At 40.6% G+C, this 144,179-nt stretch overlaps 7 protein-coding genes and 3 long non-coding RNA genes across 15 annotated transcripts; 6 read left to right on the forward strand and 4 right to left on the reverse strand.

Moving 5' to 3' along the window:
- Positions 1-3,673: 3,673 nt before the first annotated feature.
- enam (enamelin) lies at positions 3,674-6,211 on the forward strand. The gene is made up of 7 exons (XM_086119173.1): positions 3,674-3,727; positions 3,822-3,845; positions 4,000-4,065; positions 4,142-4,213; positions 5,258-5,284; positions 5,348-5,449; positions 5,691-6,211. The coding sequence occupies exons 1-7, from the start codon at positions 3,674-3,676 to the stop codon at positions 5,988-5,990; spliced, it is 645 nt and encodes a 214-aa protein (XP_085975299.1). The 3' UTR covers positions 5,991-6,211.
- Positions 6,212-9,481: 3,270 nt separating this feature from the next.
- cnga1a (cyclic nucleotide gated channel subunit alpha 1a) lies at positions 9,482-15,144 on the forward strand. The gene is made up of 8 exons (XM_086120348.1): positions 9,482-9,631; positions 10,143-10,215; positions 10,319-10,381; positions 10,565-10,624; positions 10,758-10,862; positions 11,671-11,777; positions 12,423-13,033; positions 13,128-15,144. Coding segments are annotated over exons 2-8 (1,887 nt in total). The 5' UTR covers positions 9,482-9,631; positions 10,143-10,213; the 3' UTR covers positions 14,067-15,144.
- Positions 15,145-18,855: 3,711 nt separating this feature from the next.
- LOC147200395 (uncharacterized) lies at positions 18,856-23,555 on the reverse strand. The gene is made up of 3 exons (XR_015101854.1): positions 23,440-23,555; positions 21,449-21,522; positions 18,856-19,684 (listed from the first exon to the last, which is right to left on the reverse strand). It is a non-coding gene; the product is annotated as an uncharacterized LOC147200395 (long non-coding RNA).
- Positions 23,165-44,010, forward strand: tacr3a (tachykinin receptor 3a). The gene is made up of 5 exons (XM_086120349.1): positions 23,165-23,775; positions 28,797-28,985; positions 29,185-29,335; positions 40,527-40,723; positions 41,672-44,010. The coding sequence occupies exons 1-5, from the start codon at positions 23,408-23,410 to the stop codon at positions 41,991-41,993; spliced, it is 1,227 nt and encodes a 408-aa protein (XP_085976475.1). The 5' UTR covers positions 23,165-23,407; the 3' UTR covers positions 41,994-44,010.
- Positions 44,011-47,100: 3,090 nt separating this feature from the next.
- On the forward strand, positions 47,101-54,900 carry bdh2 (3-hydroxybutyrate dehydrogenase, type 2). Of its 3 annotated transcripts, none has more exons than XM_086119098.1 (10): positions 47,101-47,180; positions 48,260-48,350; positions 49,477-49,618; positions 49,734-49,830; positions 51,245-51,353; positions 51,658-51,718; positions 51,866-51,979; positions 53,040-53,098; positions 53,175-53,267; positions 54,118-54,900. In XM_086119098.1, the coding sequence occupies exons 2-10, from the start codon at positions 48,279-48,281 to the stop codon at positions 54,169-54,171; spliced, it is 801 nt and encodes a 266-aa protein (XP_085975224.1). In that variant the 5' UTR covers positions 47,101-47,180; positions 48,260-48,278; the 3' UTR covers positions 54,172-54,900. The 3 variants fall into 3 exon arrangements, 2 of the variants coding, with proteins under 2 accessions (XP_085975224.1, XP_085975225.1); XM_086119099.1 differs by having other exon boundaries at positions 49,477-49,555; XR_015101726.1 differs by lacking the exon at positions 54,118-54,900 and having other exon boundaries at positions 53,016-53,098.
- Positions 54,901-54,946: 46 nt separating this feature from the next.
- LOC147200398 (sodium/hydrogen exchanger 9B2) lies at positions 54,947-64,497 on the forward strand. 4 transcript variants are annotated; one of them, XM_086119092.1, is made up of 13 exons: positions 54,947-55,071; positions 56,119-56,376; positions 57,139-57,340; positions 57,484-57,654; positions 58,236-58,378; positions 58,748-58,875; positions 59,549-59,724; positions 60,690-60,796; positions 61,276-61,425; positions 61,526-61,634; positions 62,125-62,261; positions 62,354-62,576; positions 63,401-64,497. In XM_086119092.1, exons 2-13 carry the CDS (start codon positions 56,230-56,232, stop codon positions 63,460-63,462), a joined length of 1,755 nt encoding a protein of 584 aa, XP_085975218.1. In that variant the 5' UTR covers positions 54,947-55,071; positions 56,119-56,229; the 3' UTR covers positions 63,463-64,497. The 4 variants fall into 4 exon arrangements, with proteins under 4 accessions (XP_085975218.1, XP_085975222.1, XP_085975219.1 ...); XM_086119096.1 differs by having other exon boundaries at positions 54,948-55,071; positions 62,354-62,537; XM_086119093.1 differs by lacking the exon at positions 54,947-55,071 and adding an exon at positions 55,633-55,785.
- A 215-nt stretch (positions 64,498-64,712) lies between these two features.
- cisd2 (CDGSH iron sulfur domain 2) lies at positions 64,713-67,293 on the reverse strand. Its single transcript, XM_086119100.1, has 3 exons — positions 67,072-67,293; positions 66,043-66,257; positions 64,713-65,594 (listed from the first exon to the last, which is right to left on the reverse strand). The coding sequence occupies exons 1-3, from the start codon at positions 67,172-67,174 to the stop codon at positions 65,505-65,507; spliced, it is 408 nt and encodes a 135-aa protein (XP_085975226.1). The 5' UTR covers positions 67,175-67,293; the 3' UTR covers positions 64,713-65,504.
- A 1,347-nt stretch (positions 67,294-68,640) lies between these two features.
- On the forward strand, positions 68,641-82,621 carry suclg1 (succinate-CoA ligase GDP/ADP-forming subunit alph). Its single transcript, XM_086119097.1, has 9 exons — positions 68,641-68,787; positions 69,619-69,719; positions 72,251-72,367; positions 72,555-72,767; positions 72,966-73,023; positions 73,229-73,312; positions 75,078-75,229; positions 79,001-79,189; positions 82,234-82,621. Exons 1-9 carry the CDS (start codon positions 68,754-68,756, stop codon positions 82,258-82,260), a joined length of 975 nt encoding a protein of 324 aa, XP_085975223.1. The 5' UTR covers positions 68,641-68,753; the 3' UTR covers positions 82,261-82,621.
- On the reverse strand, positions 73,908-75,078 carry LOC147200401 (uncharacterized). The gene is made up of 2 exons (XR_015101727.1): positions 74,850-75,078; positions 73,908-74,754 (listed from the first exon to the last, which is right to left on the reverse strand). It is a non-coding gene; the product is annotated as an uncharacterized LOC147200401 (long non-coding RNA).
- A 54,795-nt stretch (positions 82,622-137,416) lies between the features above and the next one.
- LOC147200402 (uncharacterized) lies at positions 137,417-142,853 on the reverse strand. The gene is made up of 4 exons (XR_015101874.1): positions 142,714-142,853; positions 142,543-142,629; positions 140,174-140,234; positions 137,417-139,176 (listed from the first exon to the last, which is right to left on the reverse strand). It is a non-coding gene; the product is annotated as an uncharacterized LOC147200402 (long non-coding RNA).
- Positions 142,854-144,179: the final 1,326 nt, after the last annotated feature.

Consider the following 144,179-nt stretch of genomic DNA (forward strand, 5'->3'; position numbering starts at 1 on the left):
TGATCGTTTTTTGCTTCAGTCATGGTTTTGTTTGATACTTTGGACTTTGTTTAGGATTTAGTTTTCAGTTTTTTATCAATACACTTCTTCAAATACACCTTGCTCCTCCCTCCTGCCTGCTTTTTGGGGTCCACCACCACCTTGCTACGTGATAATTGAAGGCTGCGCCAGCAATACGTTTCACATTATCATCAGTGGTTGACTAGCATTTAAGCTTGCATGTCAGTAAAGATTGTTTGAACACATTTTAAGCATTTCCATTAAACATTGGAAATACAGTTACCGTAATGTAGTTCAAGCCCACCTCCACCCCCCCCCCCCTTTTTTTTTCTTGCACCCATTCCCCTCATGGTTTCATCAAATACTGTCTGCCACAGCCACCTGGCAGGCAGAGTGTGGAAGTGGAAAATACACTCATATTCAGTATAGTCCCCATTGGGTCCAAAGTTACTGAATGACTGCAATAATGTTTAGCACAATAAGCTCTAACTTTATAAACGCTTTTTCATTTTTGCCATTCACAGCACTACCTGTATGACTTCTCCCAGCAGCGGGTAAACAGGCCAAATTTACAAAATTCAATAGAGAATAGTCAAAGATTGCATTTCAGTGGCACTAAATGCATAAAGAACAATTATTATGTTTTATTTTTGCTTCAGAGGCCAAATGTTTTTAACATTACAGTTGCTACCATTTGTATTTTCACCTCATGACGCCCACCCTCAGCAAACTGCGAATGCGAAAGAACACCAAGATGTTATTGTGATGCTTCAATGTTTACACAAGTGTTACTTCCATTTCCTTGAGAGGTTTTTCTTCCTCTTTTTTTCAGATTTGTACATTGGACGCCAACCCTGTGCTATCGCAAGAACCACAGCGACTTTCAGGACCAAACCTCACTGGAAAAAAAAATGGTGTAGCAGTTAGAGCAAAATGGTAAAGCACACAATGTTTGAAAATGAATACATATTGAAAGCTCTCCCAGCAATCACAGGTGAAGGTTGCGCCAAATGGATGGAGGGATGAATTTGCTGACAGAAAATAGAGTGCGCTCTTGGACTGAAAGAGAGATATATTGTTCATGATGATGGTAAAATTCCAATTTTCTCAGATGTAAGAGTTACTATATTTCAAAAACAATGAATATTTTCACTGATTGTAAATTTTCACCTCAGTCGATAAAGGGAATTTAGTCAATGCCCACCCCTATAGTTAAGATGGATATTGTGTTTCATTATCGTATCACAGTTTGTTGTCTGTTCCAATTAAATATACATAACTGGACAAAAGTGTTGGTACTGTTCTGTTAATGAAAGAAAAAAACCCCGACAGTTGTCAAAGAAAAAAACTTGAATCTGACAAAACTAAGACAGAACAAAAATGTATTGAAAATAAACCATAAAAATAATCAGACACTGCTTTTGAAATGTGTTTCAACAGAATTCTTTTACAAAACAATAACATGAAACAGTCCTGGAAAAAAGCAAGAGTACCCTTAACTTAATATTTTGAGATAAGCACTGAAATCAAATGATTTTGGTAACTTTCCATGAGATTTTTGCACCTTTCGGACGGTATTTTGGCCCACTCTTCATGAGCAAAGCACTCAGTTTGTCTCAAGATTGAACGGTCCTTTCTTTTAGCTCTTTCCACCAATATGATTTAGATCAGATTGAGAGACAAAAACAGAACAATGAAAACAAAACAAAAAAAATGAACCCATTGCACTTTCTTTCTCACTTCAAATACATTTGTGCTTTTGTGATAGGATACCTCTTTTTCAGACTTGCATTTCCCATTATGATCGTAACCATGACAACCAACCCCAAGTGCTCAAAGTGCCTTTTATGCATAGTTATTGGAAGGAACACGCTGAGCGTGTGGGAAACCAAGTCCTTTGTCATCAAGATTCTCATTGTTCCTGTTAAATTCACATATAGAAAAGTAGAGGTACACCATGAGTTGTCGAGTGCTTTGCCTCAAGGATGTTCGCAAAGTGAACTGGCATGTTAAATCAGAAGGCTACATGAGAATATGAATGCACTTCATCTACAGGCGGAATTTCTCACTGATAACTGGTCACGTTAATCTGGACAATCTAGCGGGTCCCAACACACCAGCAATGTGCTACATTCACTCTATTACATTTGCTTAAGTAAGGTCTTGGGTAAATTGTCAGAGTGGTTTTCATGCAACCTACTTTTTATTTTTACTTGAGTATTTTTCTTAAGAAAGAAACATTACTCTTACTCCATTACATTGGGCGGTATTCGTCTCTCTACTTTGTTTTCTTCAACACGTCCCCAGCGCAAGTGAAAATTTGCTGGCAAAAAGTAGGCTAGAATTTAGACCGGCTCAAATTTGAGGTGCAGGTGGTATGAAGCAATTCTGGTTGACTTGATCAAGGTGCAGTCAGGGAGATTTTCAGCTCAGTGGACGTGATGGCGGCGCAATTATGGGTGGGTGGGAGTATAGCTGTTCACACACAGACACACGTGTTTGAAGGCGGTGTCCAAGTGTCCACTCCACAGCAGCCAACTTTACATGGAACTGCATTCCTTTCCTGCACTGGGAATGGAGGGAGCAGCTTCCAGTGGATGGCAAACAAGTCAGCATGTGTTCCTTCGCACAATAGCGCACAACGGTGCAAACGCCCCTTGCTACCAGCTCCCGTCGGCCAAAATATCAAAAGAAAGAAAACCATCAGTTAGATTGGGCTTGGCACTAGATTTGTGTTGGGCGTGAAACTGACCAATCTAAAAAACACAAGTCTACAAGTACAGTCACCATGGAGAAGAACTGCTGACACTTGTTGCCACTCAGGACTACTTGGAAAAGCACTTAGATGTCGAGGCACTTTGGTAGGTAGAGCTGCCATTTATCATAATGACACCCACTGACGTCATGGAATGCAAAGTGCAAATCCAAAAACAGATACCAAGAAAGGCAAGAGGATGGTTTCAATGTGATGCTCCCTCCGGGGCGTAAATGCTTGTCACAACAGGACCTCTCACATTTTTAAGGGCATAGGCATCTTTCCCTCAAGTCACGACTGTCTCTCCGACACCAGCTCACAAAACCTGGAAGTTCTCCTTCAGAGTATGTCCAGTCATGTCCTGCAATGTGTTTGTCACACTCAGCCACTCATAAATGCAATAAATCAATCAAAACATCTTCTCTTAACCGTTGGCCTCAATGGATCTAATTATTGTGCACTGTAATTATTATGTCAGTGAAAAAGATGTTTGTGTGTGTGTGTGTGTGTGTGTGTGTGCGCGCGCGTGTGTGTGTGTGTGTGTGAATGTGTATGTATGTATGTATTTATGTGTGTGTGTGTGTGTGTGTGTGTGTGAGTGCTCCTTACACAGCATATAATTAAAGATAAGAAGAGCCTTGACCCCATGCACCTCTTTTTTTTTCATATCTGAAGCATATTTATCTCTTCAAACACATTCTTCTTTGCGCATGGTGGGATTTGATTGGCTATGTTAGCACGCTCAGGTACTGTATATAAATGGTCTCCATGGGAAAAAAAAAAACAGCAGATACTTTCCACCCCTCCAGAGACACATCATCTTCAAATTCTCCACACCACAAAGAAGGTGAGACTTTAAATGGGTGACTTTTATTTGACGCAAAACCAATAGAATTACGTTTCTTATCTAGAGTCCAAATGGAGCGAGCTGTCATGATGATGTGCATGTTTGTCGCATGCTCGACTGCTCCCGTAAGTCTGTCTTCAATTTAAAAGATTTCAAATGTAACGTGTATTCACGATGATGTGACTTCATTTATAGTTTGCGTATCTTCTCCCGCTGTAGGTTCAGGAGAGTCAAAGCAATGAGGTAAGTTGGTCTAATCGCTGTGCTTTCTGTCATACGATATGTCGTATTTATGATGTTAGGCCAGCGGACATCACGGGATGATGGATGTCTGAAACGGCAGTTGTAATCGTCTCTATTGCGCTTGCGAATTTGGAAATGTCTGGTATTTTTCCAGCAGATCGCAGCGCATGCCGGTGAGGCCCTGAGGTTGATGGAGATGTACAGGTTATACCAGCAGCAGGTTTGTAATCGATCATTTCATTTGGATACAAAAGAAAATACAAATCTGTATGCCCGATTTGTCATTTTCTATTCAGGGGATGGTGGCAAACCCTTTCCTTCCTGCGTCGCAAACGTCCGGAGCAGGAACTGCCGGTGAAGCTCCTCCAGTAAGATTCCAAACTACTGTATTGGCCCGAATATAAGACGGTGTTTTTTGCATTGAAATAAGGCTGGAAAAGTGGGGGTCGTCTTATATTCGGGGTCTAGACGTTATACCCATTCACGACGCTAGATAGCGCCATATATCATTGAAGCAAATGCTGAACTTGACTCCCCAGGCCAAAGTGAACCCCTGTCACGAAGAATAAAAATAAAAATAGCGGTAGCACGAAGAAGAAAAATAAAAAATAGCGGTAAGAAAGAAAAGACAATAAAATAATAGTAGAGATAACAGAAAATGGAGAAACAAAGTGGAAATCTGGAGAAAAGTGGGTCGAAGCTCGGCCAGGTTAACCGGCAGCTGAGGAGAAGTTATGATGTAATTTACATTTCAAAAACCAGAAGCCATTCATTTACGAATGTGATTGCACTTTAGCTTACATATTTAAATGTTCAGATATTAAGATTTGAATGAGGCAAAATAACATGCTTTTTCTCTCAAATATATTGTTATAATCATTTGTTTCAGATGTACTGTAATTATTTTCTGTACAAAAATTAATTTGGTGTTCAAAAAGTATTTTTTCAAACTTGAGTCTTGAAAAAGAGGAGGTCGTCTTATAATCAGGGCCGTCTTATATTCGAGCCAATACGAATCAAGAAAACTGAACTCATTTTGCTTGGTGCATATGCTACACCTTGAATTCAAAAGGCTTCTTCAGTTCTACCTTTTAGACATCTCTATTTATCTTTCGGGGGTTTGATTGCCATGGTCTGCTTTATTGGAATGTTAAAGGAAATGAGCCATTCTTTCGGGAGGGATATCACTTGTTTTTGAAAGCCGATGATAGGTGGTAAGTCAAAATGATTAGACATTCAAAATAGAGACATGGTCCCCTTTTACAGTAAAATAAAGGCCACTTTACACGGAAATGTAGCATTTGACTGCACTGTGACTTTAATACACAATTTCTGAATAATACGATATACTGTATCATATGAAACGAATTATTTCTGAAGTCGGTTTGTGTTTATACAAATATTGTGTCCAGGCTGAGCAGACTGAGGCAGTACCCAAGGTAAGCGTTCCCACTGCGTTTAATGCACTCAAATGCAAACACCCATGTTTCGTTCTTCTTTAGCGGATGGATGCTGCACCAGCTCAGGCAACCACTGCGGGTCTTCCTCCTCCTCCTGCAGCTGCTCAGTTGGTTGGAGACGGATCAGAGGAGGAAGAGGAGGAGGTGACAAGCTTGACATTTAGTTGAATATCAATTGATCACCACTGTGTGCGCTCCCTCTAATTGGTGCAAATGATAAAGCCTTAAGACTTTCGGCATGCAGAAATAAGTCTTTAAAACAACACTTCAGATTCAGATATTCTGTTGAGAAAAAGAGGCAATTAAAAAAAAAAAGCAATGGATAAATTCACATACACACACAAAAACAGTGAATAAATTCTGTTGTCATTTCTCCGGAACACAGGATGACAATCCTGCCTCAAAAGCTGCTGCTCCTGTTGCCCCCGTAAACTCTGACGAGGCAGAAGAGGCCGAGGAAGCGGAAGAGGCCGAGGAGGCGACTGCGGTCGAGGCAGAAGCGCCTGCAGCGGAACCTGCGGCAGACCCCGCAGCTCCTGCTGATGTGCCATCAGTTGTTGATGCCCCCGCAGAGATTGCAGCAGTTGATGCAGCAGCTGTGGATGCTCCCCCTACATCCCCCGAAGCCGCTGAAGCGTCAGTTGGGGAAGTCGCCGCAGAAGCTGCCGCTCCACCAGCAGCATAGGCCGACGTTGCCGTAATATGATTGTACCCTGCATATTTCTGGCAGCTAAAAATGTCACCGTGTAGGTTCAGTTGCAAAAGGTGCAATGGCATGAATATAGATGGAAGAATACGCTTTGCTGGGTGCATGTTGACATTGTACAACAGTCGCTATACTGCTCGTGCAAAACAAACACGATATTGCGTCTCTCTTCGTGTGTTCATGTTTTATTATCGTTACCACATACCATCGTCTTAAATAAATGTCAGATATCATAAACAGCCGTTTCTGTAGCTTTTTTATTTTATTTTTTTATATCACAGCATAAACACAAGGCAAAGGACAAAAAAACGTGTGACACGGGGTTAATGCCATTTGGGATCTGTCATGATTGTGTTTTTTGTTTAGATTACGTTTTGGTTTTGTTTCCTCATGTGCTTTTGTCTTCCTGTTTGGTTTTGTGTCCATCTGGTGTCAACCAATCAGCTTCCTCAACCCTTTGTGTCTTGTCCAGGTGTTCCTTGTTGTCTCGTCAGTTTGCTTGCATTTAGTTTCCTGGGTTCTGTCAGTCTTTGTCAGATCATTGTGTTACTGTCTTGTGTTTTTGGTTCTGTTGCTGTCCCGTTGCTTTGTTTAACTGTCATGGGTTTTTGTTTGTTTGTTATTTCGGTTTATTGTAGTTTTTCACGACTGTGTCTATTGGGTGCAGTTTTTTTCCCCCCAGAATACCCCTGCAAGTGTTTTTTGTCAATACATTTTGTTCAGTACTCCCTGCTGTCCTGCCTCCCTGCTTTTTGGTTCTCTACCATCATGCACAAATGACAGGATCAAGTCATGATTCGACATCATTATAGATAACCTGCTTTAGTCATTAAGCTCCATGCATTATTTATTGAGGATATTAGGAAAATGGGATGTCCTGATGGCAGCACGTGCCTAAAAGAGATTCTGGTTCATATCTCATCGAAGTGTGAAGAATTGCATGTTCTCCCCGTGCTTGTGGCGTTTCTGTGGGTATTCCAGCTCCTTCCCATAACAAGCAGACGTGACCTGCCACATAATTGTTTTTGCTTCTCACCGAAGGAAAAAAGGTGCAGCTATTTCATGTTTCTTGCAAAATACTGTAACTCTTTTTATTATGGAAAAAAAAATCAGTATCAAAAGTGCATACTGAACTTAAACTGGCAATGATTTCATCGGACCATTTCCCTGCTTAACATAAATGAAGATTATAATTGTATACTTTAATATTTACCATCCCATATTTTCCATGACTTACGATTCTGAATCCAATTTGATGGAGAAACTATTCAACAATAAAAATCTAATTATGAGACAATACTTTGTATATGTATGCGATTGGCCGGTGACCCATACAGGGTGTACCACGCCTTCTGCCTGAAGTCAGCTGAGGTAGGCTGCAGGATACCTGTGACCTTGACAAGGATAAGCAGTACAGAAAATGGATAATGTGTATGGCATATGATGAGGCAACGATACATTTATATGGTTTTCCTAGTCAAAAAGGCCCTTTAAAGCAGTGTTTCCCAACCTTTATTGAGCCAAGGCACATATTTAACATCATAAAAAATTAAACCACAGCATACCACTGAGCAAAATTCACAAAATGTGGATACATAAGTTCATGATGTACCTTTGGTCATCTAGCGGAAGAGCATTTGATTGTTATGACTGTTACTATTTGTGGTTGGTAACTTGGCATAGATCAATCAAGAATTTTTTTTAATATAGAAAGTAATTTTTTGTCGAAATACAGAAATAAAATTGTCATTGGACATTTTACCGTGGCACACCTGATGATCTCTCATGGCACACTAATGTGCCACGGCACAGTGTAAAAAAAAAAGTTGGGTGAACTCAAAATTTCAAGGCAACAAATTGATAACATTTTAAATTTGACAAATCAACAAAATATGTATATAATGTTGTTGCTGTAAAAATTGGCTTTCTCATATATCACTCAAAAGAAATAAATGCCCATTGTATTGTCCACTGAACTTAAAGATATCAGTAAAAACAAGTCAGCAAATCGTTTTAGAGCAAACAACTTGCTTATGTTGTGCTAACATTGCTGTCATAAATTTCTATAATTTATATTTAAAAGTTTTTCACTTACAATTTTAGCACCCCAAAATATAACTTTTATTATTATTATTTTTTTTTACAGTGTTGTAATGTAAACAGATTTGCGATTACCGGTACATTGGTGACACCATAAGCAGCAGCATCTGGTATGAGATCCAAAATACTGGACAGGCAAGATTTTGATTCAACACAGAGGAGTGAGGAAGTAAGCCTGGGGTGTTATACTTCACACCCTGCAGCTGCAGGTGGCTTTCCCGTTTTTCCTTACACCAGTGCATCTCAATTACTTTCTGTCAGCCTCTCCCCACAGGAACACGAAACAAAGACAAAACAACAATAATAAAAAAATTTGAAGTGCATCAATTTTTCTAAAATAAAAATCTAATAAAATAAATGACAGCACCACCGCCATCTACTGTAGTGGATGTGCAGTTGCAATTTTGTCTAGTACAGAAATAAAAATGATATTTCCCAGGGTCACAGCAATCCTCCTGGCATCCCACCACGCCCCCTTGGAGTCCCATTCCATTATTTGAGAAGAACTGCTTTACAAACAACTACTTTTCCACCTTTCTTTGCTTTATTGTTTTTAACTGCATTGACAAAAAGACTGCAGATTTGTAAACTAGTTGTCACTGGCTTCAATATCAGGTATGACTCAGTATTGTGAATAATAAATACATTCACGATCATAAACCCAACAGCTCAACAGCTATTAACTTACCATGCGGCCATTAAATTTGAAGATTTACAAGGTTAGAAAAGCAACGAAGATAGCAATTATTTGTGAACATTAGCGATTAAAAAGTAGGAGGAGAACATGTCCTAGCGCAGCCAACAGGGAGAGCCGCTGAGCCAACATACCGCCGTTGCCTAAAAAGGAAGATTAAAAAAAGTGAAAATAGCCACTGCATTGCTCAACACTGCCAGGGGTTCAGACATCACTTCTATCTATATTCTTTAATTAAGGCACGGGGGAAGGTCTGCTCTACCTGATGTGAATCCTCCACGAGTCCGCATGTAATCGGATCAGAGTTGGATATGGCTGAGATTGCTGACAGAGCACAAGTATGTGTGTGTGTGTGTGTGTGTGTGTGTGTGCATGTGTGTGTGTGTGTGTGTGCGTGTGTGTGTGTGTGTGTGTGTGTGTGTGTGTGTGTGTGTGTGTGTGTGTGTGTGTGTGTGTGTGTGACAACAACAGTTTTCTAATGTCGCATCTCTAAACAGAAAATACACGGAGAATAATAGAAGCTTCATCACTAAATGGGCGTCAGTACTGTGGCCGTCCACTCTCTGAAGGTATCAATCACTGCATGGCAGCGACAAAGTGGACTTTGCCTCCTCTCCTTTCAGCCACCTCTAATCCCCCCTAATCCTTATCAGGGTCAGTAAATCTGTGTGACATTATTAATTTAGCCCCAATGCTTTATCCATGTCAGTGTTGCCTGTAAGTAAATTTTTTTGGTCCAAATAGCTTCTGAGGAACTTGCACAACCCGCTGCAGATGTCAGTGCTTTTTGATGACAAGAAAATGGACTTGCTAGCTGGAGGCCAAGGTAGGTTAAAAATAACAATACTTTTTTTCGCAAGACCTGTCAAAAGGGGATTCTGTTCGTTCTGTTTTCACATTGTCGGCTGATGGGAAAGACAAGGCTCTCATTTTGCTTGACTTCATCTCAGGTGTACAGTAGTAGACTATTTTCCCGTTTCTAAATATCAATGGACACTAATGCAATTCTATGGCCTAATTACAGAATTTAAAGGTATTTTTGAAGGACTAAAAACATATACTGTACACCTAATGAAGCAATGTTTGATTTTTTTTCAGATAGTTTTACCCATTTACCCAGACTTTATGAAGATATTGAGACACTGGTAATGAGATCTATTGAGGGCTGATTATAAGGGAAGCCAAACTATGATGGAAGCCAGGTTATTTTAGACATTATCTGGTACCTTTATGCTGTAATACAGTATTGTCAGAAAGAAATGACTAATTCCATTTTAGTTATTGTTGTGAATCTTACAATATATGCCTGATGTATTGATTGATTGCTAACTCTGCAGATCTGCTGATATGACTTCATCGGCCGCCACTTGACTCAGGACAAGAAGTTGTACCAAACAAGCGGGTCAAAATGTAAGCGGACTTTTAAATACATGTCGATTGAAGTAGGCGAAATGGGCTTTTTTATTTCTTTTGAGTGTACTTACTCACCTTTTGCAAACTATATTTGCTGCAGGATTGCGCCTCAGCCAGTCCCAAATTGTCTGCTCAACACAAACAACAGCAATAACAATGATGAGTATGTACAGTTCTTTCGTCATTAGTTGATACAATTGGTCAAGAGCTTGTTTTGAAGACCGTAGAAACTAATTCGATGCCTTACGTCATCGTGCTCTCTTGGGAGAAGGTGGAGAAAAGTGATTACATTTCATCGAAGAAACAATTCACTGCTAACTGTGTCAACTTGTATTCTAATGCGCAGAAAGAAGGAAAAACAAGAACAAGCAGCAAATGAAAAGGAAAAAGACAAGGATGTAGATAAGTAAGTGTATCATCCATGAGAACTGGCGTAATGGACGACGAATGAGGACTAAAAGTGATTTGAATTTTTTCGTCATTCTGTTCTGTTTTCTTTTTTTCTGTCTGCTTTTTTTCCTTTCTTTTTTTTTTAACAGGCCCAAGGAAATATTTGTCATTAACCCTGCAGGAAATCTTTATTACAACTGGCTTTTCATCGTTACATTACCAGTCATGTACAACTGGACCATGATTATCGCTAGGTGACTACTTTCTCAACCTTTTTATTGGCATGGTGGCTTAGTACCATTTTATAAAATGTGAATTCGGTATGTGATGAATTCTTGACCCAAAGGTAATTTGGCACTACGAATTTATATTCTTTTAAATGTAAGTGAATGCAAAATGTCATCATTTTGAATTTGAAGTCAGTTTTTTTGTTTGTTTTTTATGCGCTAAAATTTAAAGCTGCACGCCCCTGAGGTATTATAAATTTGTCAGTCCCCTTAAAGGGGACATGTAGAAAAAAATACTTGTGTGCAAATAGTTGGGTCTTTGGAGCACCTACAAAGTGCGACATTGAACACCCAAATAAATCTATTGTTGTTAGCTGGCTATTTCCAAAAATGTGTTTCCACTACGCGGAGCCCTTTCTTGTCACAACGTCATAGCTCTATTTTCAGTCATTATGGTTACAAAAGCCGTATGCATAGACAGAAAAGTACAGGGTGGGTGGGGTGAGCAGAGGCCCATTTGTATGAGACAGGACCGCCCCAAAACAGGGTCATTTCAACCTGCATGTTACAAGTACTGTATATGTTGTGTCATAGTTAGTTATGTATTTATTTAACTGTTTTAGTCCTATGATAAAACTTGTTTCATAACAGGGGCAAATTGGAATTTAAGTAGTCTTCCAAAACTGATTTTGTTCTACCTCAAAGTAGATGTATGGGTTTGTACAGTTATGTGTATGTTCAGACAAGAGCTGGTCATGGCATTTTTTTTTTTAAATGCACACCAACCTGTCGTTATTAGTCAACTGTGTTTCTGGTGGTGTTTCCCCGCAAACAGGGCGTGCTTTGAGGAGCTGCAGCACAACTACATCCTTTACTGGGTTTTATTTGACTACACCTCAGACCTCATCTATCTGGCTGATATGCTCGTCAGGACCAGAACAGGTGAAAAAAAAAAGATATGATCTACGATGGGTGATGTTTTAAAGGGGAATGTATAGGGGAAGTCCACCTGAAAAATGTAGTATGTTCTATGCACCATCACTGCATTTTCATACTGCATTTGTGGGATGTGAGTTGAGGAGCAAAATCCACCCGTTTTTAGCCGTCTGAGGGGTACGGCCATTTTGCCACTTATCTGTCGACTGAAAATGATCCCACAGTTGCTCAGGTCTCAGGTCACAACCAATCACGGCTCACCTGTTTTCTGAAGCTGAGCTATGATTGGTTGTTATCTGAGCTCTGAGCAATTGGGAACTCTTTTTTCTTTTTTCGATATCAAGTGGCAAAATGGCTGCCCCCCGAGATAGACAAAAATGGCTGGATTTTACTGCTTAACTGATATATCACATACGCAATATTAATTAGTGCTGTGTTTAGACTTGTAGGGCTGCATAGAACATATTGTTGTAAAGACATTTATTGGGTTGAGTTCCCTTTTAACCCAAGATGTCAAAAATTTCTGTTATATTTTAAATTTGCATATCTTCTCTATCTGCTGCTGTTTACTCAAATCTACCAAGTATTTACAGTATATCTGCTCGCTCGCAGAGGCCGACACATTAACACATTGACTTTGTACCTTTGAAGGTTACCTTGATCAAGGCTTGATGGTCAAAGATGAAAAGCTACTCCGCGACCGCTACATCAAAAGCTTCCAGTTCCGGCTGGATGTTATCTCCATGTTGCCCACTGATGTCCTGTATCTCTTTCTGGGTCTGGACTACCCAGAGATTCGAGTCAACAAGCTTCTGAGGATTGGTCGCCTGATGGAGTTCTTCACAAGGACGGAGACTAAAACCAACTACCCCAACATCTTCCGCATTGCAAACTTGATCATGTACATCCTCATCATTATCCATTGGAACGCCTGCTTCTACTTCTCATTTTCCAAGTCGATTGGTTTTGGGTCAGACGAATGGGTTTACCCAGCTGTTGATGATCCGGAGGAGCCTGCTTTTGGCCAGCCCATGCGGAAGTATGCCTTCAGCCTCTACTGGTCCACATTAACCCTGACCACAATTGGAGAAACGCCACCACCGGCCCTCGATTCTGAATTTATCTTCCATGTGGTTGACTTCTTAGTTGGGGTTCTCATCTTTGCCACGATTGTGGGAAATATCGCTACCATGATCTCCAACATGAATGCTGCCCAAGCCCAGTTTCAGGCTCGGATTGACAACATTAAACAGTACATGCAGGTAGATTATCTTCTGATTTTTGGGGAATGCAAGATTGACTTCAGTGTATCGTTGTTTGATTGAAATTGATTGCATGAAACTCTGTCAATTGCAGGTTCGGAAGGTCAGCAAGGAGCTGGAATTGCGTGTCATTAAATGGTTTGACTACCTGTGGAACAATGGCAGGGCACAGGATGAGCGTGAGGTGTTGCGGTATCTTCCAGATAAATTGAAAGCTGAGATCGCCATCCAAGTTCACATGGAGACACTCAAGAAGGTTCGCATTTTTGCAGACTGTGAGGCAGGCTTGCTGATCGAACTAGTGCTCAAGCTCCGACCTCAGGTGTTCAGCCCCGGAGACTACATCTGCAAGAAGGGCGATATTGGTCGTGAGATGTATATCATCAAAGATGGGAAACTGGCCGTAGTCGCAGATGACGGCGTTACTCAGTTTGTGGTGCTGGGAAGCGGAAGTTATTTTGGTGAGATCAGTATCCTTAATATCAAGGGCAGCAAAGCGGGCAACAGGCGGACAGCCAACATCCGCAGCATCGGATACTCAGACCTCTTCTGCCTGTCCAAGGATGACCTCATGGAGTCGCTCATGGAGTACCCAGATGCTAAAGGCATGCTGGAGGAGAAGGGCCGACAGATCCTGTTGAAAGATGGCCTGATTGACTTGGACCCAGCTAACATCAAGCCGGAGGCCAAGGAGCTGGAAGAGAAAGTCAACAGGTTATACAGTACGATGGATTTGATGCAGATCAAACTGAAGAAGATTCTGGAGAAATACAAGAAAACCGATAAGACTCTGTGGCATCGCATCAATGACTTGGAGCGCCTGACAGGGGAGGAAATAGAGGACGATGGTGAGGGGGAGGAGGATATAAAAAGGGAGGAGGTTCAAGTGGGAGAGGAGAAAACTGAAGACATGGGTGGGCTGGATGAGAAAAGGGAAGACGTGAGAGAAGAGCAAGAGAAGCCTGAAACAAAGGATGTGGAAGAAAAAGACAAATATGTGAAGAAAGATGACGATCACAAAGACAAAAAATAACTGAAATCCGACGTTTACACAAATCATCCTTCTTTGTGGATAGAACTTTCAACACGAGTCTATTTTCTGTATTCAGACCCAACCGACCAAAAATAGCTGAACATGCCCAAGTAACTATGGAAACTACAGTATATACAGTCAAATGCCAATGGATAAATATAATTTCATAAGTAAAAACAATGAAAGGATTGAAATGTGGATACATATGTCACATGTATTGTCATGACCACTGTACTATATCTCGTGCGCTGCTACATCTATTTCTATTTTTGAGGTACAGTTTTTTTTATTTAACTTGTACATGTCATTTAATCACTAAAATAGTACAATTTGATATTTTCTTATGTTTAAGCGTTGTACTAATATTCAAACGACAGAATGTTACAGTGGCATAAAATAAAATTAAATAAACATTTTTAAGAATACAACCTATGGCTTGCTTTCCATGAACACTTGGGCTTACTGTGCTACTGTAATTTAGATTTCGTCATGGTGTAATTTGAAAAAGCAAAGTAATTTTTAACTGGTATTTGATGCTTAAGAGTTTGAAAGTTAGAGAACCAGTGGGACACAAAAATAAAAACAAATATTTTGATTAAGAATTGCATACGCCCGTGACCATTGTGAGAAGGCGTGCTTCTGAGAATGGATAATTGCATAAATCCAAGTAGAATTAACATCTTCACCTGACATCACCAGGCACTTGGAAGCAAGACACAGTACTTTAAACTGCTTTTACAGCAAATTCAGAAACACGTTCTGTTTAAAAGAAGTGACCCTAGCAGACACGGTACATTCAAGATGATCCAGCAAGTGGTCATATGGTTGAAGTCAAATCTGTTGTCAAGATCCTCCATTCTTATTCTTTCCAAATTGTGGAAGTAGTCTCCACCGCCCCCGGATGCGAGTGCTGGGGGACGGAATTCAATCCTGCATTGTGGAGCATCTTTTGTGTTGGTCCCTGGGTTCTAATGACTAAATTCCATTAAAACTTCTCATCACAAGTTCTCATCAAATGATCGAGAAAGAAAAACAGGCCAAGATGAAAATAAAGCAGCTTGGAGAGCTGCTGAGAATGAGTGCAACTTTTAGTGTGGTGGCTTCATGCAAAGCAGATTTGTGTCATCTTTTTAATTCTTGTCATTTGTCCTACTTTGTAACAGACTGCGCGTCTATTTGTCAAAAGATAGTGGCAGACAGATGTTCAATTAAATTCTACTGTAGGTGGTGAATTAAAACAATGAAGCAAATATGGGGGTAAATAACTGAGTAATACTTAAGATGTATTTATTTTTTTGCTCATAGACTTCCCTTTAGTTGAGAAGTTTGAATTCTTAGATACTGTCATAGGTGTCTACTTCAATTTAAATTAAAAACAATGAATACTGAAGACAGATGTTTATTATCCTTTGAAGAAAACGTCAGAATTATTTTCACGATAATTAATGTCACTGTGTGTTGGAGTGAAGGTAAACACCAGACACACACCCTGGCTGCAGTGCAGAGATGGCATCTGTGAAGCTGAAATTCAAAGGGCCACAGTGGTCAAAATGGGCTATTCTTCTCTAAGAAGCTCATATGAACTATATTTGTGAGTCCTTGCAACCATAAACAGGATTGTAAGCTCACGACTTTAAGTTACGGACAGTGTATACATACAGTAGATGTGGCAGGGCGGTCGGGTGGATTGCGGGACATTTCAGCCTCAGGTGCACCAGATGGGGATGTGGGCATTGCTGGGGCACTCGCTTGAAGCCTCCCTGGCACTGGAGAGTGAGTCACAAGCTGGGTGAGTGACTGATTAGCACGTCCACTTCACAGTGCAGGATTCCATTCTGGCTCTGGCCTTCCTGTGTGGAGTTTGCATGTTCTCCCCATGCCTGCGTGGGTTTTCTCTGGGTACTCCGGTTTCCTCCCACTTCGAAAAACATTCATGGCAAGTTAATGGGACACTATAAGTTGTCCCAAGGTGTGATTGTGATACGAATGGTTGTTCGTCTATGTGTGCTCTGCGATTGGCTGGCAACCAGGTCAGGGTGTACCCCGCGTACTGCCCGAAGACAGCCGGGATAGGCTGTCTTCGCCCACAAGCACGCCCACAACCCTTGTGAGGATAAGCTGGAGCATGGAGAGGCAAACTTTGATTCAGTTTAAATTCGAAAAGATTTCCTGTTTACTGTGGTATTTTTACATATGATAAATCATTGAAAAAAAGTATTTTCTAGTTGGCTTTATTCCTGCAAAACTCTGATGAGATTTTAAACTTTCTATTGCACTTTGCAATATCACAGATAAGGGATCTCTTCTGATTCATTATAAAATCACAAAACTCGGATGCAAAAGTAATAAAATTGTGACCACTATTCCAATAAAAGTTTTGACTCATTAAATGTATGGGTATGTCATGCACTTGACGCAACGAAAATAGATTCTCCTCAGGGGGTGCGGGGGGGAAAGAGTATTATAAGTATATATTACAACTCTTTCCACCATACAATTATCATCACTAATGAGCATGTGAGTTTGTCGGCACATGTTACTGTTCACTCACAGACATCATACTTCATATAGTATATCCAATTTTGCACATTATGGTAGGTGCGCAGTGTTGATCTATTTTCTGAGAGTGACACCGGTCCTGAACACATTTTTGTCAATAATACTAATTTTCTACATCTCAAACGTGATAATTTTTGTTCTCAGGGTTCCAAGTGAGGTGCGGCCGGGCGGTCGGCTGTTTAGCGCATCTGCTTCATAGGTTTCGATTCCGGCTTTGGCTTCCCTGTGTGGAGTTTTACACATTCTCCCTGTGCCCGTGTGGCTGGGTACTCCAGGTACCTCCCACATTCCAAAAACATGTGTGGCAGGTTAATGGAACACTCAGTCTAAATTATCCCCAGGTGTGAGTGTGGATGGTTGTTCATCTATGTCTGCCCTGCGATTGGCTGGCAACCAGTTCAGGGTGTCCCCCACCTACTGCCCAAAGACAGCTGGGAAAGGCTCCAGCACTCCTTGCGACAACCTTGTGACGATAAGCTGATCCAAAAATGGATGACTGGATGGTTACACTCATACCAAATTCCTCTTTTGCGTTTCTTCTTTGCCCTTTGACACACATGGCCCTTTTTGTGGCATACTTAATTCCTCTTTTCATTTAAAACAGTTACTGCAACAGCTGCAATGGTTGTGACTTATATCTGCCACTGCAGTCATGTAAGCACACAATATTTCATCTTGTCATACGACTGGATACATTTTTCATGTATGATCTCAACAAGCTCTGTTGTGGTTCCATTGTATCAGTACGAGTTGTGTGTGTGTGTGTGTGTTTCGCATGAAACATATAATGACTAAATTTCCCATGTTTAAACTGACATGTAATCTAGCCTTCCCTGCTCGAGCTCTGCTTGCAGGACTCAAATTCCCTGAGGTGAATGGAAACCCCTTCGCGACTTGACATCGCATCCGTATGAATATATAAAAAAACAAACTTCTCCTCCCTAACACTGCCCTCAAGTATCCACCTGGTACTTTCTGCAGTTGAGTAAATAAACACTCCTAGCCTCTATATGAGGAAAAATGGTATACTTCATTGATTTCACAGATGAGTTGCTGCTCTGTATGAAATATGAAATGATTCGCAAAAAGTGTAGAGGGAGCAGTTCCGTCTCTCCTGCCTTTCCCATTCGCAGCTGCCATCCTTTGACTAAAATTCCATACATGCCACATGTGTGTGCAGCGCGGCCTACATTGCGGTGATATTCACAGCACGTACTCCATGTTGTCATGAAGTCAATTTTGAGAAGCCTGTGAGAATTTCCTGGCAGAGCAGGAAAGGCGCCGTGATCGAGTATGTGCCATTTATCCTGGGACATTTGCTGCTGATTTCCCAGAAGAGACATTTCTTGGGAATTCATTGCCCAAAGGAGTGTGACTCGATTAAAAAAAAAAAAACAACAACGACAATCATCAAAAGTGGAACACAAAGTTGTGTACATGAAAAAAAAGAAAGTATTACATAATTGGGCATATTGCATTTTCTGTTTCTAATTTTAGATGCTGGATACGCCCGAAACCCTCCTGCCCCCCTCCCTCCCGACACACAATTCACACTTACATGTTAATTAATTATTGTAACGTCATTAAGGGCTGAAAGGAATATACTCATGCTCTCCTGAAACATCAAGTATCAAGTACAACTTTATTGTCAAATGTGCTGCATGTGCAACATATATCACAGATGACATTTCTTCCCTCTCAAGACAACATACAACAAGAGGAGCTGCTGCGGCTGCCCGCGCCGCCATCAAAAGAAAAGTTAACATAAAAATGACAAAATAAGACAAGACAAGGGCGGCCCGGTAGTCCAGTGGTTAGCACGTCGGCTTCACAGTGCAGAGGTACCGGGTTCGATTCCAGCTCCGGCCTCCCTGTGTGGAGTTTGCATGTTCTCCCCGGGCCTGCGTGGGTTTTCTCCGGGTGCTCCGGTTTCCTCCCACATTCCAAAAACATGCATGTCAGGCTGATTGGACGCTCTAAATTGTCCCTAGGTGTGAGTGTGGGCGTGGATGGTTGTTCGTCTCTGTGTGCCCTGCGATTGGCTGGCAACTGATTCAGGGTGTCCCCCGCCTACTGCCCGGAGATGGCTGGGATAGGCTCCAGCACCCCCCGCGACCCTAGTGAGGATCAAGCGGTTCGGAGAATGGATGGATGGATGGAAGACAAGACAACACATTAGACACAGACGGTCGTGTATATAACTCCATTCTCTTAGTAATCAGAGCTCCAGTTTGTGTTTTGTGGCTGCGACAAAAACAGAAAGAACTAGAGCTTCGAGCACGTATGAGGGGCCCGAGCCACATTGGGATACTGGCCCGTTGGGGTACTGACAGAATTAAATTACATTTTTATTGAAAAGGGCACAATAAACCTCTAACATGGATTTTCTTTCTTTCTTTGTTTTCAGAGGAACAACGATATCTATCACGCAATTTCTCAGGGAATTATTGTTTTACAGATGTAGAATTATTATTAAAGCACATTTCCAGTCAACAACAAAAATATGACACAAATGCAATCAAAGAGGGGGCAAAATCCAAAAGTAAAACATGCTCTTCTGTCAGCAACCATTGCGGTATTAATCAGTGCTGGCACTTCACTCTGAATCCCAAATGTTCTTGATTGGCACTCTCAAAAGTCCAGTTTCCTCTGTTAATGGTTCACAAAAACACATCCGTGGCGGTTTGTAAGATTCACAAGTCACTGTTAATAGCAAGAGTTTAAGACAAATGGTTGCACGGCACAGCAAACTCCAGCTGGAATAATTGAAGTTGAATTCTGAGGGAGTCAAACATTTTTCATGCAAAAGTATCCGAAATTGGACATTTTAAAAAATGCCGTTGCCATGGCAGTTCGACGTGAACAAGAGCAGGCAACAGCATGTCGTATCAAAGATGTGGTTGACATCACATTACCGACAGGAGTTTATATTTAATACGAGACAAAAAAACAACTTGCAATAGCGCTGAACACACTCAAGTACAACCGGCAATTTGCAGAGAAGATGCCTGAGCTATTCCTTGGCCAACACAGCTCTTTCGAAGAGTGGCTTCATTTGCCTGTAAGCAAAAAAGAATTTACATGCATGGCAGTTCAATTAGGAAAACAGTGATGAAACACAAGAATACATAATATGTGGCTACCCTATTCTACTACCACTCCCCCCCCCCCATTCTAATCGTGGTGGTGAACACAAATGTGCCAAAAAGTAAAAAAAGTACTTCAGTTTACATCATATAGTACATTTCCAGCAACCCGAGCTCACTGACCAATTTATAATGGGGTTAATATTTTAAAAAAAACCCTACTGTGTGTGTGTGTGTGTGTGCATGTTATTCAATGCATGCATTGGAGAATAGATGGTGCTCAAAAATATATTAAAAACACACACACACACACACACACACACACACACAGATACACACACAGTCGAATGATTTACAGTGGAGATCATGCCTTTCACTGTCATTTAATAGTCAACAACTATAGACTCAAGTTACATCCACATAATTAACTGGTTCAGTCATTGACTCGCGTGATATGAAGTGATCACTACTCGGGCAATAACCACAACGAGAACAATCCCACTTCTCCTTTGCGTTTTTGTTCAATTTTTATGGCAGCTATTCGTTACTACACCTCGGTTCTTCTTTGCCTAATAAAATGCCCATCTCTTGTTTTGTCGCCGCCGCTTGCTATTGTCTACAATTGTCAAAAGTGTGCCGTATGCATTTACTCAAAGTAGCCGCTCATTTTCTCTTCTGCCATTGTGGGGCTTTGTTTACATTTGGCTCAGTACACTGTGGGATGCGTGACGACCTATGGACCCATTTTGAGTTAATATTTTCCTCCCTTTCCAAGCAATCGCCAAATTTCACAGCTTGCAATTTTGCAGACATGCTGCAAAGACAAAATAAACAACTTGACTCCGATTTTTGTTGTCATTTGTGTGTGAGAATGCATTTTGGGGTCCAGTTTTATTGGTAATGCATGTTCAATAAAATACGGTAGATCGATAGATGATTTCACGCTTGTTGCACGCACTAATTCTTTCGTGCATTCTTGTGCGTGAGTCATTAGAATTTGAAAGTGTAATAAATAGTGTAACGTCACAGCCATTGTTCACCATTCAGAGTTAATTTTCTTCATGTGATGGTTCATTTACAAAAGCTTTTTGACGGAACCATGCCTTAGCTGCTTTCCTGCCCTTGGGTCCGCCTGCCTTTGTCGCCAGGCCACCACACGGATCCGAGCACTTTGTGCTGGCAACAAACTAATTGTTAATTTGCATATTGCGCTCACGTTGGGGGGGGGGGGGCAAACACTTTATTGCACAGTAGCGCAATAAAGTGTTTGCGCTCCATATCTGTGGAATTGCATTCGGCACAGGGTTAACCGATGAAATTACCTGTTTCATTAAACGTTCGGTCCGAGTTTTTCCTGCAGAGTGTTCTTCAATTATTTCTCAACCTCACACTCACGCGGAAATACAAAGACATCACGTCTTAGCACAAAAACATCCCACTGCAATCTGAAGTGAAAGACGAGTACTGTTACAATATGCCTTTACGTGCCACCTTAAGAGGAACATAATCTTCGGATGTTAATGTCCACTGTCCTGACTAATTGGGAAATAATTGAGAGGAATTTCTCTTTGGTTGGGCAATCAGTGGCTGTCTCTTGTACAGCTGCAATCGTCAAGGACAATTGCTCCCTAAGTTGTGACGCATGACACAAAAGCTTCTGGGAAATGAGCTGAGGACTGCTCTGACATTTCGTACAGCGATGAGGCGACATTTCAATGAGAAAACAACAGTAATTACCTGATGTAGATTAGACCTTTCACCAGACTCAGGGAAACAGGTAAGCGCAGCCTCTAGGAACAGCTGGTTTCACACTATGGGGGAAAGAATTTCAATCTTGTTTCAGATCTTAATTGTAACTTGAGTATTTTTGAGCCATCATATGTTTAAAGCATCATGCGTTTCTTTCAGTTTAGATTTGCGGAAAAAAAAAAAAACATTGTTCCACTAGTCTTCAGTCATTTGGAATTGGGACCTCCACAAGCCCAGAATCCAAACAGGTGGAGAGTGTTTGCATTGCAGGATTCCAAAAAGAGTAAACAGATTGGCAGTTCGAGAGTGTGCGATAGTAATCATCCTTTGAATCTATAATGCATTGTGAGCAGGTGTCTGTGTTTGCCACTCTCATTTTGTACATTTTGAATTGAGTGTATCATCTTATATTGAAGTCTGTATTCCGGTGTGCTATTGGGACTGTTATGAAGTGGTCTGAGGACAAAAATGTTTTAAAAAAATTATTGGATCAATTTTCAATTCAGACAATGGATGGATACATTTGTCATTTGATTTATGTGTATAATATTTGCTGGATCCAGTGCAGTGTTACCTTTTGCTTTATTTATTGATTGAATTCAAAAATCGACGAGAGTTTTTTGTTGGGTATTTCAAGATAAGTGTATTTTTTTGATTGTGCAAACTTTTATACATACACACACAATTTTTCAAATTTCAAATTTTCAAAACAGCCGTAAATGACTGATGTGGGAGATTTCCTGCAAACAGCCTGTTGAAGTTAATATGCTCATGTGGCCCTCAAAAAGTTCCATTTTCATACATGGCAACTTTCGAAAAAGATTTGCCCGCCCCTGTCCCTGGGGAATTAACTCCAATAATGAGTCTGTGGGATATGAAAACAAACAAAAAAAATAATAATAATTTGGAGACTAAAATAAAACTGCCGGCGGCCCGGTAGTCCAGTGGTTAGCACGTCGACTTCACAGTGCAGAGGTACCGGGTTCGATTCCAGCTCCGGCCTCCCTGTGTGGAGTTTGCATGTTCTCCCCGTGCTTGAGTGGGTTTTCTCCGGGTCCTCCGGTTTCCTCCCACATTCCAAAAACATGCATGGCAGGCTGATTGAACACTCCAAATTGTCCCTAGGTGTGGGCGTGAGCGCGAATGGTTGTTCGTTTCTGTGTGCCCTGCAATTTGCTGGCAACTGGTTCAGGGTGTCCCCCGCCTACTGCCCGGAGACGGCTGGGATAGGCTCCAGCACCCCCCGCGACCCTAGTGAGGATAAAAGCGGTTCGGAAAATGAATGAATGAATGAATAAAACTGCCATCCACTGAATCTGATGGGGAACTGATCCACTCTGCTCACCCTTGTGACAAGATTATTGAACCCCAGGGTGGTGGTGGGGGGGAGGGGGGTAGTTATTTTTCTGATCCATAGTATAGATACGATGTTGTAGACAAGGGTTGAAGGGTTGAAGGTACACACACACAAACACACACACACAGAGTTGGAATATTTCAATATCCTTTATTTGGCTGCTCCCACACGAGATTAGGTGGGTTGAAAACAAAATAAAGGCAGCACAATGCGATCTGAGTGATAACGCGCAGTCCTACTTGCATTTGTTATTCATGAAGTTTAAAACAGCAGCCACAAGTGTCGATCAATCTCATCCAGTTTGTGTGCCCACTCCACTCGTGCGTCAGAGAGTGCGCACGGCGTCCAGCGAATGCCGCTGCTGCTCTCAGAGCCTCACTCAACAGGCATTTACGCACACTTGCACGTCTGGATCAGTCGCGTGCCGACAATAAATTATCCGGGAGACATCATTCGGATGGGATGGCTATGTTTAGTTATGCTTGTGGTCCTGTTGCGCACCGTGGTACCTAAATTTCCGCAGTCCCATTTTGTCCCGCGTCTGTCTTGGTAGCTCCATTTTTTTTTCCCTTTTTGTAAAGGAGACAAGAATGGCAGCTTCCCACAACGGATCGAACCTTACCTCAAACTACACGAACCAGTTTGTGCAGCCGCCGTGGCGCGTCGCCCTCTGGTCCGTCGCCTACAGCTCGGTGCTGGCCGTGGCCGTGTTCGGCAATCTTATCGTCATTTGGATCATTTTGGCTCATAAACGCATGAGGACGGTGACCAACTATTTTCTCCTCAACTTGGCCTTCTCGGACGCCTCCATGGCCGCCTTCAACACTTTGATCAACTTCGTCTACGCGACCCACGGGGAGTGGTACTTTGGGGAGGCTTACTGCAAATTCCACAACTTCTTTCCGGTCACGTCCGTGTTCGCCAGCATTTACTCCATGACTGCGATCGCCGTGGACAGGTGGGTTCATCCACGTCGCCGACTGCCTGTGGCCCTCGTTCACAACAATCAAAACAACATCAGTCTCATAATCATACACGAGTATAAGCTATATATAAGAGCTATTCTTAATATCATGTATAGTTTACAGTTGTAGTTGCAGATTGCTCACACTGGAGGAGGGGGTTATTATAATTTGCCCCTCACACAGTATACGGTAATAACTAATTAGGCAGCTGAAAGATTGCAAAACACCTTATGTGGGTTGTTTTAATTGCACTGCATCGCGCTGGGAGCTCTTCCCAATATTTCCCCTTTCATGTTAGGGAACTCATATATATATATTTTTTAATCCTTGTCGGTGTTGGGGGAGAGGGCCTTTCTCTTCCTCTGTGTGTTCGTTAATTTCAGATGATAAGGATGTTGGTTATCCAAATACAGGCTGGAGACGATGAACAGTACCTTCGAAGGTTTTATTTTTCTTTTCTGCAGTTTACGAATCGATTCGAGCTCATGAGAGTTTCAGATTTCGTCAGGAAGCCCAGAGAAAATACAGTCATGAGAATATATAGAGACAATATGATAACGAGGGGCGGGGAGTTACGCCTCCATGCAAATCCCGGAAACAAAGAAAGGTCGATGCAATTCGATCTTGGCATGTTTGGAAAGTCCAGACCTCTTCCGCTGTGGGTAAATCTTGAGATAAGAGTCCCTCGCCGGGGGAACTTGACGGCCTTCAGGGACTCTCCCGAGGTGGGGGTCAAGGGGCACTAAAGGTGATTGTAATCACAGTAAGCAGGAAATACTGTACCTTAAACGGCATTCTACATTCTTTGTTTCAAGTGTTTGAACAGAACCAACAACAGAGAGGGGATAAAAAAAATCACAGTAAGGAATAGATTCCTCATCAGCTATAATAAAGACTCCAAAGAATTGTTAACTGTACCCCAATTGACTCTCTGAAGAGCTTTGCAAAGTTAGAATTTCTTTTGAAGCCCTTCCTTTCTGAATTCTGATTGTAATTTCACCATTGCGGGACAAATAAAGGATATCTTATCTTAATTTGTGCACGTGTATCTAATATTGTGACTGTGGTGGAATTCTGTTGTCCACATGAAATTGAGCCTCTTCGAGGCACGATCACAGCAGCACATAAATATTTCAAGCTCCAAAGCATGTCAAATGGGAGAAAAAAGAAAGGGAGAAAAAAACAAATTATGCCAACTTCAATCTCAGCATGAATTCTCAATGTCTTCCACACCCATTCTTCCTCTGGGCTGTGCCACTTTTCATCAACAGAGGCTTAAAATGAAATCTTGAGCTGAAAAGAACTCAAATTGCATGGAAACCGCTGTTTGGAGGGCATCTGGGAAATGTGTTGCAGAATTTATGTGCAGTGGACTGATGGGGTGGGGTTGGTCTTGCCTATAATGGCCGATGTGTTAGCTCACTATAGGTGTGCTATAGGTGCATTCAAGGCATGTAGGGGAGGCAGTTTCAAATGTGACTGACCGCTTTCTCACTCGCACTATGTCGCCATCCATCACATTTATTTCGCTCGCACTAATTCATAGTGAGTGACTGCGTGTGTACAAGGGATGGGCATTTCACTCAATTTCCATGATTAACTTAGGGGTAGGCGGCACAGAGGATGAGTGATTATCAAATCCACTTCACAGTTGAGAGCCGGGCTTCTTGTGGGGGGTTTGCAAGTTCTCCACATGCCTGCGTGGGTTTTGTCAGGGTACACCAGTTTCCTCCCACATTCTAAAAACATGCGCAATCGGTTCATTGAAGACTATAGTTGCCTCAGTGAAGGTCCACTGAATGTAATTTAACTTCCAATAGTCTTCCTTTTTTATCTGTAGACCGAATCAACAGCACCTCAGCTGCTGCCCAGTCATGCACTCCCTTTTGCCACCAATTGCACAATCAATCACTCTATTAGTCAATTATTATGCCCATCCGCAGTGTGTCCCTTGCCCATGTGACTTCAGGTAATGTGGTGATCGCTATCAGATTAGCTTTGCACTCATCATGGGAGCATCGTCTGTCATGGCAGTGGCTTGATCATAATTGTGCATGCATGTGCGTGCGTCACTGTTGGAATATGGCGTGAGGCATCGTCCTCGCTGGCGCACACTGAGGGAACGATCTGTTTCCTACAGGCAAGCTCTCTTCGGTTTCTGTAACCTCCAGCTATATGGTCTCTTTTGTCCTTTCGATTTCATCAATAAAGTATTTTTTTTAAATGAAAAAGAACAGCGTGACCTGAGTGATGCCAAAGTAACCCCATGTTATGCTTATTTTTGTACTTTGCTCTTCGCTCTCTTGAAATGGCACAAGGCCACAGTTCACATTCAGACACGAGTGTCCTTCTTTTCACCTCAATGTGGCTGGCAAGTGTGTTTGAGGAGCCAGAGCAAGAAAATGAAAGATGCTGTGTAAAAGGGAGATGAAGTTGCGAACCCCCCCCCCCCCCCCCCCCCCCCCAAAAAAAACCCCAGCTTGTGTTCCATCATGTCTACTTATTTGTCTTGTTTAATTGGAATGTGTTGTGTTAGTGCCTGAGTCAGTAACATCAACTCTACGGGCAATTTCTCTTTCTCTCCTTTCCGCATTGCATCAAACAGGCTTTTCAACGTTGATAACATTATTTCTAAAAAGTGATGAATGAACCAGCCGGCTCGTGGTTGCAGAGATGCTAGTTTGGATACTGTTGATGTGACCTTGATCAAGATGCCGAAGCCCACCCAAACTTAGCTCAGGGGTGCAGTCACATTTTCTGAGCCCAATTGCTCAGACAGCTCTCATAGCAGGCCTGGATGTGTTAAGCCTATTTCTCTCTCTCTCTATACTGTGTGTGTGTGTGTGTGTGTATATATATACTGTATATAGGATTTGTAGCTTTTCATAAGATATCCTTTATTTGTCCCGCAATGGGGAAATTACAATAAGCATTATGAATTAGCTTCCCCGATAGTGGTGCCCCAGCATGAATGTCATATTGGTGTTCTTTACACCACGTAACTCCTAGACATAAAAATGTGTATTCTGTGTTGCCTAAATTCAACATAAGACATAAAATTCAAAAGTTATTATTCAAGTGATGACCCAAGTATTAGGCCAGTCCCTAAATTAAAGCATTCATATTCATGGTTGTGAAGACTGACATTTTTGCTCTGTGTGGAGATAATCATCATATGTGCCTTGCGTTTTTATCCTATTGTCTTGAGGGAAAAAAAACAAGAGTAAAAGAGGTGAAAAATGGCTTATGTTACAACTGTTGATAATGTTGTATACATCCTTGATATTCTTTATGTTTGAAAATCATAAGCAGATAAAAGTGCAGCATGACCTATCTCTTCAAGTCTATGATGTTGTAAAGCAGGGCTAAGTTGGGAATAACCATCTTCCCTCTCCATTCAAGGGAAGGACAATTTGACGTTTGGTGTGCTCGCAGATACTTTTGCCTAGCAACGTAACTCCTTCTAGTTAAACATCGGGCAATGATGAAGCACTTGTGAGTCGTTACTGTCACTGTGCTTTGAAAAGCTTTCAAATGTGACGGTTTCCGAAAGCATGCTGTCACTTCAGGCATGACGAGATGTCGGGTTGAGATTTAAAGACGACAGGGGTCATTAATCTGCCTCTGGGATGTCTTTTGGAATGATTGTGTTCCAACACTTCTTGACCTCTTGATTGTGTGAGTGCATTTGCTTCTTGTTGTGGGTTTAAAAAAATACTCCTTAACCTTAAAGACTTGGTGTGCAACAGAAGTACTGTATCTCATAGTGCTTTAATATGCAAGGACCGGTGCGACTCTCTAATTACGGGTAAATAGATAGATTGTATCTGTGTTCTAGACACTGAGGTGAAAGCAGGTCAGTGGCCTGTGATGAAGACTCAATTAACAAATGTCAGCTCTGGGAACTGGAAATCAAATATAAACCTCGCGGGTCATTCGTAAAGACACAAGGCTGAATGAACTAAGGGATTGTGTGTGTGTTTTCGTGTGGTGTCACCTGGTAAAAAATGAAGCAAACGGATAGCGTTTCATTCACAAAGCACGCGCAGTTGGTGAAATGCGTCACTTACTGAGATACCAAGCGGAATGCATCTCGGTTTGCCGGTGGTATTTGCGCGTATTTAAATGAGGTAATATACATCCATCCATTCATTTTCTGATCCGCTTAATCCTCTCAAGGGTCGCGGGGCGTGCTGGAGCATATCCCAGCTGTCTTTGGGCAGTAGACGGGGGACACCCTGAACCGGTTGCCAGCCAATCGCAGGGCACAAAGAGACGAGCGACCATCCGCGCTCACACTCACACCTAGGGACAATTTGGAGTGTTCAATCAGCCTGCCATGTATGTTTTTAGAATGTGGGAGGAAAGCGGAGTAACCGGAGAAAACCCACACCGGGAGGCCGAAGCTGGTATTGAACCTCTGCACTGTGAGGTCGACGTGCTAACCACTGGACCACCGAGCTGCCACTTTTGCGCAGGGAATTTGCTTACCTTATATGCAAATGAGCCTCATTAAGAAACAACATGTAATTCACCAAAACACCAACACTAAGAGCCACACGCAGTTTGAGTGACACAAATAACGCCTATGGCTGGTGTAAACTTGGTGCCTCCCTGTGGGGACACATTACAATCTATGACATTTGAGCAATGTGAGGGAACACTCCGACATATACAAGACACACCCACGGTTCCCTACTTCCCCTACTTTGACAAAATAATTTTGGGTCGGTCCGATATGCTGTTGACATGTCCAAATTTCCAATGTGTCAAACTCATTACACTTTGTGTGACTGTGGTTAAGCAAGCACCATGAAGAGAAGTTCGGGCTGGTTTTCGTGAGGAAGGTTTGATCACAGTCTATTTTAGGTACAACTTCAATGACCTCTCAAGTGTTCTTGTCATGGCTCGAGAGTCCCACATAAAGATCACTTATTGAAGCAATGCACTGACTTGCACGTTAAGTATTAATTCGCCTAAGAGTCACTAAAGCGTCTGACCATTGACCCCATAGGTACATGGCCATTATCCACCCACTAAAGCCTCGTTTGTCAGCCAAGGCCACCACCGGAGTCATTGCCTGCATCTGGAGTCTGGCCGTGGTTCTGGCCTTTCCTCTCTGCTACTTCTCCAGAATTCGAGTTCTGCCTCGCAGGACCTTGTGCTTTGTGGCGTGGCCCCGGGTGGAAGACGACCCTGTCATGTGAGCAATCTTTTATTCAGTCTGTTTCAGCCTTGGACATAAAAATGGTGACATTCATTTCCAGTGAGTTTATTTTTTTTTTTCAAACAGATGTAAGAGCCTTGTGGGTTTTTTTCCCCATCCACAAAATATTCACAGCAAACCATCTATGAAATGTACATACTAACATTATTATTTTTGGTTATGAATCTTCCTCAAGGTACCACATCATAGTGACAGTGCTGGTCTATGTGCTGCCTTTGGTGGTGATGGGCATCACCTATTCTATTGTGGGAGTCACATTGTGGGGAGGGGAGATACCTGGAGATTCGTCTGACAACTATCACGGACAACTGCGAGCTAAGAGAAAGGTGAGCATGCTATTCATACAGTCAGACATACATCGTGACACACTAGGTTGCAGCATAACTGGAGATTGGTGATTTCATCATTACAATGACCGGTAGTCGCTTATTTGAAACGCTGACAAACTTAATTGTAAACGGCACCAAAAAGCAATTCGCATATATCCAAAACTGAACAACAGGTTGCGCTTCCTTACATTCTCTGTACCATTCAACTTGATAGCAACTAGTGCAGGGGTGCCCAATACCGGTTATCAAGAGTCCCTGTCCAGCCTGTTTAGATGTCTCCCTCGTCCAACACACCTGATTCGATTAATCCCATCATCAGGAAGCTAGGAAGCTTATTAATAACATTATTTCCATGCAGAGGGGCTGTGTGTGCTTGCTTGCTGTTGGAACAACCGGGTAAAGTTTACACAACTTAGCCAAAGAGGGAACCCCGTCTTCACTCTGGGCCCACCACAGCAGCCGCTTCTGCATGGTGGCCATTTGCAGCGTTTGCAAGTCATTACAGACCTCTTTTTGTGCTTTGGAATATTTCCCTGCTCTCCTTCAACTTTTGCTACTGTAGTGTGTTTAAAATCCTCTTTGAGTGTGGCTTTGTTACACTTAACTGTGTCTCACGCACCAAAGCTGTACATTGAGAAAGAAACGCTGAACCCCGAACCGGTTTTCCAGCCAATCGCAGAAAACCTCAAATAGCAACCTCTAAATCAGTCGATTGGATCAGTAACTAAATGTCATAAGATCCAAATGTCACACACGCAGTTCCTTTGACTAGCAAGGAGTTGCGAAATCATCTTCCGCTTTTGAAAATGTCATCTCACCTGGTCATGATATATATTGTTTGCATTTTACCCATTTGTCAAATTTTGTTCCCACTCAGATTTCGGAAAAGCCCAACCAAAGACAGTTCAGTTGAAATGGCCCATACTCCCTCGGAGTGTCAGATTAACCCTCGGGTGTGTTAATTTAATTTCTCTGTTAAAATATTGATCTCCTCATGAGGGGAATGCCAGACTCCTACGAGATGTGATTAACAAGTCTGGGCCACGTTAATGTGAATTAAGATGAATCTGCTTTTTAAGTCTCCTGATTGACAACCTGGTGATAACACGGAGGTAATTAAAGTCGATATTAAGGGGGTACTTTGTAGCGATGGCATTTCAGCACGTGGTAGCTTTCAATCTTTAAAGTGGCCAAGTAAATCTACGCAAGCAACAGAGAGAACATGCAAACTCCATATAGGTGGTCAATATTCAAGGTTCAAAATCAGGACCTGTTACGCCTCTTTATCAGGATTATTTATTAACACTATTCTCTCATCAGAAAACTAACTGTCTTGAAATGTCATCATTGCAATATTTTAGATTGTGTGGCAAATTTGATCAAAGCCATTTCTTAACAGGAACAGCTCATTTTAAACCGAACCCAACATTAGATGTGTCTGACTGGTCTTCCAATATTTTATATTAATTAATTTTTATATGAAAGTCAGTGAGCCATATCAAGGGCAGAGAAGGTATTCGTGTCATTCCATTTCCATTCATTTTAAGATACTTATCGTTGCTTTTCCGGGCTCCAGCTCACCCGTGACCCAAAACAGGGAAGGCAGCAGAAATATGATGAATGCATGGATCGTTTACAAAACATGACTCTTGGAGAAATGCACAAAAGTAGCTCAATTGCAATGTACTGTTATTTTGGTATCTATTCCATTCTATTCCCGTCTACACTGTTTTTGTTCCTGATTTTTCTTTGCTCATCATTTTTTTTCAAGTATTTCTACTATTTTGGCTAGCATCATACATACATAAAGACAGACATGCCAAATTATTGTCACGTTTCTAAATGTGTCAAGTAAAACCTTGGAAAGCCGTATTAGACCGTTCTACATTGTACATGTAGCCCCTAATCCTCTCAGACTATCAATCAAAAGAGATTCAATTGGATTAATCACATAAACCGCAAATCATTTCTGCAACAAAACGGCAAAGATATTCATTTATTATTTAGTGGGAACAGCAGTGCAATAGTTCAGCTGGGAATGTTGGATTTCAACAAAAGTCTTTGCGATTTCAGTGCAGGTCACCGCATATGGGCATTTTTATCCTGATGCCGAGTAGAACATTTTCTGGTGTGTGTGTGTGTGTGTAGCGTTTTGTTTTGGCCAAAAGTCAGGTGTACATTTGCTTTCGGTCAGCTGGTTTTTGTTATGCTTGAGAGTCTTGCTTGAGGCTGCTCACTTTTGTTACCAAGTCTGACTGCAGCCTGCAGGCCTAAAAAAGATCTCTGCCAACGTGACATCCGTGACAAAGAAAAACGACACTGTGCACAATGACCACAAATGTGGGGAAGACATGGCTTAAAAGATGCCTCAAGACAAGATAAGGCAAATAAAGATCACTTTGACAGTAATATACCACAGCAGTGGGTGGATGAAAAACAGAATCCTTAAAGATAATTCTTATCAATTATCGAAGATACATGATACATGCATTGTTAATTGTTGTCAAAACAAGAAATATTTTGAAAGCTTTTGCGGATCCAAGTTGACGGACACATGCTGATTTTCTTCGGGATGATATCTATTTATTCAAATTGATACAGCTTGACCAACTCAGGATGCTTTTCCATCAGCAAAAGTAACCACTTCTTATTTTTTGTGATTCTAACAACTTTTAAAAATACAACTAGAAAGAAGAATCACGCATGCACACCCGTTGCTATGGGTGGGCCATCGGGTAAAAAATGATTATAGGATTTACTGTATATCTCATATATATCTTATATCTCATCAGAATAATTTTGCAAGCACGAAAACCACAAAACATTGTTCAAATCACAGTAAAGTCATGAGGGAAATCAAATGTTTGTATTATATAATTACAGTGAGACTATGTGGTTATGATCAGCTATATTTGTTCAAAACCCAAATCGTAGTAGTATGAACAGAAAATCTGGACTCCAATCAAATTATTTGGTCAAAATTCCAACTTTAAAATATATATCTCCTCAATTTATATTTGAAAATACAGAATGTTATTGTATATCACTTAATATGTTTATTATGTTTTTGATTGCTTGGTTAATGAAATACATCAAATTGGGGTGGGCACGTCGGCTTCACAGTGCAGAGGTTCAATGATCCTGCTGATTGAATAGAGCTGGTCCACTGTCCCACGGCCCGGACGAAAACCCTATTGCTTCTCCTGAATCCGAGATTGTGTCAACCACTCACACTACATGAAGTAATTCGGTTGACAAGATGATTACGGAAGCAGAGGTCACTTCGATGAAGTGGATGGGAGGGACGTATTAAGGCAGAAAGTGCTCCTGTTTCACCAACGTAATCTGTAAAAATAGGGTTCCTCCATTTTGCCTCAATCACGCACTTGTTGGGAGAACATGGCAGGTCAGCGAGGTGGCCAGTCACTGATTCTTTGCTTGTTGTAATTTCTCATCATCTTCAGTGACAGACAGACTGAACACAACAGGTTCCCTATTTTCAGCCCATGCCCAGGGCTTGGTATTTCAAATGTCAACCCTGGGTGCAGCACTAATAATGTTATAAGTCTGCCATGACTCTTCCAGACAGGGACTGCTTGTTGTCGGCAGCTGACCTTTCCCCTTAGGAATATTTGATTGTGAGGAAGAAGACAACTCGGTCAATTTCCTTGGCTAGCTTTTTATTGTGTGCTGATGGTGTGTTGGACGGTGGTAGTAATGCCATGCACCCCTCAAGCATTTTCGGGCATGCTGCACCGGGGATGCTCTAATCATGACGAAACCAAGATTCCTGTCCGAAGAGCAGGTGGTCATGGGCAATCATTTTGTGATGAAAATCATTGAAGAAGCAACTTTAACCCTTTCATGCACCCTGCAACCTGATAACATGATCAGCTGTCCACTGCAGTAACCGCTGTCCCTGAAAGGGTTCAGCATCAGCCAGTGCTCCACTGGCTAGTTTTTCTCATTTGCGACTGTTTTCTCACTGTTGAGACTCTTTTGCTTTAACCTTTAGAGACAAATAATGGGGATTCTTGAAAAATATGTGTAAGTTACATCAGAGATGATTGCAGACTTTTTCAGATTTTTCCTATTGACGAGTCACTTTCCATCCATTCTCTTGGTCACTCAGGTGATGGGGGTGACAGAGTCTATCCCAGCTGACCTTGGACAAGTTTATCGAAAAGGGATGGATGCATGTTGTAATACTTTTCCTGATTATTTGGACTACTGGTTAACATAATTAAACTATATTAATGCATTATATAGTTACATTATATAATGCATATAGTATACAGAAACAGCCCTCCTTAAAATCACCAATGACCTCCTCCTCGCCTCTGACTCCGGCCTACTCTCCATCCTCATCCTTCTTGACCTTACAGCTGCCTTTGACACCATCAACCATTCCATCCTACTCTCTCGCCTACAATCCTTAAACATCACCGACAAAGTCCTTACCTGGCTTCACTCATATCTCACAGGCAGGAAACAATTCATACACATAAACAACTGCTCTTCCTACACTGCCCCACTGTCCCAAGGTATCCCCCAGGGTTCTGTGCTTGGTCCTCTTCTCTTCATTCTCTCCAGTTCCACTGCTACGCTGATGATGTCCAATTGTACATATCCACCAAATCATTTACCCCAACAACCCACTCCACCCTGTCTAACTGTCTTTCAGATGTCAAATCCTGGTTGCAAACAAACTTTCTCACTCTTAACTGTACTAAATCTCAACTGCTTATAATCGGTCCTCGGTCCCTCACCCAAACAACCACCAACTTTACCCTCACTATAGATAACTTCACCCTGTCCCCCTCCTCTCACTGTCGCAACCTTGGTGTCCTTTTTGATAATAACCTCTCTTTCGACCAACACATCACCCAAATCACCAAAACTGCTTTCTTTCACCTCAAAAACATTTCTCGTCTCTGCCCATCACTTTCTTTCAACGCTGCTCAAACCCTCATCCACGCCTTCATCACCTCCCGCCTTGACTACTGCAATAGCATTCTCTATGGTACTACCTCCAAACTCCTCAATAAACTACAGTACATCCAGAATGCCACCGCCCGCCTACTCACCCACACCCGCACTCGTGATCACACCACCCCCGTCCTTAAAAACCTCCACTGGCTCCCTGTTCCCCAGCGTATTCAATTTAAACTGCTCCTACTCACCTATAAAGCCCTTCACAATCAGGCCCCCTCCTATCTTTCCGACCTTCTTTACCAATACACTCCTTCCCACAATCTCCGCTCCTCAAACACAAACCTCCTCGCCATCCCCGTGACCAAGCTCAAAACCTGGGGGGACCGAGCCTTCTCTGTCGCCGCCCCCACCCTCTGGAACGCTCTACCACAACACATCCGCAACTGTACTGACCTGCAATCCTTCAAATCATCCCTTAAAACTCACCTGTTCCGCAATGCTTTTAATACCTTTTAATCTCTTTTACCCATTTTTCTTTTTGTTCATCTAAATGTGCTTTTGTAAATTATGTATGCTTGTTTTAAATGCACATTTTTATCCTGTGTTTTAAGCTCTTGTAAAGTGTCTTTGAGTGTGATGAAAAGCGCTTTCAAATAAAATGTATTATTATTATTATTATTTATTATTATTGTTATTATTATTTATTATTATTGGTAGTTGCACTTTTTTTTATTGTTTCAGAAGGCTTAAAAAATACAAGGGATCAAGCACAATGCTAAAAAAAATGTAGTACTATAGTAGGATCATGAATTGTGTTAACCAATGGCATTTTCAACATGTATTTGGTAACATCAATCATGGCATATTTTCAATCATCACACTTTATAGATTTTTCCATTGTTGCATAAAATACTACCTGGCCGAAACCAATTTCATGGATTTGTGCTATCCTGTGCTGAGAGCTAATCATTTTACCGAAGGCAATCACATCTGTAAACCACTCACAACATGCAGCAGTTCAGTTGACAAGATGATTACGGAAGCAAAGGTCGCTTAGATAAAGTAGATGGAGGGACATATTGAGGCAAAAAGTACTCCTGTATCAGCAACATAGTCGAGGAAAATAGAGCTGCTGCAATTTGCATCAATCACACACTTCTTGAGAGAACGTGGCAGGTCGGTGAGGTGGCCGGTCACCGATTCATTGCTTTTTGTGATTTCTCATCATCTTTGTAGGCACAGACCCAGACACCGACCCCCGCCGTGTGTGAGACTCGATCGAAGGCTTTCATACGTGCTGAGCGGAACAACGCTAGATCCTATTGATAATAGGAGCCACTGTCTATCATGTCAGTGGTGGGCAAGCTATTAACTTGTTACATACACTTACAAACAATTTAGAAAAGGGTCGGACAATTATTTGGCTGGCTGATTCAATAGGCCGATGAGGGTAATTGGCCATTTGGCCGATGCTTGCAGATCGTATTTAATTTTATGAACTCTAACCATTTACGGCAGATTTACACAAGTAACAGTGGACCATTTCTTCATTTTTTTTACGACACTGAAATCAATATCATAATTTTGTTTACGTATTTATGTATGATGAGTTTAATTGATAAGTTAATTCTTTAGTCTCGACGTTTAACATAATGTGAGGCTTAATTTTTTTACAAGCAACAGTTGGGCGAGCAGTGTAAGTTGAGGAATGAATTCACCTGAATGCCACTACTTTACAGACAACCTGAAGTCACGCCAAAATAAATACATGAACAAAACAAAGTCAAAGATAAATCAAACATCCATCCATCCGTTATTTAAGCCGCAAATCCTCACGAGGCTGGAGGCACACGTTGGAGGCTGGAGCCTATCCCAGCTGACTTCGTGCAGGAGGTGAGGTGCACCCTGAACTGGTTGCCAGCCAATCGCAGGGCACCTGTAGACAAACAAACTTCGTAGCAAGCTCACCTCAATGTACCCTATAGCACTCGAACAACACTTTGAAATGTTTTATGCATGATGGGAAATAAAGACAATTTAGTCCAGCCAGTACAACTAAGGCACTCATTGAAATGTGCATTAAAATCCTCACACACTACGAATTCAAATTGAACTGTGTGGGTGAGGTTTATTTAATAAAGGACAAGTGACCATAATCTCACTACCCAAAGGATGATAACAACATTCTTTTAAAATTCTCTTATTTTTATGACCCCCGTTTTTCTCCACCCACTTAGGTATCATTATAACAGTCTCCGCTCGCTGTATCACGTTGCAAATGGACTGTAGATGGCGATGCTCATTCTGACTACAAGATAATTGATGGGTTGTCATTTATTGGTATAATGAACGAACATAAATCTAGCAGTGGAGAAAGCCCCAAGACTGTTTTGGTCAATTACATTGCTACTCGGGAACGTTTTTCTGCATTAAAAAGCTCATTAGCATTGGGTTTCATTAGTTTTGTTCAACAACGCAAAGCAAATCAGTATGATTGTAGAATGTTTTCCCCTCAGCTAATTTCAATTGAATGCCATAAACAGTAAAAAGGACATGATAAGATATTTTGGAATAGTGTGTCATGTATTCATGTCAGCTACAGTGTAAGACACTTCTCCGAGTGATAACATGTTGTGCATCATGCAATGTACTTTTAGAGGACAAATAACAAAGCTTCTGTGTTTGTTACTTTGTTACTAGGTTTGACTCTGGCGTGTGAATGGTTGTTTACAGTGCCTTGAAAAAGCATTCATACCATTCACATTGTGTGACCTTACAATCACAAACTTGAGTGTATTTCGTTGCGATATTGTGTGAGAGACCAGCACGAACTTCACTAGAACAAAGTACATAGTTATCAAGTGGATCAAAAAATGTTTTTTAGGTGACTATAAAGCTGAAGTGTGGTGTGCATTTCTATTCAGCCGCTGTCCTGTGACACCTCTAAATACAATCCAGTTGCAATTAATTGCCTTCAAAGTCACCTAATTAAAAACTACAGGCCTCTTCGCCGTAAAGTCTCTGCGGTTCTCTGTGAAGGTCTCAGCGGTTTGTTAGAGAACATTCGTAAACAACCGCATCATGAATACCAAAGAGAACTCATCAGACAGGTCAGGGATACGGTTGTGGACAAAAAAGTATGGTTGGATTATTATTGCAGACAATGTTATTTCTTCCGTCATTGTCTGGAAAAGAAAAAAAAAAGAACACGTCATAACTCCAACAGATCCAAATCCATCCACCCATCATCTGAACCATGAGGGTCAAAGACGTGCTGGAGCTTATCCCAGCTGCATTCGGCGATGTACACCCTGAACTGCTAGCCAATTACAGGGCACACAATGACAAACAACCATTCGCACCCTCAATCACATCTAGGGACAATTTAGAGTAACTTAAAGTGCATGTTTTTGAAATATGGGAGGACACCGGAGTAACCAGAGAAAACACACGCAGTCACGGGCGAGCATGCAAACATGCAGGATATTTATTTCTAGATGTCACAACCTATGCTGAATTCTTTGCTGTGGTTCTTAACTAAAATGCCCACAGTATTTTTTTGTTGTTGTTTTCGTGACACAGGGCTCATTTGAGATTAACAGTGTCAGTCATGGAATGGACAACAGATAAAATAATGCTTAAAGAAAGGCAATCAAAGATGCTGTCCAAAATTTAGGGGAAAAAAATGGCCATCACTTCACAGCATTATGGGTAGCTGGCGTTTCTTTATAGCGCCTGGAGGATGTAACTATTTATTGTGCACTTTTTCATGTGCAGTTTGTAAATGATTAATTGTACTTATCGGCTCCGTGCAAAAGTGTGACTACTCAGAAAAAATATTGAATGATAATAACAAATGCAAGCTGTGTGAAATAAGCTTTTCCGCCTCATTTCCACTAATCCCTATCAGAAGTGATTGACATTTGGAAGTACATGTGCAGAATTTGTCCATGCTCCAGTGTGTGAAAATACACACTTGAATGGCGGAGCGACTAAATGTCTGATATTTGAGTTCTACGAAATGGTCAACGATTTGAAAAATTAGATGTCTTTTTTTTTTTTGTAATTAACTTTTGGGGGACAAACAAGTCGGAGTACAGTGTACTGTATAATGAAAGACAAACAGTGCACCTCTGAGGTCCCACCTTCAAGTGGCCATTGGTTTTCAATGTTAATCATAGTAGCATCACCATGTGGCAGCAAATCCGATCACACAACCACAAAGTTGATCATCGAACTGCAGCCTCGGATGTCCTGGTATCAAGTGCACGTATGGACACTCTTATGTTTGAACATGGTGGTTGTTATGGACAATCCATGACAAGCACAGAAGTCCAAGAACAGAACATTGCTCAGGTTCTGATCAGGGAGGCCGTTCCTCCAAATCACGCCCTTCCAGGTCTCACTGTAATTGCCGTGTGAGGATTGATGCAACCCATTGAAACGGTGAGAGTCCCCAGGAGGAGGCTCTTCCTTCGAGATAGGGTGAGCAGCTCAGTCATCCGGGAGAAGTTCAGAGTAGCGCTGCTGCTCCTCTGCATTAAGAGGAGCCAAAAGGGCTGGCTCCGGCATCTGATACGGATGTGCCCCCCGAGATGCCACCCAGGTGAGGTGTTCTGGGTAAGTCCCATCGAGAGGAGGCCCCAAGGATGACCCAGGAAAAACTGGAGAGAGAAAACTTTGGCCAATGAGCTGGCAATTTGGCTGAAATGACACTATTACCGTTTATTGCAGTCTGCAGATAACACCATCAATATCTGCCTACTTTTTTTTAAATCAATCAATCAATCTAAATTGCAGTGTCTAAAAGTGCTGTCATCACTGTCTACCTTAAGGTACCTCCACATGTTTGACATGGCTGCTACTTCACCCACACGGAAGGACTATATCAGGCTGATAAAGTAGTATTGGAGCATTTTTTGGAGTACAATCATGGGGATTATATCCGCATCCCTCATTAAATTGTTCAGAGTTGACTAATTTTAAGTTCCTCTTATTACATTGTTTAGTCGGGGAGGAAAAATTTACCAGTGTCTTTTCTTCTCCCATCTCAGAATTCACAACCTTAATGCCATGAATATTTGAATAATACACAGATGTGTTCGTTTCTGCACAGGTTTCTGCATGAGTTTACATTTCAGGAGGGACACACCGATGTCTGTTTTGTCTCCGTATGTTTGCTTCTGAGCAGACGCACGGTATTCACCAAGAGTGTTTTGCCAGGGATCAAACAGTTGCGAGGGACTTGTTGAAAGCAAGTTGTCAGAACACCGGCCCCATGATTGAATGTTGGAGCAGACAACATGGCCTTGTTAACATTTAGGTCATTGGTGGTGATCTGGACCCAATATGGATTGTAAGGCGATGCTAAACACAAATACAATGAATATAAACAAGTTTCATGTCACACATAAATGCAACAAAATCTAGTCTTAAATCATCACAGGTTAGAGAGTTTAAACAGCACGTCGCTTTTTGCTGACCTTGTTGAGAATTTACATTGGAACTGTAAATGTTCATTTTCACATACTAATTTTAATCCCCTAAGTAAATTTTTCTTTGCCTTACAAGAAATAGGGGCAACTTTCTGCAATATGGTGCCGTAATTTACGTGACCACATAGGTTGGGTTTTGATTTGTTATTTGTTTATTTTTAGTCATTGACATTCCGTCAGTGTTTAACGACCCTACATCTGAGACAATGGCTCTCAAATTCAAGGCCCGGGGGCCAGATCCGGCCCGCCACATAATTCTATGTAGCCCGCCAAGGCAAATTATGTGTTTCAAATTCATGTTTCTTGCTAAATACCAAAAATGCTAACACTTTTTAAATCATTGACATATTGCAAGCCTTTCTTTGATTCCAATCCCTCTTTTGAAATAAATGTAGCGTTACAAAACTAGTCATTCATAGATTTGTTGTGTGTATGGAATCTTAGACAACCATACATTTATTTGAAGTCACGCTGGGAACTTCAGTCATAACGACCCTCCATAGGACCGTGACAAAAGTGAGTTGGACATTATGTTGGACCCTCCAATCATTAAATGGCACTATTCTTTGACTCCATCATGTGCATATTTTCATTTTACACATACTGAAGCTTCTTGAAAAATGCACCTGCACAAAATATGTTACTGCGATTGCCAACCTATGTTTCTCCATGGTGCATTCGTGCTTACTACATCCAAGAATTGTCTTGTGGATATCAATCATCTTCTCCCTTCACTTTTTTTTTTTGTTTTAAACCAGGTGGTGAAGATGATGATCATCGTCCTGGTGACCTTTGCACTCTGCTGGCTGCCCTATCATATCTACTTCATTGTAACGGGTCTCAACAAGCATCTGGTCAAGTGGAAGTCCATCCAGCAAGTTTACCTGTCTGTGCTGTGGCTGGCCATGAGCTCCACCATGTACAATCCTATTATCTATTGTTGCCTGAACAGCAGGTGAGTTACAGTGCAAAGTTGCAAGTTACATTTTTATAGCCATCACATTCAGGGTTGTTTACAATTTTACTGTATTTTACTTTTTTTCCACACAGACCAAAACTTTACTTCCATGTTCTTTTTTGACACATTTAGAACATTTTTGTTGAGGGATTCAAAGGTTGCTAAAACTGTCAGCAAAATTTGTTGTGAAATGCATGACGAAATCCAAGGAGGAAACTGGGGATGCATTGTGCTTGTCTACAACCATGCATATTCATTTTGTTACACAGGACTTAATGCAAGAAATAAGATCACATGCTTCGCGAAAAGATTATGTTATGTATGGCTTCATACGTCCTTTGAAGATAAATTAGGGGTTTTAATCATTGCATGCTAATGAAAAGAGAAAAGGGCTAAGTGTATTATATCTGGTTGGATTGTCTGGGTGCAGTGACTTGGAAAGAAGAAGGGCACTCAGCAGAGCGTAGACCACCGACAAAGCCAATAATTTACCCTTCTCTTCTTTATATGTCATTATTGTCAGAATGTATTTCCATACGTGCCATACGAGTGGCAGATTTATTTATTTTTGCCACACCGGTCTTTGAAAGTCATTCTGAGAAATGAATCATTAACCCTGAATTAATGTTCATGTAACCTTACGGTTTTATTATGGTAAGATAGTCTGAAAAACTGTACAGTAACTGTCTATGTTAAAAATCAGCGCATAACTGCAAATCTTTTCAGGGGACACAATAAAACAATCTCAGCCACGTTAGTTCTGCATCTCGGTTGAAATCTTGCCACAGCCCCGCTCAATAGTTGATGACCACAGAATACATTATCATACATAACAGCCACGCATGAGGCTTGATTTATCTTGGCGCTGTCATTTTCTTCCCGCTCTCTGATAACCCCCCCCATTAAGACAGTTCTTGTGCTCTCTGCTCTCTTATGTGGCGTCAGGTTTCGTGCTGGCTTCAAGCGAGCTTTTCGCTGGTGCCCTTTCATCAAGGTGTCCAGCTACGACGAGTTGGAACTTCGCGCGACCCGGCAGCACCCAATGCGGCAAAGCAGCATGTACACGCTCTCCAGAATGGACACCACCATGGTCGTGGTTTACGACTCTGCCGATGGTGATGGCAGCGGCTCCGGGAGGAAGTGGTCACTGTCCTCCAGGAAGAAAAGCTACATCACGTCTCGCCACACAACTGCCTCATGTAGCATTGGAAGCATAAAAACCCCAAATGGCAGCACCGCGACTCCTCAAACTGAGCAATTCTCTTGAGTGGTACTGTAATTTCTTGAGAATACCACGCGCTTGTATTAACAGTGCACACAAGTGTGTTATACCCCCCCCCCCCCTCCAAATTGCCCCATCAAAAGCTGATTGTCCTTTGTACTCAACTATCAGCTGCTCCACCGATTTGCTGGGATCCATGCTCAAGAAGTGTTATGTTAGGTTGGGGTTTCGTGCCTTCAGGCTTTTTTTCTTTTTTTGGGGGGGGGGGGCGTAAAAAACATTCTCTTACCTTGCTAACAGTTTTGACAAGACTCGAGCCTTCTTCTGAGTTGTGGCCATTTCCTGGTGTGAGATGAAAGCCCTCTTATGTCACAGAAACAAAAAAAGAGAAAAAAACAGAAATGCCACATATGTGGCAAGTGATGGGCAAGCAGGGGGTTTTTTTTGTGTTGTTTTTGCACAAAATGTGTGTTATTCTCGAGAAATTACAGAATGACATGAAGAAACACTGACAGGCTGGTGAAAATGTTGCACACTTGCATGATTCATTATCCGTACAACCAAAAGTGTTTGTGTTTTACATTTTACCCACAACTCATAGAAAATAGAAAATTTGCCTCTTATCGGATTGAGTACCTGCCGCAGCGTTGAACTCCTGCTCAGCAAAAACCTTGGTCACTAATTACTATCAAAATGTTAATTATGCCGCTATTTTGGGAATGTCTCAGCCCCGTGATTCCAATTATTTGTTTGTTCTGCTTGAATTTACACAATCAAAACACTTTGCATGCTTGACTGACATGATATTCTCAGCGGGTTGAATCCGACAATAGGTCGTGGCGATTGTAAATACTGTATGTAGGTATGTCCGAGTTTATTTTCCAGCCATACTAAACTGTGAACTTTATTTGACATGTGGAACTACTGTGTTTCTCGTAAGAAATGAATGTCGAGTCACAACTGTTGGATTCATGAGCAGGTTTCTTTACATGTAAATGAAGGAGAAAAAGACGAAGAATATGTGGAACTTTTAAACTGCTGTCTTTTTGTTTTTTGTTGTTAAAAAAAAAAAAGCAGAGGGAGAAAATAACCGGACCTTCACACAAACATCATTCTACTGTGCTGTGTGCACGCTGTGATGCCATTTTGAAAACCCATCAATTCTGAAGGTTTACAATCAAATGAAAAGAATCAAGAATGAAACCGTGCCATGCAATTTGGTACACATTCTGCTCAGTCTCTGCACAAAGTAAGAAAGGAAAGCCTCTATGTGCTGTATCTGCTTTTTTTCTGTGATAAATAGATTAAATTCACATTAAAATAAAGAAATACGTTACCAGTAGTGTTAGAGTTATTGTTTTAAACCCTTTAATATACTAGATGCGCACTGCAAAAGGAGTTACAGAAAAAAAAGTTTATTGTTCTTGCTGTTGTCAAGCCCTTCATTTGAGTTCTGAATGTTATGAGACTTCTTGAAAGTACAGGCACCAGAATGTGAAGTCAAATGTGTTTATGTTTCATGTTTTCTTTTTGTTTTTATTTTCTTTTAATGTGATTTGATGTTTTGTTTGAATGTTGACGTATACTGTGTGTCTTTCTGTGGCAATTGTTTATTTTTTTTTATCCTGGATGGTATTGTGTTTTATACATTGCAATAATTGATTTTTAAAAATCATGGCATTTTGGAATTTTACTTTACAGCAAGCACTGCCTTCACTTTTGCTTTTTTTAAAATCCATTTTTCATTTTAATGACTAAATAATATCATAGATTAATAATAATTGGTCATAATTTTTAATTAGTGCTGGTACCCAGAGAGAACAGTGAATACTTTTCGATAAACCACACAATACATTATATTTTTATATATTATGTCTTATATATTATGTTATATAATATGACTATATTATATAACATATAATATAGTTATATAATATTATGATATTATATTATGACTTCAAATAACATCCACATTCTTTAGTCATTTTTGCCTGAAATATATTTCTCAGCATTTCATCATTGTACATTCTTCATGGCACTCAAGGCAAAAATTAAAAGTGTATGACCCCCAAATTGTTTTTGTGTATTTATTACAAAGTGATGCTATGGAAAGGCAGCACCGTGCTCATACATCATTACATCTGACAAAGTATGTGTTTACTCAGTCATATAGCATCATGGCGATGAAAGTAGACATCAAAGACTTTTTAGGGACTGTTGATATTTGAATGGATGGATAAGATTTCAATGATGTGCTGAGAGGATGATTCCAAATTTAAGTATTTCCGTCAATCCTAAGGAAGACAAAATATATTAATTAAAAAAAATACTCTTCTTCGAAAATGTTCTACATGGTCAGGGCTCTTATGATCTTCCACAAATACCTTGATAGGAATTGCTATGTAAATGCTGTAACAGAAAAGGGAACACCTTGATCACGCCGAGTTAAGGCCATGAGCACCTAACACATTGGCCATCGAACACCCATTTTCATTTGTGTCGAAAAGCATCTGCTGCCGTTGCGCCCACATCGCCACGCATCAAATTTATCTTCATGCATGAAGCAGCAATGGCTGTGTGAAGATACAGTACTCTTCGGACACAGCAAAGTTCCACTTCAGCAAGTTCTCACTGAGGGAGAGAAAGGGCAAATATTGGCTCTATGATTAAACGCCATGTGAAAATACTTTGAATTATTCAAAATGTTTTGAGGCTCCGTTGGTATGTGAAGGGTCCGGTCTTTCCTTTCAGCAACTGCAAATGAATTTACGAGTGTAGAAATTACACATATAATTTCATATATTTATTATTATTATTATTATTATTAGTGCAGTTCTTATTTTGACGGATGGATATTACAGTAATATTATTATATACAGTACAGAAAAAAAATCATTTATCGACTTGCAAAATGGTGATGATGAAAATCTGGAAACACAGAGTTGAATCCAATGTAGAGGGTGTCAAGCAGTCGGTAACCATCTGTCGTTTTATATCTACTTGCACCTAAGCCTGACACAATGGCGTGGGCACCTCTTTGAAGTAGATTAAAGCATTCCCTTGGGTAGTTCTTTCCCCAAAGGTATCAACACAGTGCACTCAACCTAATGCAATATAAACATGACATCTTAAATGAAGAAGCCTCTGCATCCAGACTGACATGCGATCACAACAAGAAGCAATGGAGAGAGGCGGTGCTTGAAATAATTTCCCCAGCAAAGCTCTCCTTGGATTTTTGTTCTTTTAGTCCTCTCGTTCTTTTGTTATTTGTGAAGGGCCTTCAAAATAATGATCCATACAGTGCCACTTTGCAGGAAGCTGTTCACTGCAAGAGTCATGACTCGCAAATTCTGTTGCACAACTACATGCATTTATCCCTGGCTTGAATTGTAACCTCATCTTTTACAAAAAGGACCAGGCGGTGAGAAAAATAGTGGAGCAATATTGTGAATTTGAGAAAGCAAACATTTTCCATCATACTCGGTTCTTTATTGTTGCAGCAATAATAGACAACAGACACTGTCCGCTGGTGGAATTATGTGTTATTGTATTTTTGGTCTAATCTCGTAGTCTCCTAAATTTATTGTTTGCTTTTCACAAAGAAAATGTCAAATATTGGACAAACATTATTGATACAGCACAATATAAATTAGATGGGAGGGAGACTCATCTATCACACGTGAACATATTACAGACAGATGATTTTGTTTGAAGTATAAAACACCTCAAAGTATGATATTATACACAGCCAAAATGTTATTAGTCCAGCATTACCTCTATTGTGCTTTGCCATCGTCTTCTGATTGAAGTGTTTCCCCCAGAGAGGTGCAGCACAAAGGCTCCCAAGAGACTCATCTGTGATGTTGACAATAATGAGGTGTCTTGACTTTTTCTCTCGCTGATTCAAATACAAGCTGCTGCGCTAGTCACAGCTAAAGGGCAAATAGCTCATGCATATTACATTGGGCTGACCTGTTCAGGTCAGATTTGACACTCCTAACTCGAAAGTGATAGGTGAGCATGATCTCCAATGGCTTTTGCAGTGTTCCTGTGGGGTTTTTTCTTGTTATTTTTCCCCGAGAAATGCTTCAAACACCTCTGCAAGTAAGCGGCATGGATAGAACTGTCATACAGTATATAAATCCACGGTCTTACCCCAATGCATAGAGTCCATTATGTTGGCCATAAGTGTAGGTAAACATCTCAACTAGATGTGAAAGGAGTCTTCAATTAAAGCCATGAGCTTTTTAAACTCCACATTTCTTTGGATTGGATTGTTGCTTGTGTTTTCCAAACCACACACACAAACACACAATGAAAAATGTATTTTTCCTCGAGCTATGCCTTACCACTGTCTGCAAGCAAAACACCTCCACAACAAACAAGAATGCAGATACCAGAGGTGAGATTCACTCATGTAAAGACACTCTGCAGAAGGGGTGCCCAACCTTTTTTGACTGAACATCTACTTTTTAAGCCAATCAACTTTCGCGATCGACCATCAATGCACGTGCACACATACACTCACGCGTGTTATAATGAGCACCAACCATAACACCCCCTAACATGAATGAAACAGAATAATACAGTCGATTCAAGAGTGTGTGAGTTTATGAAAAGTAAATAACTGCACACCTTAGTGGGAGAACTGACGTGGAGGCATGGGACACACTTTTGCAGCGTGTTAGATGCATGAACATCGCTATCGTAGCTCACGTGTACCTTTTTAAAATGCTTCATAGGCCCGCCATATTCCCATTCATTGCCAGTGCCATCGGTGAATTGCAGATGAAACAAACTGAATGAGAACAATTTTAAAAGAGATATATGGCAACAGCTCTGACTGCAAGCTGCAATTACAGATTGCTGACCGCTAACCACTTTGGTGATGGAGGTCACACATCACCGTAGGTTAAAGGTGCACTGCTTTTTCATTTAATTTTATTTTTTAAATACATTTTTTTAAGTTAAACTGAAAGGATGCTACGGGTGCAGTGTACACTAACACAAAAATATACAGTATAATATGAATAAAATGCACACGATAGATAGATAGATAGATAGATAGATAGATAGATAGATAGATAGATAGATAAGTCTTATATGGCGTTCTTTCGGGTTACGGCGCACTGCGAGTACTTCCGGGTTAATAGCCAATAGCTGTAAACTTTTAACGGCGTCACATGTATATTGCGTCTCTGCAAAAATTGTTGGACCGATTCTGCAGACTAGGTGAGTTTTCAACACCGAATTCCTAAAACTAGTTCCCAACATTGGACCATGTTGACTTTGGTTTACTCGCTTGTACTCGGTGAAACGTTCACAATGTGCTCCTTTTAAGTTACGAACTGCCCCATGAACAATCACTTTGGGAACAAATGGAACCATGCTATATCCTTCATGTTGGTGTTGTGTGAATGTGGCAGATTTTGAAAGCGTGGTGGAAATTATACCCAAATTTGCATTAATATGTGTAAGCTTTTGTTAAATTGTTAATTGTGCTCAAACGAAGTCGTCCTCTCCTTTTTGCCCATTCTAAACGTAGAGCAATCCATCTAAAACCTACGAACTTACATATGTAATTATATTGCCGTCGAACACAGACTGTCATCCGATTTGTTTGTACTTTGCACTTTGTCTTGTAGGCTCTAAAGTCGAGTAACCCAAGTTTTCATATCAGCGATTTAAACACAAATTACATATAAATGCAATTATATCTATACGTAAATAACACCATGAACACCCTAATCCTGCGTAATCACTGTGCAAGTGCTGCATAATTTAACATGCGCCATTTGTGTCAGTCCTGACTAGGTGAATGTAACTGCTAGATGATATATTAAGTTTAACAAATTATAGTACCTGTACAGTACATGTAAAGTAATTCATACGTGTATATGAACGCCCAATACAGAGTGAACACTATAAAACTGGAGCGCAATTGGATTACAATACTCCATTAGGTGACGCAGTACATTAACTTTAGCAAACCTTAGTGCGCTTGAAATGCATTGTGTTCTTATGAATCGGTTGCCGCAACTAAATTTGCTATTCCCTTATTGATTTTTTTGTTGACTTAATGTGCCATTTTAGCCTTATCTCTTGTCATCATCACACTTTTTATCTTCGACTGGTGCTATTATGAAAAACCAAAGAAAAATGAAAATGCTCACATTGTACCACTTGAGAAGGTTTTGCGAGTTCCACTGTTTTGATTTATAGCTTGAGAAAACTAACCGCGAGAGATGGTGCCTTTATGAACAAAACAGACTTGTTGTAAATTGTTGTTCTATGCTCTTGTTTTCATACAGCAACTAGAATCAGTGCTCCATGGGCCGCTTAGATGGGAAAGTGATTGTGTTGTCAGCCGCTGCACAGGGGATTGGACGTGCTGCTGCAATAGTAATGAGATTTAATAAGTATTTCCCACTGATATGTTCCACATTATCAGTGCAAAATGATTATTTAATAGGCTGCTGTATGCCAGTCAACACTGTTTCTAGAGTTGACTCACATATTGCAACTGTATGCAAACAACAAACAATGTTGTCCCATTATGTGGCATATTGGGTAAACCATTTTGTGTGATAAAATGTCTGTGCAATAGCAGTACATCCCCCCCCTTTTTTTTTTATTATAAATGACTGAGCTCCAAAGCAAAACCGTAAGTGGTATACATGTTTCTCAACACTACACCAAGCCATTATCATACAACAATAACAGTTTTAGTTTATGAAATATGTTTTATTGCTTGCATGGCAGTGTTGTAAGTATCATTCACATTAAATATATGCGATTTTGTGATCCTGTAGATGTTACAAGATGCCTCTTCAATGTCACAAGAGAAGAGTGTGAAAATGTCCTTGTCATGATTGGCCAATTCTATTCTATCGAAAAGCAGTACCCCTCTTGAAAGTGGGTGAGATAGAGCATTGCAATATTCCATGCAGTGTGAAAGATTTAAAGCCGAGAGAATACTTTAAAATGGTCTTAGACCATTTGCAGTGAAATGCATATTATTAAACGTGTCTTGGTCGTGTTGGGAATCTGTTGAACAGTTCAAGTTAGGCTTTGAAAGATGCTTTGATACAACATCGTTGATGACAGAGTAACCACCAGACTAGAGCTGGAATCAATTTAAATTGAGGGTTGGGGTATTAAGTATAAGAAATTGACATCATGTAACTAGGCAAGGCAAGTTTATTTGTGCAGTATATTTTATGTACAAGAAAATTATAATTGCTTTACATTAAAAGCATTACAGAAAGAGCAACAAAAATGATTAAGACATTGCAAAAATCACAATAAAATCATCTAAAATAATTAGATTAAAACTGTAGAAACTCAGTCATGGAATTTTAATAACTACTCTGCCTTAACGTTGTTCCTAAAGGTGGGTTGAGACATGTTCAATGAATGACTATCTCCCGCCCCCTGCAAAAACATGCAGTCAAGTTAGAATTTGGGGATATTTAATATGTTTCCTTGATAAAAGCTTTTGTAACAGTTTTGTTTTTTAAATTGCCAGGCCTTTGCAAAGGAGGGGGCTCAAGTCACTGCAACTGATATAAATGAGGAAAAGCTCAAGGAACTGGATGGTATTCAAGGTAGAGACTGTCTAATACCGCCACCTGCTGGTGAAGCACCTTGTTGCAATGACAAGAGCACAGGCAATGCATACCCGAGAGTTTTATGATATTTGGATACTGTTCATATTTATATACCGTCATTGCAAACACCTTTAAAAAGCAGATTTGTCATTCTGCATTTTCTCTTTCCGAGCAGGGATTAGGACCAAGGTGGTGGATGTGACCAAGAAGGACCAAGTGGAGGCCTTGGCCAAAGAACATGACCACATAGATGTCCTCTTCAATGTTGCAGGGTACTTTACCTTTTTCCAGGAACACTAACATTGTTTGTAGTTCCTCAAACAGTCTTTAACAAAATATAATTTTGATGAGCGACGCTATGCGAAAATATCTTTAATGGTCGGAGTGTGAGGTGTTTTGTTTTTCGCCAGGCCAGCATGCCAATATGTAATATATTCTAAATCAGGGACTCCAGTTCCTTGAGAGACATATCTTGCCTATTTTAGATCCCTCCCTACTCCAACTCACCTGATTCAATTGTTCGCGATCGTTACGGACTTCTGAAGAGCTTGCTGATGAGCTGATCATTTGAATAAGGTGTGTTGAAGTAGAGAGGGGTCTAAAACAGGCAGGATATGACTCTCAAGGAACCGGAATTCTCTACCCCTCTCTAAATCTAAGTGTAGTGCTTATAAGAGAAAAAATATATAGATCACGTTTTATCAACAAGTTACGCCACACCATTTTATTATTATTATTATTATTTTTAATCTCTTCAGTTCGGACTAATGGTGAAGGCTCAGACAGTCCACCATATGTGGGGCTGTCATTAGGCCATGTTGAAAATCTGGTCATTACTGTTTCAGGAAATAGGCGCAAGGATCAGCAGAGACCAAGGATGAATGGACATTGATAACATTGGCAGGAATGCCAATGGGGTCAAGAAGTGGTCTGCTGAAATGATAATCAGTCACCTGCTCATCAGTCCATTTTCTATGGTGCTTATCATCATAAACCGTCACTGCATAAGCCGTCAATGGCCACTAAAGCCATTATTTTTATTTATTTATTTTTTGTTGTATTTTTTTCTTATTTTATTTGATGCTGTGTTTAACATTGTGTTTGTGATTTTAACTGCTTGTTGTAAGGTGTCCTTGAGTTTCTAGAAAGGTGCCCACAAATAAAATGTATTATTATTATTATTATTACTGGTGAGCTGGAGCCTGTCCTAGCCCACTTTGGGCAAAAGGTGGTGTTGGCCCCGGACTGATCGCTAGCCAATCCTCGACACGTATAGACAAGGAGCTATTCATACTCACGTTTATGCCTTTGGACAATTTTGAGTCAGTTCAGATATAGTAAATAACAGTAGCCTAAATCTGGCTATAATTGCGCAGCCATCGTCTTGTTTTACGCTACTTGTGTTTCCATCTCCCACTTTACTCTGTATCGACAATCCCTAACCTTCCCTTGACCTTTGTTAAATCTCCTTAACAAAGGTCATACTCTCACATTAGGAGCTCAGTAAGATGTGTAACATGCAAGGACACAATTTGGAGAGTTGTATTGTGTTAATGATAAATTGTAGTTACGTCATATCATTCTTTCTTTAATGGCTACAGTTTTGTCTCTTATACGCTTAGATGAGAATGTAGACATCATTTATTATTTTTTTGAAGTGTGTGTGTGTGTGTGTGATCATAATAGGTTTGTGCACCATGGCTCCATCTTGGATTGTGAAGAGGCCAACTGGGATTTTACCATGGATGTGAATGTCCGGAGCATGTACCTTATGTGCAGAGCTTTCTTGCCAAAGGTGACCCTTGGCCTTCTCACTAAATGCCTAATCCACTTGATCCTGTTCCGTTGCAGCTGTAAATTGACTGACATATGTTTATTTCTTGAGTTGTCAACCTTTGTACACTCAGATAAGCTGTTTTTACTCTGAGCCTGCGTCATGATGAGCAGTAACTGCTCAATCACCAATCCGCGCTCATAGATTAATCTGAAATTGGAAATCTATCTTGGATATTAAATAAAATGTACCTACGCTGAGCCTAACACTTACGCTATTGTTGTATGGGTTAATTCCATCATCCCTCAAAATGTTGTCATTGCAGATGTTGGCAAGAAAGTCTGGAAACATCATAAACATGGCTTCCGTTGCATCAAGCATAAAAGGTGAAGCATCCTTTAGATCCACTTGTGTAACAAATGCTTATTTAAAGAGCCATTAAGGCACAGTTGTATGACCATGTCAATCCTCTTATGCCAGATAACAGCTTTGCGGGCGCGCGTGTGCGTGTGACATATGTTTCCTTGACACAGGTGTGGTGAACCGGTGTGCGTACAGCACGTCCAAGGCGGCCGTGATCGGCCTCACCAAATCCATAGCCGCCGATTTCATTGAGAAAGGCATTCGCTGCAATTGTGTTTGTCCTGGTAAGTCAAGAACATTCAGTAAATAACAACATGTCACTGTGTCCTGTGACTGTTCCTAGGCTGTACAATACAGTACATCTTTCTTTACAAAGTATATAGCACTTGCACAACAGCCGCAGCTGTTGTAAAACCATTCAAATGGATAATGCAGAAGGTAATGGAGTCGTGAAGTTTTTGCATTTGACGAAACTTTATTTTTGATGCATGAAAAAGGCTTTCACAGCTCGTCTACAGACACGTCTGCAAGACTGTTATGTTAGTTTAATTTATATGGAAGGGACCATATTAGTGCTAATTCTTTGCCCTTAAACAATGCACTAACTAACTTTAACCCACAATAATCACAAGTGCCCATGGTTGTCTATGATTGCTATTTATTGTTTTATTTGTTTATATTTATGTATTTATAAGATAAGATAACCTTTAGTTGTCTCACACTGGGGAAATTTGCAATGTTTTTTTTTCTTTTTTTGCATTTTATGTCTTTTAATGCAGTTCAGTTTCGCTGCCCTTATTTTTAGCTGTGTGTGTTTTCAATGCACTGCATGTTTGCACTGTGGTTGAGAGGAAAGACATTTCATCTGTGCTGTATGTTGCACATAGAGCATATGTGACAGTAAAGCTGACTTGACTGAACAACTAATCAAATTCAAATTGACATTGCAAGAATGCAATTTTCAAATCGCAAAGGATGCAATGTTTATTATTCATTTTGGTGAGTCAGTAGGCTTTATTTTATGTATGTATATTTTTATTCATGTAGTGTTGTAATAGTAAATGCTTGAAATCAAAGTGTTTACGAAGTTAATAACCCTAATTGAAATAGATAATGAAACTGTCTTTTGTTGATTAATGGTTCATTTGGCTTTATTTTAGCTTAAGGCTAACCCATAAGACATCTATGTGTCATAAATCTGATATTGTTTACTGTAATACAAGTTGAATTATTGCTTGTGTCTGTTAAAAAATACATTTTCGTTCAGGCCTAGACCATATGCAAATGACATTAATCAGGAAGAAAATGTACTTTTAAAAGCTCTGTGAGCTAATTTTTCCTCAGGTACTGTTGACACTCCATCTCTGAGGGGTAGAATCCAAGCTCAACCTGACCCAGAAAAGGTACTGGACACTTTGCTGTATTCTTACAGTAACGTTCTGATGTGCATACATGCTACTGTGCAACCCCTTTTCACAGGCTTATAAGGATTTCATGGCAAGGCAGAAAACGGGCAGGATGTGCACAGCTGAAGAGGTGGCGTACCTGTGTGTCTACCTGGCCTCAGATGAGGTGAGGGTGCTTGAGATATTTGCAGCCTTGTTTATACTTTGGATATTTGCTGCCATAGGATTTGACTTGACACTGCTTTGTAAAAACCTGAATGCCCTTTTGAGAAGCTTTATCGCCATCACACTGCTTTAACACTACAACTACTTTGGACATACCATTTACGCTATACATAGCAAGTTTCTCAAAGCTTAAGCTGTTCTTGACAAACCACGCAGCGCAAGACCTGCTACTACCTCCAGTGATGAAAACACCAAACCCTTTAGCGCAGGTGTTTGCACAAAGCCGAGGAACACGCCAGTGAGTTCTTTATCCACAAAAACTTGATTGGACAGATGAATCTGAGAGTGATAAAGCTTTACCCAACTGTAGGTAGATGGGCATCATCATAATCTTGTGGTCATTTTGAGCCTCGTAATATTCTGCTTGAAACCTTTTAACAATCTGTTGGTAAAGTGTAAAGCTTTTTCAGTCTCCCAAGCGGCCCTCCAGATACGCTGGCTTTGCGTGAACACCTGCTCTTGGACTTGGGCATTTTCATCATTTGTGGTAGTAGATTACCCCTTCCATAGTTACATTAAGAGGGGAGAGGGAGCAGAGTAACCCCCCCCCCCCCCAAGATCCCCTCCCATCCCTGGGGACACTTTGACAATGCTGCTCCAATGTAAATTGGCGAGCCATGGGCAAGGGATTGATATGCTTACAAAATCTGCAAAGTCCAAAAATGTCAAAGGCTGATGGCCTCTCATCTAACCGAATGATACGCAAAATTATTATTCTTTAATTGAGACACCCTGTATGAAATGCATACCTAATGAATCTGATGTGTGTGTGTGTGTGTGCTCCTCCACAGTCGGCTTATGTGACTGGCACAGAGCAAATCATCGATGGAGGTTGGAGGCTTTGAAGAGCATGAAGCAAGCTTTTCCCATTAATCATAGGTGCCACTTTAAGATTGGCCGATTCACTATGTTAACACTTTTTGATTACGGTATATTGATGTCTTCTGAGATTATTTTTTTGGTAGCTGTGCCTTGTCCAATTACAGATTAATAAACCTAATTACTCACAGCTACTATACACTATCAGTATAATAAACACTCAGGGGTCTATTTTTGTAGGGAGTGCATGTGTGCTAGGCGTAAAAACTGACACATCTTGATTTCTGTGCCGGGGTAAGTCTTGGTTATGGGGTGTGAGAATTTGGCAGATTGTGCTATGCCATGCTGAGTCTTCTGGCAGACCGAGGGTGACTGCGCTGGGGCGTGTCTGAAAGTAGACCAGACCACAGACCAGCTCAGAGCAAGTCCCAAGTTGTGGCACAGGTGATGCAATGTGATTTTGGTGGATTTAATTGCCTGTGCCTCTCTTGCATTGTATTGAAAAGGGATAACGGGAGCCGCTTCCATTGGTCAGGAAACAAGTCACCTGTGTATACTCCCACAATGGCGCAAACTCTCATTTCTACCTTTGCTCGTCCATAAAAATATCTAAAGAAAGAAAACTCCACCCATGCAGTGAGAACGTGCTTTGGGCTACACTTGTTCTGGGTACGAAAATAGAGACCAATGTGAACAAATTTGATTGTGTCCAAATGATTAATATTGTAATACAGTATAATAAACATTAAATCACATGATGTGCACTACGCAATGTTTGTACTTAACCTCCCCCCTCACAGCCTTACACCAATACCACACGACAGAGACTGGACATCACTAATCTTATTACCATTTCCTTCCCGGCCAATCTGCCAGAAAGGCTGCCAATGCCAGTTCCCAAGCTTTGACAATGATTATGGTGTGAGGTAAGTGTTTTTCCCTACATTTAATTGATGATTAATATCGGAACGTTACGGGATTTACGACGTCCAGCATCCCTTGTCGGACAAGAGGTTCCGTAATTGACTTGAAGCGCACTAAACACAATTTATTACAAGAATTGAGTATGTGCTGTAAATTGTGTTTTAATCGTGTATATATGGATGTATGTCTTAATCTGTTGATGTTTTTACTCGTAGAGTCCAGTAGGGTGAATTATTACTGATAAGTTCCATAATCAGTACTGTACAACTTGCCTGGTTCATACTTTAGTCTTTCGCGACAGGTTAATACAGTAATTTGTTCTTTTTATTGCTAAAATGTCGGCGTGACAGCACCGCCGTAAATCTGTAATATTACAATGTTGATACATACAAACCGAGGGCAAAGAGACGCTTTAATTGGAGCTCGGCGATGTCCGAAAATATATCTAAGCTCGCAGTGAACCAGGACGCGTGGATTTACCCCAATTGTAAAGTAACGCGATGCTAACCGGTTAGCATCCCATGTTGCCACGCCCTTGTAATGACGTAGAGGTTCACTATTAACCCATTCAGGCGAAGAGCGAGACCCTCCTCAAACTAGACAAGTTGGCTAGCTGTTAGGGTTGGCTAGGTATGCCGATTAACGGAGGCTAGACTTTGGCAGAAACATCCACGCTCACCTACTTCCACTGCTAGTCGCGCCATATGGCCAAGCATGTAAGCATCGATTAGTGTGGTCTGGTGACAGTACAGTATTGGATTAACCAACTGCTGTTGCCAGTGCCACCAGCTCGTGATTGACAAAACATTGTAGTATGTGATGCTTGACGGCGGATTCTACGACTCGTATTTTTAAGGCTCCAGCACTCCGCGTGACCCTTGCGAGGATAAAGCGGTACAGAAAATGAATGGATATTGTTTAGTACGGCTTTGCCAGAAGAGCTAAAATCAGCAGCAATGAAGTGGACATGCAAAAAGGAGCCCAGTACTTTTCTTAAATGCGATTACACTCCACTGACACTACCGTTTTCTGTGTTGTTGGAATTAAAGAGGTGTACAGGTACAAGTTGTGCTGGAGCTGCTCCATCTATGGCCAGGAATTCCACTCCTCAGTTGAATGTGCTGTGATAGAAAAGAGTGGACCAGATATTCCATTCTATCATGGAGGACCCACGGTCCAAACCTGCCACTCCGGAGCCCAGTCCTGCACCCAGTCCTGCACCAAGTCATGCACCAAGCCCCGCACCAAGCCCCGCACCCAGTCCGCTTCTGGACAGAATCCCTTTGCCATCAGGAAACCATGTGGAGGTAGTATTAACATTTATTTCTTATCCCTAACTAAAATATATAATTCAGTTAACTTTAATGATAATCAATTGAGTTACATACTGTACTAATGTGATTATTCTCAGTTTGTTACTCTGCTTGCGTTTGTCTTTTTGCAACATTTTTCCAACAGTCAAGCGATAATATTTTTTGTGTAACACTGTAAAAAAACCACACGCAATATCTGGTCACCTGGTGTTCTCAGAAGGCTGAACAGATACCAAATGTAAACCACTGCCTGTCAATCACTGGTGAAGCTGATATTTCATTGTCCCATCTGTGTAACCTTTGGGGATGTATGGCTAGAAATGGCAAAACTAAACACATGCTAACATTGGCTTACCTTGTTGATATGCTTTAGCTCTTGATGCTGTAGTTGTAGTCGCACTACATGCCACAATTTCCAATTTGCTCCAGTGATTTGTTGTCTTGCTGCTCTTAGCTATCCTCAAATATAACCATATGACATGCGGAGAAGTAAATACAGAATACTCTCATTCCCCTGTTGTTCCATGCTATGGTAAATGTGGCATGGTTTTCGTAGTTTTTCTTGGTACTATTTGGAAGTGGAAATGGACCAGGCAAAAACATTGTCGAGGAGAGCCAAGTGTACTCTGTTGTAGAAAAGCATAATGATGATTGTATTAGACCTTTATAATCATCTGAAAAGTCATTTGATTACCAGTACTTTTTTCTTTAATGAAATATTGAAGTAGTTTTGTTCTATGCTGTGTCTTTTTCCAGCACCTGAATGTGAACCAGATCCAAGTAGTGGTGAGACGTTGTTCCAGTCCAAATGTCACAGAGGAAACAACTTATTTTCTTCCTCGCCACCCTGTGGTGGATGCGGGAACCAACACAGAACCACCACTTGTTTGCTGCCCCTTGCTTCACAGATTTTGCCCTTGTCCTCCAAGAGGCCTTGTGGCCTCTGTCATTACAAAAGGTAAACCCACAATAGGATCCTTTTAGGCCCACCCGGGTTATCATGTTGTCAGTGATAATCTATGACATTATCAAACCTCTTTCCTCAAAACAGCATTAATATATAATATTTTTCTTAACTCTGTTGCCTTGTGTCTTCTCCAGTCCTCTTGGCCGCGGTGCTCTTTGGAGTGGTGTGGTCCGTCACAGAGGAGGAATGTCTTCCAGGTGGTAACCTGTTTGGCATTACGGTGCTTTTCATCTCTGCAGTCATTGGTGGCAAACTGGTGGCTCTGATTCGGCTGCCCAGACTTCCACCATTCCCTCCACTTCTTGGTAGGAAATGAAACATCTTTCGGACAAAAATAAGTGCTGCACAAACTAGATACAATATATTTACCGGTAATTTTTAGTCCACCAATTCACAAATATTTTTGGTTCAGGTAAAATTGTAAATCTAATCCAATGTTGTTCTCTGATGCTTTGCAGTGTTGCGTTGAACAGCTTGCTTTTTGATACTTATGTGGCCTGTATGTCATAAACAGAGATTGGAATTGGTGCAATACATTTTGATCATCTATGAAACATCTTTTCTGTTTTTTTTATTTTTTTTTATTTAAACCTTTCAGGGACAACAGTTACTACAGTGGACATCTTATCAGGTTATCAGGTTACAGGGTGCATGAAAGGGTTCATTTTCAACATTGTGTGCTATATTAAAAGTGACTTCTGTTTGCATATTTTCAGCAGCAAATTTAACATCATATGACAAGAAAGGTTGGATTAATACATGCATGATTGTGGTTGTCATACAATTGGATTGTGGAGCCTCAGGAGTTCTATCTGAGACTAAAACTATGTGAACTTGAACACAGTGGGAGGATCAAATTATCAGCAACGTTTGTTTCCTACTGCAGGTATGCTACTCATGGGTGTCATGCTGAGAAATGTTCCAGTAATAACAGACGGTGTGTACATTAACTTCAAGTGGTCCGCCTCCCTCAGGAACATTGCGCTGGCGGTCATCCTAGCCAGAGCCGGTCTGGGTTTGGATCCCTCGGTAAGACGTTGGATTCAGAGCTACAGAAAAGTTTGTTCAAGCTAAATACAGCATGTGGGCTGCAAAATTGTGACACTGCTTTTTGACAAATTCTCCAATTTCGTAATATTCTACATTAAATGTACCAGTTTTTATTGATGTCTGTTGTTGTCGAATGGATGTTCTACTGCCATGTTTTGATTATAAACCGATAAAATAAGATATATCAGGCTAATATAGATACATTGATACTTTATTCATTTGCAATAAGAACAATTCAAGGCAAAACATGAATAACATGAAATGTATAATCATATAAACAGATCTTAAGGATATGAAAATGTATTTAAAAATGTTGATTATAACCTCTTGGATCGTTTGCTTTGCCAGGCTCTGAGGAAGCTAAAGTCTGTGTGTTTGCGTGTGGCAGTGGGGCCGTGCATCATAGAGGCCTGCACCATAGCTCTGGTCTCCCACTTCCTCATGGGTTTGCCCTGGGTGTGGGGCTTCATCCTAGGGTAAATATCTCCCCTCTCTCTGTCTATAACAGCTCATTTAAATATCACTGGCGACATTGCATAATTGCCTCAGTCATGTTTCAATGTTTTTAGAAAACAAGGTGGAAAATATATATTTTTAGATCACACTTTTTTTTTGGGGGGGGGGGTCCTTTTCCCTGTCGCTTAAGCCCCTATCCAACTGAGTGGTAAACAATGCTGAATAATTTCAAAGGCAGAGGATGTAACGTTCACATCAGAGTTCTTCAGCTTTTGGTGAAGGTCGCAAAAGTTCGCCAAATGGTTGCCAGACATTTGCCTGTACTTTTCTTGTCGCAAGGGAATTTTAAACGTGTTCAAAATTTCCTTGTGACAAGAAAAATCACAAAAACTGTTGCCGAATGATTTGCGAACATTTGTGACCTTGACGTCAACGTGCAGTTTTCTACCTGCACCAAGAGTCTCAATTGTTTGCCCCTCAGTGGGGTAGGGGCTTTACTTGTTCAGCCATCGAGTTGAAGTTTTTGTTACAATATCAATTTAAAAAAATGACTGATGTGTGTTCTGAAAATATTTTTTTCTTGTCATCCAAAAATATTGCAAAATGGCTTTGGCAATTATGTTATGCGGCCGTCGATATGGTGGAATGTCCGTACCGTATCCATTGAATGGGGCCGTCTCTTGCACTTTGCAGCTTTGTGCTCGGCGCCGTGTCTCCCGCAGTGGTGGTCCCCTCCATGTTGCTACTGCAGAAGGACGGTTACGGTGTGGAGCAGGGCATCCCAACTTTGTTAATGGCAGCGGGCAGCTTTGATGACATACTTGCCATAACAGGGTTCACTACATGCTTGGGCATGGCTTTCGCTACAGGTAATTGGGGAGGACAAAGCAAACTTTTAGTGTAGCTCACGTCACCACTGAGATGCCAAAATGTGTGCCAGTGGTGCTTGCAATTTTTGGAAAAATTCTGCCTTTTAAGGCAGAATTCTCATGGTATGTCACTTTGTCCTGACGTAGAGCATTTTGAAATGACAAGTGGTGCACAATGAAGTGGTTTGAAGAAGAACACAGTATGTCGTCATGAAGCACAAGATGTTACTTTATGGCCTCAAAATGTTTTTCATACAAATATTTACTCTGATTCTGACTTTATTACTGAGTTACTGTTGTTTAGCGATAGCCAATGGAGTGTTCTGACTTACTGTAGAACAATTTGCATATTTGGGTCTCATTGTCACCTTCACAATCTTTTCTGTCTTGTGCACTCCCGAACCTTTTTGTCATACCACGAGTACCCCCTCACTCATACATGGTGATGATTCTTACAAAGTAACTCAACTGATTATTAAATGAAAATCTTTGTCATGCATATCTCTCATAACATTATTACAAAAAAAACGAGCTTCTTTGAATAAGCCCCCTTTAAACTTTAAATATCAGGAAGAAAACACTTTACAAAGATAATATTAAGACCGTGTATCGCAGTTTTGCTTTCTTTACATCAATCATCTGAGTTTTAATGAGACAGCTGAGCTGAATCTCTGCTGTAGTGATTTTCGCAAGGCTGTGCCACGGGTTATTGTCTCCTCAAGTAAACAAGTTGTAGCACAACAACATGATTTTATTGGTGGGCTTATGAAACTGATGGAGAGTATTTACTCATCATCTTGAGAATAAATTATGGAACATATCCACGTGCTCTCTGCTATATGCTCAGTTTTCAGAAAACACTCCCAAGTTGAATTGATTGTTCTTCAAACACATTTAAAAAAAGCCAATTTTTTCTGCCCAAATAGGTTATGACTGAATTTTTTTTATAAATCTTGCTCTTGTAGGTTCCACATGGTACAACATCTTGAGAGGTGTGCTTGAGGTGGCCAGTGGCTTGGTTGCTGGGATCCTTCTTGGCTTCCTCATCCAGTACTTTCCTAGTCTCGACCAGGTAGACGTTGAGCATCTTGCAACATCACTACACTTTGCGTAGGTGTTTCTCCATTGTCGAGTCATCAAATTTAACCACCTTGGTATTACCCTAGGCAGTTACTGAGAGTTGGAAATACCAAGTTTCGAAGCCACGCTTCCCACTGGTGCTTGAAAGTCTTGAAAATTCAAATTTGATTCGAGATTTGAAAAAAAGGGACAAAGAAAGTAAACAAAACACATGATTGTAATGCAAATAAGATATGCTCCCCCCTTTACATTTCTAGTTCCGTTCCTGTTTTCGAACTTCCTTGTGTCTTTTGCAAAATGCAGGCGCCAAACGACAATCATACAGTCTGTTTGTATTTTGATGAATGATACTCCCCCTCAGGTGTGCAATTTTGGAAAATCTCAAATGAACCCTAAAACTGTGATCGGCCAGCACGGTGTATAAAACACAACATACAATATGTACTCACTGACTGTGATTTGTCCTTGTAGAAACACTTGGTGATGAAGCGATCCTTCCTGGTGCTCGGCCTGTCTGTCTTTGCGGTGTTTGGCAGCGGTGTGGCTGGATTTCCTGGTTCTGGTGGCCTCTGTACTCTGGTATTGGCATTTCTCGCTGGTCTCGGATGGGGTACAGAAAAGGTAACAATCATCATTGGATTGACAGTCATACTTTTCCTACTCGGCTACATGCATGCCACAGGCAACAGAAAGCAACACCAAGTTCTGTGTATCTGTTTAGGCACGCGTGGAGGAAGTGGTAGGCTGGGCTTGGGATGTGTTTCAGCCACTTCTGTTTGGCTTAATCGGAGCAGAGATAAGAGTGTCGGAGTTGGAGGGACACACAGTTGGTGAGAGCACCGAGATGATCTAAACACAATTCTTAAAAGTGCTATAGTTTTAGATGTTGCATTTTTGTGTTTTTAAAAACATATTGCTGAATACTAGTGTTATAAATTGCTGTCAGAGGGGTATAGGGAGTATATATACTATTTAGCTAGGCCCAGACGTATTTAGTTTTTTTAATCTTCACAATGAATTTGAAACAAAAAGATGAGGATGTGGTTAATGTGGAAAAAACCCCACCTTTATATTTAAGATTTCATTAAAACTTAGCATTTATGGTTTCATGTGAAGCATTATTCTGTTTGCACTCTGATAAAACAATTGTTTATACAATCATATATATTTACTACTGATTTTGATGTGTACGATTTTAAGGGTCTGGAAAAGCTTGAAAATTGATCTTGAAAGCTGTATACTTTGACCTCAACGTACTGGGGAAGCTTTTGTCATCCAAAGTTATGTGACAGTGTTGTGCATCCGTGTTTTCTCGTGCAGGTCTGGGTATTGCTTCTCTGCTCATTGCCCTGCTGGTTCGTCTCCTTTTCACCTATGTTTGCGTGTTGTTCGCCGGCTTCAACATTCGAGAAAAGCTGTTTATTGCCCTGGCTTGGATGCCCAAAGCCACTGTGCAGGTATTCTCTTAAAAAAATTAAATAAAGTATTCATACGTTTGCTGGTTGTTACACAGAGGACTGCAGAGCTAAACTTGTTTTTTAATTTTCAGGCAGCTATTGGCTCCACAGCATTGGACATGGCCAGAACAAGGCAAGACGAGCAGATGCAGAAGTATGGCATGGATGTGCTGACTGTGGCTGTGCTCTCCATTCTTCTCACGGCGCCAGTCGGAGCCCTTATAATAGGCCTGTGTGGACCATGCCTGTTGCAGAAACCAAAGAACTCAGCCTGTGGTGAGCGAGTCAAACCGAATTTATCAGCTTTTTTCCTAGGTAGGTAACGTGTCTGCATTATTTATCAATTAAACCCAGCTCAGATTTCACCACCCATGCCTCGTAGTTGTGAAGTAGTGAGTAAATGCAACAGGAATGTAGCTCTGCTTTCCCTCCAATGTTAGTGCCAAAGACTAGTTTGTTATTTAGAAAACGGACCACTCAACCACTTAGGTTTTGCAAGAGACCTCCAATATTACATAGAAAACAAAGACCTACCTACTACTGTGTTTTGGGATCAAGCTCATCCACAAATAGTGAAAACAGTGAGTAATTGGTGCCTCTTTAAATAGGTTTATAATGGCCTATACAGTAGGTGCATCCACGTGGTGGCAAAGCACTACATGAAGTTCCTCAACTCACTTCAACACGTTTGTTGACAAGATTTTGCTAAATTCGAATTTATATATCCTCACCTTTGTAATAATAATTTATTTAAAATGTATTTTAAAATGATATTAATTATTATAATAATTGCCCATGTCATTTTTTTCAGAAAACCAGAAAAACTGAGCAATATTCTGATGATCTTTAATGTATTAATAATTTCATTTCGGGCCTAGAATTGAATGATCTGTTTGACTAAGGATGCAGCTGCTTTTAGCAGAGGTGGCCAGCATCCTGAGGAGACGTTTAAGGCAAAAATAAATAAATAAAACACCTCAAAATGTTCTTCTGGCCATTATTTCAAGAGGCTGTTATACAGGACTTCAGATTGAGCACAAAACCAATGACTAGGTGAATTTTTCAGCAACTAATGGTGTAGATTGAAAAAGCACAACCCAAAATGTCAGCAACCGTTGCTCCCTTTGTATCTCCCCCAGGCACTGCGGTAGGGGACGATGAGGACAATGAAACGCCGGTCACCTATGAAAGTACTCTTTGACCTCTCTCATCTCAATGCAAACAATGAGGTGTTGAATGAAAGATTCTTTAATTTTGGATTTGAGGGCATATGTCTGCAACTGCTACAACACTGTGTACTCGCATCGAACACTTCACCGTTACTATCTATTTTTGACGATTTCTCTATGTATATTCTTTATGGGACATTTGACTCAAGTTTTAATTTGAAACAAAAATAATTGTAATGACATGTTGGATATGTCAGCTCTCCTTTAGCCACCGAGTGGCCTACTTTGTCTTGCTGTCTTCAGACAGCTCCTGCTGTTCTCTCTGTTGCAGGAGCACAAGCGTGAATGACTTATGTATTTATAGCCACTGGTGATTTCCAGGCCTCAAACAAATGACCCACATCCGAGCATGTGAATGAATGGTTATTCAGTTTTTGAGAGGTAATTTCACGTCAGAGTCAGAATGTTCATTATCATTGAATGAGTTAGTTTCATGAATGTGATTTTGATTTTAGATTTTTTTTTTTTAAGATTGTGGTTGTTCGTATTTGTTCAAATAAGGGAATCGGATTTTATGGTAATACTAATAATTACATCAGCTAGCGGCTAGCCTATTGAGTTAGTTATAAAAATGGGAATTACAATAGTGTTTTGTTTTGAAACAGGAGCTGGTTTTGCACTTAAGTACTATTTTATTTAATCAAAATGTGTAAAAACTCAGGAAAATGTATAAACGGTAACTCAAATATTTCCCTTTGCTTTGAAATAGAAGCTGAATCATTCAGTCATATACACTCATTTATTAGTCATTTTTAATCCAGTTTTGTTACTTTCATTTGTTACAAAAGTATCTTGTTTTGGTTGTAAAGTGTCCTTGAGTGTTTTGAAAGGCGCTTATAAATGAAATTTATTATTATTATTATGCAGTGTACTTTAAGACACTTGAAGATGTTCAAATTTAAATTGTGATATATTTTTGTGTGCAGTATTAGAGTATTGATGAAATATATATGGAACTGTGAATTAGTTTTTTACTAAATATTGAATAAAAAAAATTCCAAGTTGAATCTCTTGCTTAGTTCTTCAGTTTTAGGATGACTGTAGTTTAATGTGACAATTGTCAGTACTGCGGACCGACGTTTGACATTATAGTTGAACATGAACAAGTCTGAGCAAATGTTCTCATCCAGTAGAAAGTGTGTCCAAACCTTTGATTAGGACTGCATTAAAAATCTAACGTTAGCTCGGGGCACAACTGTGCCAATATACATTATATGTATGATCAGTATACAGAAGAATAATTTAATTCAAATCATGCTCCAGGAAACATGAAAAGACAACTGTGATTATATCAACATGTATGCAAAAGTATTGGTAGGTATTGGTAATTACTTCAGAAGGAAGTAAAGTATATACAGTCACTGTTATGGTACAGTGCATAAAAAGAAACAGGCTGAAAACAACAATGCTTCGGTCACTCCCGTCAATAAGGCTTTGTACAAGTCTACTGCAATGCTGATGAAACTTGACTGTGCAATGGTTTGAAATGATTGAGTCAAATCACAGGCTGCATAACAAAGTTTGCAAGGAGTCTTCAATATTTTAACATGGCCTTAAATATTTCAAATCATACATCGGCCTATATTCACATTGTGTGATGGATTACTTTTGGTACACAAACTAATGAAGGAAAGAAAGACCCGGTTATCACAATAATGTAACAGAGTTGCCAGAATTGCCGGAAGTTTACAGACTTAGGAGTTTTACTTCACGTCTGATAGAGGGGAAATTGTTGCCCTGGGAGGTTTATACTGATTAAATGCCATATTACACTCAAAGCAGTCTCAATGATTTATGGAGGCTTTCGGAGAGACTATAATCGAATTTACAATTACAAATGTGCTGAAACCACAGAAAATGTTAACCAGTCCTTTGTCAATACATCAGGACTACTTCAGCTGATAACTGCAAGACACGACATTTCTCTCCTGCACGTGCAAATAAAAAAACAATTACAGAGTGTACATGAATGTAATGTAAATACTGGGGGAGAGGGGATCTCCCAGTAGGTGGTCTATAGGATCTTCTTCTTGAGTATGAGTGGTCCCACATTGTCTCCGGTCAGCTCGTTGTGCTTTAAGTGTGACTTGTCACAAACAGGAAACTGAAAAGAGGAAATAAATTGATGTCATTAGCCAGCTGCTCAACCACTCAATCCTCCAAGTTGAGAATGTTTAAAACCCAGATACATATACTGTACTGTAGACATAAAACATTGTGATCACTCCCAGCTATCCATCTATCCATCCAGCGATTTTCTGACTGTTTACCTTTATCTGTGTCACAGGGAACTGGTGAACATTCTGACTGACTTTCGGTAAAAAAGCAGCTTCACTCACTATACGCTGGACAGGTGTTTCTGTGATTAAGGCATATAGATACAGACAACTATTCACACTCATTCAAAGCATCATTGAGTGGGAGCTGAACCCACGAAACTGCCAGCCAGTGACCACTATGATGACATATTTCATGTTAAAAAAAACAAACAAACAAAAAAGAACTTCTGTGCAGACTTCTCATTTCAAGACGATACGGTGAAATTCACTTACAGTTTTCGACCGCCAACAGCGACAGTAGCACACATTTGCACTGTTAAGGTCCTCAATGTCTATCTCGTTGACCACTTTGGGGTTTTCCTTCTGAATCTTCAGGTTGATCAGACAGTCTCTCTGCTTCTTCTTCTTGGGAAAGAAGGGCCGAATGGTCATGTAGCCCAGCAGAGCCAAGATGCCCAGTAGAGGCAGCAACCGCAGCCATTCGGACACTAGAACGCAGGGATGTAGACACAACTGATAGGAATGCAAACGGCACATCAGGGGAATATGCTCGTTGTTGTTGTTGTTTTTTTGTGTTTGTTTGTTCGTTTTTTTTTCAACAATAGTCAGTTCAAAATTTTAAATTGAGTCCGTGAACAATTGTTATTGTGCACATTGTAGCAACCTGTGATGCCAGTAATGTGGTATTCTAAAACACATCCATTTTTACAGTAACAACTAATCTAACGCGTTACTTCTCTCAGTGGAATACTCTGACTACAATTACATTGCAAAGTCACATTTCATTACCGCTTAGCAATTGATAATGTTGACAAGCATTTTTCAGAACTCTCAACTCAACCTAACATTATTTATATGTATGAAAAAGAAGCGCCACTACAATGCTCAACAATAACACACGATTAAAAGTATGTTAACTAATACAAGTATTGCACTGTCCAAATCATAAATAACGCATCCCTCAATATATCGTTTGGTTTATAATGACGTTCTATAAAATGCAATGGGGACGGGCTAACAGTGCATAGGAAAATCCAAGTTGCATGTAACATTTATAAGGCTTTAATTCATTCACGGTGCCCAATATTAGTCGTAATAATGACTGCTTGTTGATAGAGTCGCGCAGTTTGGTCAGTTTGCACACTGACATTTCAATTTACAGTGACCGACTGGTTGGGGTTGTCCGTATGCGTAGATGCAGTGAAGGTTGGGCGCCAGGAGTGAAAAAGTGTTCCCATTAGTGAAGAAGTCATCAAGCAGGACATTCAAAAGAGTACTGCATTACAGCAATCGTTTATTCACCTGTTAACCTTACAAATCCACCGATCGTCTCCGGAAGAGGAAGCTTCTTCAGGTATGCGGGGAGCTGAACTTTTATTATCCTCGAAATCGTTTCTAAAACCATCTTGAAATTTTCGGTGCAGGAGATTTCGAGTTTGACTTCAATAATGCCTACGCTTCGTTTATGACTGCGTTCTTTCCTCAGTAGAAATCGCGGACCGGTACGTAATTCTCGTGCTTCAATATTTGTGAGACGCAAAGAAAGACCGTAATTACCGTCGTGAATATGCCTAGAGCGACCAATCATCACCAGAGGAGTTGGTGGATTTTGATTGGAGAGTAGTATGAAGGCGGTGCTAAAACGTTACTTCGCCAACCTCGGAACAACCAAAAACGGCCAGCGTTTTATAGCCCAATGCGGAACTTATGCAGCCGATGGGGGTGTCACTCCATCGTCATGCTGAACGAGCTGCAGGAGAGGGAGCAGGACAAGTGTTACCGTCTTGTCAATACATATTTTTACACCGAAAATATGTATCCTAATTATAGAAATATATACCTAAGACAAAAAACCCCGCCCAGTTTCAAACATTTATGCTGATGAGTAATTTTTCTGTCATTATGATGTACATTTTTTGGAAATTGATGGTGCAAAGTGGCATGCAACACATATCTCCCTGGCCAGTCCACCAAAGCACTAACACCTGCATGCAAAATTTTTATGATATAATTGTTCTACATAAAAGATGAAGTCTATGTGGCACATGAGCAAATGAATCTTCAAGACGCATTTAGAGTCAGAAATAGTATCTGAAAAGGTGACAGGACTCTGTGGCAGATGTGGTGCAACTCAGGCCAGAATACCCATTACAACTTCTAATTGTGGAAGTCCACAGTGTAGTGCTTCACTTGAACATTATCATCCTTAACTCCACCCAAATCAATTTTCCTGATGTAAAGGTCCCGCTTCAGGGCTTGGCTCTCTTCATTTCGCCACGTCTACGCAAGCAAGTCATCAGCCATCGGTCACAACTCAGAACTCAGCAGACTGACAAAACTACCCTCACTTCTTCATCATTTATTTGTGCCGTTGCAACAAATGCAAATGAAAATGTTTATGTTGCTTCTGTTGTCTTTCATCGCTGTCTTATCTATCTTATTCCTACGTCCTCTGGCTTCTTCTCCTCTCTTTTTTTTTGGGATAACGTTCAGTTTTTTTAGGCTTTAATCTCATTGTGACCCAAGTGTGTGCGTGTGTGTGTGCGTGTGCGTGCGTGTGTGTGTGTGTGTGGTGTTAATATTTACGTTTAAATAATTTTATTCACCTCGACATGTTTTTGACAAAACACGAAATGTGACAAGAGGAGCCCATTTTGATTTCTTTTTGCGCCCCACGGTGTTAGATTTTGGTCATCGTCATTTGTCTAAAATAAAACTACAATACCCACATTGCACCAGCTCGATGAAGAAGCCGAATCTACGCCTAAAAATGTGATTTGTTTGTTTATATGTTAAGCCGTCTTAGTCCATGAAGAGTCTTATAAAATACCCTAATGCTTGTATGTATATGCCATAAAAATAAAGGTGATTCTTTACATGATCATATCATTCAAATTAGTTTATTAAAAACGGGGATATTGATGGGCAGCTAATATCTGGGTTTAAGGTCCCGAGCCTCCGGTGTCATTGGTGAGTGACCGAATATGTCCCACTGCAGGTTATTTGCCAGGCTGCTTTGTAAGTATTCATCATAACACATTTATCGAATTGTTGTTTCGTTGTTGCATTTCTGCGTTTGGGTGTTATGTATTAGCTTTTTCAGTTTGCGCTTTTATGTTGCTTTTGCTAGCAGTGGTACATAAAGTTGTCTGACAGTTAGCATGCTAGTAGGCAAGTTAGCGTCTTGAATTGAGCGTAAAGGCACTGTAAGAGCAATTGGTTGTTTATGCTAACGCCCGATTAGACCATCATTTAAACCTCTTGCCAGCTGTTAAGCAGCTGTGAATTCACAGACCAGGTTAGTTTGCTCAATACATAATGCACACTTTGAGCTACTTTTGTAATTTAATGTTTTGCACATTTGAGCTAAAAGCGAAGGCAATGCAGCCTGCTTTCGGAATTTGTGACTGCTACATTCACGTTCTCATCACCTTTTCGAGTTTGCAACTGAACTTTGCACATTGTCATTGACGAGTTGTGTGTCTGAGGTGCCACAGACCAAAGTTCAGTCTTGAGTGCTGGCTTTACACGCCCGACTGCTGCTTCATTTGTCACTTAAGACTGGCTTGTTTTCATGACTGAGTTAAAAAAAAAAACTCTGCTTACATCTGCCAACGTGCGCTGATAACACGCACACACAACATCATTCTTGTTGTAATTTGCAGACATTGTTTTACTTTAAACCAGTTAATCCGGTCCAGTCAATTGTATTGCATTCAATTCTCAAGTAATCAAAATTAGGACGATTTCTTAATACAGCGTTTTAATTCATGTTTGAAAAAAAAAGTGATGTTACTGGAAATTGCAAATGATGTGTTGCAATAAGGGTTATATTTTGTCTCGGTTCAGTGCAGCAAAGTGGCGTCAGGCACTGTTATACAGGAACAAGACAGAACCTCTACATCACCAAGAACACTAAGGTCATCTGTCAAGGTTTCACAGGAAAGCAGGTTTGTCCTCAACCCTTTTTACCATCCAAACAGTGTTTGCACCACTCTTCATTCACGAAGGAGACATTTTAGAATGTACTGTTAGATCTAACCCCCGAGTTTCTGGTGCTTTGCATGTTCTTTGACTTTGATTTTTTTTCCCCCACCACAAAAATAAACAATTTATGGCAGAGAGGGCAAATTTGATGATAATCATGCAAAAAGAAATGGAACTTATTGTGACTGCGGGACATACAGTGCCAATGTTTTGATTGCTCAATAATAAAATGAAATATAAAAAATGTATTCTAACAAACCAAGTATCTAACTGTTTACACAGTGTGGATTTTGTACACAATGCTATGATGGCGTATCCACTGCAGATATGTTGTTTTCAGATTTTGTGCAAGATGACAACAGCCGATTAAGTGTACTTAAAAAAAAGATACAAGTAGGTACCCCAGCCCCAAAAAGCATAAAAATCATCGTTGTCATTCAAATTCAAAGCTGTATTGTCACTAACTGGGACACTTTAGTGGCTTATTGATAACCTATATCTAGCGTAACCACAATGTTAGTAAAAATATCTACTGAAACCTTCTTACCAATGAATTTAAGGACAGGCATACTTTGAAGCTGGTAAAGGGGCTTTGGAGGAGGACTTAGAGAGACGATGTACATTTGTGATAGTTAGTTTGCGCAAATCCTGTAAACACCGTGTGTAGAATAATGCACATTTTCTAAATTGTATTTTCGCAATGCGTTAGATTATAAGAAATATACACTCTGAACATGTGCGCTCAAGGAGAATAACAAAACTTGACAAACGTGTTTGACAGTCCAGAAATGTGATCTTTGCAGATTTATATCCCCATTTGTGCTTGGCCACATGCCATTTTTCAAACACCATTTTGCCCTCAACATAATAAAATGGTTCCAATGAACACTTGAGGTAATTAGAAAAGGATGAGAAATGAAGCCGGGGGTGTTGAGAATACATTTGGTGTTCTAGCTTGATAAGCGAGCCATTCTTCAAATTTATTGTCCAATTTGCAATAATTGTGGTGGTGGGGGGGGGGGGGGGCAACAAAGCTAGCAGGGAGGAGGTTTACATTACATTTGAATGGAGCTGCTGATTCATAGCTTCTAATACCTCTTAATAAAACAGTTGTAATCTGCACTCGAATGTCATTAATTTATCTTCTTATACAGTGTGACCCTTTGCCACACGACAATGTCTCAGCATCCTCAGTGGTAATTAACAGACAAATGACTGATGGGATTTGAGCTGAAAATCAATGTTGTTGCTTTGTGAACTAATTTGCAATGGCAAAATAAAAAAAAATCTCAACAGTCATCCCATTTTTATTTGCGCAATAAAAGCAGTCAGGTAATATTTGCAGACACACTACAACAATTTACCTCCTTTTGAGTAATAATAATTAGAAACTGGACTTTTTATACAGTTAGTGTATTATAGTTTGGATTCAAATCAGCAGATTTAAGTGTATGTTTGCTAACCGGTCATAGTAACGGTGTTAATAATGTGCTTGAGTGATATTTCAGTCTAATTTAATAACTTTTCAATCATGATAGCGGCATTATCGTTAAGCCAAATTGGCAAAACTGTTTGCTTGAAGCCACCCACTTTCAAGTGAGCACAAATATTGTGCTGAGCATTGCCCAAGACATGACGCCCATATTTACAGTGCACCAGCAGTCATTTTATCAACATGTGCCTGTACCAAACCGAGGTATGCACTTCCAAGGTGGCCTTGCCTTGCAAATACAGCTCAACATGGATCAAGTGCAGAGCTGAAAAGAGTGTGGTCTTACGCTTTTATCCATACAGTTTGATGGCTCATTTTGTCAAAATGTTGATTTATAATGGATCATGATGACAAGGAAAAACAAATCCAAAATACCCAATTTATCTAGAAAGGGAGAAAAAAAACCTTACTATGTGATGTTCTCTGTTTTTGCAAGTTGCTTAAAAAAATACGGGAGTAAAAAAAAAAAATTTTATTCTATGAGGAGAAATAAACTAAATACTTGTCAAAGCACATCTGCCTCACAGTTCAGAGGTTCAGGGTTCGATTCTGGCATCAAGGTTTCCCATTTGCATTTTTCATGTTCTCGCCGTGAAAAATGGATTGAAATTATCCTTGTGTGTGTGTCATGTTTAATTTTAAGTCTAGAAAGACAAATATTAATGCACAGGACATGTAGTAACAAAATGTGTATTATTTTGCACGTTTTGTCATCACTCTTCCCCTCTTTTTAGGGAAGCGATTAAACCTCAGCCATGTCATTATTTTTCTGATGAAATGATTTCATTTCCTTCTAAATGAGCATTTGTACCGGCGTCTTTGTCCATAGAAGCAATTTGATTCTCTTTTTAACCTTTAATATAGTGCTGGTGAAAGACGGCAGATGATGCTGGATGACACATCTTGTCTCCTGTGAATCATTTGTCTGAGTGAAAAAAAACTGCATTAGCGAGTTATGCTCATCTCCTACTCATTCACACACTGACTTCTCTTTCCACCAAGGGGACATTTCACAGCCAACAGTCTCTCGACTATGGATCGCAGTTAGTTGGAGGTGTGTCTCCTGGCAAGGGGGGCAAGACTCATCTTGACCTGCCTGTCTTCAATTCAGTCAAGGAGGTCAGTGTGAATTTGTTCAGCACAAGTTAAAACTTTCGTGCAATTTTGCAAAAGTAACACCTCAATTTTGGAAATCTAAGTGTGCGTGTGTGTGTTTGCACTCATTTCTCTAAGTAGACATTAGATGGCAGTGTTTGACAATTTCACAGTTGCCATTGTAAATCGACGCCTTTATTTCTTACCTCAGGCGAAGGAAGGCACAGGAGCTGATGCCACCGTGATATATGTGCCGCCTCCATTTGCTGCAGCTGCCATCATTGAGGCCATTGATGCCGAGATTCCCCTGGTGGTGTGCATCACTGAGGGCATCCCCCAGCAGGACATGGTGAAAGTGAAACACAGACTCCTGCGCCAGAGCACCACTCGTCTCATTGGCCCGAACTGCCCAGGAGTCATTAATGTAAGCACATCGTGTATTTGTGAGCATTCACAAGGCTGAATGCACACAGAGTCTTCCGATTAAACGCTTCGTCCGGTGAAACAGAACACAGAGGATTCGAAGTAATCGTTTGCAGGTTATTTTTTATGGATTTATTTGTTTTCTTCAGTTTTGTCTTTCACACATTTGATTGAAACTGTCCACACTGTTTATTTTTAGCCTGGGGAGTGCAAGATAGGGATCATGCCTGGCCACATTCACAAAAAAGGAAGGATTGGTAAGTTTTCCAGACTTTTCTTTAATTTATCTCAAACTGATTTACTCTAATTAAATGAAATGTTATTGAAACCATTTCCGCATGTAAATTGAACCGTAATCTTTTTCATACTTAATTGACTGTCTATGTTGGAGCTATACCCCCCCCCCCCCCCCCCCCCCTTCATTATAAACCATTCTAACATCTTTGATCGCTGTCTTGACAGGTATTGTGTCTAGGTCAGGAACTCTGACATATGAGGCCGTGCACCAAACTACACAAGTTGGTCTTGGCCAGTCCCTCTGCATTGGTAAGATCACAGTGATGTTTGCCATCACCCCAAAATACCCTTGTTATGCTCTGCTCAATGAAATATGCGGATGTGTTTTGCCAAATCACCCATCCGTGCTAAGACATTAACAGTTAAGTCAATCATGAACCGTTCCATGTTTGGTTCATATTATTTGTGCTCTCTGAATATTATCCAGATCGATTGAGTGTGTCAGCATTAATTGCCCATCACGGCAAACGCGGTCACTTCTTGACAACGCACCTATTATCGACTCTTAAGAAACATTTGTTATTTTATACAACCCAAATCTTATGGCCAAATTATCTCCCAACCAATAACGGCGGTCAAGTCGGACAACCAAAAACAACATGGGTTCATTATGATTTTGACATTTTAATTATAGCGTGTCCTCCAGTCTGACTTCATAAAGGCCACTGCTGCAGTGGAGTTGAATGCCGTAGAGTTTATTAAAATGGTTTATTGGTGGTTCTGCGACAAAGTCTTTAAAGTCTGACTTTGACCTGCGGGTCTGCAGCAAATTACGGTTGGTACAATATTTAATATGACTGTCATTTGTTTTGCTGTTAATGTGTTTGTCTTTGATTATTATTCATAACTTTTTCTTCTTAAAGTCGGTGGCTATTTTTCTTAACGATGTTTGCCTGTGAAGGGGCTTCTGGAAATGTAATCTTACAGTGGAAATACTCCTAGAAAGTGCTTGATGGCTCTCATCGTTGTAGCGGTCGTTTATGGAGGGGAAATCAAACATTAAAGATAAAGTGTGGTGGAACAAATTATTCTGTACCGCTAAAGTAAAGTCCTGTTCACTGTTTTTCTAAGGGAAAAAAAGTCACCTTCTCCTGAATGTCTCCATTTCTAGCTTGGATTTGACCACGTCCTGGCATGATCTTCATTGTTTGAAAAAGACTACACCAGCAACCTAAATTAACTTGTAAACGCTCTCTGGGTGATTGAAATCCTGCTGGCCGTTTCGAGAAATACAGATCTATTTCTTGAGGGTTTCTCTTTTCATCTCCCTTTGTAGCTCATTAATATCACGTAGGATCTTCAGTGACAGTCCCCCTCATTGTTTGTTCAACTCTGACCCCACCCGCCATTTCAGATTAATGTTCTAAAACTGTTTGCCCTACTTAAAAAGTACCCAGTCCAAGTCTTGAAATGTGAACATTTAGCTCTGAAAGGGGCAGATAATTCCCTCAGCAATACCTGGAAAGATTCGTAAGATGGTAATTGTCAAAGTAAAGTAAACAGCATCTCATAGACAAAAAAGCGGACCCTAAAATCATAAAAACGATAAGGAGTTGAAAAGCAATATTGGGAACCAAGAGTTTGTAATCTTCAGTCCACACTGAATTGAAATGAAAAGTACCGTAGTGTGCGAAAGGTAAGGAGGTCTCACTGCTCTGGGAAGTCGCTAATCGTAGCAGTCGGCGCACTGCCTGATGAGGCAGAATAAAGAAACACACTTGAGATGTAGAATACACAAAAAATGATGCTCAAAGTAAATCCATCTATTAATATTTCGTTTGCTCACCAGAAGCCATTCCGGCTGTGCTGAATTGTTTTCACAAATCCCCAATGAGGAGCCGTGAAAAAGCCCGTTGCTCCTGTGATGATCAGACCGTATGAGGCTTAAAATTCGTTACGCCTGATTTGCATTTGGTTCTCTGGCTGTGCTGCCATGTGGTCCTCAAATATTCACACGAGTGCCCCCGAGAGAGCCACGGGTACACAACACACATTTGCTTTGTCTCCTGCAAAGGTATTGGCGGGGATCCGTTCAACGGTACGAACTTCATCGATTGCCTGGAGGTGTTCCTGCGGGATCCCAAGACGGAGGGCATAATCCTGATTGGGGAGATCGGGGGCAATGCAGAGGAGAATGCAGCAGAGTATCTTAAACAACACAACTCGGTAAGGGATACCGACTTATTTACTCACCTGCTATCTTGCTTCCCCTTCTTTAACAGTCGCAGTATAAGGTATATCCTGCAAATATGGCATACGGCACAGCCTAAGTCAAGAACACAGTGTGATCTCTGGCAGTGTTTCTTCTAGGTCGCAGCTTCGGGCCTTTCCCTCTTTTGTCTGCAAAGTCTATGTGATTAACGTGATCAAAATGAGGAATGGCAGATGGGTGTTTGAGCTTTCTACTCAGGGGGCATGTTTCGCAAATGTACCGTGCTGTTGAGCAACACGTCTTTTGTGGCCGTATTGAGCAGCGAGATGATTCGCTTGTGCAGCAAGAAACTGTAATAGATGTTTTTAAATCCAGGCAAGACCCGCACTTTTGCTCCTTCTTGCATGTGTGTGTTTTGTTTCTCTTTCTTTAGTGTGTATATGGTGCGCTGAAGCTGAGAAATTGATTTGATTTACCCTCAGTAACTCTTAATGCATGCAAATCTCCTGCAAGCGTCTCAGGGGAATAACTTCTCTCCGTCTCTCTCTTTCTCCCTCCCTCTCTCCCTCCCCAAAATAAGTACAAACAACAACCAGCACAGCCTGTCACCCAAAGTGTTGACAGTGCGGCACAGTTCAAATGAAGCAAGCAAGAGAGTAGGTAACATAGCCTGCACTGAAAGACAAACGTGTAGAACATGGCACAGAAAGTGGTCTATTTAATAACAAGTGCAAAACCACAAGTCAACATTTTTACAACAAATGAAAATTACTACTTGGCTTATTTTAAAGAGACCATAACAAAAAGTCAGAAATTACATATAAGAGTCGAGCACAAACACAAACAAGTACTTAATCAGCAAGAATTCATTCCAGCCTTCTAGTTTTTCAGTTTTCAACATTCACCCTTGAAACACACACATTTATATAGAGGCTACGTCATACCTATACAGCTTAATGCAGTGAGTCACCTTTTGAAATTTATCAGTTGTAGTTTTAAAACTTTACGTGTGTGTGTTCTATGTAACTTATAATCAAGGTTCATTTCCAAAGTTCAAGTGGGTTTTCTTAATGTTTGTCAGATGACTCGATCAGTGCTTCACAAACTCTTGAGCCGAAGCACATTTTTTATTTAAAATCTACACACCACCAAACAAATCTGACAAAAAAATTACTTCATGTGTGAAATCTGCTCTTGTTTGGTTGAACCATTACGCATATCATCATATAACTGGTCACGGGAGACTGCCGCATGTGCCGTCAATTGGAAAAATATATCCGTGTCATGCCATCATTACGAATCATTGACCTAGATAGATAAACCACGATGTAATATTTGTATTGCTGTAAGTTAATAATAATAAATTACAGCGTTTTTTTCTGAATAATTAAGTGGTATTAGGTCAGGGGTGTCAAACTCATTTTTTGCGGGCCACTTTGGTTAAGTTTTTGAGGGCCATTACGACAGTGGAACCGAATAAATGTTTAATCATGTCATTGTATTATTACTTGTACACAACAAATTGATGGTTTTGAAATCAGTCAACTATCATTCAAGACCACCCGTTTCCGTGTTCAAAATGTACCTGTAGAACATTTGAATCTCGGCATTTTGCACGAGAGCCACAGAATGCAGACTACACTTTCTTTCAAATCACCAATCTTTATGACTCATACTTTTTTGTCACGTCGGGGGAAACAAAGTTTCATTGTTCATCGATTTTAAATGGCCAGAGATAGAGTTAATGTGTCAATACCATAATTGTGTAAAATCCGAGAAAACAACCGTGTACCCTCCTCTTGGCTCTGCTGTCAGATTTTATAATGAAGGGCATGTTTCAAGGTTCACTGGATATCAATTTCAGCCACGCTTGCCAACATGATATGGTATTAAAAAACACTTGTATCAAAGGTCTGCCAAGCATTGCTGGGGTTTTGCTGGATTCCCAAATCCAGAAATAAGGTCTTACACAGGATAAGCGTATGATAATTTGCTTGAGTATCTTTCGCCCAAGCTTCCATGAAGGTTTAGTGCTACTTCTTTCATCCCATTTCAGCTTCATGACTTTTTGCCCAGCTTGTCTCCCTCAAGCTTACATAAAACCTATTGTAATTTTGAGGAAACAACATCGCATACTAATGTGAGCTGCACCAAGACTTTGCTAGATAAATGCCAGGCGTGCAATGTGGATACAACCATGTCAGTATTGCATCAAGTCATATTTGGGGTATTAGTCGCACTTTTTAATCTTGTTTATTGAATAAACCATTCCCACTGAACTGCTTACTGCAGGAGAAAGCTCCAAAAGGGAAAGGTATTGTTGGTAAGCAACTCCTTTCTAAAGGTATGAACTCGTGGTGTCCAGGGTGGCACACTAATCGAGTAGTTCAATTGCATCATACAAAGAACACTTGACTTACGGGAACTGCGAGCGCGGTTAGTTTTTCAGCACGGGATTTGACAGAAAATAATAAAAGCAGATTGTGTCTTTTGTGACAAGATGCTAAGCTCCATGCACCATGTTCTCGCTACCGCCTATCCATGAATTATTCGCCATCTGTGAGTCATTATATTCCTTAGACGACGTATTGTAGCAACGTTAGTACTTCCTCACCGCCTCAGCCGGATGATCCTCTAAACAATTGATTGTTTGAAAGCTGTCTGGGGGGGAGGGGGGGAGTACGAAGAATGACAAGCATGCAAGATTCCTGTCCAATGATGCAATGGGCCTCAGATATACGGGCCGATCGTGATATCGTTATCGTGCCTTTCTATTTGAGCATTTAAGATGTGAACCGCAAAATCAACTATATAGATTTTCAGCGCTCGCGAATGCATTTACAGCTCAGGCAGTCGCAAATGTTATTTCTACCCTTTTCCTTAAATGTCCGGCTAAGGCCGGCCAGTCACAAATGACATTTCATGTTTGCCGTGCATGGACAGCTAAAGCCAGGCAATGGAAACCATTCAAGGGAAGGAGCAAGAAAGTGTGCGAGACAAGGCCGTTGCAGAATCTGCACATTCGGCGATTTAGCAGCAAAATAGTAATCTTCCATTGTATGGAGGTATTTTACATTCAATCGGAGGACCTAAACCAGAGCTTGCAGACATCAAATGACCCACCCTGGGATGCTTTGGTTTTCTTTGAATTTCTATGCCGTGTGGGTCTTCGCATGTGTTTCAAGTCTGATTTGAACCGCATTCTGAGTGCTCGCACGTGCACGCTGTCCCTCTTTCCAGCTCCGGTGTTATTGCCACGGATGAAATATTAGTGTTCCTCACCTTGGAAATGATCTAAACTGTTGAGCGCAACATCCATCAAGGAGCAAGCAGTATAGACAGACAGGCGCTGAGCTAATCACTCGCCGCTGCATGACTAATTACCATCTCAGAAGCGAGATGATTTGAGATGGCAGGCGCCTTGGCCCCTATCTGGTCATCCACCAACCCATGCAATTAAACTGCTTGATTGACCCTTTGTTTTAATAATGCGGGCTGAGACAGAGACGGCTGCTCAGATAAGACGCTTATCATGAGGGCTCTGTAATGGGAGGACACGGGTTGTTTAATTTGTAATGAATGAATCAAATGCAGGTGCAGAAAACAAATTGCTCTGATATATGCGCACTCCCTCTCTCCTATATTTCTTTCTGTGCTGTCTATGACCACACCATTAGGACGGTTTGTAAAAGTCCTCGCCCTCGGAGATGAGCTAATTATCCTTTTTAGTGGGTCTTTTCACCTTCTCTTATTTTCCTTATTTCTCCCTTTGCTGACGTGTCCAGGGTGCGAACGCCAAGCCCGTGGTGTCCTTCATCGCTGGGCTTACTGCTCCTCCCGGGCGGAGGATGGGCCATGCCGGTGCGATCATTGCTGGTGGAAAAGGAGGCGCCAAAGAGAAAATTGCTGCCCTGCAGTCAGCTGGAGTTGTGGTCAGCATGTCCCCCGCCCAGCTGGGCAGCACAATGTTCAAGGTGAGTCTTTTCTGATAATACAATCCCTTCTTTTTATGGCGTGCATGAGTCCACGCGGATAAAATTCACATTTTGGTTTAAAAATATTCGAAAACTTTCGGGTGTATCTTAATTTTTTTTCTTTAAAGTAATCAAAGGAGGCAAAAGGGGGGTGGATAGAAGAATAAGTCATAGTTGTATATTGTCACTTTCCTTGAATAGTGGCCAAATTAACTTATTTTTATTTTTTCAGGGGGAAAAACATTGTTATATGGATTATATTCATTAATAGTTTCATTTTGGGGGAGAACTGTATAATATGTTCATCTTGAAGATGCAAGCTTTTTTAAAAATGAAATGGTATTGGCAAAACTTCTTCAGTCTTAAGGCCAATACAGTTGAATACATCAAAGCAAAAATCAAAATGGTACAAAATGCTCATTTGTAGATTTACTTGGAAACGAGACTATATCATCTATTAGTAGAAAGTATGAGCTGGAAAATTTAATATACCATAAAGAAGGTTAGAATGTAATATATGCACGTTTGACAATGGGTGAGTTAGGACTGCCGTGTCTTTATTTCAGCACATCTCAGGAGAAGCGTTGTTAAAAGGATATATAACATGTGGAATACATGTATTACACTCATTCGTCATCTTACACTTTCATTACCACTGCTGGCTCTTCCGCATGCAGATATTGATTTGCACACACTCACACACACTTTTTTTCTTTCTCCTCAGTTTAATTCATTATCATTGAGTGTAATGGTGAAAAACGCGCAATGTGGTTGCTGCACATTTTGCCCCCCCCAACCTGCAGCGTTCATATATCTCCGTTAATCTCATAGACCGCTGAAATGGAAGTTGTTGAAAGATACGAGGAGGCGCGATGCCTTGAGTGTGGGACCCATTTAGGTTGCAGGAAAACCATCGTCTCACAACAGCCCCCCTAAAATCCTGGAAGATACTCTCGATGTAAGTGTAGAATAAGACACACTTGTCTTACATTAAGAGGCAAAATTCATCATCATAGTGAACATCAATACAGGCCACTAAATGTATATTTTACAGACCTTTAAAAATGGTAATGTAATTTCCCCCCTTTTCTCATCGTCTAATCTACATTGTAATGACTCGTGATGCACTACACACATTCCGACAAATTGCTTTGTCTAGTGCTGGTTATTTGGCATTTTTGTGATTGCCCTTTTGGGATAAGTCATTCTTAATTACGCTCTTAATTGTCACTTTTCAAACATAGCAGTGCGTACCTCTTCTGGTTGTAGCCTATTAGCGCTTTAGGACATGATAAATCAACAATCAGTTTGACACACTCCGCACTTTCATTACGATTCAAGTTCTACCTTTGTGAAATGAATGAAGACATTACCATGAAAGTTGACTATGTTGGACTCACTGGTGTCTCATTAAGTGTACACTTGGCTGGAGGTGATCTGCACAAATGCTTCAAAGCACCAGCTATTATGGTAAAGTAGGGCTAGATAGAAAACACGCACGGGACGTGTTTTCACGGTTTTCAGCATTTCCATGGCTCTGTGGTATAGTGTCATTTTCACGTTTGCCTCTTGTATTTCACAGATGGACATAAGGATGAGTAATGCACATAGAACAAACATCATTTTATATTGTACACTCTACTTTCATGAAAGAAACAATAAAAAAAGAATATGCATATGATAGGTTTTCAATGATGAGATTTGAATTTGTGTCGCAGTAGCAGTAATGTAGATGTTTGTCTAAACTTCTCAAATTTATACCATTCACTTTCATATTTCCCAAGCTCTTTGTGGATGACATCGTTTGAAACTCATTCAAATATGCATTATTTACTATGATAGCCACTGGAATGAGCAACGCCTCCGGTGCAGGGAGGCGATATCAGAAAATGTGTTCATCTGACGACGTCATTAATAGGCAAGAATAATTAGAACTTTTGTTTACAAACTCGTACACGCACTCTTGCTCGAGTCAATTTTGCTACATGAAATTGAGTCTGATGCACTTTGTTGCCATCGCACTCGTTTCAATGTGTTGCACTTCCGTCCTGACATGTTTTCTTGCTCTCGCTGCCGTTTCAATGAAAGGCATTGTCTGGCGTCACTTTTTGACTGGCATCCTCCATCCCCTCATTTTTTTTACGCCTTCACTTGTTAGATGTCGATCTCCTGTCAAAGTCCCTCTCCCCCATTTCACAAACATTGTGGTTTTACTCCCTACTCCCATCTGTGTGCAAACACAACCAGCTTTTCCTTATCTCTTATTCCTTTTTTTCCCCCATGCCATTACACTGTTATTTCGTTGAACGCCTCGTCCCACATGACTGGGCCCTGCTGACTCCTTGCTAAAGCAGCTGCTTGCAATCAAGCACAACTCCCATGTTGACCCGCCAAAAGGTTTCTTAATTCATTTGCCCATTCCCAGAACAGCAAAAGGCTTTAAAGGATTAAAAGGCATTTGAAACATTGACCCAAAGTCTCCTCGGGGTGGCAGTACTGTATACCTTTTAGGTCTCTCCCAAGACTCATTGGAATGGACCCTGCAGTGAGTCCTTGTGTGTTCTGCGGACCTGATAAATGGCATTTGCATAAAATTACTGCCCACCATCCCATGGAAGAGAAGTTTCCAAGGGAAGGGCATAATCTACCATACTACTTTTTTTGTGTAATAGGTCTGAAATTGAATATGTAAATAGCTAGATTAAAAAAAATAAATGAACAAACATAATGCTTCTCATTTATAGTCCCGTGGTCCAATTTTTACATACAAAGCAATCGTAGTCTCACATCTATTAGATCATCGCCGGCGCGAGCTGTCCTGATCAATCACTGAACGTGAGTAGATTTCACAGCAGCAACTTGGTCGTGAACCGGCAGGCATGTGAGGTCCACTCTAGGGAATCTATAAACAGGCTCTCTTCTGCTCTTGCAGCCTGTTTCCCCTCTTTCAAAAGAGCCGGGAGATATCAACACAAATAAATAATTCCCTTCTGTCTGTGTCACTTCACTCCCTGTTGCTTTTCTCCTTCCCGTCTTGTCTTCAGGAGTTTGAGAAGAGGAAGATGCTGTGAGCACTTTGGGAAGATCTGTGACCTCCAAGATGAAAAACCGGATTCTGGATGTGCATATGCCCCCATTCTTTTACCCTGATTTATCTCAGCTACCATGAGCACACATTCAGTGTTTATATTGTAATTCTGCCAGGACCTTGCACAAAAAGAAAGAGAGAGAACGAAAGAGTCTTGCTGTTATTTTAAAGAGGCCATTACATACCATGTCAAAGCGTGGCAGGTTTTCTTTCCCTTCCTCCACATAATGTTAAAGCTGAGCGAAGCCTGCCGTCACTTTTGGTTGACTGCGCCTGTTGTAAGAAGTGTATCCCGTCATTTGTAAACAGCTGCCCACCTGAATAAGAAATATGTCTCACCATCATGCTGCTTCCCTTGTTTTATGTGAGTCATCAGTGCTACGGATGCTGTCTTGGACTCCCAATTAGTTTTTTTTTTGTTTGTTTTGAACTTGGTTGCTGTCATTTGCTGTTGGCGTGGTAATTATCACAGCCTGTGCTGCTTTATGCCAGTAACACATTTTAGAACCAGTTCCAGTTTAATCATGACTTTTGCATTTCTGTATCTGGCTCATGTCAAGGCTAAATTTTAACATAACAAGGTTGCACATGTTAACTTTCTCTAAGGAGTAGACGCTCATTGTTTAGCTTGCTCTTACTCCTGACCATAAGTAAGTAAATAAGTAAAGGGAAAAAATCGTATTCTGATCATAGGCATTATAGGGGTGCATAAGTCATTCAGTCAAGACAAAATATTTTATTAAAATATGATAATAGAAGAATAGACATACCTTTGCTCTATCCATTCTTTTGGAAAATTGTTTCAGGTGAAGTCCAGCATATGTGATTCACTGCTTTCTTCTACCAGGCTAAAAAGGTTATCATGATAACAGGGTTGCGTGCATATTGTTTGACACACGTTCCACGTATAATAATTATGATTTGAAATATAATTATAATTATTAGACGTCAACAGTAGACTTGGTAAAGCTGCGGGAGTGTTCCAACGCCTCCGCAACATCTGGTCATCGAAAGCCATCACTATGACCACCAAGCTACGCCTCTATATGTCAGTGGTCATCCCAGCATCGATTTACGCCTGTGAGACATGGATGAAGACAGCCAATATTACCAACAAGTTAAATGTCTTCCATCGGCGTTGCCTGAGATCCATCCTGAGGATCTCATGGAGAGACCACATCACCAACGAGGAGGTGATGAGGAGGGCAGGAGTAGCTGAACTGTCAGACATTGTCTCTGAAAGGAAAAGGAAAATGATTGGCCACGTACTCCGACTGCCAAGAGAGAGACCGGCAAGTGTGGCCATGGACTGGATGCCAGAGGGTGGAAAGAGGAAGAGAGGTAGGCCAAAGAAGACCTCAATGAGATGGGTGTCAGCTGGCATGGAGCAAGAAGGGTCACCAGTGACCGGAACAAATGGAGGAGACTCGTCGTCCAATGTTCCAAATAGGAGCGGGTGGAACTAACTAACTATTATACGGGGGCAAGAGAAAAATGTCACTTTCTGGAGCACGCCAATTGTAAAACTATTTCCAAGCTTCCTTTGCTCAGTTTTTTTAATTTGGTCTCAGGACAAGTAAATGTACTCAGAAACGGCATATTTTCGTATTTTGTATGAACTATTCAAAATTTGATGGGTGGGAACATCAAATTAAAACTACAGGATTAGTATACTTCCAATATGTATCAATATGTGCAATAGATACAAATTCACTACTTTATAATCATTTCCACTTAGTTGGCTGTTAATTTTCATTTCAAATACATTTGTTCACTTGTAAAGAGCTTTTTTTTTGGACACGGGTTACCCTTATGTATTGGGGGAAAAAAGCAAATCTGCCCATAGCGTATTACTGTGATTTGTATTACATTGGTTGTATGGTGTAGCTATACTGGCAATTAGTGGTAGTGGTGGCCAGTGAGCAGTGACAGGTAGAGTGGAGAGGCCGAGGGACGGAATCCCATTCGCGGCCACCTGTCGACACACGCATGCGTATCAACAACAAAAGTTAACATCGCTTTCCGCCACTCAAGTCAAGTTTTGCGTATGCCATGCAGCCAAACAGACGGTGGGGAGCTATCAACAATAAGCTTCTAAATTGTCTGTCCACACAGCCCTCAACCCTGTTGACAAAAATTAATTATTACTCATTTTTCAATGTTAAGCCATTAGTCTAATGTGAAAAAAAACACGTAACTAAAATGCAAATAGGGCGCTTTGCCTTCTAATTAAGGAAAACAAAGAACTCTGTAGAACCAGCTTATAGGATAAACGCATCACTAATACTGCACACTGGAGAAAGGAAGACAAAGTGGAGAAAATACAGAGCGGTAAGATAACTTGTCTGCTGTTTTGCTCATGCAAAATCCCTTCAAATGAACTAAAGAATGTAATGTAGCATACAATGCCCTTATAATAAAGCATCTTCAGTTTATTTCTTATTTAGCGTCACAGTAACTAGGACAGATTAGTCTGTGCATGCAGTGTGAAACTGTTTACAATGTATTTCTTTTGCTTACTTTTTAATCTGCCACAGCAAATTTCTGATTGGGCCCTGATATGATATGGCCTGCCGATACCGGTATCAATATCTGCCTGATACCGGCCTTATTTCACTCATGGTTGTTGCAAATACCAGCCACCGATACTTAAGGCAAAAAAATCTGACATTCAGCAAATCCTCTTTGGCAGTAGTTGTCACAATGGTGCAGCAGTTTGACACATTGGCTAACCATCATCTGAAAGGTCTGTTCAGAATTTTTTTTTTTTTGTCATTGTGCTACGTTAAATTCCACATATCAAAAGCGCTACAGGTACTCTGTACCGGTGAGAACTCAAAAAGTGAACTCCTGCAGGAGTGCCCATCCTTTTTTGACCCAAGATCTACTTGTCAATCAGCCACCCTCCCATGATCAACCATTTCACACACATGCACGCATACACACGCTTCCGTGATGAACGATGTCCATAATGGATCCTAACGTGAGCGAAACTGAGAAATATACCATGTGATACGAGACCGGTAGAAAAACAGCAACCATTAGCATTTGAAATAGCATGTATTTGATAACAAGATCAGGATTATCATTATTATTATTATTATTATTATTTTTAATGCTGTTGCATGCAAACAGCCAGCACATAGCAGCCAATGAACGTGATGCGTTATTGAATGGTGCTGAGAGAACAAAACGGCAACCGGTTAAATGAGTCATACTGCTCTAAAATGTTTTCAGTTTAAACACATGAGAAAGAAGTGAGGTTAATGTTAATGAGGTTGCTGAATAAAAATAATAACAATAATAATAATAATAATTAAATGATGAGAAAAACAATTGTAAATAGCACTGCGATTTATCCATTTTGTATTTAGATTGCACTTAATTGAACGGTGTTTGTTTGTTTTTTCTTCTTTCTACCCACATTCTTGCTGCTGTAGGCTGTAAATTTCCCCAGTGTGGGACAAATAAAGGATATCTTAAATCTTAAGAGAAGTGTTGTTTCCTCCCCTCAATTCAGCTTCAAGCTCATGGATGAGTAGAAGCAAACTCGGTGTGTGTGGTGGGTCATTAACAGTTGCTAGCTGCACTAGCAAACAATGGCGCATGCTGCCACCTGCCAATTAGGATAATTAATTTCCAGCAGCAAAACACGTAGACTGGAAAGCTGCATAGGTGAGCTTAGATTTGTTGCCCTGAGCTGTAATTACATGCTTTGTTTACACCCACTCTCAATTAAGTGTTCGTCCTTTCCTTGTCACTTTATCCTCATTTTACATGGATGTGGGCCAACGAACCATTGTCAGATTGTTTCATAGATATCATTGATCCTACCCGGTGGTGCAAAGTTTCCACGACGCGGTCTCCATTAAAGCATCGAGTTGTTTTCAGGACAAGAAATAAAACCAAGAGGCTTGACAGTGGCAATTTGCATGAGGCTGTGTTGTTTTAATAGAACCACTGACTTGAGATTGCTTTGGGAATTGAGGGCAAGAATAAGGACAGAGCCGGCGATGTATCGGCATCGAAGAGTATATCCGCTTCCTTTTTGCTCTCAATCATCTGTAGAATTGGTTTCTTCTTCAGGAACGTGTACTTGTGTGCTGTAAGATACGCCAGCTATCAAAGGAATAGATAGGTTGACTCCAAACATTAGTGTCACTCTCATTGAAGAGAGCAGGAACATGCACGATGCAGTATAGTTAGTTATGTCAAATATGCAGTGAAGGCAATCATTTGAATAACTACTCTCTTCATTTCTGCGTTCCAACAAGGCACATTTAAAGAAGTACTGAGGCAATTGAGCAATGAATTTTCACGAGATCGGAGATTTGCAAGAAACACGTTGAGTCCCTGTAATGTCTACAACAAAACCTCGTGCAAATCAGTGCATGCATATATACATACTGTATATACCGGTGTGCGTGCGTACATATATACCGGTACATAGATTGCATGGGCTTGTTGGTGAAAGTCTTTCTCTAGCCTTATACTGGTAAAATGTTATGTAACTCAACAAGCTCCAATCTACGATATGTAACTCAGCAAGCCCCAATCTACTAACGTAGTACTTTAGGAATCAATCATGTTCTATGCGTTTGAATAAGTGGATGGATAAAAGTGTGGAGGGGAGGCCAGCATCTGCTGCGCAAAGGGTCAGAAGCAGCGGCTACATCAGGCAGTCGCGACCCCGAATATATCCACCTTCTAATTTCCCTCCTATACACACATTTTTACTGCCATTGAAACAATTAAAGGGGAAGTCAATGCATTTTTTTAACAATATTTTCTATGCAGCCCTACCAGCCTGAACACAGTATTCTGATTAATATTGCATTTGTGCAACATGAATTAAGCAGCAAAATACATCATCTCAGGGGCGATAATTTTGCCAGTTGCTGTCAATTGGAAATGACATCACAGTTACTCAAAGCTCAGGTAACGACCGGTCACCCGTTTTGTGAAGCTGAGAACAAAGCATGGGTCAAAATGCTAATTTGTGGTATAAATTCTCACGAGCAACTTTCCACTCTTGCTGTAAACCACACTGGCTGGTGTGCTTCGAGGCATTTGTCCGCTTAGTATTGTCTTCTGGTTTTGGAGAATGTCTTCGTAGTTTATTCTCAGCTGAAAAGAAAATTCAATCTGACTATGATATCCCCGTACATCGTCTTTAGCACTTGCCTGTACCGCTCCCTCGCCATTGCCATAAAAGGAGCTCTTGATTTGCTTACCCAAGTGTTGGGTAAGGAACTATAAATTGAATGGACACAAATTAGAATTTTGTCGCATGTGGCCCCTTTTCAACTTTGAGCACCTACCCCTCCAAAGGTCTCTGCACACCCCTGCCGCGGACTCTAAGACGTATTCGATATCTCGGTCCCTGTTTTATCCCAGCTCTTCAATCTTAATGCCTTTTCATATCTTGTGCCATGTAATTTTAGAGGCAGTAATCCAAGATTATATGCCATATTTCAATATTGATCCTCGGGGGTGACAGCGCATTTTTCTTCCCCGTAAAGAGATGTGTTTACATGCGTCTCTATTTGCAGTAATACCTTCCATGTTCGGCTCCCATGCACAGTTATCACATCCCGCCAGCTGTTGCTCCACTCCTCATCAGGATACCCCCTCCCGCTCCCCCTTTGGGATTGTCAGCAGTGTGTCCTAATCCCTCCGAGAGATGAGTTTTAACGTGCCGAGGTATATTTGTGGTTTGAATTCTCTTTAGTTTGTCAGCCGTTGTCGATGCGGTAGAACACAAGCCACATTATACAGCACATTAATTTTTCAAATTAGGAGATAAACAAAACATCCCCGGCCCACGAGGGAACCATTCAACATTCTGATGAAAAACCTTTCGACTTTGTCTTTTTTAATACACCGGCTTCCTGTTGTGGGAGTGAATCCTTTTAGCCAGTGTCTATTTCACCCGAGGCCTTTTAGAGCAACCCGCTGATGGTGCTATAACTTGTATTTTGCACAAAGGATGTCTTAGGAGGATGATTACCTCAAGTGCTTGGTTGTCATATTGGTCGCAGTCAGCGAATTCTTCGGCGCTCATAATTTTTGCTTGTACTTTTGATCAATTTAAGGCTGAAGAACTTTTCCCCATTTTTTCTGTCTAATGACTTCACGTGGAGTTTTCTCAGGCGGCGGTCTTCTTGCTGCTTCCTTTATTGCGCACTTTTTAAGATTATCCCCCCTTCGCTGGCTTTCCATCAAATGCTCGGCCTAGGCAAGAGGTCGACTGCTCTGAGATTTAACACAATTTTGTCTTTGTCCTTTTAATATCATTTCATACCAGTCTTGGTGTGGCAGGGGGCAAGTTGATAGGAAGAGCAAAATCCAGTGGTGACGCGGTTCCAATATAACACCAACAAGTTGGAAACGGCTGAGGATGAATCTCCAGTGATTTAAAGGTCACAGGTTGGAAGGCTCTGAAATGGGGTCAGTAAGGACTGCTGTCGAAACCCCAACGAGACGCTCCGAACAGACAGCTTCCAGGTGAACTCTATCCGAGCAATAACCGGTTTGTAAAACTCACTTGACGGTTTGGTCGTCTCTCTGGTGGTGTGTCTGTGTGCGTTTTGGAAAACGCATTGGACCGTTCATTCATTCAGGTAACCATCCATCCATCCATCCATCTATCTATCAAGAGAGACAGTTATTCAAGTCATAGTTCATTTCCCTACTTACTGTGTGTATATAATATGACTGATTCCATTTTGCATAATAGCGAATCGTATGACATGAGAAAGCGCACAACCATCCTGAAGGCTGTATGGCCTTTGATTGTTTGGAATAGAAATAAGTGAAATCGTAAATATTGGAAATATTAAAAAAAAAAAAATCCCAGGGTCAAACATTTTTTAGCGACTGTACATGTATTTTTCTGTATGATTTTTAGTTAGTTGTCCTGTAACTAGAAGTTAAAAGAAAAAGTATTAATACATAATAAAACTTGGAAAAAATATATAATGTAGCAAACCTAAAGACTTGTCTTTGGTGACTCTCACTTAATGCAGTAAATTGTTAGGTATAGTTTAGTTTTTACTAAGCTTGTAAAATAAATGCACATATACAGTACACACAAAAAAACCTCTCTCTCACTCGCTCTAATTTATACCTATATATATTTCTGTTACGACTCCTTTTAGCTGTTCGATTGTAGTTTCAGTTAAATTACCCATTTGGTAACGCTCAAGCCCTTTCGGTTGCACTGCACGTTTAATCCATCGGCTTCACAAGACTTCCACATCAGTGCGATTATTGTTGTTTTGTGTGTCGGGAAAAAAATCTCGTGTCATAACTGTTGAGTGACATTTTGTGATTGCCAGTTCTTTTTTAAATTTAATTACCCTTAAAAAAAAAAAATTAGCCCTAATTGGTGTTGCCACTGACTCCAATTATACACACAATTCTTAAATAACCAGCAAAATTGCTTTAACGAATTGAATTGTATAAAATTACTGGATGTGTTGTTCCATATTATGAACCTTTAGAAAAGTATCTACTGACCCAGTGTTCCCCTAAGCCTTTCATAAAGGATCACGGTTCATTCCTGAAGTCCATTGTTTCGCTGTTGCTCTCAGTGTGGGTTTCTGCCAAAAATGGCAGATGTTTTCAGGAAAAAAATAAAACTAACAACAAAACACTGTTTCTCAGTGCCAAAGCAGCAAACAAGGATGATTTACAGGAGAATAAATATTGGGTTTAGTTTCACCAGGTAGACTAAAACATGACCCCAGTGTTTGCCAAAACGATAGGGTGAGACTCTACAACCAGATGTTCACTATATTGATACAATATAACGTGTGTTCGTTTTTATCGTCCCAAACTATGTTGCGTCGTCTCTCTTTTTTTTTAAAGAGAGATGTTTTGCAGTTTTCACAATTTACATAGTTCCCAGGATAACATATACACAGATGTATAATAATAATAATAATAATATGGGATACCCAAAATTCTATGCAAGGATCATGACTTACGGACTTACGTTTCATAACATGCTTCATTTAGAATGAACAATTTGTTTTCCTATGTTCCCGCACAACTAAGCTGCTTTGAGTATGTTGAAGAGCGCTATATAAATGACATCTATTATGATTTATTATTGTCACGACTCTACATAGCAACCGTTAAGTAGTGATTACTGATCTGAGACAATAGAGCAGTCCATGTTAAAAGCCTTCTTTTTGTTTAGTTTAGTTTTTTTCCCCGAGGAATTTGCCATGCACTTAAAGGACTCCTTTGTGCTTTTGTTCCCAATACACAAAACAAAGCCTTATTATTTAACTGGAAGTTCACGGCAAGTATTGAATGTTTTTGATGGCCATCGCCTTAGAAAACATCCATTAAATGTAATGCTGTTGTAATCGGAGGCTGCTGTAATCATCTCTATGGTAACTCGTATTAAATTGTTTCCAAGATTTGCATGAAAGGGGAGAAAATGCTATGGGTGGGGGTGGAGGAGAGAAAGTGAGCATTGAGCACTTCATTCGCTTTGGCGATATTTTCCAGCCAGGAGTGACCTATCTAAGGCCATCGCTTATACTCACGAAAGAGCTTATCAAACATGAAACTGAATGAACTTCATTTTCATGCCAATGCATCTCTACAAAGAGAGCTGAAACAGAAAGATTAGTTATGTTGTCAACAATATACAGTATATTTATGCATTTTTTTTCTCTAGTGTATGTTGACTTTTTAATGCTTTAAAGTTGTGTGTCTCGCAGGCCTCACTGTCCTTATCAATGGCAACTTGAGGGAAAATCCATATACTGACTTAAAGTGGATGTTGTATTTGCCTCAAGAATATCTCCAACCTTTGCTGGATATTTCCAGTGCATTTTACAATTTGCTGTGTTGTTGAGATACAGGGCTTAAGTGCCTGTGCTTACGAATCTATGTGTTCGCTAAATTCTGCTTTCATACTCCTGGAAAATGAATTCTAAAGTGGCAGTGCTCAGCGAGGTGCGGGACTTGAACTCCTGGCTCTGTTATCTCTGGTGCAAATATTTGTCTCGCGCACTGTTCCAAGAGATACCTGCAAGTTAGAGGATATTGTTTGAAGGTTTGACACGTTTATTTAAATCCACACTTTTACCCTAGCTTGTCCTGAAAACTTACCTCAGGGACTATTCCTTCTGGATGCATTCACAGATAATGTCTAGTATGTAGAGAACATGGGGCTTCGGGACCCTTGGCATCAAATGTATTATTTCAATAAACACCTGCTGCTGTTCAGTTTAATTTTAAATTATGGTTTTAATGATAAGATAAGGGTGGCCCAGTGATCGACTGGTTAGCGCGTCAGCCTCACAGTGCAGAGGTGCAGGGTTCGATTCCAGCTCCGGCCTTCCTGTGTGGAGTTTGGATGTTCTCCCCGTGCCTGTGTGGGTTTTCTCCAGGTACTCCGGTTTCCTCCCACATTCCAAAAACATGCATGGCAGGTTAATGGAACACTCCAAATTGTCCCTCGGTGTGAATGTGAGTGTGGATGGTTGTTAGTCTCTGTGTGCCCTGCGATTGGCTGGCAACCGGTTCAGGTCTACTGCCCGAAGACAGCTGGGATAGGCTCCAGCACGGCCCGCGACTCTTGTGAGGATAAGCGGATCAGAAAATGGATGGATGGGCGATAAGAAAACTGAAGCTGTGGTCAATTTACCTCTAAATTGTGCGCATGAGCAATTGCGCACTACTCTCACCCTCTTGGCGCAATGCAACGGTGTGCAGCGCATTAAAAAAGAAAAAATCAATTTGGCACATGCGGTTGACGTAGCGGGAAAGAAAAATGGTTTAAAAAAAAGACTGAAATGCAAGGTAAGCACACATGCTATGTAATCATTGTCAAGATTTCTCTAAACCGAAGCCACCCCTACCAGCAGACACGACGTTGTCCAAGGTTCGCACTATCCGCTCGTCACCTGGCCAGTCCACCCATAACCGATCGAGTCTCGATGCTTTTAGTACATCTCTGCACAATTGAAGCAAATCACCATGTTGATGGTCATCTGTCATGCAATTCACAAAGTGTTCTGGCAGCTGGAGCCGCCTTCGTCACCGAGATGCAAATGAGCACCCTTTGGCTAGCTTTTACGACCGCGACACCACTTTGACTACAATGTCATAACGACAATAACAATGGGATGAACTGAGCTGAGCAGATGACTGACCTATTCGAGTGACCTTTCAAAATGTTCCATCTTTGCACAAACAACCAACTACCCGTGTAGTTTTCATAAAACACGAAAAGTCAGTGAGTGCTGCTTTCCTTTATTTCCAATGTCAGGGTTAGATTACATAAAAAATGGGTTGCCTTATTACCAAAGCATTGTTGATTAAGCCATATTGTACCACACAGCCAGGACAAGTCATGTACTGTAAAGCTGTTACTTGAAGTCCAATTTCCTGTTCTGTATAACTGGTACCAAAACATAAAAAAGCTGAAGAAGCAAAAACAAACAAACAAATAAATCTTTTAGTGCTCACAAATCTAATATTTGCAGAGGTCTCGCATGATAAAATGTATGGCAGAGATTTACAAGATGACCATTAGCAGTGAAGATGTGGAGATGAGAAGGACTTTGGAGGAATGAAAAGAGCATGCACGATGCCGGGTGGAAAAATCCATCTCACATTAAGTGGTTTGCGGGTTTTCGAGACATATTTTCACCTTTTTGTCTTCAGATGATCTTGTTGGGATTGAAATCTACACATGAAAAGACGGTGCGCCTTCTGATCCCCCCAAAAAACACATGACTATATTTTGCCAAGGGGATGAAAACTACCAATTAGTATGCTCACCAAGATGGTGGAATCCACAGGACAAGGTGCAGAATGGTTAATGGAACCATCCATCCATCATCCATCATCTACCGGGTCGCGGGGGCAACAGCTTTAGCAGGGAAGCCCAGACTTCCCTCTCCCTAGCTACTTCTTCCAGCTCTCCCCGTGGGATCCCGAGACGTTCCCAGGCCAGCTGGGTGACATAGTCTCTCCAGCGTGTCCTGGGTCTTCCTCGGGGTCTCCTCCCGGTGGGACATGCCCGGAACACCTCACCAGGGAGGCGCTCAGGAGGCATCCGAATCAGATGCCCAAGCCACCTCATCTGGCTCCTCTCCATGTATAGTAAGGCATTTTTGGACGAAAAAAGGTTCATTGTGAACTCAAAACAACCCAAAGGTTCATTGTGATGGGTTAGCTCAGTGGTAGAAAGCTGAAGTCCCAAATCCAGCGGTTGGGTGTTCGATTCCCAGTGTTTGCAACAAGGTCACACTTTTCTTTAACCACCATTTGCAGCTTTATTAAAGACAACACAAAAAAAAAAAAGAAATTATGTGGTGGTGTGGCTCAGGGGTAGAGAAACCATGTCCCAAACTTGCGGTTGGGTGTACAATCCCCAGAGGTTGCAACCATATCCCTTCTTTCTTTGACCAACATGATGAGTAAGGCTTATTGAAGTCATTTTTTGTATCGTAAGGTGTTTTTCGCCGAAAAAATGTACCATGTATAGTAAGGCATTTTTGGACGAAAAAGACGACCATGTATATAAGGCATTTTTGGACGAAATTTTTAGCCGAAAAAAACGACCATGTATAGTAAGGTGTTTTGAGCCGAAAAAAACAACCATGTATAGTAAAGCGATTTTAGCCGAAAAAAAAAACGACCATGTAAAGTAAGGCTTTTTTAACCCCCAAAAAAAACGACCATGTATTGTCAGATGTTTTTAGCCGAAAAAAACGACCATGTATAGTAAGGCTTTTTTAACCGAAAAAAAAAACGACCATGTATAGTAAGGGGTTTTTGGACGAAATTTTTAGCTGAAAAAAAATGAGCATGTATCGTAAGGCCTTTTTGGATGAAAAAAACGACCATGTACAGTAAGGCATTTTTGGACAAAATTCTTAGCCGAAAAAAACGACCATGTATAGTAAGGCGTTTTTAGCTGAAAAAAAACAGACCATGTATAGTAAGGCATTTTTGGACATTTTTAGCCGAAAAAAACGACCATGTATTGTCAGATGTTTTTAGCCGAAAAAAACAACCATGTATAGTAAAGCGATTTTAGCCGAAAAAAAAAACGACCATGTAAAGTAAGGCTTTTTTAACCCCCAAAAAAAACGACCATGTATTGTCAGATGTTTTTAGCCGAAAAAAACGACCATGTATAGTAAGGCTTTTTTAACCGAAAAAAAAAACGACCATGTATAGTAAGGGGTTTTTGGACGAAATTTTTAGCTGAAAAAAAATGAGCATGTATCGTAAGGCCTTTTTGGATGAAAAAAACGACCATGTACAGTAAGGCATTTTTGGACAAAATTCTTAGCCGAAAAAAACGACCATGTATAGTAAGGCGTTTTTAGCTGAAAAAAAACAGACCATGTATAGTAAGGCATTTTTGGACATTTTTAGCCGAAAAAAACGACCATGTATTGTCAGATGTTTTTAGCCGAAAAAAAACGACCATGTATAGTAAGGCTTTTTTAACCGAAAAAAACGACCATGTATTGTCAGATGTTTTTAGCCGAAAAAAACGACCATGTATAGTAAGGCTTATTTAACCGAAAAAAACGACCATGTATAGTAAGGCCTTTTTGGACGAAATTTGTAGCCGAAAAAAATGACCATGTATAGTAAGGCCTTTTTGGACGAAAAAAACCACCATGTATAGTAAGGCATTTTTGGACAAAATTCTTAGCCGAAAAAAAACGACCATGTATAGTAAGGCGTTTTTAACCCCCAAAAAAAACGACCATGTATTGTCAGATGTTTTTAGCCGAAAAAAACGACCATGTATAGTAAGGTGTTTTGAGCCGAAAAAAACAACCATGTATAGTAAAGCGATTTTAGCCGAAAAAAAAACGACCATGTAAAGTAAGGCTTTTTTAACCCCCAAAAAAAACGACCATGTATTGTCAGATGTTTTTAGCCGAAAAAAACGACCATGTATAGTAAGGCTTTTTTAACCGAAAAAAAAAACGACCATGTATAGTAAGGGGTTTTTGGACGAAATTTTTAGCTGAAAAAAATGAGCATGTATCGTAAGGCCTTTTTGGATGAAAAAAACGACCATGTACAGTAAGGCATTTTTGGACAAAATTCTTAGCCGAAAAAAACGACCATGTATAGTAAGGCGTTTTTAGCTGAAAAAAAACAGACCATGTATAGTAAGGCATTTTTGGACATTTTTAGCCGAAAAAAACGACCATGTATTGTCAGATGTTTTTAGCCGAAAAAAAACGACCATGTATAGTAAGGCTTTTTTAACCGAAAAAAACGACCATGTATTGTCAGATGTTTTTAGCCGAAAAAAACGACCATGTATAGTAAGGCTTATTTAACCGAAAAAAACGACCATGTATAGTAAGGCCTTTTTGGACGAAATTTGTAGCCGAAAAAAATGACCATGTATAGTAAGGCCTTTTTGGACGAAAAAAACCACCATGTATAGTAAGGCATTTTTGGACAAAATTCTTAGCCGAAAAAAAACGACCATGTATAGTAAGGCGTTTTTAGCTGAAAAAAAACCCCACCATGTATAGTAAGGCGTTTTTGGACGAAAAAAACGACCATGTATAGTAAGGCATTTTTGGACAAAATTCTTAGCCGAAAAAAACGACCATGTATAGTAAGGCGTTTTTAGCTGAAAAAAAAACGACCATGTATAGTAAGGCGTTTTTGGACGAAAAAAACGACCATGTATAGTAAGGCATTTTTGGACGAAATTTTTAGCCGAAAAAAAACGACCATGTATGGTCAGATGTTTTTAGCCGAAAAAAACGACCATGTAAAGTAAGGCTTTTTTAACCGAAAAAACCGACCATGTATAGTAAGGCCTTTTTGGACGAAAAAAACGACCATGTATAGTAAGGCTTTTTGGACGAAAAAAAACCACCATGTATAGTAAGGCATTTTTGGACAAAATTCTTAGCCGAAAAAAACGCCCATGTATAGTAATAATAATAATAATAATAATAGATTTTATTTATAAGCGCCTTTCAAGACACCCAAGTACACTTTACAATAACAAAAGACACAAAACAATACGGGTTGAGCAGCGGCAGCCAAAACGTAAGGCGTTTTTAGCTGAAAAAAAAAGACCATGTATAGTAAGGCGTTTTTGGACGAAAAAAACGACCATGTATAGTAAGGCATTTTTGTACGAAATTTTTAGCCGAAAAAAACGACCATGTATAGTAAGGCCTTTTTGGACGAAATTTTTAGCCGAAAAAAACCGAACATGTATAGTAAGGCATTTTCAGCCGAAAAAAATGACCATGTATAGTAAGGCGTTTTTAGCCGAAAAAAAATGACCATGTATAGTAAGGCGTTTTTGGATGAAAAAAACGACCATGTAAAGTAAGGCTTTTTTAACCGAAAAAAACAACCATGTATGGTCAGATGTTTTTAGCCGAAAAAAACGACCATGTATAGTAACGCTTTGTTAACCAAAAAAAAAACGACCATGTATAGTAAGGCGTTTTTGGACGAAATTTTTAGCTGAAAAAAATGAGCATGTATCGTAAGGCCCTTTTGGACGAAAAAAAAGACCATGTATAGTAAGGCATTTTTGGACAAATTTCTTAGCCGAAAAAAACGACCATGTATAGTAAGGCGTTTTTAGCTGAAAAAAAAAACGACCATGTATAGTAAGGCGTTTTTGGACGAAAAAGACGACCATGTATAGTAAGGAATTTTTGGACGAAATTTTTAGCCGAAAAAAAACGACCATGTATGGTCAGATGTTTTTAGCCGAAAAAAACGACCATGTAAAGTAAGGCTTTTTTAACCGAAAAAAACGACCATGTATTGTCAGATGTTTTTAGCCGAAAAAAAACGAACATGTAGAGTAAGGCGTTTTCCGCAGAAAAAAATGACCACGTATAGTAAGGCGTTTTTAGCCGAAAAAGAACGACCATGTATAGTAAGGCGTTTTTGGACGAAAAAAACGACCATGTATAGTAAGGCATTTTTGGACGAAATTTTTAGCCGAAAAAAAACAACCATGTATAGTAAGGCCTTTTTGGACGAAAAAAACGACCATGTATAGTAAGGCATTTTTGCACAAATTTTTTAGCCGAAAAAAACGACCATGTATTGTCAGATGTTTTTAGCCGAAAAAAACGACCATGTAAAGTAAGGCTTTTTTAACCGGAAAAAACGACCATGTATAGTAAGGGTTTTTTGGACGAAATTTTTAGCTGAAAAAAAACGACCATGAATAGTAAGGCCTTTTTGGACGAAAAAAACGACCATGTATAGTAAGGCATTTTCGGACAAAATTCTTAGCCGAAAAAAACGACCATGAAAATAAGGCTTTTTTAACCGAAAAAAACGACCATGTATAATAAGGGGTTTTTGGATGAAATTTTTAGCTGAAAAAAAAGAGCATGTATCGTAACGCCTTTTTGGACGAAAAAAACTACCATGTATAGTAAGGCATTTTTGGAAGAAAAAAACAACCATGTATATAGTAAGGCATTTTTGGACAAAATTTTTAGCCGAAAAAAACGATCATGTATTGTCAGATGTTTTTAGCCGAAAAAAACGACCATGTAAAGTAAGGCTTTTTTAACTGAAAAAAAAAAAAACGACCATGTATAGTAAGGCGTTTTTGGACCAAAAAAACGACCATGTAGAGTAAGTACCGGTATAGTCTTTTCTGCTTGGCTCTCGACGAAGGCGGACGCTTCTGCACAGCTCCCCTGCCCTCCCACCTTTTTTCCCTGCTCGCCACTTAGTCTTTTGTGCAGTCTTTGTCTAACTTTTTTTTCCCTAGCCTCCTACCGTGTTTTCATCCGAAGAATTAACCATGGAATTAGTTGGCTGGTCTCTCGATGTAACTGACAAAATTTTTTCGACGAAAAGAGCGGGCAGTGGGGAGCCTGCTTGCCCTCCGGGGACACTTGCTGTCGGATACGCCCTGGATCCATGGAGAAAGTGGAGACCGGTGTGCCTGACAGTACTGTCCGTGGAGGATGTGGAAGACATCTACATTATTGGCCTTTTGATAACAGGTATGCTGCTGTTTGGTGTTGGCAGCTTGCTGTTCTATCGCAAAATTCAACCGACGGGAGCGGCTCTATTGGAAGTGAAAAAGCTGCCGGTCACTCTGGATGGCTTGGCGCGAATGTCCAACACTCAGACTCAAGCGGTGACTGAGCTCAACCGCAATATTGTTGCGGTTTTGGAGCGACTCCGCGCGATCGATAATACCATGGAGACGTTGGAATCCACGCTGCGGAAGAATTTCGGGATCAGACTGATCGGCGCCAGTGAGGAGATACAGACCAAGGACTCAAGGCTGTCTGGAATTGTTGGCGGCCGTCTCTCCAAAACAAACAACGCTATCTGGCCTTTCCCCTGGATGGAAATACGCACGGAGTGTAGGGCCCCCACCACCACCCCCCTCCTTCTCGGCCATGGACTGATAAGCCGGGACTGTCTTCATGATGAGCAGACCTCGACGAAGCAGCTATGACCTGTACACATACACAACTGGACAACCACACACGCATACACATCCTTGTTATCACCGTCTTCATCGCTCCGATTCTTTCTCCCCCGTGACGTGGTTCGATAATGCGGAGCGCAACGGTGACCGTGCAGCTGGTCATTCTCGCCCGCGTCGCGGTTACCCTACCCTACCCCCCCCCCCTTCCCATTCATCCCCCCCTTATACATGTTATGTCTCGTGACTTGTTGTAACTGTCTAATGCTTATTCATGTGCTAGGGTCTTTTTTATCCTGGACTTAAATTACCGTATTTTCACGACCATTCGACGCACCGTATGGTTGGGCGCAGTCTCATTAATGGGTGCTATTTCTGTATTTTACACATAGACAAAACGCACTGTATTATTGGGCGCAATTTTAAAGTGGTAAAACATACGCCAGCTTAAACATACGGCATGCATGCGTGCACGCTAAAAACACGTTAGCTTGTAGCATACGGTAGCATGCCAAGACATACAGATACAAGCTAAAAACACGTTTTTAAAAAGGCAACGGAAAACTGAGTTCCGTTGTATTTTATTTAGCCATCGTACAATGTACTCACGTTTTTCGATCAATCATCACCCAGAAATCCATCAAAGTCCTCATCCTCTGTATCAGAATTGAACAATTGTGCAAGTACCGGTAATCCATCAAAAACGCCGTGTTCCCTCTCGTTGTCAGTCACTCTCATTGCCATGTGGCTCCACAGAAATGATGCCGGCTTTGCCAAAAACTCGAACAACAGTGCAAGCAGACACGTTCGTCCAAGCAGCCACAATCCATTCGCACATTGTGGCGTAACTCGCCCCGCGCTGCCTCTCACTCTTTGTAAAGTTGTGTTTGCCATCGATCATTCATTGTTCCCATGCCGTTCGCAACTTTACTTTGAACGCCCGGTTGATGCCGATGTCCAGCGGTTGGCGTTCTTTAGTTAAGCCTCCGGGAATAACGGCAAGCTCAGAGTTCATTTGCTTGACTTGGTTTTTCACCGCTGCTGTGAGATGGGCACGCATGCCAAAAGCATAACCGATGGCTTTAAGTTTGAACTGAGCTTCGTAGGCGTGTCTCTTTGTAGAATTTATTTTCAGGGGTTCTTAGAAACCAAAACCGAAGTTGTTTTGCAACAATGCACATAGCCACACTCTATACAGGTGTTGGTACCTGCTTGTAGCGTCCCTTTAGCGTCCACTTACACGCCCACCCTTCACTGATTGGCCGACTTCTTCCCCGCATGCCTGTCACTCACGTCTGCCTTTTCTCTCTCTTTCTCTCCATATATGTATATATATACACGCCCACCCTTCACTGATTGGCCGACTTCTTTGCCGCATGCCTGTCCACAGTCACTTCCGCCTTTTCTCTATATAAACAGCGTGTCGGGTGTCAGTCAGGTTTTGGAACTCAGCGCATAGACAAGACGCTCTGCATCATAAGGCGTCCTGTCCATTTTGGAGAAAATTTTTGACTTTTAGTGGCGCCTTATAGTCGTGAAAATACGGTATCCTCGGAAGAGGATAGTTCGAGCGTGGTTTTTTTTCCCCTCTCCCTACCCAGCGTTTTTCCTTTCTGAATTCTGATTGTAATTTACCCATTGCGGGACAAATAAAGGATATCTTAATCTTAATCTTAAGGAATTTTTGGATGAAATTTTTAGCCGAAAAAAAAACGACCACGTATAGTAAGGCCTTTTTGGACGAAAAAAACGACCATGTATAGTAAGGCGTTTTTGGATGAAATTTTTAGCCGAAAAAAAAACGAACATGTATAGTAAGGCATTTTCAGCCGAAAAAAATGACCATGTATAGTAAGGCATTTTTAGCCGAAAAAAAATGACCATGTATAGTAAGGCTTTTTTAACCGAAAAAAACGACCATGTATAGGAAGGGGTTTTTTAACCGAAAAAAAAAACCGACCATGTATAGTAAGGGGTTTTTGGACGACATTTTTAGCTGAAAAAAAACGACCATGTATAGAAAGGCATTTTTGGACAAAATTCTTAGCCAAAAAAAGCGACCATTTATATAGTAAGGCGTTTTTAGCTGGAAAAAAAAGGCCGTGTATAGTAAGGCGTTTTTAGCCGAAAAAAAACCGACCATGTATAGTAAGGCTTTTTTGGACAACATTTTTAGCCGAAAAAAACGACCATGTATGGTAAGGCATTTTTGGATGAAAAAAACGACCATGTATAGTAAGGCGTTTTTGGACCAAAAAAAACGACCATGTATAGTTGGGCGTTTTTAAAGGGGAAAAAACCGACCATGTATAGTAAGGCGTTTTTAGCCACCAAAAAACGACCATGTATAGTAAGGCATTTTTGCCGTAAAAAAACGACCATGTATATTGCAAGGCGTTTTTAGCCCAAAAAATGACCATGTATAGTAAGGTGTTTTTAGCCCCCAAAAGACGACCATGTATCGTAAGGCGTTTTTAGCCTAAAAAAACTACAACCATGTATAGTAAGGCGTTTTTAGCCGGAAAAAAAACGTCCATGTATAGTAAGGCGTTTTTAGCCGGAAAAAATCGACCATGTGTCGTAAGGCGTTTTTAGCCGCCAAAAAACGACCATGTATAGTAAGGCATTTTTGCCGTAAAAAAACGACCATGTATATAGCAAGGCGTTTTTAGCCCAAAAAACGACCATTTATAGTAAGGCGTTTTTAGCCGGAAAAAAATACATCCATGTAAAGTAAGGCCTTTTTGGCCTAAAAAAATGACCATGTAGAGTAAGGCGTTTTTAGCCCCCAAAAGACACGACCATGGATAGTAAGGCGTTTTTAGCCGCCAAAAATCGACCATGTATAGTAAGGCGTTTTTAGCCGAAAAAAACCCGACCATGTATAGTAAGGCGTTTTAGCCGCCAAAAAACGACCATGTATAGTAAGGCATTTTTGCCGTAAAAAAACGACCATGTCTATAGTAAGGCGTTTTTAGCCCAAAAAATTACCATGTTATAGTAAGGCGTTTATAGCCGGAAAAAAACAACCATGTATCGTAAGGCGTTTTTCGCCGGAAAAAAAACAACCATGTATCGTAAGGCGTTTTTACCCGAACAAAAAAACAACCATGTATCGTAAGCGTTTTTAGCCTAAAAAAACAACAACCATATATAGTAAGGCATTTTTAGCCAACCCCCCCCCCCCCCCCCAACATGTATTGTAAGGCATTTTTAGCCAGAAAAAATGACCATGTAGCGTAAGGTGTTTTTAACCGAAAAAAAAACGATCATGTATAGTAAAGCGTTTTTAGCCGGAAAAAAACGACCATGTATAGTAAAGCGTTTTTAGCCCCCAAAAAACGACCATGTATAGTAAGGCATTTTTAGACAAAAAAAAAACAACCAACCATGTCTCGTAAGGTGTTTTTAGCCAGAAAAAAATCGAGCATGTAAAGTAAGGCCTTTTTATTCCAAAAAAATGATCATGTAGATTAAGGCGTTTTTAGCCTAAAAAAACAACAACCATGTATAGTCAGGCGTTTTATCCTCAAAAAAAGAACAATATCTAGTAAGGCGTTTTTAGCCGGAAAAAAACAACCATGTATATAGTAAGACGCTTTTTGCCCAAAAAATGACCATGTATAGTATTGTTTTTATTGTTTATTGAGCATATATAGTATACACAATAACAGGTTGACAAAAGTCAAACAAAAATTATGTAAGGAAAATTAGAAAGTAGATAAAGGAAGAAAACACACATCATCACAGTTGTATGCTCAAGGGAGTAGGAAGAAGTAAGTAACTTATCTAGTCCTACCCCTTATTTTGTAGCAATTTGAATTGATCATTTTTCAAAACAAAGAAGAAAAGAAAAATCTACATATCATCAAATACTTTTACCCTTATGTAAAGGCGGCTATACTATACTATACTATTCTATTTATACACCTTTTGGTTTGTATATATATAGTTATTCTTTCTCCTTTTCTGATATTCATTATAATTATCATTTCTTGAATACAATTGAGTTAGTAAGGCGTTTTTAGCCTCCAAAAAACAACCATGTATAGTAAGGTGCTTTTAGCCGGAAAAAAACGACCATGTATATAGTAAGGCGTTTTTTGCCCAAAAAATCACCATACATAGTAAGGCGCTTTTAGCCCCCCCAATACGACCACGTTTAGTAAGGCGTTTTTAGCCGAAAAAAGTGACAGTGTATAGAAAGGCATTTTTGCTGAAAAAAACGACCCTGTAAAGTAAGGCCTTTTTAGCCCAAAAAAATGACCATGTAGCATAAGGCGTTTTTAACAGAAAAAAACCATCATGTATAGTAAGGCGTTTTTAGCCCCAATAAAACGACCATGTAGAGTAAGGCGTTCTCGCCCCCAAAAAACAACCACGTATAGTAACAGGGTTCAGACTCTTCCCATTCCTTTTTCTTTAAGCTGAGCTGGTGTTCAAATCATTGCTGCCAAAGGAAGAGTACATCTTTATTTTTCGGGGCAATCAGCTTACCGGTACCCTTTATTTGAAATACTGTATGCCAAATTGGCCCGAAATGACCCGAAGTGATCATGTAATCATCATCGGAACTGATCGGAGACGGCGGGAAAAGCAGAGCGGGAACCAGGAAGGCATGTAGCCCGACAGCGGGGTTTGACGGGAAGGGGACCAGGCGCATTTTCCGACAAAACGATTCATTGGAAGGGTGTTGAAAATGACATACACAAATGAAATGAACACCGCAGGTTAATTTTTAAGGATTTTTATTGATTTTAGAAACTTTTCTTTTTTATGGATGTTTATGAACTTTAAGGACCCGTGGGAACCCTGTACACACATACACACACACATGCATACACACACACACATATATTTTTATCATAATTCTTATCCTTCACAGTACCCGACCTCCACGGTATCTGAACGCATCTATCTAAAGTAGAAATTTTTTTCACAGTACAAAAAATAATTATTGGAAGAGATTTTGCAATAAATTACTAAAACCTTTTAGACATAAAAATATTCGGTTCATAATACAAGGTTTTTCATCTCAACCTTTCTGGAAATTACTTCATTAGATGGGGTATCACGGAACCATGAATTCCAATTAGACTAAAACCGAATGGCCAAACGCTATGGAAATGCTTCCTTAAAACACCTCCATCAGAATAAATAAGCCGAATGAGAATGCAAATGCAATTTCATTCACATTCACAGGGGTGGATTATTCCTACTGCCAGTCAGAACGAGCAAAATGACGTCTTAACAGAACTCATCCGTGATGGGAGACCTTGTTTGGAAGTGCATCTTGTTTTTATCAAGATGGTGCTCGAATAAAAGTTTTAAAACAATCACAACTACTGTGCTAAACAGACGAATGAAGTCCATCTTGATCAATCATGTGATGTTTACATCGATCTCCATGTGTCACATTACTTAGCTGCTTTAAGTAGTGCAGCATGTAATTGGCAGAGCAGAATGACAAAAAAAGTCTCAATGTCAACCCGGCTTTTGATGCATACCTTTATCATGTCTGGCTCTGCTTCAGATGCTTGCAGCTTCCCAATCATACAGAGTTGATTGGGGATCAAATATCCCTCAGTGTGCAGGGAAGGCAGGGCGCTAGTTTTTTTCTCTCCGTGGGCTAAGGATGGGGGTGGGGGGGGGGGGGTCTTGACGGATGTGGGGACTGAGAAAAAAAATCGATTTTCATTACTTCACTTTCTTGAGTGGTTTACCTCACACGAGTGGTGTGCGGTGTTTTCAATATAAGGTATAAATTTTCCCAAAGGTAGAGATTTGGACCCTACTGTACAATTGTGGTAATTGATTATGTCTTGTATCCGCTTCCGTGCGCACTGCTCAGTGTGACAGAAACTCACGCATCACCTCACTGTTTTCCCCTCTTCTTATGAGCTGCAGCCGGTGCTTCTTCCGGAGTTGGACTGGGCTCTTTTTTTTTCCAATTGCCCTCTTCTTATTTACCCCTCTGGGAGGCTAGCAGATTTTTTATGGGGTGGAATGTGTGTAGTAGCTATGTCAACATTTTCAACCCCCAAACTTTCCTTTGTTCGATCAGGATTAACGGATTGTGGATTTATTTGGGTTAATAAAAAAAACAATTAAATGAAAAGCAATTCATTTTTTTAAAAATGTATTATTTTAAGTGTAGGCCTCCTTATGACTTGTACAGCAAACAAACAGGAACACTGCAATAAAACAATCACATATTATCAAAAGTTACTAACAATTCTTTTAATTCTCAATCATCAGGAATTTTACTCCATCCATCCATCCATCCATTTTCCGAACCGCTTGATCCTCACTAGGGTCGCGGGGGGTGCTGGAGCCTATCCCAGCCGTCTTCGGGCAGTAGGCGGGGGACACCCTGAATCAGTTGCCAGCCAATCGCAGGGCACACTGAGACGAACAACCATCCAAGCCCACACTCACACCTAGGGACAATTTAGAGCGTCCAATCAACCTGCTATGCATGTTTTTGGAATGTGGGAGGAAACCGGAGCACCCGGAGAAAACCCACGCAGGCCCGTGGAGAACATGCAAACTCCACACAGGGAGGCCGGAGCTGGAATCGAACCCGGTACCTCTGCACTGTGAAGCCAACGTGCTAACCACTGGACTACCGGGCCGCCGGAATTTTACTCCCTACTTCAAATATCCAAGGCATGCCTAACAGAGGGGAAGCGATTGTAAATTCAACTTATTGAAAGGACCAGAACTTGTGATTGAAAGCATGCGCTTTCCCACTCCTACTTGTATGTGAAGACAATGCTTTCTTCATGAGTAAAAAAATAAAATAAAATAGCCATAACAACAGCTATCTCAATGAGCCGTTTATTTGTGCCGCTTTGACTACCAGCAACATTAAACAGAAACCTACATTTCAGCCTTAAAATCGATGTCGAAAGCAGTATATCCGTCATATCTCAATCGGAATAAAGTTAAGCTGTTTTCTTGCTGAAATCCCTTGACCAATTGTGAAATTAGATTTTTAAAAACGTGTGTCCCTCTGACAAAGGACCCACCCCCAGAAAGGTTCCTTGTCCACCGAGAAATGTTTATCAAGGTTGTTGTTTTTGTTGCTTAGCCCATCATAGAATCAATCACCTCTGCTGAGATCACAGGGCCTGGAAACATGGCTCAACCCATTTCTACAGCAAGCAGAGGGACTTAATGGTGTGTCTGTGATAAGACATTCAACCTTCATCTGTGGCTGCATGTGGCACCAGGTGATAAAGCGCGAGGGGCCGCACTGGGCTACCTCTCTTTTGTTTGAGGAAGTTACAATGGCAAGGTGCTTCAGATGCATACCAGATTCAACTTAACAGATGCGCCAAGCCTTTTTTGTTGCAGGACTAAACGCTGAGTCTTTTGATGAGTGATTCTTCCCTTCGATGGTCAATGGCACTTTCAAGTAAATCAAAGAGGACCTTTTAGTTTCAAAAAGCCACTGCATTTGGCAGGCAAACAAGGTAAATTACTGCAGTGTCCTGACTTAAGTGGTTCACCCTCTTATGCACACTTACACAAGAGATAATGTGGCTTACTCTTATAGAGGAGGCAGTGACAGTGATAAAGCACGCCGAGAGATAAGCTTGGAAAACAGATGATCACACTGTCATCTTGACAGATAGCAAGCGGCTCCACCTTGCAGGTTTTTGGGCAGTGACCACCCGTGTCCTTTTGTCGCTGTTGATAAATATTTTGGCAACCTGTCAGCAATTCCTGCAAATATAAATAGAGCAGACGGATTTATACGCGCTGTAAATTTACCGCTGGCAACTCGCTGAATGAAAAAGCAGACATCAAGACATAATGCGTTAACGGCGCTGTGGTCTAATAAACTGTTTGCAGCCTTTCAAGCATGCCAACAATTACGTTTTGCTTGCTCATTGGAGCTTGGCTAAGCTGCATACAAATATGTTCCATGTTTGATTGGATACTATTTCATGTGCAGCAAGTTTTAAATAGAAAATCCAGTGACATCCTTCATTAACAATTACGTTGATTGTGATCACGTCTTTAATTCACCTCCATGTCTCCTCTGGGATTATTTAGATATCTTATGAGTCGGAGAATTGTTTAGACAGGAGAGACCCAACAACACGAGGGGAGAGATGACACCTGCCAACAATGGAGCGTTTTTTATTAAAGTTGTCACAGCCCTGTGAAATATGAATTAAAAAAGCAGTTTTAAGGTAAAAACTGCTGAACAGATTTCCTCTCTGTGTAGAGTGTGTGATTGTCAAGATTGTGATTGTCAAGAAGACTAGGATAAAGCAAATTATTTTCACCTTATGACATTTTCAGTTGAATTATTTCCTACAGTTGGGCATCAACCAATAATAAAATGAGACCATACAGTGACGATACTTATAGCTTATTGTGCTCCCCTAACTTTTTTTTTATTAAAACAATTATTTCATGGTGAAAGATTACTAATTAACAAATGAAAATAAAAAAAAAAACATGCAATAACTTATGTTTTGGGTCACTATGGTATTTTGCCCTTTGTCTCAGAATCCAACAGTATTGAGACAGTGCCTGAATCCAAGAGTGATGTTTTTCAGTCATTCTTTATGGACTGGAATGCAGCCTGCTGACAAACTCTTGGACCTCGCCATGGACCCAACTGGCCTGTTCACAAAAGGGCAAGCAAATTCACACATATTGTGACAGTCAAGGGTTAGTTCATCCCATTTCATTTATTTTACAAATTTTCATCCCTTAACTCATTCACTCCCCAAGACATATTTATATTTCTCTTCACACTCCACACGTTCAACCCCAGATATATTTTTTTCAATTTTTCCAAAACTTAGGGTAAAAAAAAAAAAGGGGGTCTAGAATTGGCTGGTACTGAATGAGTTAAAGATAGAATACGGTAGTTTTCAACCCAAGGACATTGAGAAAAATAAAACTGGGCTAAAATCCTTTTTTTCATGAATAGAGTAAAGCAGAAAATGATTCCAAAATTGTCTCAGAAGAAGAATCAAGCAAAGCTAATTGAGAAAAGTCATTTATTTACTTGATTAAAAGTTTCATCTTGAATTTAATTACCACCTAGTGGATAATTTCCTCAAGGTTTACCAATTTCACAGAACCAGAGCCATAATTCTCGAGTTAAACATGGCATCATGTTTTTTTTCATTTTTTACTCACCCTAACAAAACTAATTACACACTGCTCTCTCTCTCTCTCTCTCTCTCTCCCTCTCTCATATTCCATCCAGTGTCTTATTTTACTATGCTGGTGCGCGGTTCATCTTGTTCTCTGCAGCCAATTTAAAAGCAGCCTAATCCTGCGGAGAATATTGCATCTTGCTCTCCTGTGATTGAAGCCTACTAGGATCAGATTTAATGCTCGTGCTTGTATTGAGACCATATTCATATGCACGCATAAATGTCAGATGCCCCACTCTATAACAATGAAACTTTTAAATTAAAATATGCTGGGAGGTGGGATACTGGGAGGTCCAATTTGGAATTTTCTGTCAAATCCCCCCCCCCCCCCACCTCCAAATCTGCCTGAACCACCTTAATGCCTGATGTCATGCATATGTTTTGAGACTTGAGCAGCTCAGTGCCACTCTTTAAAGACGACCAGTGGTTAACCTTCATTTGACACTCTTTGTTTTTGAGAGAAAAATAATAATAAATCATGTTTGGTTACTTACATTTGTTTCCCATCATTTCCGACAGGACAAATTGATTTTAAATCAGAGCAAACAATTTGTTCGACCCTAGCGGTTCTATTGTATCGCGTTATAAATTTTGGTTTTATGCACAGATTCTTGTGGTACCCGCTCACTGATAACATGCATGAAGAAATAATCATTGAAGCACACGCCTGCTGAATTTGGACTCAAATAGCCGTTGCGAATTGAGATGCTGTATGCAATGCAGCACAATGATCTCGCAGTCAAACATAAAAAAACAAAAACAAACCAAAACAAAATCACAGTCTTCATTTTTATTTTGACAGACTGTTAAAATATGATCCAATTTTGTCATAACTGGTCGTTCACAAAAACACATTTTTTTAGGGACTTTGAATCTGAATAAAAATCTAATAAAAAGAGCGAGAAAGAAAAAAACATTTTATGTGTGGAGTAGCGAGGTGGAGTAGAGAAAATATATCTCACCTTACTCAATAGACAGTATAAAATATGCAAGGCGGCACCGATAATGGCCAGAAGGAGCAGGTACATTTTGAAATTGCATTTATAGATTAAAAGGCAGTTTTAGTAAACTCTCTGTTTTCTTCGAATGGGTCTCTAATTCAAGGGGAACCTTTTATTAATGAAGTATTGATTCCACTACTTTAGGAATCTGTCTCGCAAAAGGTAAATTTCTCAAAGGGTCTCGTCTTCACTTTGTTGCTAATTCTTACATGAACTTCATCAAACTTTCAGAGATAACCGGAAACAACCACCACCGCGCAGTGTAACCTCTAATTCGAACACAGAGTCAAGAGTTACTGAAGGAATGTCCTGACAATTACTTTTTAAAAAATGATATCAAAATATAACTCAATCAAATTAGCTTGAACGTTAACGTAAGTTTAATGAGCATTTTCAAAAGTGACAGAATTTGCCACAATAATTTTTCAGATGTCTTCTTGAAATGTGATTGATACCAGTCACTATACATATAAATGATTTGGACCATAAAACATTCAAAGCGGTACTTCAAATTTAATTTGCTCAAGGAATTTCCAGTATTTGGTTTTAGCATCCGCCACAAGACATTCCAGTGCAACTTGTATCATGCAAACAAATGTGTTGTGGTGGCTCAACACTGTTGACATCCTTCTTTTTTTTCCGCCGCCCCGAAGAGCATGTGATGGAAGCTAACATAATTGGCTCTCTCAGGACAAGGTTTACGGTCTTGAGCCACATTTTCGCAAAGTTGGCTCAAGTGGAACACGTCGTCTATAGTCCCTAATGTATTATCAATGCAAATCCTGTTAAGCGAATGTGCACACGGAGGCCCAAATGATAATTTAATCCTACAGTAAGTGTTCCTGGATGATGGGGAGGAGTCCCAGTGTGAATGTTAAATGAACTCTCAGCGCCGTCTTATATCAGAGTTCATGCCAAGCATCTAGTGGCCAGATATTTTCCCCCCGCATGCTCACCCTTTCAATGTGTGTTGTGGAAGACGCTGCGAGTTCACATGAATAATAAACAGCATTTCTAATGACTGCTGTGCTCTTGACTTGGGAGCTGATTGTACTGCAGTGGGTGGTCTTGCTGCACACCCACCTGACACAAATATCACACAGCATTCTCATCTACTCTTTAAAAGCTTTGCAATGTCATCTGACTGAGCCAAAGCACAAACAGGCGTCCTGTATTTGCTTTAAAGATGAATAATAAACCAAGACCGGAAAGTTTGGAACACAAAGATAGAATGCAAACTCTTCTTGGTATACGCTGGAGCCTCTTAAATTGAATTCGCCCAAAAGACTTTAGCCCTGCAAAGGTGGTTTTCTTTTTCTTTCTATTCAGAAAACGTAAGAGCATCGTGTACTGCGTATTCTCAGTTTGTACTCTTGTGCATTGAATTCTCTTGTCTTTTGAGTTCACAAGCCATTTATGTTTTTCTCGTACCTTGCCTCTTGCAAGCGTTTTCTGTTTGTTCTCGCCTTTACCCGCTTCTATGTTACCAGCGTCCTTCTTTGTAATTTGCCAGTTTTGCGTTTGTTTGTCAACAAATATATATATTTTGGTCCAAATTTCTTCTGTGTCTACGATTGTGGAATCCCAATTCTGTCCGAAAACTTTTTTTCCGGAAACCTCATAGTATGGGGTGTATGAGTTCAGTTCAAATAAGAATATAAAGTCATATGACTTCAAAGGATCATCAACCTGTATGTTCTCATAATATTCTGAAGAGGCATCAATTATAACACCGGCTAATATGATCTGACTGACGCTGAAGAAGATTTTCAAAAAGAGATTTTTCTTAATCATGAAGACTGCTTTTTTTCCTGCTTGGAGACAACCAATTCCATTCTAATTGGGCCACATGATTGCAACATTGTTCTTGTGTGGATTCCCAATCAATTAATTTGGACTTCATTAAAACAGTGCCAACCAATAGGCAATATTTTATCACCCCTCAGAGAAAGAAGTGCCAAAATCACAATAACCGGAATAACACTCTCAGTGATACTTCTTTGGGACTGGAGTACCAGTGTATACCACATATTAAACTATACTTATATTTCCGATTTTAGGGACTAAATATGTTGCGTATCTAACCTTGTCCAGATGACTCGGATGGTTGCAGATAACAAATCGAAATGCATAAAAGCAACACGCGTTCAGGCGATCCATTTTTTTGGAGAGCGGCTACCCTTGACAGAGCCATTTGAGATGAGAGAGAATCTTTCGTGAGAAATAATAGCAGAGAATACATCTTTGCTTCATCTCTAAAGTGTTTGTAAGAAACCCTGAGACTGCTTGTCATTATGAAGAGCGGTCTTAAAAATGGATAGATGGTTGTCGTTTGCAGCTGTGTACAAATTGCAATCGGTATTGGGTTTCTTGACGGTACAATTTTTTGGATCGTGTTAAGATTTTTTTTTTGGGGTGGGGGGACCATCCAATGTCCTGGTGTAATTTGACTGAAATAATCGAGACATTTCTTAATTTGGCATAGTTCTTGGACAATGTGATTTTTTTTGTCCTAGTGTCATGGTTGCTTTAAAAACAAGTCCATACATAGATGGCAATGTGTCTCCTTTTTTTAATGTCCAAACTCTGTCAGGGATGAGAGGGCTGCCTCAGCTCTGTTATCATTTTCTATGCCTTTGGAGTACTTCTCTGGATGTGCCTCTTGGTGCTCGATCTTACAACCTCCTGCTATTATGACAAGAATGGAAAAATGGAAAAGCATATTTTAACCAGGCTTCACTGTGTGGTTCCCATCATGCAGGGTTGTGCTTAAAACTTAGTTGGTGACCTTTCTCTCTCTCTCTCTCTCTCTTTCTTTTCACTTATTTTTTTCTGTTGAACCTATCCTCCACTCTTCACTGAAAAATTCATGGTTTTGTTTCCTTTCTATGAACCGCCAGCTTTCCCCAATGAAGCCTTGGATATTTGTAAGATGTAATTGGTGTCAAAGAAGTGAGATACCTTTGGACACCAGTAAGGTTTAGCTTGGGTTTTTGTGTCAACTTTTTTTGCCACATGGTCATCAACATGCTCCCCGCCCCAAGTCAAATCTATTATAAGTAATTTATTTAGAATGTAAAATGAGTTGGAAATGATACTGAAGTGTTTTGGGAACATACATTGTTGTTAGGATGTCACAAATGATTCTTTTGCAGTTCAGTGAATCACAGAAGTTGCGATTAGTCCACTAAACAGATCATATTGCAGCTGCTCTTATAATAACTCTCATTAAGTTAAAGCTTAAATTGTTTCAGGTATGTACAAATGAATGTGAAAGACAATTTAGACGATAGTATATTAATCTTTTATGAAGCTTTGCAGATTGTGCCAACATTCCTGACAACTTAAATTGCAGGTGATACTGTGGCCTTAATTATTATTATTTTTTTTTAGGTGTAGAGGTTTAGTGCATTTTAAAATGGAATAGACAACTCACGGGCAATCCAAGAATTCCTTGCACCTCTGACAAACTAAACAGTGCTTTCCACGGCAAAAATAATGCCAGCAGGAGAGTTGCCGGTCATGGCAAAATGACCACTGCCTGGATTCAAAGGATAAGCGGGACAGAAAATTGATCGATTTATGATTCTGAGGAACACCCTGGGTTCTGCCATTCGACAGTGTACAGCGAGGGATCCTGGAGGTTAAAATAAGTTGTTTTAAATTGAAGATTTCCGTCATGCTACGAGTCCCGTGTATATTGGACAGACTCTCTGTGGTTGGTGCAAGCTACAAAACAAGTCTAAAATTAGCGACGGTATAACCATACACCCCGTTGTAATGAGGAGACCGTAAAACGGTGTCAACATTTGAATAGAGGGTCGCACAGAACAAATTGCACCATGCTAGTTTTTTTTTTTCATGACCTCAATTTATCTCCCACCTTCCTGACTCAAATACTGCAGAGCTTAAAATGAAAAGCAAGTTTTTTTCTAATTTAATTTTGTCCATCAGCACTATTCTCGGGTTTGAGTGTTGGGTTACGGCTGCCTCTTCTGTCTTGTTGTTACGTTCAGCACAGCAGGTTTGGCAGCACTACAAAAAGCACATTAGCACACAGTTGTGTGTGTGTGTGGGGGGGGGGGGGGACACGATCGTCGTTCATCTGATGGAGACGTAGACCGGTAAATATGTGAGAGACCAGTTTTACTCTACGTCTTTTATCAGTAGGCATTTCGTCGTATCAAATATGTCCAAGGCTATACACCATCCAAGTATTGTGAAACTGGTTTGGACATCGGTACAAATACCCTTCACAGCATCAACCCGGCTCCCCACGCACTAACACACCCTTTTCAAGCTGTATGTGCGCATTTATAGCATTATTTAGTTTCCTTCCAACAATGCTGAGTCCGAGTCTGTGCAAGACCCATTAGAATGTTTTCTACTAACTGCAATAGAACAATAAATAATCTAAGAAAAAGGCAGATCACTAAATATTACTAATTATGCTATCCAGAAAGTTGTTGGAAGCCCACCTTAGTCTTTCAAGCTAACCATTTATAGGCAGCCATCATCCATACCGCCATAACGTTTTTTATGAGCCAGGCTGCAAACCAGGCTAAAATACTAACACCCCCCTGAACTAACATGAAACTGACATAAATGTCAAATCATGCAATTGCACCAAAGCTAAACCCGAAAAACATTGTTGTCGAAGGCAACAATGTATCCCATGGGAAATTCTCCAATTTCTATGATCTACTGTCTGTTCACTCACTATAAAACTGTTATTCCAGTTTTTCTCCATTGGCTTGCCTCATTTCTTGAAGCAGAAATGACATTCCTAAAATGATAAGCTCATGTGGCCAAACAGTCTTGCAGTTCTGCGCAACATTACGACTCAGTGCGGCTCACTGGCAAAAGCACATCTCGCTCCCAAAACTGTTCCCACCTGCTTCAAAAACTGATTCCTTTCCCTCATTAAGACTCAGTGCCATCAAAATTGCAACGCGCTTTCTCATTTGCTTTGGCTCATTTGCATTCACTTAGTGCTTTTGTCCAAATCACCTGGATGGTTCAGCACAACACCTACCTGCAAAAGCTCGTATTTCTCGCAAAACAGTTTGCCCATGAGTCAAACTAAATTCCTTTCTCATATAAAAAGTCAGTGTCCCCAAAAGACATTGTCCCTTTAGCATTGCGTAAGCACTGCAAGTCAAAATGCCTCGATGTAATGTTACGATGGCAGAAGTCCAGCTAACAGAATGGATTTAGGTAGAAAGATAGTACAGTAAGAACAGCCTTGAACGTTTGACATCACACACACACACACAACTTCACATCATCTGCTTGTGGAAGGTCTATTTGCAGTTCCTTATAAACACACTCTTGAGTGTTTTGATCTTCTGTATGGACTCTTCTACAATGTCTGAGACTGTGTGTGTGCCTATCCTGCACTTTTTAAAGGGAATGAGAGGAGCCATTTTCACTGACCAAGAAATAAGTGAGCTGTGTTCACCCGACTGGCCCTGGCACCAAAATGAAGATACACCAGTTTTTTTTTGTGTTTTTGTTTTTGCCAAGCACAGTCTACATTCTGTGACCAGATTGTCAGGTGTGTCGAGGGTGAGACAACTCCACGCACCGGAATGAGCAGTGAGGTGCGATGCACTTCTAAACATGCGAGACTCCTCTTGCCCCAGCACCAAAAATTAAGTTGCACCTGTTTTTGCACCGAGCGCACAGACGCCTGACGACCAAAATAGGGCCCTTGATCTCTTTGTCTTAGAAATACGATGAACAGCCTTTGGCTTTCTTATCAACAGTTCATTCTCCTTTTTCAAAACAAAAGCAAAGCTCTGATGTTGAACAATAGAGCCTGCCCCACAAGATCAGTTGCCGTTCATTTCAAACGTCTCTGATGTGATTGAGGTCAGCGCTCTCAAGTTTTTCCAACACTGTGCTCACCCAGCGTTCTTTTATGGACCTTAACAGATGGACCTTTCACAAATGGCTTCCACCGAGTTAGAAGCATAGAATACAAAAATGTCTTGGTACGATGAATAATTGAGGTTCAGGGAGACTTAAGGGATCTTGCCTGGCTTTTGATTGACTAGTTTAGGAGGTGTGTCCCAAGACTTTTGTCCATGCCCATGTACTAGTTAAAATGAGTTAGACCTCCAATTGCCAAACAGACAGCAATTAAATGGTCCGGTGCGACTGAATGGGCAGTGGGAAAGACTGAATTTAAATTTGTATCAGTGAATGATTTGATGAGGTAGTACCCGCATGTAATTGGTTGTGTTGCTGAACGTCGATAAAAACATCTTATGGCATCTTCAATGAACAGCAAGGACTCACTCACTGTATTGGTTTTGAGACGGTTATGTGCTGAGATTGGAAACAAGGAGGCTGTGAAGAATCGCATTAGAGAAAGCAGTGGGGAAATTTCGCAGCATAAACAAAATTCTATTTCTGATTGTTAAAAGGTCATTTGAAGGCAGGCTGATCAAATATTTTGTAGGGCAGGCGCTCCAGCGCAATAAAAGGCACCCTTTATCTTAATGATTCAAAATTTAAGAAAAAAACCCCAGGAGGATATTGTAACATTTGTATTTGCGTTAACACAATCCATACAGAAAATCAAGTAGGATTGACTTGAATTTAAATGAGGGCAAAAAAAAAAAAGATGCAAATGTTCGAATATAAAACGTATTCAATTGAATCTCTGCCCTAAATAAATCAAATTGAGCATCCAATATATTCGTTAAAATATTTATGAGGGTGGTAAAAAGAGCAGGATCGCGCTTCTACTAAACAGGAGCATCCTCTATAATGACATTTTTATGACCCTGTCTGGTTTATTTGTACAGTACGTCTATCATTCCACTTCGAAGAAACTCGTGATAATGGTTCAAGGTCACAAAGAAAAATTACAGAATTTGAATTTAAAATAAAAAATCTATATACCGGTAATCTAAAATGTTGTTGATTATATCTGTTCAAGTTAGATTTACAGTGGAACTTCTTAAGTCGAAGTTCATGACGTCATATAATTTTGATCTCACAAGCGCTCGCCCCACGCCATTCTTCTTATTCTCATCAAAGTTAGAGTCCTTTTATTTTTATTTTTACATTAACTTCTTTTTCACAACTTAGATGGTTAAAATGTGTTCACTTTCACATCGTCGGAACACCTTTGTTAGCCATGAGTAAGAAATAAAGACTGGTACTATAGAAAATACTTTCTATTTCCATGATTTCGAAAGGGAAATTTGAAATCTGGAGCGTTGCACAACAGATTTTCCACCTAAGTGTTTCCGCTGTCTATCTTTGAAGATAATCGTGTGTGGCTTCAATTAAAAACCCTACGTGTAGTGTGACGACAAGAATTCTGTTTAGGAAGCGGGATGCCTGTTATTCTTACAAGGCATGCTAACAATAATTGGATGCCCTCAAACTTGTCCGAAGTCTAATCAGTGTGAACAATTAACAACAGACATACAATGAAAAATTGTCTTGCAATTAGTTCATCAAAATGTCTGTTGTTTTGGGGGTGAATTCTTCCCCTGATGAAGAGCAATAGAAAGATAAGGGCGGATTTTTAAAGGGTGGATTTTTCCACCAATTGGATGCACATTTGGTGGAATTTAATCATGGAATCAGTTTGGCTCACCCCCTGATGCCGTTGGCTGCCAAGTGTGAAGGTGGCATCTATTTGACTTTAAAAAAAAATCCAATTAAGGGAAAAAAAAACTTTAAGACAGCCTTGAACGATAACTGATGTAGCGTATGTTAAGCCGGCCACCATCATGCCTACCAAAGAAAAAAAATAGTCATTGCTGGAATTTAGTCAATATTGACATTATCTCTAATGACTTCTCGGGCACCACTGTTTACAACATTAGATTTTCTTGGCTGTTATAAACCAAGCCTTGGCTGTGCCTTCTTTTCTGTTTTTTTTTTTTTTTAATGTTTCGACCAGCCTCAAGTGTGTCAGCTAAAATTTTGTGAAATTGATTTGTGACATTAAATACGTACTGTGTTTTCTCGCCAATCCATCTGCTTTAGAAGATGACTTGAATAAATTGGCCCGAAAAGCACATTCACCCTCCTCCTGACTGTGAAACATAAACTGGTTGCTTGGTGACTGGTAGCTGCCACTAATGTTCACTATCTCTATTTAACGTCAAGACTTGTTCAAGGTAAAATGTAACCATTATTTCTCAGGTCTTATCACCTTGTTACACACCAACTAACTGCGCTTACAGATGCTTCCAACTGGCAATTATTTCGTCAAACATGTTATAAATGAGTTCGCTGTATGAAAGGAGTGCAACGAAAGCCTCTGAAAGCCCCAAGGAAACTTTGACAGCTTTGAGGATTTTCTTTAGAAGGACTTCCTTTTCATCCATCACAATAAAAACGAATGCTCTCTGGACATTGCCCTTTATATACACCCATTCATTACTTTTGAAGGTGAGTTACTGTACTCCATTCATGTCAATACCGTACTGCGTAGAATGATTGTCCATACCGACTGCTGTCAGGCTGCTAAATAAAAAATAAAATATGTGAAAAAACAGTAACAATTGTAAATACCACAGCCACCTTGTACCAGTTGCATATATGCTCATATATCTATATTTATATTGCACTTATATTGAACTGTGTACAGCTCTCTTTATCTACATTTATTTTTCTTCTTTCTACCCCCCGAAATTGCTGCTGTCGACTGTAAGTGGTCGGGTTTTGTGTTGCTAGCGGGAGGTGTATGGTTCTCAAGGACTCTATGACTAGCGACCAGTCTACAGTGTCGTCTCTTTTTGCTCTGAGTCACCTGGGACAGACTGCAGTCCCTGCCGGGGGGGACTGGATTCAAATTTTGTTTGGAGCTCTCCTCTGTGGAGCTTCTCTCCAGGTACTCCAGCTTCCTCTCAGAGAGTCTAATACCCCTTTCCCACTTCCGCAAAACCACGGGTAAACACGCATTTTTGGGCAGTGGGAAAGGCTCACTGGCCAGTGTCGATCCGTGTCCACCAGCACGCCATGAGAGGCAGGTTGTGATCGCCTCCGCTCCGTATCGCTTGCAGTTTGAAAGCCTGACGCGGGAGCTGCGTGATGACATAGGGCGTTACGTGATGCGTACTCCTTTCAATTTCGGCCAAAAATTCACGTCGCCTACGTTGTCTCAGTAGTAGCAAAGAGTTGATCCTCCGCTGCTTTTCGACCATTTTGAAGACGGTAAAAAGCATGATAAAAGAAATAACACTCGCTTCCATGTTGCTTTGTTTACCACCAAGAAATCTGTCGCACTATCATCTACGCCAGACATGTCCAGCTCTTGGCCTGGAGGGCCACTGCCCTGCCTGTTTTCCAGCTCTCCCGCCTGCAACACACCTGATTCAGATGATCAGCTCATCAGCCAGCTCTGAAGCAGCATTAGAACGATCCTGATGATTTGAATCAGTTGTGTTGCTCCTGGGAGAGCGAGAAAACAGGCAGGACAGCGGCCCTTGAGGACCGACTTTGGACACCCCTGATCTACGCAATCACAGCGTGGTGACGTAACCAGACGCAAAGTGGTGGAAGGGGGGGGGGTGCAGAATCGCCTTCTGTTGATCAATAGGAAAGGGACAATATGCCAATTGGTTGCGTGTTGCCACGGATCACAACTATGGGAAAAGGGTGTGAAAGTACATACTGTATTAGATTCATTGAACACAAATTGCTCATAGGTGTAGATCTGAGTGTGAATTATTGTCAAACTGTCAGTCTTCATGCGTCCGCCCTGTGATTGCTAAATGTCCTAAATCAACCACTAGCGACCCGGGGGCCACATCCGGCCCGCTTGAGCAAAGTGTCTGGCCCACGAGACCAGCCCCGATGCCGACTCAGTGACGCTTTTGTCAAAACTGGGCTGAAGTGGATGAATTGTTCCAAGTAGCTCAATGGGCCACTTTGTCTCCAGTCCCACTGTCGTAGACGCGCTATTGTGAGAAAACCATGTGATCATTGCTGCCATTTGGGCAATGAGAGCTAGCACTAGTTTTATGTTCTGCTGACAAGTGACGAGCAAGTTGCTTGTCGTTGCAAAAGGATTAGCCAATCAAGCAAATGATAGGCTTCCCTAACGCGGTGTTCTTTTACTTTGTATTTTACTTTCAATTTGAGCTTATCTGAGATGGTGCACCAATAGAACCCGAGAGCATGTTCCATTTTATGTTCTCCTGAAGCCATGTCCAGGTCAGCTGCACTTTCATCACGTTCCTGCTTTGGAATTGTGGCAAGCACATTCTTGTTGTTGGTGATGAATTTTTATCGGTGGAGCTAACCAGCATTGCAGAGATTTGGTGCCTTCATCAATCCATCATCAACATCAACAAGTCATGCTGAATAGACCTCACCGGAGCTCCCTCTGCAGCCAGGTGCTGGAGCCCAAGCTTTGCACATCGAGGTGATGATGCAGCACCAAACAAGTGACCCTCTATACGGAACATTTCGGGTGAAGCTTCCATATTTGTCCCACCACAGAAACCGGAGGTAATCTTGATCCCTCGGTGCAACGTGAACTTAATGGAACACCCTCTCCACGTCACACAAGATGGCCACTGAACTCCACACGACTACTACTACTTTGACTACTGCTGTGACAGTTGAGACGAGTTTTTGACCATGACACCTTACAGTTACATGACCCCGTCCCTACAAAATGAGATTCTAATGCCAATCTTCCCGTCAAACCTTCTTCGCATAAGAATATGAGAGGAAACAAACATCTTATTGTAGGAATGAAACACAAGTGGAAACAGCACAAAGTAGCAACAGCAAAAATATTGCCAGTTTTACCAGAAAATATGCACAACATCCTTTGCTGTCTTCATGAAATGAGAATGTTCTCCACGGTGCTTCCTCCAACATCGTATTACGGCTTCATTTACTCCAGCGGCTCCATTGCCTTTTTTAATGGCCAGGTCAGTCACCTTCAACTTGAAGGCTGCATTGTTGGCAGTCCATCAGATTTTCGGCATGATTGAGGGTGTGCACTTGAGGAGAGCAGATCTGCATACCGATCTTGGATGTGTGGGGATTTGATGGAAAAATCAGATGAATCCTCACCGCTGCAAAGTTTTGGACTCGATTTTCAGGGCCGCATCATGGGGTTATGTTGTGCTCAACCCCACCTCACCCCAAAAACATTTTGATGAAGGCCATAATGATTATGTTATATTAAATGTTACATTAAAGTGGACCTGTTCCAGTAGAATATATGGCCAATAAAAATGATCACATACAGGATTTCTTTGCAGCTACAGTGCCTTGATTGTGTTTATCTGTTGGACTGACACTGGGCTGCTTTCACATGTTCACATGCTGTGATATAATCTTTAGGCTAGTGTTTTTTTTTTTTGTTTTTGTTTTTGTTTTTTAAACGGTTGGTATGCACATTTCAATAAGAAGCGGTCAGACTTGGAGCTTAGGGCCTTTCTATCATTTTCTTTCTGCTTTTCCAAGTTTCTCTCCCGCTTTCATTCTTTTGTTCAAACCAAGTAATTCACGTGATGCATCAGTTCTTCATGGAATAAAGATTTCGGTTTGGGGGGAAAAAAAACAACATCTATCTCATATAGTCTGACGTGTAAAGGATTTTTTTTCCAGACTCATCAGCAGCATCAGCTGTGCAAATGTACTTTTATCAACAGTAACCCTAATAAATTGAAATACATGACCATTTCTTAATTTCATGGGCAATTTGTGCCACATTTTTAATCGAGTCTGTGTGTGTAAAACTATGAGTCCTTTGCAAAACACGGTGACTCCGGTGGGATATTTTGAGCACGTTCTCTATTAAAGGCCTTTTGCTGACCACTGACTGTCAATCTGTCCTCTTATCTTGTTTTTCTTTTTTTTCTGCTCCGCAAGAGCAGACACCTACAGTGGAGTACCAATGACAGGAACTAATAAATCCTGACAGGCTCTTGCCGGAGCACATATTAATGCCTTGCTATGCGGCAGGCCAAACTTTCAACAAAGCTCTTTACCCTGGGCCTTTTATTTACTGACCACAGACAAGCCGACAAAAGCCAGCAGCATTTAAGGTTAATGACTTGCCGACCTTCACTAAGGCTGGATTTTCCCATTTCGGGCCAAATGAATCCAAGCTGTGTTAAATGCTCATCTTTTGTCTGTAAGGTCTGACAGGATGTTAAGCCTGCCCTTATATAATATGTACACCCACTCCTAAATGATCAAACCCCTGCTTTTTTATCTCGAATCTGCTTTTTTAAGGTCTTATTCAGGTAGCACTTCATCTCATTTTACATTCTTGTCACTGTGCACTGCTGTCGGTTTCTAAGGCTTAATTTGCAGAAGTCTTTGCCGCCACAGGTGGCTTTTCAAAGTGACAACTGCAAAATGCCGTGCAATCTCAGCCCGTGTTTTAACTGTTTCTGCCTTAAGCCACCACAACATGCCCCAAAGCCCTTTTTGGCACCCTCGTGTAAATTCCTCTGTTGTCAAAAGTTTAAGGCCCTCCATAAATGTGTAATTGTAAAAGTGGATTTGTTTAATATGGTGCTTAAGCTTGTACAGTGGGAACAGTTACCGACGACGAAGAAGTCATTTTGTTTTACGCTATGTATAGTGCACCAACGTTCACCTGACAGGAAGACACCCAGCAAAACGGGTTTAGCTCAATTTAAATGCTCTCTCATTCAAATGGGCCGCAACCCTTCCAGAGAGGCTTAAATTCTGAGCGCCTTCCTTCATGTCTATGAATAAATGTCACGCAGTGGGGATGCTAAACACTCTCTGAAAAGGTCAGATAACTGCTTTCTTCTTTTCGACGCCAAAGATTTGGCACCTGGAGAGTGGGTGCTGAGTGTAAACCCATTTTGCACGATCTTTATATTGATTTGCAGGGAGTCTTGAGAGGTTTATTAGAATCGTTTCAAATATTAATGGAAAGTATGTCAATGCTGTAAAAGCATTTGCAACTGCAACTGGGGATAGGAAAACAGCGCCGCATACATTTGTACGCCGGGACCTCAAGTTTTTGCCGGGATCTTGGTATCAATGACAACAGGAATGGAGGGGGGGGGGGGGATACCTTTTCATTTATGTTGCTGGAACAAGGGCCTGGAGAGCACCCACTGTCTCCCGGCTTGCCGCTCCTCATCAGAGCTGCAATAAATCAATTTTCATCTTCACACTAGCCTACCGCAGATCTCCTCTCTACCACCTCTTCTCTTTTTCTTTTTCTTCACATTGCCTCCTTCTAATGCCTTCAATGGCTTCTGAAATCCAAGATTAGAGCAACTTTGCAACTTATTAGTTATAAAGATAATGTCCAAGAATTCCAAGTACACAGTCATCATTTTACAGAAAAATAGTGATACATTTTAGAGAGCAAAGTAATAACATTGATAAGACCATTCACGATCATCTTGAGGTGTGGCACCATGAATTTGTGAAATGACATTTCCTGTCTCCAGGTTATCTGATGCGTGAATGGAAAAATCCTCATCGTGTAAAGAATCAAACAACAACTGCACGCCATTTGGTTATAGCTTTGATGTCGAGTCATTCTAATATCCCGTTCCAAAACTGCAGCTAATCCTTCCGTAACTCTATGAATACGATTTTGGAGGTGCTATCTTCTTGCGCAATTGGCAAGCACCTCTGCGGAACACTTGCTCACGCGCGATCACAAATCTTCTTGAACCAAGGCCCCCTGCAGATTGATGTGTCACTCCCTGAACAACCACTCTTGCCCCCTTTCATAAACGATGGCATATGAGTATGGTTGCAATATTGTCTCGAGAATGCCAATTCAAACTTTAGCTTCTTACGTGTAGGATTTAAGACATAGGATCCATGTGTTCGAAACAAATCTTTTTAATTTTCCTATCACGGGCAAACGGGATTCGACAACAAACGGAGAGGGGCGCAGGTCTCGTGGTACTCAACTATAGCACATAATCAAGTATGTACTGTATTCATTTTAGCAAAGTGTAACATTCATCCATCTTTTGCTCATACAACCTGCCAAGTGTCGAACCAAGTGAAATATCTCAATCTACTTAAGTTGAAGGACTATACACAATACATATTATTTGCCTCCTCCACATAAAATTTCTTTGTTCAAAGTAAAGATTATAAAGGGCATCAAGTATGACCATGCAAGAATTTCCAAGAATGAATGATTCATTATCAAATGACTTTGCGGTAATTAACTTTTCTCTTGGAATCTACGGGAATGATATCATCTTGCTTTATTTAAAGGGGAATGCAAAATCATCACGATTTGTGTTTGGATTTTTTTTTTTAATTAATGCAATCCAATCTGATTGTTTTATATATTGTATTATTTCCCAAATGAAAGAAGAACGGAAAATGACATTTATGGCAAATAATACCGAGGTTGTCACCATTTTCTAAGTGCTTGGAGCTATAACAACACTGCCAGAGAGCTATGCAATCATAAAACAGAACGTTAAAGTTAACACTATGATTGCCGCAAAAAATTGAGCTTCCAGCAAATTCTTTGTTGTTACTACCTGCCTGAACTTCCCAATAAAATTCACTGATGATGCAGTTGGCGTCCGTTCGTAAACAAGATGGATATCCTAAGCTCTGTGTCATATGCTGAGGCTACGCCACACCACATTTTAGGCTTTATGCTTGTGTGACATCCCGTGTCTTGTCACTGTTGCTGGAGTTTGACAGGAGTTGTACATCAGTTCCGATATGTTGACAATGGAGCTATCGACCGTTGTCTCCTAAGCGGACCCAGGTTAAGGATTGGATATCTTTTTCCAACTGATGCAATTGATAGTTTTTTTTATTTTTTTTGCAATTCTTCTTGACTTTCAAACATGATCTCACTATATTGTGCAGGGGTCCTGAATGATGGTGGCTTAGGAGTAGAGTTCGGAAAGCAGTCCTTGAGTTTCAACATTTAGCATTGTTTGTATGTTCTGTTTCGAACCTCAACCTCATGGTTTGCCCTGTCAAATTGCACACCTGTTGTCAAACCGACAGCTCTCGGAAAGAACTTTTACACACGTGTAAACATTGTAAAAATGCCAACAAAAAATATGGGTGATGGACAGTGTCGTCTATTCAACAATGAAATCTTGGTGCCTCTAAGGGATCACAGGCGCTGACCTGGAGCCAGTTAACAGAACAACACTCTTTTCAACTCCTCATTTTCTCATTCCCGTGCATCTGGATCATATGAGTGCATGGTGACAATTGGCACTCACCTTTCCCAGACGTGTTTTTCCAGCATACTGTCCCAAATTTATATATGTATATATATATATATATATATATATATATATATATATATATACTGTCATACCTCGGTTTTCCACCATAATCCGTTCCAGAAGGCTGTTCGAAAACCGATTTGTTCGAAAACCGAAACACGCTCTTTTAAAAAAAAATTCTTGATTGAACCCGTCTGCTCACAATGGAACGCTACACGAGGAAGCGTCACTTCCTCGTGTAAGGAAGGCGAGAGGAGTCGAGTGGCGCATTCAAGTGCGCTCAGTTTGGTCGAGAACCGATTTTCGGTTAGTTGATTTGCTTCTGAATGGGTTTGTGGGTGCACTCGAGTTTGCACCCATATTTGCATGTGCAAACCATTTGTAAATCTGGCTCCAGGTGCATTTGCACAAAATATCGGTAAGATCGATATTGCCAATACCAGCTGAATTTTTACTCATAATTGGATCAACAATTAAATCAGTGGTATCAAACTTTCGTCCTTTGCTTGGCTAATGTTTTGAGGGCTTGAATGGAAAAAAAGTCTGACTTGATTCTCTGCTGACATTAGGCCGAACTTTTCAGCGGGCATGCCGTCTTTTTAACCACTTCCCCATGGCTCAGCTGACATGCCGAAATTCCTTTCTCTCATTATTAATCACTCAATAAAGACGCTGAAAAATACCTCACAATTCTCTGTCCTCTTGTCTCCTACATTCTGTTTTGCCTTGTCCCCCTCCACCCTGTACTTTACAGTCTAAAACATTGCTGATAAATTCTAAATATCCGAGGCCATTTTTACTTTTCAACACCCGATGAGTTCTGTTTCTGCGCTCATCAGAATGTCAGGTCTGTGCTAGAGTAAGCAAACATACAGGCAGCAAACAGCAGCAATGATTTGGCAGAGAATTCGCAGCGGTTGGGGATGAGCTGTCAGATGCTCTGCTGAGCTAATGATCAGCGGTAGATGTTTTGGGAATTGAGAGTATCTGATTCGGGACGTTTTAAAAATGTGTTTGTGTAAAGCTGCCTGTAATTATTTATTCTTTAAGCCTGACTTCGTATGACCGACGGGATACACCCGATTAGGTAACAGTTGTTGCTTTTTCAGTGACATGCTTTTGTCACTCATTCACGACAGGATGCTGAAAGCCAGTCATGAGAATGACCAATTCGTCCAAGATGATACAGTTCGAATGTCAATTAGCCTCCTTACAAATTTTAATGCCATTTTCATTTTATAGTGGGCACCTGTGGCTGAAATGTACAGTATCTACAGGCATTTTCGCCTAATATTCATGTTTGCTTTTCATTGTCACACACACTCACACCCACACACACACACACGCACACTTTGGCCACTGAAAGTTGGGGCCGAGAGTCACCACTCAATATACTGATTGAACGGCTTGGATGCACTCTTCCCTTCTCAAGTGTATTTCTTCACTGCCAATAAACATCTCACAGGGACTTTACACTGCAGGCTCTTTGGCTCATTGTCACATTCACGCGGATTGCACCCATGTATGGTGTTTTTCATTGACAACCTTCATATTGCTGCGATGATCATTTGCATCTTGTTGAACAAACGGACAGCAGTCCTTCGATTCGACCCTTGAGAGTCCATCTGAAATGGCGTATTAATACAAGAATACCAAAGATATTTTGTGCCAATAAAAATGCCTCACCCGTTTGGAAAATGTAGGAAAAGACAGATTGGATTTGCAGCTCCTGTCTGGTTGGCATACATCTTATCGCAGCAATGTCAAATATGCCAGATCTACTTCGGTCACTGCAATATCTTTAGCAGCTTGTCCCTTGCAGTCCATAATCACAGAGCGTCTGCGAGTCCTTGGTTTCACTTTTCAGGCAGCAATCTGTCATCCATTGTAATATCTGACAAGGAAAGAGGAAAAAAAGAGGGATCCCATTGGTATGAAAAAGAGAAAAAAACCTTTCATGCATCTGTATGAAACTTGTCATTCTTTCAACCAAGTGAACTTCTGTGTAAAACTACCAGACCCAATTTTCGGTCCATGCGGCCTGCACGGGCTGATGTTGACATAATGGCTCGCCTGTATTATCATCATATCACGTCTGACACCCACAACCATGGCACAATGTTTCATGTGTTACCTAAAAAGAACTATCTTGTGGCCAGAGAAAACAAGTACTACTCAATTGTCGAATGTGGATCTGTTATATAAATGTACATTATTGCTGATGCAGAATGTATGGATTTGACCTTAAATGGTGTCTCAGTGCAGTGACCGTGGCTTCTTTTAGCATTTGCAAAAATGTTGCTTATTTTCATGAGGGCATCCAAAGCTGTCTTCTCTGAATGTCATTCGACTCAAATAATGGAAGATAATCACCGATTTTTGAGGGTAGTCCTTCTGATTCCAATCTTCTGAATGGCTTCTTTTGTGATGATTTTGTTTCATACACAAGTGTTTCTTAGCTATTCTGTGTACCCTGCTCTATTATCTTGGCTTGTCTCTGTATTATATTTTCCACAATAATGTGATTTTTTTTTTTTGTCATGAATCTACCTCTATTTTAGACACTTCAAAAAATAAGGTTCTAAATGCAGCTATTACTGTCGTGGTAAAGGTAGTTATGTTTGCTTTTAGCATCATCAAAAGAGCTACAGCCTGTATTTTTCTCCCAACTAAAACAGTTCCCTGGTATCTTAATCGCATGTACGTGACACGCTTTCATGAAAAATGCCTCAAAGTACAAGAATTACAGAACACTTCACACTCTAGTTTTGTCCTGCTGAAATTAGTCTGTTTTGAGGTGACAGTCCTGTCTCATGCAAATGACCAATTACTACCTTAGCCCATCCACTGTTCCGGTAGGCCAATGGCAAACCAATTTTTAGCTAACACTAATTTGCACATCCAACAAAACCCACTCCAGCTCTACGTACCTTTTGACCTTTGACATAGTATCTCACACAGTGTGTGGTCCACTCATGGCTTGACAATGGCAGACATACAAAATGGCTCATGGATACATTTTAAGAAATAGGCAGATAACAAAAACAAAACGTGGTCTTTGAATTTAAGTGGGTAGGTCATCGAGACAACCAACTATTGACAAAGTAACAATTGAAAGGTAAATTACCCATAAAGTACCCACTTTAATGACTGTGTTGGACTGTAGAAAGAACCCAAGTAGGTACTGTATATAAAAATGTTAAAAATATATAAATAAAACCAATTCAGTAATTTGTTTTGGAGAAAACTTGCTTGTTTTGCTGTGCTAACAGACATTGTGACCATGAATATCATTAATTTATAATGTAAAGGTTTTCCAACTTAAATTACTGGATTAATCCAAAAGAAAATTGTTCTTTTCTTTAAAAAAAATTTTTTTACAGCGTTTTCTTTATGTAAGCACTTGTCATAGCTCCTAATTAGCTGATATCGTAGGAGGACTGGGGCTTTAGCTGTCAATTGTATAATTGAGATAGCAGCCATAAACGTAAGACGCCCATAAAGACATTGTTTCTGTCATTGCGCAGTCTTCTTAATGTCTTACTCAAAGCCACGCGCGCACTTGCAATGAAGTCCAAAAGGAAACGCATTAACCACTGGGTGGCGCTGTGACACTCCCCATATCTTTGCTCTCCTCTTTGTTCTTATTCTTTTTCTTCATGGTTCCAGGCTGTCTTTGACTGTTCTGTTATCAGTCCAATCCTACCAAATGCCTCTCTTTGCTGGAGCTGACTGGGCCAGCCATTGAAACATGTAATTATTTTTGTCACAATGCCATATAGTTGTGGTGTGTGTTTGTTTGTGCTGTATTAGACACATAGAGGTAACACACCTCACTTCTTTTCAACTCCGTTCCAAATAGTCTGCCTCCATTCAATTTCAGAATGATATGATCTCTGCCAGGTGGCATGATGACTAAGCGGTTAGCACAGTCGCCTCACACTTCTGAATGTTGAAGGTTCCAATCCGTGGTCTGGCCTCACCGTATGGAGTTTGCATGTTACCCTGTTGTTTGTGCACCGGGTGCTCCCGTTTCCTCCCGCATGTCTGAAAAGGATGTTGACTAAAGACTGTAAATTGTTCTCAATGTGTGAATGTGAATAGCTGTTTGTCTATTTGTTCTCTGCTTTTGGCTGGTTCACGGTGTACCCACCTTTCACCCAAAGTCAGCTTGGATAGGCTGCAGCTCACCCATGAATGACCTGAATGAAGACATGCAATATACAGTATATTAAATGGATGGATGGAAATAGAGTTCATTGGAAAGACAAGAGATAAAAATGAGCTTTCGAATGTACGTCTGCACAGGCGATACTATTAGACTTGTAATATCAAGGAAAAATGCATTTTACAGACTACATTTTTTTTGGGGGTGGGGGGTGGGTTTGAGCCTCGCAAACATACACACAAACACTTTCTGGAGTAAACCAATAACATTCAAGTGTTGCTATAGCAGCTTTAATACAGAGCATGTCGCCAATATTCACATTTGTTCTTTAACCAGTAACCTGCTGATATACAGTAGTTTAGATTGGTTGCATCCAGATGCAGAAGCGCTTACATTGTCTTTTATGAATTGTGTTTTGAGATTTGGAAGGAAGGCAAGGGATATCGAGGTGACGGTGTTTGAAACGGAACAGTTTGTTATGTTGACCTTTAATCTAGCACAATGTGCTGCTACACTTGTGCTAACACGATACATAATGTGCCAGATTTTGTACACCCACATGGCAGACTTTTCAACAGGTGACAAGGATGGAAAATAGCAACAAATGTGTGAACATTTCTGATACACTTTTTTTTTGTTAGTTATTGTATTACTTGGCAAAACAAGTCTGTTGTTTGTGGTAAACCATTATTATGAGTGGTAAGGATCACTGCACCTGAGCAGAACTATACACTATACTGTACATCTACCAACCATGACATTTAGACCGCTTGCACAATTTAATAGTGTCCCCTCCAAAACCTGTCAAAACTTCCCGCCCAACCCCTATTATCATGTAAGATAATTATACTCCACTTCCAATTAATAGAATTACAACCTCTCTAACAGTAGGCATAGAAATGAGCATTTGTATTTCCGTAATAGCAGAAATATTGATAAACCACTTACATTGGAACACATTCTATTGTGCTTGAAGTCACAATAATAATTGCTCTGCAGATAAACAAGTCAATTTTAGTTGTCAAGTGTGCATATACAAACAAGACATACTGCACAGATGAGACATAAATGCACAGAAAGTGTTTCTTTCTTCTGACTTTTATTGGCATTACTCTGATTAGTGTTTGCCGAATGTGTTCAGTGAAGCCAATATCTCAGTTTTTGGATGCACTGGAGAAAAGGAATTTGTCTCTGCTTTCATGCAAATGTAGTGTTTGTAGACACCTCTGTCATCTGACTCGTACTGCCGCAATGTGCCCTGCAAGGCGAGAGAGTCTGACATATGGCGACGCGAGGCCCGTCCTCCCTCCTTGGGGACGACAGCAACCTTGCATCTTTCTTCTCATGTCTTCTCGCATCACAGACCTTCAGACGTTGCATGATCTTCAGGGTTCACTTACGATGAAACTCTTTCTAAGATATTCGCTATTTGCAGGCACTCCCAGGTAACAGCATACCAAGCACAGCATTGTTGTGCTTGATGGGTTCAATTTCGTGTACGTTTCCCCCGTCCAATGCTATCACTGGTTGCTTTAGCCTTCCCAACACAATCTATGCCCACCTGCTGTAAATGCCCCATCTTAGATATTTCATGTTTCAATTGGTCTAGAAAATGGGCTCCCATTTTTTAGCATGCTGCGTGGAACACCGACCAGGAGATTGTTTTCCAGTATTTTCCCCTGGCTGATGGATCTGAGCTGAGAAGGTGAGAGTGATCAATGAGTGGTTGTGGGCCCTACTGGATACCGAGAGCCAGAAGTGACCCTTGTTTTCCTTCCAGCAGGAAAAGCTCTTCAGGCTCTCAGTCATATTAAGATGCTCTTCTATACCGGATTCTGACTGCTCACAGGATAGTTATACCATGTGACTCCTTCGGGAAGTCTGTCAAGAGTTTGCTGTGATATTCTCGCTTGCAATACGCAGTCCTCAGTCTCCATTCAAAATGTATATATGGTGTTTTTTTTTTGTAATGGAGTCACAGTCAGCTCAGTTTGAATAAATATTTTATAGTTTGTGTAATACAGTTTGCTCTCCAAACTCCGTTGCATTTACAGAGTTCGGAGATAGTTTGGAAAATAGAGCGACAGACAAAGAGAAGCGAACGTGATGAAAGATTTAGGAGAGGGAGAAGGATAAGTAAGAGGATGGAGATAGCAAGGAAGTGGAGGATTTCTCCTTTGTGGGAACGCTTTGATTTGATAACTCCTAATAAGTTAAGCTAAACCTATCTAACATTATTTCAGACACACTGGGTTTGCTTAGCAAGAACAGAATCTTTATTTGTTTATTTTGGTTCAAATGTGAGGGGTTGATAGTGTGCCCAAGAATGTCACTAGGAAAGGCAAACATTGCTGTACCATAGAACATATAAGCTTGCGCTTGCATTTATATACACGTCAGCATTTTCTGTACCAAGTAAAATTTCCAAGGCTGGAGAGAGGCTGCGCAAAAGAAAATTAATAAGAATCCCTTAACACCAAAAACGGTTGAGAAACTCTTATTTCTGAATAGAAATGACTATATTCTCCCCTATTCTGTACATCGTTGTCCAAGTTACGTAAGCATAGGCAGTGCGCGTTTCCAGGTACCACAAGCACTTTCACTGGCCTATGCCTGCTGAAGCCTATGCCATTTTCAGAAAGTGACAGAAAAACATTATTGGCCCATCCAAACTACCATATCTCACTTCAACTCAACTCAACTTGATTTATAGCGCACTTTATAACAACCATCGCTGCATACAAAGTAGACTGCACGTGGATTCTAAATTTGTCATACAATCACAAAGAAAGTTAAAATAATGAATTAATCACATAAAAACACGAAACAACATAAATCACGAAACATCTCATGCTGAGACTAAAGCCGCAGAATAAAAATGTGTTTTAACGTTTTGCGAGACTGGGCTCGCATAACGTTGAGCAGGAAGTCATTCCAAAGAGCGGGACCCATAATGGAAAAGGCTCTCTACCCCCTCTGACCTTCCGTTTACTCCTCGGTACCTACAATAGCGTCTGGTCAGCTGACCTGAGGCACAGGGCACGTGCATGGGGATGGAGGAGCTTCGAGAGGTAAGTTGGGACGTGCTCATTTAACAATTTAAAAACAAAGAAAATAATATTGAAAAAGAACTTTAAAATGGACAGGGTGACAGTGATGGGAGGCCAGAATTGCACTTATGTGCTCCTCCTACCAGCACCAGTTAGCAGGGGAGCAGCAGCATTTTTGACCAACTGGAGAGACTTGAGGGAGGACTGGCTAGCTTCAAAATAAAATACAATACTGTAATCCAGACGAAATGTAATGGAGGCATGGATCACCGTTTTTTAATTTGTTGTTGTTGTTGTTGTTTTTTTTATAAGATCACTTACATGTTTCCGTTGGACGGTGGAACTTATTTTTAGTGTTCGACATCCCAAGCCCTGATGAGGAAACTCAGGGCAGATGGACAGCATAAAAAATATGTCTATTCAGTGAGTTTATTCCTTGAGAAATGAACCACACTTGGCCCCTTTCAAAACAGCTTAAACCCGTGTAATGCGTCCTTGGGTTTTCAGGGAGCGTTTGCTTACCCATGGTTTCTGTCAAAGCTCATTTCCTCTTGACAGCTGTAATAGTATCATTTGCATGCGTGCAAGCATATGTTTTGCAAAAGAGTATGTGATCCCTGCGGAAGAGCGGATGGATGCAGTTAGGGAGCTGGGTGCCGAGGCCATCTTGCTTAGCCTGCTGCTTCTGCAAACACGGACAAGCATAACTGGCAGGGAAATGATTGCTGGATTAACGATTTCCAGTGAGTTCGGTGATGTTAGTTTGGCAAGCAAAATTGGCCAAATTACACTGTAATTAATCATCTGCAAACGATCCGATTCATTAGACACTAAGAGGTTCATTCGCTCCCACTGTTTTCAAGGGGAAAAAAAAAGCCTGAACACAAAATGCCCAGTATCTTACAGCGGTTGTCCCCAACTCTTTACAATGACAGTAAGTCGATGGACCCTGTGCGTGACTTGTGGGATGTTATTGTGCACCTAAATTTAGGCTTCATCACAACACCATAAATGTGTCATGATTTCATTAAAATTAGAATGTAATGATTTAACACATACAGTAAATATCTGTTTGCGGCCAAGTCCCGGAGGCCCAAATGCTCACTATGGTTCGGCCTGCACTCTACCACAAATGCCAGAAGATTGCTCCCGACACTGCATGTTCTGACGATTTTCACGTTGAGATGAAGGTGTGACAACTTTTTCAAATTCTCTCAAGGCTTTCTATGAATATGATGCTGACAAAGGCAGATTGCAAAACCTTTTTACCCAGGGTACAAAAAGAAGGCAAGAAAGCGGCGTGAAAGCAATGTCAACCATTGCAATTACCATTATGTTATATTCCCATCAAAATCGGTTATCCTGTTTCAGCTCACTGTGGACAAAATGGACGTTAAATGCAACAACATTTCAATGGGAAACCAATAATGTGTGCGTGGACGTGCGTGTGTGTTGAGTACTCACTGCGGAATTTCATTCATTAAAATCACTTGTTGAGCCAATTATGATTAACCTCTATCACTATCCTATTATTGTCTGGTATAGCAATGATTAAAGGGTGATACCGTGGTGGTCAGTGCCACATTGATAGGAATATATCTAGAGAGTATGCTAACTGTAAAAAGAGGGGACACACCTGACTTATAACACACTTTTGACTGGTACTGCATATGAAAAAATGTCAGACTGTCAGATTTGTGACTCCCTGTCGATAGCATAAATCCTCTTTCCAAAAGAATAAAACTTCTCAGCAGTCAGGGCAAGTAACTTTTTTAACTTGACAGCCTTTAATGTTATGTGATTGTATTTGTACAAGACAAGAAAACACTATTTTGCACGCAGACCGCCAAATGTAGGTTTGGTGTCCTAAAGATAAAAACTGTGTACTTGTAGTTATACGCATACTAAATATTTGGACGATTTGACAAACCCTTCTGGCAGAAATCATAATGTCAGTGGCAGAGGCAAATAAAGTGGTGTTTCCATCACCACCATTTTGCCATGCTACTGCTCACTTTGATCATACCTGATCTCGCTTCAATTGGTCCCTTGAGCGGCATTGGTGTGACATTTCTGGAGTGATTACAATGACTACAACTATTTACCAGTGCTAAGTATGACTATTAGAGTCGTGTATGAGTGTAACCCAAATAAATGACCACAGAACAAAGACTCAGTTTGTTGCTTATCAATACAGTCTTCCCCAGTGAGGTAATTGCCACCTCCCCCCGAGCTGCCATCATGGCAGAGTAAACTTCATAATCCCCCTAAATATCAAGGCTCATTTGCTGTGTATTTAGCCAGGTTTGTTGTGGAAGACAAATGAAACCTGACACGCTTGAGAATAAAAATGAACTGTCATTCAAAAGCCATTCACAGGTGCCAGAATGAACACGTTCGCAAAAAACATCAGACAGAATTACATTCAGTCCACGTTAGATAAAATATGAACGAGGAACTTTCGTTCAACGACAGTCAGATTGCGCTGCGCACGGAAATAGGGCCCACAGTGTTGGGGAGACACTGTATTACAAATAAATCATACTACCAATGTAGCAGCCGTGGCAAACTTTTTAGAGTGCTAATGCTAGCTTAACTGCACAGCATTCTCTGTGACTCTTTGTGGCAACGATGCACTTTCATAATTGCATGCCATTGTGAATGGCTGTGTTTGTGAATTGTGCTTATGGAAGTCAGCGAGGCTTTTGTCAGAGACTTGGGAGAGGAGGTGGGTAAATGAAGTGAGGCTACGTTCAAATCTTGCCACAGTTTTAAAACAGCAAACTCCTTTCTTAATTTACCGTACTATAATGGAATATTTGGCACCTTTTAGACAGACCCAAAAAGACATCCCGTACAAAACTGAACCCAACCATACTACTTTGGAGAAGCAGGTCCTTTTGAGTTTGAGCAGCAGAAACTTGACTATTGAAAAGGCCAAAATAAAAAACACATCGATGATGAGCATCTTGGGTGAAATTTCTTTGCAGGTTTCTAACTCACCTGAGGGAAAGGGAAAGTTTCGGCTATTTTCCATGTTTATTTCTGGGTGATGGGGTCTGTCAGCGGCGAGAAAAGCCAACACAGTGTATCTATCTTAGCAAAGCGCCTAATTGGACAGGACCGTGCCAAGTTTGTCGAGGGCAGAGCGCCAATGAAAGCTGAGGCAGGGCTTCGCCCTGCAGCAATACAAATGAAATATGGTGACGGCAGAGAGCTGATGAAGAATTTAGGAGGAGTAAAGTGCTTTGTGCATGAAAGTATAAGTGCGACCGCAAGTTAAGCAACACACTGTGTGTTATTGTTATTCCCTTGCATCTCTTTATATTACAACTAGCTCATTTAGCCACATTGTTTTTTTTTTGCCCCCCCGCCCATGCAGATTACAATTTTCCAGAGTCCTTTCTGCTCACTTGCATTTGTATGTCTTTCACATAGTACCATACGCATGCACTCACTAAGCATTTTAGGTAGTCCTCCAGCTTCCGTGTTGATTGTGACAAACGGCCCCTTCCGCGGCACAAACACCACATAATCAGGGACACCGAGGATCAGCATCTACCCGCTGTCCCGCCATAGGAAATAGGCCACACACCTAATTAGTCATTTACCTCCAAGTTGATGACCAGTTTGATGTACCTGGGAGGAGATGGTGTGCATATTTTTAATGTCCTTCAATTTCCAGTGTTTTGGAAATTAAACAGCCCTAAAAGCTTTGCAGGGTTAATTTCACCCTAAGGTATCAAAACACCTTACCCATTGCGAACATTCGATTGCTTTTCAGAACCTGTAAAGCAGTGGTCACCAACGTTATGCCCGTGGGCACAAGGTAGCCCCAAAAGACAACATGAGTAGTCTGCGGGCTACTTACCATTGAGAGGAAATTGTGAATTTCTCGGCATGCTGTAAGAGTGTAAACACTGGCAGACATTTAATAAAGTCTTGCATATTTTTTTCCTTATTGATTACTGATTATTGTTGAATGATTTTTATTAATAATATTATTAACGGTAATTTGAGCCAATATGTTCTATCAGATGTGTCTCAAACAGGTCGTCCTTCAGATTAATCAAGACTGTACCTAGGAAGTAGTTCTCATTTTCAAAAAGGTTGGTGAAACCTGCTCTAAAGTAATTTTAGAGATTCATTGCTAAATACATGATACATGTTTGAAGATAAATGCAGAAAACATGTGCAAAGACTTTGTCGAATACTCAATTTGTGGCGATTCAGCGTTAAACTGATTTTCAACATTTCAGTTTTCCTGATTTTTGGGGACGTGGATAAAACAATGCCCGGTCACGCACTTGAGCATCCAACATCCACTATACAAAACAGCACAATTGTAAGTTTTTAAGTTACATAATTCCTCAGAATGTCACGATCACATGATTAGAAATTGATCATGGGATTTTTAGCTGATCCAGTTTAAAAGCTCGGTTCCATTATTTTTGGAAAATTCCAAGGTCAAACCTTTACCAAGAGTCAACGGGGAACAATATTTGCTCCCTAGAGCAGAAATTGCATCACTGAAAGAAAAGACAGAGCCGAATGAAACAACTTTACACATCATTACCAATATCCTCTCTATTTACCTGGCCCACTCTATTAACCAGCCGTCACTGAAAGAAACGCAAATGTCATGTTGTCAATGATCCGGCTTGTTATGGACCACAGTCCACAGAATAGTGGTTGAACAGTAACTGCAGCAGGGGTGCCATTTTATTCAATGAATGAAGTAGCAGTGCACAACAAAGAGTCATTTTTAATGTCAGGGTGTAAGGAAGCATTTAGCCATTTCAAAACAAGAATCTAAACAAGGAATTATGTTTTGTAGGAGCGATTGTGTTTACAGTGTACAATAGCTATTCCATGCATCAATGACGCCACATGGGTGTCGTTCTTTTTATGCATTTGTTCATTTGTCTTGCTGCTACTCAATGTGTCAAACGTGTAGCTTCAAGTCTTCCCGGTTACAAGCGATATTTGCTGACTGGGCACTGTTAAGCTGCTTGAAGCTGTCCTGTGAGCAGGAGATCACACAGTTCTTAGCTCTCAGAACATGTCTTGTTATTGTGTTGTGTTTTTTTCAGTTATCTGGGCCCTCAGAGTGAGGATTTGCAGGCTGTGGGAAAGCGTTTTTGCCAACGTTTTGGATATCTTTAAAGGACAAACCTTTACTTTGAAGACCTCTAGTGGAAGATATGCATACAACTCGATAAGAAATACATGTTAGGGATGCACTGATACCCCACGCCCCCCAAAAAAAGATGTAAAAATAAAATGTACATCTTTCAGATTCAACCCTCAATTTTCCACCAATTGTTGTTTTGAACAATTTTGCATTCAATACAGTGAAACTCCTCTAGAACGAAACCTACATGGGCGAAAATACCCCCTTATGTGAAAAAATCTTCATGCATTAACACAATTCCCATTCTCCTGCCCCCCATACGACGAAACCCCCCCCTGTTGCGTTATACGAAATGATTTTCTCTGCTCCAGCCTCGCGAAGACATGCACTACAACGAAGTCTTATCCAACAGCGACCTCTACTGCTTCGTTCTAAAAAAGGCAACAGCAACCACCACACTGGTTTACATAGTGAAAGATGTTTATTTCGGTCACAGCTGCGAGTTTCCTGGACTCAACATACTCATAGCTGCTCTGCCATTGGCTTACCGAGCATCATCCTGGCCTCCGATTGGCCAAGAGGGACCTCACTGTCTATGTGTGTAGATACTGAAGCTAGATCCGTAGCATCCGATTAGCTGCTCACAGTTAATTGCTTATGGCTCGCCGGACATTCAAATAAATGAACGTTTCCTCGAATGCTTTACTTGTTATCATGCTAAAAACACCCACGGGACGCTTCGTAGTCCTCGATGGCCATAGTTAGCTCTCGAAGGCTAAAAACCTTACGCTAACTGGAGCGCTTCTCTCTCATTAGCGCTCCAGTTGGCGTAAGGTTTTTAGCCTTCGAGAGCTAACTATGGCCATCGAGGACTACGAAGCGTCCCGTGGCTGGCTTAAAAGTTCGTTGCGTGCCAGGAAGTATTTGTTATTGTTAGATTCAGATGAGGATGGACGTTGCATTGCTAAAATGGCTACAAAACGGATCATTGGATGTCAAGCAGCTAAGACAAGAAGAGCTCTGATGCTGGAAGAGAGGTTAAAAGTGATCAAAATGAAAGACGGAGCAAGCAAAATAAAAGACATTATCCAAGAAATTTATGTAAGTGAAAATGAATGCTGATCGTAAATTTCACAATTTCTTTCCCTTTTTTTCTTTCTACACTGACAATATGAAGTGTCAAATAAGTGTGTGCTCATAATTATGCACTATTGGAATAAAAATAGAGTACACATACAGTATGTTTGTGTGTGTGAGCGTGTGTGTGTGTGTGTGTGCTTGATCTGAGATCAAATTTGCTACAGTGAAAACCCCCTGTTGTGAAAAAGTTCTTGCTGCAAACATGATTTCGTTGTAGAGGAGTTTCACTGTAGGTATTCTGTGCATTTCACCACTGCTCTAGACATGCAACTGAATTTTATTACAGGATGTCTTTCTGTGTAAAAAAAAAAAAAAAGAAAGTTGAAGTAAAGTTATTGATTATGAGAAAGATTTTAGGGAGCCTTTGCCCTTGATAACTTGATAACAGGCTTGAGAATACAGGTATGCGATCCTATGAGAGCCCTGCATTTCTCGTGAACTCATGACTACTCATTGATATGATTGGCCAGGAATTTGGAGGAACATCAAATACTCATCCAATCACCTTTCAGAAAACAAAATATTCATCTGGCACGTAAGGTTCTCCTGTTTCATGTCATGATTTTGTCCGTAGCTGAATGTATCATCTATTAGGTATGGAAAGAGGTTTATGGGAGGAAAAACAGGCTGTTGTTTTAAGATCCAGACTGGATTGTAGGAAGTGAAGAAGTTGTCTGATGGATAGATTGAGAGCACTTTCTATTGCTTTGGCACTTCTCCAGAGAGTAAATGGTAAAGGTTGAAGGTCTTACTTTCCTCATGCTCCTGTCAGCTTTTTATACCTGTACCCTCTGGGAATGGGCAACAAACGTGATGGACCTCCTTCCTGAAATCTCATAGCGTGTTGCAGTTCATGCGGTTATGCAGGTGCTAACTGCCTTTCGTCGAAAGAAATATATGCCCTCAAGAAGGGAAATTGGAATTGGTTCAAGGTCTGCTGCAGCAGGGATTGTGGTCGATCTTCAGCGAGACGTTATTTGCCTATCTTAAGAGTCTGTCCAGATGGTGAAGCTGCATGTGTACTTCAATCACTGCTTTCCTCAGTAGCACCGAGTGAGGAGAGCTATTAAGCGTTGTCGGCAGCCAGGGGTCATTGAGTCCAATTTCAGATTTTTTGGGGGGGAGGGGGAATTCATTAGTTTACTAGATGTTTGCTTCTGATGCTGACTCACGAATTTTTGTCACTCGCCTTGGTTTCGGTCTGCACTGTCTTGCGAAACCCCTTCCACGCCGGTGGGCCAGCGCGTCGACCTCACGGTGCAGAGGTCGGGGTGCGATCCCGGCTACGGCCTTCCTGTGTGGAGTTTGCAGGTTTTTCCTGGGCCTGGGTGGGTTTTCTTCGGGTACTCCGGTTTCGTCCCACATTCCAAAAACATGCATGGCAGGCTGATTGAACACTCTAAATTATCCTGCGGTGTGAGTGTGAGTGTGAGTGCGGATGGTTGTTCGTCTCTGTGTGCCCTGCGATTGGGTGGCAACTGGTTCAGGGTGTCCCTCGCCTACTGCCCGAAGACGGGTGGGATCGGCTCCAGCACCCCCCGCGACCCCTGTGAGGATAAAGCAGATCGGAAAATGGATGGATGGATGGATGGTTGTAGTCTATGCTGTAGTCTTACTGGCAGCCATCAACCTGACCAAAGTCAGCGCCAAATAAATAAATAATTACATCCACATTGTGCTGCAACTGTGCTCTCATGATAAATCACAATTTTATGCTACAACATAAATGTTTGTTGGGTTTGCATACGTCAACTTGATACAACAAAGACTTGCAGTGGCTCTTGGTTACTACACTGAATAAGATTTGTTTCTAAGGTTTGCGCCGTAGTCGGATGCTGGTTCACAAATGCATTTGGCTACGTAAAGAGATTTAAAAATGTTTTGATGGTTCTGCACAGTTCATGTATAAGGAGTATTTCTACATGTTTTACATATTTCCAAGTCATCTCAAATGTGCACTGCTGTGGGGGCGGGGGAGACACGGTGGGGACAGACCAGTTGCTCCCTTCTTTGCTTCTTCAAAGTTGTGAAGAGTAACAGTGTGGATATTTGACTTGAATTTCATCTCACTTAAAACATAGTACAAAGTGGATATTAGTGATGATAGTAACATTTCTGACACGTAGACGGTGCATTAGTGACACGCGTAAATGATCTGCCGTCATCTCTACAATGAGGCGTGATCCTCTCATTACCCCAAAACATTTGTACCTCCTCCCGCCTCGCTATTTCATCAATCTCTTCAATCTGGGTAAATTAATATTTAGGAACTGAAGTTCAGTGCACTACAGATTGTTTAATTTAAATGAAGAAAATGTTTGAAATCCTTCCAAACTCTGTCCGAGAGACTTGCCTCAGGTTGTGAGAGGTTAATTTGCTACAGTTACTGTGGTCATGCTTTTTATTGTTTATCTGTTAATGTTTGAAAGAGATACTTTTAGCAAAGGAAATCTACAAAACCCACTTGTCTCAGACTGTAAATGTACTCAGCAGCAGACTACAGAGTTAAAACATGATCATGTTGTATATACCTTATATGCTCACCTGTAATGTGACGTATGTAGAGGCACCGGTTGTTGACTTGACCTGACATGTACCTGTAAAACTGAGAATTCAATTTATTCTTGTCAATAACTGTATTCATGTTGTTGAAATGTGTCCTTTTTTTGGAAGTGATATTTATGTACAATTACTTGGCCATTCTATTCATTTCATTGTCTTTTGAAAATTGCTTGGAACAACAAAGAAATCCAAATTATTTGATATAAAGCTTTTTTTTTACAGTAGTGAAAATAACTTTTATTTTAAAATAATTCAATTATTAACTTTTTTTGTTCCCAACACTGATGAGGGAGGATACATTTTGTATTACTCTAAAAGGAAGTGATGAAAAAATTGGTTAAGAGCGGTATCAAGTGTATAAACGTATATATTAGTGTTGTTAAATGTGTGTGTGTGTGTGTGTGTGTGTGTGTCCATGTGTGTGGGGGAGTTATAATTCCAAGAAAATTAGCTTCGACTGAAGCTCTACAGAGGATCACAAGTTGATTAAGCTCCTGGTGTATTCATTTAATTGGACCAAAATAAACAATTTTCTCTGTTGAGATAAAGACAACCAAGTGAAGACACAATTACTTGCATGTTGATGCAGTTTCAACTTGCCTGCCAGACACAGAATTGATATTCAAGTCAGATCTAGGGGCAGGAGCCCCAACAGACAGCAGTGTAGTTTTGCTACAACCATTTATTTTAGTGAGACATTTTCTCCAAAGCCTTCACCTGGAAGTTGCATAATTTGTACAGGAGTTGCAAATGGAAGTGTGCCCCCGCCCCACCCCACATAAAATTTAAAAACTATTATTACTTATGGGTACATGCTGGACTGGTCGCCAGCCAATCACAGGGCACATATAGACAACCGTCTTAGTCACATTGTGTAAATTAATTAGCCTGTAAAAATAATCCTACAATGCACATGCTTGATTTTGCAATGTAGGAGGAAGCTGGAGTAGCTGTAGAAAAACTACGCAAGCACGGTAAGAACACGCAAACTGTACACTGTAGATTCAAACCTTGAACCTTGGAAGTGTCAGATAGACATTTTAACTACTCGTCCACCATGCTTCCCTCTCGTCATAGAAATGAAAGCCTTTGTGTGCACATACTGTCAGAGTTTAACATCAGTAAGAGGAATGAATCTGTCGTATTCGCATATTTTATTTTAATTTTTTGAAAAATGTCCTTCATCGTAAAATGACCTTCCAGCTTGAGCCTTCCTGGCAACAGTTTTGTTTGCACACTCAATGGAATTCAACACCCATCTGCTCATCAGATGGTCAGATTCAAGAAGCTGCCATTTCTAATCAGCTTCGACATCCAGCAGCTTCTCCAAGGACGCTGAAGGCAATTATTGTAAAAGGCAATACTTGACATTTAACTCCACATTGCCCGCTCACTTTTCATGAGCCAGTCAATCGCTGACATTCAAAGCAGGCTCAGGTGGCTGGATACTGTCATCTCACTCAGACTCAGACCGTCAGCTTCCATCAATGGCCCAAACCTGTGGCAGTAAGTTCAGCTCCACTTGCCACAGGGCTTGTGATGTCAGGCTAAAAGGTTGGGTTGATCCCCGATAGATTCCAAATGCAATTACTGGACTGACCTCAGGAATTAAAGTCTCACTATCTCCCTAAATGGGACACAATTATGCAAACCCTGCATGTTCTATTCATTGTTGTGGGTTTCAGAAGAGGAACCTTGCCATGTGGCGAGGTTATTAACACTCAACAAGCTGCAGGGAAATGACCAAGCCCACATCTGTGATTACACTCTGCAAAAACAAACAAACAAACAAACAAAAAAAACCCACTACACCCATGTAGAATCATAAGCATTCGCGAACTTGAGGTTTTGCTTTGTGATGAGCATCAGTTTGGAAATCTGAATGTTTCGTATATCGTAGCGGAAACTAGGGCTGTGCGATATGGCTAAAATGTAAGATATTAATATTTTTGATAGATACCTAAAAAAATATATTACTAATGGGTTCAGTGAAAACTGCATTTTTTAAAAGATAAAAAAAATCAATCCAAAAGGATGTGGAATGCTTTTTTAAAAAATGTCTTTTAAATCCTTTTTTTTTTTTAAATTAGGACTTACTGACAGCCATCAACATGACTAAAGTCAACTATAAATAAATAATTAAATTCACACCGTGCTGCAACTGTGCTCTAATGATAAAATCACAACTTTATGCTACAACAGAAATGTTTGTTGCATTTGCATGTGTGCGTCAACTTCATCGTGTGTGTGTTGTTCTGGACCAATTGTCCATGTTGTCAGGATAGGCACTTCAGGATGTGGATCGATATGTTGTGTGACTTGAAAAAAACAAAAAACATTTAACCACTCACCTCTGCACTTGACGATAGTTGTGTAGGCATTGATACATTGGCGATGTGATGTGTGGACCCCCAGCGATATGAACTGCCAGGATCCCCCTTTGAAGGTCCCCATACAATATGTTTCAGTGTATGAGTTTTCATCAATCCACAAAATGATAGTGGCAGTCAACGAAGACGTACGTTGTGATAGCGCCTCGCTGGTCCATTCAGGCACGCTGCCCGTCATCCAAAACAAAGACAAAGCCTGTTCCCTCGGCAACATTCTGGCACTCTTCCAAGCACTGAAAAAAGAAAATATAATGTGAAACGCATGAAAGCTCACTTCAGAATCAAAGTCAGGAATTCTTTATTCATCCCTGGAGTCGTTCCAGAAACCAAAACAAAGATGCAGACATAATTCCAACATGTTAGGTCGATATTAAGTACCATGAACAAGTATCTGCGCCCTTTCTGATTTATTTTTGTGCAAGTTTGTTACACTCAAATGTTTCCCATTATAAACCAAATATTAGTCAAGGACAACACAAGTAAACGTAAAATGCAGTTTTAGTCATCCACGGAGAAAAAAAAGCACTCCATGGCCCTGTGTGTGTGTGTGGGGGGGGGGTTATATTGACTTCCCTTATGTTTGTCTGATCTTAATGGTTTTTTGATCTTCAATATTAAATTGGTGAAAGTGCAAGAAAATGAGAATTTTCGAAGGGCAAATACTTTTACACAGCACAGTATATGAGACATACCTTCAGCTATTTATTTCAACACATTGTATGGTGCTGTACAGGGATGAATTGTAGCTAATCACCTTTAAAAGTGGCACAAAAAGCTCCTGAAGCTCTCCCTTATAAATAACCGACACTGTGTGAGAGGTGTCACATTTCAAGTGAAGTCCCATTTATTTAAATAGCCCTTAATCAAACAAAAGCCAACACAAAGACAATACGAACATGCACTTGACTGAGGTAACAGCTATGCCATAATATATTACCACCGTCAACATCAACCATTTGTATAGTTGCTCTAAGTCTGTTCGCCCAAACACCTCTTCAACTGTTGATTAATATCAAGTTATCAACAATACCAACCCATTGCATTTACGTTGTTCAAATCAAGCAAGTATATTTGGAAGAAACGGCATTTAAGTGACTTGCAGCTTGGTTGTTGGTGGCAGATGGGCTAATTTGAGTAATTAAAAACCTGCCAATCTACTGGGACTTTCACACGCAACCATCTTTTGGTTTTATGGAAAATGAGCCCCCCCCCCAAAAAAAGAGGAACTGTCCAGTGAACAGCAGTTCTCTCCGTCTGTTAGGGTTATTTTCTCACATTTTACAGTAGATTAATTTCTGGACACAGTCATGTCAGCCAGAGGCAAGATTCTTACAGGCTGGATTAAAAAGAAACCATTTTCTCTTACCAAATGGGATGGAGTGGGGGGTGGGCGGGGGGATTGGGGGGGAGGGAAAGAAAAATCTTTGCGAAATTACTCCTCAGATCCCTGGAATATTTTAATATTTTCTTTTCAGCTAAATGATACCACAAGTGGTATTTTTACAAAACTATTTAATATTCTGTAGGTGAGTAAAATACACTTCAACATTTAACAGTCACAGTCCCTCCTTGTCTGGTACAGTTCCTGTACTCTATTA

This window comes from Hippocampus guttulatus, chromosome 9 (assembly GCF_054856545.1).
Source record: "Hippocampus guttulatus isolate MCC_2025c chromosome 9, RoL_Hgut_1.0, whole genome shotgun sequence".
Taxonomy (NCBI): domain Eukaryota; kingdom Metazoa; phylum Chordata; class Actinopteri; order Syngnathiformes; family Syngnathidae; genus Hippocampus; species Hippocampus guttulatus.

Coding starts and splice junctions, on each gene's coding strand:
- cnga1a (XM_086120348.1), top strand. Junction 11,778..12,422: donor GCTCGTCAGGACCAGAACAG/GTGAAAAAAAAA, acceptor GTACCTTTGAAG/GTTACCTTGATCAAGGCTTG. Junction 13,034..13,127: donor ACATTAAACAGTACATGCAG/GTAGATTATCTT, acceptor TGTCAATTGCAG/GTTCGGAAGGTCAGCAAGGA.
- LOC147200398 (XM_086119092.1), top strand. CDS start 56,230: ATGGAGGACCCACGGTCCAAACCTGCCACTCCGGAGCCCAGTCCTGCA. Junction 57,341..57,483: donor GGCCTCTGTCATTACAAAAG/GTAAACCCACAA, acceptor TGTCTTCTCCAG/TCCTCTTGGCCGCGGTGCTC. Junction 62,577..63,400: donor TTTATCAGCTTTTTTCCTAG/GTAGGTAACGTG, acceptor TATCTCCCCCAG/GCACTGCGGTAGGGGACGAT.
- tacr3a (XM_086120349.1), top strand. CDS start 23,408: ATGGCAGCTTCCCACAACGGATCGAACCTTACCTCAAACTACACGAAC. Junction 28,986..29,184: donor GTGGAAGACGACCCTGTCAT/GTGAGCAATCTT, acceptor ATCTTCCTCAAG/GTACCACATCATAGTGACAG. Junction 40,724..41,671: donor TATTGTTGCCTGAACAGCAG/GTGAGTTACAGT, acceptor ATGTGGCGTCAG/GTTTCGTGCTGGCTTCAAGC.
- bdh2 (XM_086119098.1), top strand. CDS start 48,279: ATGGGCCGCTTAGATGGGAAAGTGATTGTGTTGTCAGCCGCTGCACAG. Junction 48,351..49,476: donor TTGGACGTGCTGCTGCAATA/GTAATGAGATTT, acceptor TTAAATTGCCAG/GCCTTTGCAAAGGAGGGGGC. Junction 51,719..51,865: donor CGTTGCATCAAGCATAAAAG/GTGAAGCATCCT, acceptor TCCTTGACACAG/GTGTGGTGAACCGGTGTGCG.
- cisd2 (XM_086119100.1), bottom strand. CDS start 67,174: ATGGTTTTAGAAACGATTTCGAGGATAATAAAAGTTCAGCTCCCCGCA. Junction 66,258..67,071: donor TGGATTTGTAAGGTTAACAG/GTGAATAAACGA, acceptor CCTGCGTTCTAG/TGTCCGAATGGCTGCGGTTG. Junction 65,595..66,042: donor GCTGTTGGCGGTCGAAAACT/GTAAGTGAATTT, acceptor TCCTCTTTTCAG/TTTCCTGTTTGTGACAAGTC.
- suclg1 (XM_086119097.1), top strand. CDS start 68,754: ATGTCCCACTGCAGGTTATTTGCCAGGCTGCTTT. Junction 68,788..69,618: donor GTTATTTGCCAGGCTGCTTT/GTAAGTATTCAT, acceptor GTCTCGGTTCAG/TGCAGCAAAGTGGCGTCAGG. Junction 75,230..79,000: donor ATCTTAAACAACACAACTCG/GTAAGGGATACC, acceptor TGACGTGTCCAG/GGTGCGAACGCCAAGCCCGT.
- enam (XM_086119173.1), top strand. CDS start 3,674: ATGGAGCGAGCTGTCATGATGATGTGCATGTTTGTCGCATGCTCGACT. Junction 3,728..3,821: donor TCGCATGCTCGACTGCTCCC/GTAAGTCTGTCT, acceptor CTCCCGCTGTAG/GTTCAGGAGAGTCAAAGCAA. Junction 4,214..5,257: donor CTGCCGGTGAAGCTCCTCCA/GTAAGATTCCAA, acceptor TATTGTGTCCAG/GCTGAGCAGACTGAGGCAGT.